Source organism: Salmo salar, chromosome 11, assembly GCF_965601325.2.
Source record: "Salmo salar chromosome 11, fSalSal1, whole genome shotgun sequence".
NCBI lineage: Eukaryota > Metazoa > Chordata > Actinopteri > Salmoniformes > Salmonidae > Salmo > Salmo salar.
The window spans coordinates 45,196,712-45,340,890 of record NC_138301.1 but is presented as its reverse complement, the minus strand read 5'-3'; the positions used below and the strand labels follow the sequence as shown (position 1 = coordinate 45,340,890).

The window sequence follows — 144,179 nt, the reverse complement described above, 5'->3', positions numbered from 1 at the left end:
GTTGGCCTACAGATGAGGAGGTGTGTGTTGGCCTACAGATGAGGAGGTGGATCAGTGTGTGTTGGCCTACAGATGAGGAGGTGGATCAGTGTGTGTTGGCCTACAGATGAGGAGGTGTGTGTTGGCCTACAGATGAGGAGGTGGATCAGTGTGTGTTGGCCTACAGATGAGGAGGTGGATCAGTGTGTGTTGGCCTACAGATGAGGAGGTATGCGTTGGCCTACAGATGAGGTGTGCGTTGGCCTACAGATGAGGAGGTGGATCAGTGTGTGTTGGCCTACAGATGAGGAGGTGTGTGTTGGCCTACAGATGAGGAGGTGGATCAGTGTGTGTTGGCCTACAGATGAGGAGGTGGATCAGTGTGTGTTGGCCTACAGATGAGGAGGTGTGTGTTGGCCTACAGATGAGGAGGTGGATCAGTGTGTGTTGGCCTACAGATGAGGAGGTGTGGCTGTGTGTGCAGTAATAAATTATGACAAGGGGCAGGCAGCACGATCACACTATATTTACACTTCACATTCATTATGCTGTAAACGCTAGCATTTCAGTTCATGATCTATTTATGTTGAGATACTCAAGCTCCTAAGCAGTGGGATCCACTGGAAAAAACGTTGACCACGGTAAAAAAAGAGAAATGGCAAGCTAAACATGAAAATAGCAGATACAGTAACTATGAAAAAAAGCTGTCTCATCACTGGACTCCCAAAAGGACTTCCCAGGCCAAAGTACAATATGTGGCAGGCCTTTGAACTGAACATGACCTTAGTGTTGTTTTCAGCTCAGTGTTTTTAGCACCACCCCCCTGACCCAAATACAAGGAAAATGAATGATGTCTGAGGTTTAGAGATAAATTAAAAAGTAGAGGACACCAACCCTATCTGAACCCATGTTTTTGTTTTCTTAAAAACCGTGATAAAAAGAAAATGCATTTGGTTTCATAGGCTATATATAAAGCATGTACACATCATTTATTTACAAATACTCTTTATTTGCACTTTTGCTAGCAGTATCTTGTCTTGTAAGGGCTACATGGTGCTAAGCGCATGTTTATTTATTTTTGTACATGTTTTTATTTAACCTTTATTTAACTTGGTTGTATCATGATGATACAGAACTTCATTATTTTAAACAGGCCATAAGAAGGGTAATGAATCAGAATGTTTCTTCTTTGGCTTGCCTCCATTTCCCCTCTGATGTGGCTGATGTGACAAGAGCTTCCTGTTACAGTGCTCTATTCTCCTCTGATGTGGCTGATGTGACAAGAGCTTCCTGTTACAGTGATCTATTCTCCTCTGATGTGACAAGAGCTTCCCCTACAAATGTCTATTACAGTGATCTATTCTCCTCTGGTGTGGCAATAGCTTCCTGTTACAGTGATCTATTCTCCTCTGGTGTGGCTGATGTGACAATAGCTTCCTGTTACTGTGATCTATTCTCCTCTGATGTGGCTGATGTGACAAGAGCTTCCTGTTATAATGATCTATTCTCCTCTGATGTGGCTGATGTGACAAGAGCTTCCTGTTACAGTGATCTATTCTCCTCTGATGTGACAAGAGCTTCCTGTTACAGTGATCTATTCTCCTCTGATGTGACAAGGGCTTCCTGTTACAGTGATCTATTCTCCTCTGATGTGACAAGAGCTTCCCCTATAAATGTCTATTACAGTGATCTATTCTCCTCTGATGTGGCAATAGCTTCCTGTTACAGTGATCTATTCTCCTCTGATGTGGCTGATGTGACAAGAGCTTCCTCTTCACTCTGTTACAGTGATCTATTCCCCTCTAGGTGATCCACCACATTTCTCCACAGAACGCAGAGGGACTCAGATCAATTTTTAATCAAATAACTACGCTGATCAAAGCTCCCACTCGCTGTGGAGATCACGCCACCTATGAAGCTGGAGCATTTTCCATCGACTCAATCAACGTCTGTAGTATTCTCTCTGGTGTGCAATCTGGTTTCCGCTCATGTTATGGATTTGTCACTGCAACCTTAAAGTTCCTAAATTCTGTCACCACCGCCTTGACTATTTTTATTGACTTGGCCAAAGCTTTTGATACGGTAGACTATTCCATTCTTGTGGGTTGACTAAGGAGTATTGGTGTCTCGGTGTGATTACTACCTCTGAGGGTTTAGAGCTTGAGGTAGTCACCTCATACAGGTACTTGGGAGAATGGCTAGACAGAACACTGTCCATCTCTCAGCACAGGTCCAAGCTGCAGGCTAAGGTTAAATCTAGACTTGGTTTCCTCTATTGTAATCGCCCCTTTTTCACCCCAGCTGCCAAACTAACCCTGATTCAGATGACCATCCTACCCATGCTAGATTATAGAGACATAATCTATAGATCAGCAGGTAAGGGTGCTCTCAAGCGGCTAGATGTTCTTTACCATTCGGCCACCAGATTTACCGACAATGCTCCTTACAGGACACATCACTGCACTCTATACTCCTCTGTAAACTAGTCATCTCTGTATACCCGACACAAGACCCACTGGTTGATGCTTATTTATAAAAACCTCTTAGGCCTCACTCCCCCCTATCTGAGATATCTACTGCAGCCCTCATCCTCCACATACAACACCCATTCTGCCAGTCACATTCTGTTAAAGGTCCCCAAAGCACACACATCCCTGGGTCGCTCCTCTTTTCAGTTTGCTGCAGCTAGCGACTGGAACAAGCTGCAAAAAACACTAAAACTGGACAGCTTTATCGCCATCTCTACATTCAAAGACTCAATCATGGACACGCTTACTGACACTTGTGGCTGCTTTGCATAATGTATTGTTGTCTCTACCTTTTTGCCATTTGTGCTGTTGCCTGTGCCTAAAAATGTTGATACCATGTTTATGCCGCTACCATGTTGTGTTGTCATGTTGTGTTGTTGTGTTGTTGTCATGTAGTGTTGTTGTCATGTTGTACTAATACCATGTTGTGCTGTCATGTTGTGTTGCTGCCATGTTGTGTTGTTGTCATGTTGTTTTATTGTCATGTGTTGCTGGCACATTGTGTTGTTGCCACATTGTGTTGTTGTCATGTTGTGCTAATACCATGTTGTGTTGTTGTCATGTTGTACTAATACCATGTTGTGCTGTCATGTTGTGTTGCTGCCATGTTGTGTTGTTGTTTTATTGTCATGTGTTGCTGCCACATTGTGTTGTTACCACGTTGTGTTGTTGCCACGTTGTGTTGTTGTCATGTTGAGTTGTTGCCACATTATGTTGTTGTCATGTTGTGTTGCTGCCATGTTGTGTTGTTGTCATGTTGTACTAATACCATGTTGTGCTGTCATGTTGTGTTGCTGCCATGTTGTGTTGTTGTCATGTTGTACTAATACCATGTTGTGCTGTCATGTTGTGTTGCTGCCACATTGTGTTGTTATCACGTTGTGTTGTTGCCACGTTGTGTTGTTGTCATGTTGAGTTGTTGCCACATTATGTTGTTGTCATGTTGTGTTGCTGCCATGTTGTGTTGTTGTCATGTTGTACTAATACCATGTTGTGCTGTCATGTTGTGTTGCTGCCATGTTGTGTTGTTGTTTTATTGTCATGTGTTGCTGCCACATTGTGTTGTTGCCACGTTGTGTTGTTGCCACGTTGTGTTGTTGTCATGTTGTGTTGTTGTCATGTTGTGCTAATACCATGAAGTGTTGTTGTCATGTTGTGTTGTTGTCATGTTGTGCTAATACCATGTTGTGTTATGTTGATTTGCTGCGATGTGTTGTTGTCACGTTGTTTTATTGTCATGTTGTGTTGCTGCCATGCTGTGTTGTCGTCATGTTGTTTTGCTGCCATGTTGTGTTGTTGTCATGTTGTGCTAATACCATGTTGTGTTATATTGTGTTGCTGCGATGTGTTGTTGTCATGTTGTTTTATTGTCATGTTGTGTTGCTGCCATGCTGTGTTGTCGTCATGTTGTTTTGCTGCCATGTTGTGTTGTTGTCATGTTGTGCTAATACCATGTTGTGTTATATTGTGTTGCTGCGATGTGTTGTTGTCATGTTGTTTTATTGTCATGTTGTGTTGCTGCCATGCTGTGTTGTCGTCATGTTGTTTTGCTGCCATGTTGTGTTGTTGTCATGTTGTGTTGCTGCCATGCTGCGTTGTTGTCTTAGGTCTCTCTTTATGTAATGTTGTGGTGTCTCTCTCGTCGTGATGTCTGTTTTGTCCTACATTTTTCTTTTTAATCCCAGCCCCCGTCCCCACAGGAGAAATGTGTTCTTAATAATTGACATGCCTAGTTAAATAAAGGTTAAATAAAAAATAAAAAAATATATAAAAGACTGAAGCAATCAGGAAGGCACTGGGAAGAAGGAAACTGCCATTTTGATGTTATGGTTGCAGGAAAAACAACATCTTTCACTGACTTGAATGAAGGGAACACGGTTGTGTTTCATGTGTGGAGGAGTCGCAGGAAATTACACAGATTTCTTGACTGTAGTGTATTGATTGTAATAGGAGTTAGTGTATTCCCATTGCAACCTTGTTATCGATGTTCTCACATACACAAAGGAAAGCAACTTCATGGAAAAAGGAAGGAATCAAGCTTTTGTCTTTGTAAATGTTGGTTTGTTGTACTGTAGTAGGCATGCACAGCCACTTGTCTTCATAACACTAGCATAAGAACGGCTTGATCTGGCATCATGTTCCTTGTTCATTAGATGATGATTCAATCATTATCAACTGACATAACGCTGTAATATGGCCTTAACAATGTAACTACAAATATTTGAGGTGTTGAATGAATGCCATTCTTTTTTTTAATATTTTTTTTTTCTTTTGTCAAATCGCCAATTGGCAACCCATCCCTTATGGGATTAATTGACACATAAACAAACATTACAATAATTCACTATGGTAATTAAATGATCATTCTTCTTTCGATATTCTCTGCATTGCGCATCACATAAAGAGTGAAACAATGTCAGGTAGAAATCAATACGTAATAGTCAATAAGGTTATCCAAACAATAATTACATCCCTAGAGCAGTACAATAATATACATACATACATACATACATACATACATACATACATACATACCTCCATACATAGGCAAGAAAAAGTATTGGAATTTCTGCATAAAACTTGATCTGACCTTCATCTAAGTCACAACAATAGACACACAGTGTGCTTAAACTAATAACACACAAACAGTTATACGTTTTCATGTCTTTATTGAACACACCGTGTAAACATTCACAGTGCAGGGTGGGAAAAGTATATGAACCCTTGGATTTAATACCTGGTTGAGCCTTCTTTGGAAGCTATAACCTTGTTGGGGTAGGTTCCTTGTTCCTTTTCAATCATTTGCTTGTTGGTGAAATCAGCAATCAGACAATATCTTTAAGTAAATCAATCATTCATTTATTAATGCAATTGCAGACAAAAGTTGACAACGGGAACATAGCACGTATGTTTCCGAGTAAGTACTGCAAAATAGGAAAGGGTCCAAGTTGCTATAATATGCTTGCAGTCAACCCCTAGTGATATAACTGCCTACGTCAACACCTTCTACTCATGAGACCAAGCCCATGCATATACAGTTATACAAACTTGCAGGAGAGAACAATAGTTCCAGTGTTTTCTAAGGGCTCAGCAGTAATTTTCCACTCCCCAAGTTGCTTTATAGTTGTATATCTGACTTGTCTCTTATCTCTTTCACTCCCCTGCAGGGTTCTGTGTCTATGAATCTCTTTTAGCCTTGAGCTTGACCTTCAATTGGCAGACAGATAGCCTTACATTCTCCTGCAAAAAGTCTTGATAAACTTGGGAATTAATTTTTCTGTCGATGATAGCAAGGTATCCTGGCCCTGAGGCAGCAAGGCAGACCCAAACCATGATGCTCCCTCCACCATACTTTACAGTTGGGATGAGGCTTTGATGTTGGTGTGCTGTGCCTTTTTTTCTCCACACATAGTGTTGTGAGTTCCTTCCAAACAACTCAACTTTAGTTTAATCTGTCCACAGAATATTTTGCCAGTAGCACTGTGGAACATCCAGGTGCTCTTTTGCGAACTTCAGATGTGCAGCAATGTTTTTTTGGACAGCAGTGGCTTCTTCCGTGGTGTCCTCCCATGAACACCATTCTTGTTTCGTGTTTTACGTATTGTAGACTCGTCAACAGAGATGTTAGCATGTTCCAGAGATTTCTGTAAGTCTTTAGCTGACACTCCAGGATTCTTCTTAACCTCATGAGCATTCTGCACTGTGCTATTGTAGTCATCTTTAAAAAAAATTATACATACATACACATACATACAGTTGAAGTCGGAGGTTTACATACACTTAGGTTGGAGTCATTAAAACTAGTTTTTCAACCACACTGGCAAGTCGGTTAGGACATCTACTTTGTGCGTGACACAAGTAATTTTTCCAACAATTGTTTACAGACAGATTATTTCACTTATAATTCACTGTATCACAATTCTAGTGGCTCAGAAGTTTACATTCACTAAGTTGCCTGTGCCTTTAAACCTGCTTGGAAAATTCCAGAAAATTATGTCATAGCTTTAGAAGCTTCTGATAGGCTAATTGACATAATTTGAGTCAATTGAAGGTGTTCCTGTGGATGTATTTCAAGGCCTACCTTCAAACTCAGTGCCTCTTTGCTTGACATCATGGGAAAATCAAAAGAAATCAGCCAAGACCTCATAAAAACAATTGTAGACCTCCACAAGTCTGGTTCATCCTTGGGAGCAATTTCCAAACGCCTGAAGGTACCACGTTCATCTGTACAAACAATAGTACGCAAGTATAAACACCATGGGACCACTCAGCCATCATAACGCTCAGGAAGGAGACACGTTCTGTCTCCTAGAGATGAACGTACTTTGGTGCGAAAAGTGCAAATCAATCCCAGAACAATAGCAAAGGACCTTGTGAAGATGCTGGAGGAAACAGGTACAAAACTATCTCTATCCACAGTTAAACGAGTCCTATATCGACATAACCTGAAAGGCCGCTCAGCAAGGAAGAAGACACTGCTCCAAAACCGCCATAAAAAAGCCAGACTACGGTTTGCAACTGCACATGGGGACAAACATCGTACTTTTTGGAGAAATGTCCTCTGGTCTGATGAAACAAAAATAGAATAGTTTGGCCATCATGACCATTGTTATGTTTGGACGAAAAAGGGGGAGGCTTGCAAGCCGAAGAACACTATCCCAATCGTGAAGCACGGGGGTGGCAGCATCATGTTGTGGGGGTGCTTTTCTGCAGGAGGGACTGATCCACTTCACAAAATAGATGGCATCATGAGGCAGGAAAATTATGTGGATATATTGAAGCAACATCTCAAGACATCAGCCAGGAACTTAAAGCTTGGTCGCAAATGGGTCTTCCTAATGGACAATGACCCCAAGCATACTTCCAAAGTTGTGGCAAAATGGCTTAAGTACAACAAGGTCAAGGTATTGGAGTGGCCATCACAAAGCCCAGACCTCAACCCTACAAAAGATTTGTGGGCAGAACTGAAAAAGTGTGTGCGAGCAAGGAGGCCTACAAACCTGACTCAGTTACACCAACTCTGTCAGGAGGAATGGGACAAAATTCACCCAACTTATTGTGGGAAGCTTGTGGAAGGCTACCCAAAACGTTTAACCCAAGTTAAACAATTTAAAGGCTATGCTACCAAATACTATTTAAGTGTATGTAAACTTCTGACCCACTGGGAATGTGATGAAAGAAATAAAATCCTAATTAAATAATTCTCTCTACTATTATTCTGACATTTCACATTCTTAAAATAAAGTGGTGATCCCAACTGACCTAAGACAGGGAATTTTTACTATGATTAAATGTCAGGAATTGTGAAAAACTGAGTTTAAATGTATTTGGCTAAGCTGTATGTAAACCTCCGACTTCAACTTTATATACATACATATACACACTTTTGTTTTTAGAATATATCTTTATTATTCCCCTTCAAACCCTACCACCCCTCTCCCAATTGGAGTAAACTAATAAACAATAACACTAAGGCTTCGACCTTCGATTTATACATATTTTACAGACACAATATAATTTACAATAGTTATATTCTGTTTATTTTTTGTCCTTCCACTACTTCAGATGTCCATCCAGTTTGATTTCTATTTGTAACTGTGCTATTTCACAAAAGTTCTGAACCTATAAACATTTTTACATTGGTTATCTTGTTATTAGTCCCACCCTTCAGCTCCATTCAACCACTCCCATCTATCTCTAAACACCATCCATTTTGGATTTCTATTTGCCATATATTTTTCAACTGTGCTGTGATGCTTCACAAAAGTACTGAACCTTTCTATTCTCATAGCTTCGACAGATTGTAAATTAATGATATTATAGATCGATTGTCTATGACTTTTCAAATCACCCAGTATTGCGATCTGCAGCGTTAGTTTGAGGTAAATCTTGCAATTCTTCAGCCATTCCTGGACCTGTGACCAGTGTCGTGTCTTTGTGTTACCATTAAACGGAAGATATGTTTATCAATTAGCTCCCTGTAATTATTATCACGCGATCAAACTGATTAATCGTTTAATTGTAATTAACTAGGAGATCGGGGCACCAAGGAGAATATTCAGATTACAAAGCTATAATTTTCCTAATATAACTTTCCTGTACTATAATATTATATTCTATTACAGTATAGGCCGATTATCTTCTAGTTTCAATGGTGTATTTTACCTCTAGTCCAGTCTCATTCCAAACGTCGTAAATTGTTGTATCTGCACGAACCCAGTCTTTACTAAAATCATCCATACATCAATTGTCTTAAAATAATTTATTTACTACACTAAGTAATTAACAGAAAAACATACAAACAGCAACTATCGTCACAGAGGATTGGTAGAGGAATGTGCCCTTGTGGGCTAAACAGGCAGGTCGGCCTGTTGAACAATGGATCATAAAAGGTCAGCTGTGGCAGTTACACAGAGTTCATTAATATTAACAATTGACAATTGAAGGCTCACTCATTCGGGAACAATTGCAATCAATATATATTTACGCTCAGTGTGTCGTTCTGATTCTTGTTGGAGAGTAGTTCTGATGGAGAGTCTCTCTCTCGGTTAGAATGGATCTTTCAAAGCGACATTCATTAATGTCGTCATCGAATGGTTGTTTCGTTGGTCTTCGCGTTCAATGATATAATTTACTTAGCTGCAGACTAATAATTAATATCAAAGACTTGTTCTTATTCTGTCAGTATCAATAGTCTAAAAGTTAACCACGTGGTATGGTTCACTTTCAGTAGAGGAATTGGAAGGTAAAACCTATTAGCCAACGGAGTGTAGGCCTGGTCTGAGGAAATGTAAATCAGGGGGTGTTTTATAGTGCCCATAGAACAGCTTGTCAAATGACGCCTGGTCCTGTATGGGTCCCTGGGGGCGTGCCTATGACTGAGTTAGATTTGGTTACAGAAATACAATTCTATCACATTACATCAGTACAATAGCATCTCAATGTCTTACAAAAGCTTTATCCTTATTAATACATTCCATACACCCATATGATGCAAGTCTTAAGCTGAGTCTATTATATAAACAGTTTTATGGTAATATGGCTATATTGTCTCTTCTGAGTATCACAAAATTGTACCAAGCGGATCAGTTCGTAGCTGGATTCTTCACCAATCTTCCATACCTTCTCCAGAACACAAAATGTCGCTTGGCTCTCCAATTCTATGAGTTGGAAGAATTTCCTTTGTCTCTCTATGGGCCATGTGGCCAGAGACTCTCCTGGAATTTTAGAGTTTTTACGACCCTTTACACACAGGGTCGATTGGGGGGGGGGGGGGGTAGGTTGGGGGGTGGTGCAACAGGGAGGGGGTCAACTGTCCTCCCTGTACCAAAAGAGGCCAACGTCATGACACCAGAAACGAGCTACATACGGATAGTACCAAAATAAATGATCTAATGACTCTGCCTCCTCGCAGCAAAATCTGCAGAGCTGGGAAGATTGTATACCCCATATATATTACATTCTATTGGCTGCAATAATTTTGTATAATAATTTAAATGTAAAAATTAGAAGTTTTGAAATATATATATATATATATATATATACACTGCTCAAAAAAATAAAGGGAACACCTAAACAACACATCCTAGATCTGAATGAAATAAATAATCTTATTAAATACTTTTTTCTTTACATAGTTGAATGTGCTGACAACAAAATCACACAAAAATAATCAATGGAAATCCAATTTATCAGCCCATGGAGGTCTGGATTTGGAGTCACACTCAAAATTAAAGTGGAAAACCACACTACAGGCTGATCCAACTTTGATGTAATGTCCTTAAAACAAGTCAAAATGAGGCTCAGTAGTGTGTGTGGCCTCCACGTGCCTGTATGACCTCCCTACAATGCCTGGGCATGCTCCTGATGAGGTGGCGGATGGTCTCCTGAGGGATCTCCTCCCAGACCTGGACTAAAGCATCCGCCAACTCCTGGACAGTCTGTGGTGCAACGTGGCGTTGGTGGATGGAGCGAGACATGATGTCCCAGATGTGCTCGATTGGATTCAGGTCTGGGGAACGGGCGGGCCAGTCCATAGCATCAATGCCTTCCTCTTGCAGGAACTGCTGACACACTCCAGCCACATGAGGTGTAGCATTGTCTTGCATTAGGAGGAACCCAGGGCCAACCGCACCAGCATATGGTCTCACAAGGGGTCTGATGATCTCATCTCGGTACCTAATGGCAGTCAGGCTACCTCTGGCGAGCACATGGAGGGCTGTGCGGCCCACCAAAGAAATGCCACCCCACACCATGACTGACCCACCGCCAAACCGGTCATGCTGGAGGATGTTGCAGGCAGCAGAACGTTCTCCACGGCGTCTCCAGACTCTGTCACGTCTGTCACATGTGCTCAGTGTGAACCTGCTTTCATCTGTGAAGAGCACAGGGCGCCAGTGGCGAATTTGCCAATCTTGGTGTTCTCTGGCAAATGCCAAACCTCCTGCACCGTGTTGGGCTGTAAGCACAACCCCCACCTGTGGATGTCGGGCCCTCATACCACCCTCATGGAGTCTGTTTCTGACCAATTGAGCAGACACATGCACATTTGTGGCCTGCTGGAGGTCATTTTGCAGGGCTCTGGCAGTGCTTCTCCTGCTCCTCCTTGCACAAAGACGGAGGTAGCGGTCCTGCTGCTGGGTTGTTGCCCTCCTACGGCCTCCTCCACGTCTCCTGATGTACTGGCTCCTGGTAGCGCCTCAATGCTCTGGACACTACGCTGACAGACACAGCAAACCTTCTTGCCACAGCTCGCATTGATGTGCCATCCTGGATGAGCTGCACTACCTGAGCCACTTGTGTGGGTTGTAGACTCCGTCTCATGCTACCACTAGAGTGAAAGCACCGACAGCATTCAAAAGTGACCAAAACATCAGCCAGGAAGCATAGGAACTGAGAAGTGGTCTGTGGTCCCCACCTGCAGAACCACTCCTTTATTGGGGGTGTCTTGCTAATTGCCTATAATTTCCACCTGTTGTCTATTCCATTTGCACAACAGCATGTGAAATTTATTGTCAATCAGTGTTGCTTCCTAAGTGGACAGTTTGATTTCACAGAAGTGTGATTGACTTGGAGTTACATTGTGTTGTTTAAGTGTTCCCTTTATTTTTTTGAGCAGTGTATATATATATATATATATATATATATATATATATATATATATATATATATATATATATATATATATATATATACAGTGAGGGAAAAAAGTATTTGATCCCCTGCAGATTTTTTACGTTTGCCCACTGACAAAGAAATGATCAGTCTATAATTTTAATGGTAGGTTTATTTGAACAGTGAGAGACAGAATAACAACAAAAAAATACAGAAAAACGCATGTCAAAAATGTTATAAATTGATTTGCATTTTAATGAGGGAAATAACTATTTGACCCCTCTCAATCAGAAAGATTTCTGGCTCCCAGGTGTCTTTTATACAGGTAATGAGCTGAGATTAGGAGCACACTCTTAAAGGGAGTGCTCCTAACCGCAGCTTGTTACCTGTAAAAAAGACACCTGTCCACAGAAGCAATCAATCAATCAGATTCCAAACTCTCCACATTGGCCAAGACCAAAGAGCTCTCCAAGGATGTCAGGGACAAGATTGTAGACCTACACAAGGCTGGAATGGGCTACAAGACCATCGCCAAGCAGCTTGGTGAGAAGGTGACAACATTTGGTGCGATTATTCGCAAATGGAAGAAACGCAAAAGAACTGTCAATATCCCTCGGCCTGGGGCTCCATGCAAGATCTCACCTCATGGAGTTGCAATGATCATGAGAATGGTGAGGAATCAGCCCAGAACTACACGGGAGGATCTTGTCAATGATCTCAAGGCAGCTGGGACCATAGTCACCAAGAAAACAATTGCTAACACACTACGCCGTGAAGAACTGAAATCCTGCAGCGCCCGCAAGGTCCCCCTGCTCAAGAAAGCACATATACATGCCCGTCTGAAGTTTGCCAATGAAAATCTTAATGATTCAGAGGACAACTGGGTGAAAATGTTGTGGTCAGATGAGACCAAAATGGAGCTCTTTGGCATCAACTCAACTCGCCGTGTTTGGAGGAGGAGGAATGCTGCCTATGACCCCAAGAACACCATCTCCACCGTCAAACATGGAGGTGGAAACATTATGCTTTGGGGGTGTTTTTCTGCTAAGGGGACAGGACAACTTCACCGCATCAAAGGGACGATGGACAGGGCCAACAAAGGAGTGGCTCAAGAAGAAGCACATTAAGGTCCTGGAGTGGCGTAGCTAGTCTCCAGACCTTAATCCCATAGAAAATCTGTGGAGTGAGCTGAAGGTTCGAGTTGCCACACGTCAGCCTCGCAACCTTAATGACTTGGAGAAGATCTGCAAAGAGGAGTGGGACAAAATCCCTCCTGAGATGTGTGCAAACCTGGTGGCCAACTACAATAAATTTCTGACCTCTGTGATTGCCAACAAGGGTTTTGCTACCAAGTACTAAGTCATGTTTTGCAGAGGGGTCAAATACTTATTTCCCTCATTAAAATGCCAATCAATTTATAACATTTTTGACATGCGTTTTTCTGGATTTTTTTGTTGTTATTCTGTCTCTCACTGTTCAAATAAACCTACCATTAAAATTATAGACTGATCATTTCTTTGTCAGTGGGCAAACGTACAAAATCTGCAGGGGATCAAATACTTTTTTACCTCACTGTGTATATATATATATATATATATATATATAATATATATATATATATATATATATAATTATGCAAAGGATTTTTACCTCTCACCAGTCTCGCCATTACCAGAATTACATTATGGCAAGCAATTATTATTTTAGCAAACAATTATTGTGTGTCAAGGCTGTGGGTAACTGGTGAAAGGAGTCAGGCGCAGGAGAGCTGATGTCACGTCCTGGCCAGTATAAGGGTTAATTAGTATTGTAGTTTGGTCAGGACGTGGCAGAGGGTATTCGTTTTATGTGGTTCGGGGTGGTGTGTTTGTTAAAAGGGTGTTTGATTTAGCATTTCCGGGTTTTGGTTTATGTTTAGGTATTTCTATGTTTAGTCTAGTGTGTCTGGTTCTATGTTGAGTTAATTGGGGTTGGACTTCCAATTGAAGGCAGCTGTTTGGTGTTGCCTTTGATTGGAAGTCCTATATTAGTTGGGTGTGTTTGTCTTGTATTTTGTGGGTGATTGTTCTGTGTTGAGCCTATGCTTTGCAGACTGTCAGTTTATCGTTAGTTTCCTTGTTTGTTGTTTTGTATTCGTTTTGATTTAATTAAATGTTCAAAATGAACAACTGCACACCTGCTGCGTATTGGTCTACATTCTCAGATGACGATTTCGCATTATCGTCAGAAGACGAAGATAATTGTGACAACTGAGATGCGTGGATAAGGTATTTAATACAAGATAACACCAGTATAAACACAACACTACTGTGCGGGAAAAATACCGGTACCACGAAATAAACGGGTGTAATAACAAAACCTGGCAACAAAATACCAGCCGTCAGTAACAGCCTGAACAATAGAACAAACACGCACACAAACATGGGGGAAACCAGAGGGTTAAATAATGAACATGTAATGGGGGAATTGAAACCAGGTGTGTAGAAAACAAAGACAAAACAAATGGAAAATGAAAAGTGGATTGGCGATGGCTAGAAGGCCGGTGACGTCGACCGCCGAGCGCCGCTCGAACAATGACAGGGACCGACTCCGGCGGAAGTCGTGACAGTACCCCCCCCCTTGACGCGCAGCTCCAGCAGTGCGCCGACACCGGCCGCAGGGACGACCCGAAAGGCGAGGCGCAGGGCGATCTGGATGGAGACAGTGGAACTCCCGCAGCATCGAAGGGTCCAATACGTCCTCCACCGGCACCCAGCATCTCTCCTCCGGACCGTACCCCTCCCACTCCACGAGGTACTGAAGGCCCCTCGCCCGATGCCTCGAGTCCAGTATGGATCGTGGTGTTACCCTGTGAGGGAGGAAGATCTGTCAGGAAGTCCACCGACAGGTGCGACCACGGCCGTTGTGAAACGGGTAAGGGTTGTAAACTTTCCTCTGGGCAGGTGCCTAGGGGCCTTGCACTGGGCGCACACCGAGCAGGAGGAAACATAAACCCTCATGTCCTTTGCCAAGGTGGACCACCAGTACTTCCCACTAAGACAGCGCACTGTCCGACCGATGCCCGGATGACCAGAGGAGGGTGACGTGTGGGCCCAATAGATCAAACGTTTGTGGACAGCAAATGGAACATACAGACGCCCAGCTGGACACTGGAGGGGAGTGGGCTCTGTACGTAACGCCCGCTCGATGTCCGCGTCCAGCTCCCACACTACCGGTGCCACCAGGCAAGAGGCCGGGAGTATGGGAGTGGGATCCTTGGACCGCTCCTCTGTGTCATACATCTGGGGCAGTGCGTCTGCCTCCGCGTTCTGGGAACCTGGTCTGTAGGACAGGGTGAAGACAAAACGGGTAAAGAACATGGCCCACCTTGCCTGGCGAGGGTTCAGTCTCCTCGCCGCCCGGATGTACTCCAGATTGAGGTGGTCTGTCCAAATGAAAAAAGGCTGTTTAGCCCCTTCAAGCCAATGTCTCCACGCCTTCAAAGCCTTGACGACAGCCAACAGCTCCAGGTCCCCCACGTCATAGTTTCGTTCCGCCGGGCTGAGCTTCTTCGAAAAGAAGGCACAGGGGCGGAGCTTTGCTGGCGTACCTGAGCGCTGAGAGAGCATGGCTCCTATCACAGCCTCGGACGCGTCCACCTCCACTATGAATGCCAAAGAGGATCAGGATGAGCCAGCACCGCAGCCGAGGTAAACAGAGCCCTCAGGTGACCAAAAGCCCTGTCCGCCTCAGCCGACCACTGCAAACGCACCGGTCCCCCCTTCAGCAGTGAGGTAATGGGAGCCGCTACCTGACCAAAACCCCAGATAAACCTCCGGTAGTAGTTGGCAAACCCTAAAAACCGCTGCACTTCCTTTACCGTGGTGGGAGTCGGCCAATTACGCACGGCTGAAATGCGGTCACTCGCCATCTCCACCCCTGAAGTGGAAATGCGGTACCCTAGGAAGGAGACGGACTGTTTAAAGAACAGGCATTTCTCAGCCTTGAAATACAGGTCATGCTCCAACAATCGACCAAGCACCCTGCGCACCAGGGACACATGCTCGGCGCGTGTAGCGGAGTATATCAGAATGTTGTCGATATACACCACTACACCCTGCCCGTGCAGGTCCCAGAAAATCTTGTCTACAAAGTCCTAAAAGACTGATGGAACATTCATCAACCCGTACGGCATGACGAGGTACTCATAGTGCCCTGAGGTGTTACTAAATGCCATCTTCCACTCGTCCCCCTCCCGGATACGCACCAGGTTGTAAGCGCTCCTGAGATCCAATTTTGTGAATAAGCGCGCCCCGTGCATTGACTCGATCGCACTGGCTATGAGAGGTAGCGGGTAACTGTACCTCACCGTGATTTGATTGATGCCTCGATAGTCAATACACGGGCGCAGACATCCATCCTTCTTCTTCACAAAAAAGAAACTCGAGGAGGCAGGTGAAGTGCAGGGCCGAATGTACCCCTGCCCCAGAGATTCGGAGACATATGTTTCCATAGCCACCATCTCCTCTTGCGACAGGGGATGCATGTGACTCCTGGGAAGTGCTGCGTCTACCAGGAGATTTATCGCACAATCACCCCGTCTATGGGGTGGTAATTGAGTCACCTTTTTACAGAAGGCGAGAGCCAAATCGGCATATTCAGAGAGGATGCGCACGATGGAGACCCGGTCTGGACTTTCCACCGTAGTAGCACCGACGGAAACCCCTAAACACCTCCCCGAGCACTTTCGTGACCACCCCGTGAGAGCCCTCTGTTGCCACGAAATAGTGGGGTCATGACAGGCCAACCAGGGTAGGCCCAGCACCATGGGAAACGCAGAAGAATCAATAAGGAAGAGACTGATTATCTCCTTGTGACCCTCCTGCGTAACCATGCCCAGTGGAGCGGTGGCCTCCCTAATTAGCCCTGACCCTAATAGTCGACTATCTAGGGCGTGCACAGGGAAGGGCATATCCACAGGAACAATGGGGATCCCTAAACTATGGGCAAATGATAAAAGGACGGTGACGTCGACCACCGAGCACCGCTCGAACATGGAGAGGGACCGACTCTGGCGGAAGTCGTGACATTGCGATTCATCCTATATTGTCCCTAACATCTTTTACTCCCTCACAACAGTTGTGGGATACACACGCACGCACACACACGCACGCATGCACGCACACACACACCCATACACACTCATACCCCTTTCCCCCACAACAACCATAGACTCAGATTCTCAACAGTTGCACCATCCCAGAGCCCAACTCAAGAAAGGTCTTGATTTGCGAATGCATATACAGTTGCAGCTGTATGAGAAGGCCTGCAAAACTGAGCAAAAAAATGGGCAGAAATGGGGAGATTTGATTAACCATTGTCACATCCTAGATGATGGAGGTCAGATATACCCCCTTCCCCTGAGACACCCACAACATGGTCTCCCGTAGTGACCATATTCCCAAGCATCTCCGTGCAGTCAGACCTTTGATTTTGTCCCACCAGGGCCACAATAATATGCCCCCTCTCCTAATGTCCGAGTGTGATCACCTCCCCATGGGTTACTGCAGCCAGTGTTGCCAGCACTGCCAGTGCCTGGGTGGGGGTACCACACCGGAATCCCCAGGTACAAGGTCGTCAAGGTTCTCATTAGCAGCTTTGAGAATTTCCTTGTATATTATGCTCTCCCATCAAGGGGCTTTGGCTTTGCAGGACCAACCCTGCAAAGGTGGGGGTTGGGAGTTCAGCTGTCTTACTCTCTGTCATGTTGAAATAGGTTCCCCTGTCTTACTCTCCGTCACGCTGAAATAGGTTCCCCTGTCTTACTCTCCGTCACATTGAAATAGGTTCCCCTGTCTTACTCTCCGTCACGTTGAAATAGGTTCCCGTCTTACTCTCCGTCATGTTGAAATAGGTTCCCCTGTCTTACTCTCCGTCATGTTGAAATAGGTTCCCCTGTCTTACTCTCCGGCATGTTGAAATAGGTTCCCCCTGTCTTACTCTCCATCACGTTGAAATAGGTTCCCCTGTCTTACTCTCCGTCATGTTGAAATAGGTTCCCCTGTCTTACTCTCCATCACGTTGAAATAGGTTCCCCTGTCTTACTCTCCGTCATGTTGAAATAGGTTCACCTGTCTTACTTTCTGTCATGTTTGGGTGCTGCTTTTTTTCGTAATATTTGTCGATACATTTCTCTAGTCTTATGATTTCTTTTGTGTCGTTATCCAGATTGAAGGTTATTATCCACCAGATTGTGTAGTGCTAATATTGAGTCTAACTTATTGAATATTACGTTTTTATCTTGAGGTGGTCTAGATAGCTGTGTTCAGGCCGCCATCTTGCAGTCATCTTTGCAGAACGGCCCGTCCTAGGGAGAGTAGCAACAGTGCTGAACTTTCTCCATTTATAGACAATTTGTCTTACCGTGGACTGATGAACATCAAGGCTTTTAGAGATACTTTTGTAACCCTTTCCAGCTTTATGCAAGTCATCAATTCTTAGGTCTTCTGAGATCTATTTTGTTCAAGGCATGGTTCACATCAGGCAATGCTTCTTGTGAATAGCAAACTTAAATTTTGTGAGTGTTTTGTATAGGGCAGGGCAACTCTAACCAACATCTCCAATCTCATCTCATTGATTGGACTCCAGGTTAGCTGACTCCTGACTCCAATTAGTTTTTGGAGAAGTCATTGGCCTAGGGGTTCACATACTTTTTCCAACCTACACTGTGAATTTTTTATGATGTATTCAATATCTGGGGACCTGGGCAGACCAGGGGTTGCAAATAGCACTAACCCTCATCCGCAATCAGGCACAATTAAACAGAAAATTGAATCTTTTCAACTGTAATGGGCCATTCCATTACAATCATTTGTGTGTTATTAGTATAAGCACACTGTGTGTGTCTATTGTTGTGACTTAGATGGTCAGATCAAATTTTATGACCAATTTATGCAGAAATCCAGGTAATTCCAAAGGGTTCACATACTTTTTTCTTGCCACTGTATACAGATAAATAAATACAGAAAAATGAAACAGAAGGCATTTGAACCCAGTCTGGCACAAAGAGAAGATTCATATGGGAGACAAGCCTATACACAAAATATATACACATGTGCCATTTACCACATAGAAGAAAAATATTTTTACAAATAATTATAGGTATCCCTTTTTAATTTATTCCAGCCTTTATCTAAATATTCCGAAAAACGGGAATACACAATAAACAAAAGACCATTTTAGTTTCTCCTCATCACTCAGCCACATAATGCCAGGGTACTATCATTCGTGTTTAGTGATGGTAGTGAAATTAATTCTTATCATTTATTTAGCAGACACTTTAATCCAAAGAGAATTACAGTCATGCATATATACATTTTACACATTTACATTTTACATTTTCAATGTTTCTATGGCGTTATGCTAATTTTCTTTCAAGTTGAACGTTAACACTTGTTTCCTAATGACATCGATAGTAACTCATATCCATTCTTCATTATCTCTCCTTGCATGACGCAGATGTGGACGTACAGCACATTCTGCTGTTAGGCCTACAAGAGCATACTGAGCACTGTGTAGACTCTAGAGAGAGCTACAACACAGCTTCCCAGAGACCAACCGGCTTCCCACAATGACAGTGATGGAATGAATTAATCATTGCCAGCCTGCAGGCGTCTGGCCCACACCGACGTGCCTCACACTGCATTCTGTTTGAATGAGCAGCTCTGTTTCCAAATGTGAACGTTATGATAAGTGGTATGAAGAAAGAGAACTGCTAAATGGTCAAATTCTCACCTCTGATGTCTGACCCTGTATATAGCTACTGACCCTGTATATAGCTACTGACCCTGGAACTGACCCTGTATATAGCTACTGACCCTGTATATAGCTACTGACCCTGGAACTGACCCTGTATATAGCTACTGACCCTGTATATAGCTACTGACCCTGGAACTGACCCTGTATATAGCTACTGACCGTGTATATAGCTACTGACCCTGGAACTGACCCTGTATATAGCTACTGACCGTGTATATAGCTACTGACCCTGGAACTGACCCTGTATATAGCTACTGACCCTGTATATAGCTACTGACCCTGGAACTGACCCTGTATATAGCTACTGACCCTGTATATAGCTACTGACCCTGGAACTGACCCTGTATATAGCTACTGACCGTGTATATAGCTACTGACCCTGGAACTGACCCTGTATATAGCTACTGACCGTGTATATAGCTACTGACCCTGGAACTGACCCTGTATATAGCTACTGACCCTGTATATAGCTACTGACACTGGAACTGACCCTGTATATAGCTACTGACCCTGGAACTGACCCTGTATATAGCTACTGACCCTGTATATAGCTACTGACCCTGGAACTGACCCTGTATATAGCTACTGACCGTGTATATAGCTACTGACCCTGGAACTGACCCTGTATATAGCTACTGACCCTGTATATAGCTACTGACACTGGAACTGACCCTGTATATAGCTACTGACCCTGGAACTGACCCTGTATATAGCTACTGACCCTGGAACTGACCCTGTATATAGATACTGACCCTGGAACTGACCCTGTATATAGCTACTGACCCTGTATATAGCTACTGACCCTGGAACTGGCCCTGTATATAGCTACTGAGCCTGTATATAGCTACTGACCCTGGAACTGACCCTGTATATAGCTACTGACCCTGGAACTGACCCTGTATATAGCTACTGACCCTGTATATAGCTACTGACCCTGGAACTGACCCTGTATATAGCTACTGACCCTGTATATAGCTACTGACCCTGTATATAGCTACTGACCCTGGAACTGACCCTGTATATAGCTACTGACCCTGGAACTGACCGTGTATATAGCTACTGACCCTGGAACTGGCCCTGTATATAGCTACTGACTCTGTATATAGCTACTGACCCTGGAACTGACCCTGTATATAGCTACTGACCCTGGAACTGTCCCTGTAAATAGCTACTGACCCTGGAACTGTCCCTGAATATATAGCTACTGACCCTGTGTATAGCTACTGACCCTGGAACTGTCCCTGAATATATAGCTACTGACCCTGGAACTGTCCCTGTATATAACTACTGACCCTGGAACTGTCCCTGTATATAGCTACTGACCCTGGAACTGACCCTGTATATAGCTACTGACCCTGGAACTGACCCTGTATATAGCTACTGACCCTGTATATAGCTACTGACCCTGGAACTGACCCTGTATATAGCTACTGACCCTGTATATAGCTACTGACCCTGGAACTGACCCTGTATATAGCTACTGACCCTGGAACTGACCCTGTATATAGCTACTGACCCGGGAACTGACCCTGTATATAGCTACTGACCCTGGAACTGTTCCGGTATATAGCTACTGACCCTGGAACTGTCCCTGTATATAGCTACTGACCCTGGAACTGTCCCTGTGTATAGCTACTGACCCTGGAACTGACCCTGTATATAGCTACTGACCCTGGAACTGTTCCTGTATATAGCTACTGACCCTGGAACTGTCCCTGTATATAACTACTGACCCTGGAACTGTCCCTGTATATAGCTACTGACCCTGGAACTGTTCCTGTATATAGCTACTGACCCTGGAACTGACCCTGTATATAGCTACTGACCCTGGAACTGTCCCTGTATATAACTACTGACCCTGGAACTGTCCCTGTATATAGCTACTGACCCTGGAACTGTTCCTGTATATAGCTTACTTACTCTCTCCTGTTCTTCTTATTTCTATTTCTCATGTATTTTTACTCTACTTGTCTTCTATTTAATGTTTTATAGTACTACTGCATTGTTGAGAAAGAGCAAGAAAGGCATTCCACTGTACTAGTGCACGTAACAATAAACACTTGACACTTTGTGGAAACTACTAATGGGTTCAGGGTAAAACAACATTTTAAGATAATTGTTCAATACATTTCCAGTTACTGAGAAATAATTGTTGTTTACAGAGGAATTACCACTCGTGAAACTGAATAGCATTTGTTTGTATCCAAATTAATTAGCTTCTGAAAGCAACCACATGTGGATAAATAAATTATAACTTATTTATATGGCATCTCAAGCAGACTGAAAACCTCTAATGATCACTTTTCCACTCAAGCCGAGTGAATGTCTGGGGAAATAGTGACTAATGTCACAACAACTTTGATGCACTGCTCCTCCTACGTTTGGGGAAACAAGTGACACATGACCTTATTCCACACTTCAGAGTGACGCTGGCTTTTTAGAAATGGTATGCAATCCTGAAAATGTCCCCTCGTGCAAATAGACTTATACATTTATGCTTCTTTCTCAGATGGCAGAGAACCACCTTTTGGGCGGGAATGGCCCATTACAGTTGAAAAGATTCCATTTTCTGTTTAATTGGGCCTGATTGCGGATGATGGTTAGTGCTATTTGCAACCCCTGGTCTGCCCAGGTCCCCAGATATTTGATTACATTGATTTGGCAGTGGTCGTTGGGCTAATTAACTGAATTCCTTAAATGAATGACTGGTGCCCCGCATTCCAAATAGCAGTTCTGCTTCAGCAACCTCTTACTGCCAGCAGCTAATAGCACTGCCGCTAACGGTATCTATCTAACTGCCCTTGCCGGCACTCTTCTGCTAGCTGACAATTGAAGCCAAGCATGGACTGGGTTTGACACGGAGTGCTTGGATTGAAGATTGTTTGGTAAACAGCTAAGTCACTGTTGGTAGTGGGATTGATGGTCCAGTCAACCCAACAATGGGTGCGTTAGTCTTCCCTCCAATCTACCGTGTTCTGTAAAGGGCCTCATCCTGATCTTGACACTAGTTACAAAACATCCCATGGAACCTTAGGCAAGAGTCTATGTAACCAACCTGTTATAAACCACAGTGTCTGTCTATGTACCCAACCTGTTATAAACCACAGTGTCTATGTAACCAACCTGTCATAAACCACAGTGTCTATCTATGTACCCAACCTGTCATAAACCACAGTGTCTGTCTATGTAACCAACCTGTTATAAACCACAGTGTCTGTCTATGTAACCAACCTGTCATAAACCACAGTGTCTGTCTATGTAACCAACCTGTCATAAACCACAGTGTCTGTCTATGTAACCAACCTGTCATAAACCACAGTCTGTCTATGTACCCAACCTGTTATAAACCACAGTGTCTGTCTATGTAACCAACCTGTCATAAACCACAGTGTCTGTCTATGTAACCAACCTGTCATAAACCACAGTGTCTGTCTATGTAACCAACCTGTCATAAACCACAGTGTCTGTCTATGTAACCAACCTGTCATAAACCACAGTGTCTGTCTATGTAACCAACCTGTCATAAACCACAGTGTCTGTCTATGTAACCAACCTGTCATAAACCACAGTGTCTGTCTATGTAACCAACCTGTCATAAACCACAGTGTCTATGTAACCAACCTGTCATAAACCACAGTGTCTGTCTATGTAACCAACCTGTCATAAACCACAGTGTCTGTCTATGTACCCAACCTGTCATAAACCACAGTGTCTGTCTATGTAACCAACCTGTCATAAACCACAGTGGGCTAAATGACTTAAATGTAAATGTAAATAAACCACAGTGTCTGTCTATGTACCCAACCTGTCATAAACCACAGTGTCTGTCTATGTAACCAACCTGTCATAAACCACAGTGTCTTATGTACCCAACCTGTCATAAACCACAGTGTCTTATGTAACCAACCTGTCATAAACCACAGTGTCTGTCTATGTAACCAACCTGTCATAAACCACAGTGTCTGTCTATGTAACCAACCTGTCATAAACCACAGTGTCTGTCTATGTACCCAACCTGTCATAAACCACAGTGTCTGTCTATGTACCCAACCTGTCATAAACCACAGTGTCTGTCTATGTAACCAACCTGTTATAAACCACAGTGTCTATGTAACCAACCTGTCATAAACCACAGTATCTGTCTATTTAACCAACCTGTCATAAACCAGTGTCTGTCTATGTAACCAACCTGTCATAAACCACAGTGTCTGTCTATGTAACCAACCTGTTATAAACCACAGTGTCTATGTACCCAACCTGTCATAAACCACAGTGTCTGTCTATGTAACCAACCTGTCATAAACCACAGTATCTGTCTATTTAACCAACCTGTCATAAACCACAGTGTCTGTCTATGTAACCAACCTGTCATAAACCACAGTGTCTGTCTATGTACCCAACCTGTCATAAACCACAGTGTCTGTCTATGTACCCAACCTGTCATAAACCACAGTGTCTGTCTGTGTAACCAACCTGTCATAAACCACAGTGTCTGTCTATGTAACCAACCTGTCATAAACCACAGTGTCTGTCTATGTACCCAACCTGTCATAAACCACAGTGTCTGTCTATGTAACCAACCTGTTATAAACCACAGTGTCTTATGTAACCAACCTGTCATAAACCACAGTATCTGTCTATGTAACCAACCTGGGATCTCATATTGAATCATGCCATCAGATAAGCCACTTAAAAGGCAGTATACTATAATAGCTAGCTGATTAGCGATGGGTACCGAAAGCCGGTATTAAACGGGCCCCGGGGCTAAATTATGAAAGACCGTAGTATGGATAAACTCCGGCGTTATGGGTTCTGCTTCGGTACTGGAGAAATTAAGAAAACACGTTTCCTATTTATTATTGCTACATAAACCTTATCCTGTACATTTTATCTCACCAACCGTTTCTAATTTGAAATGAGATTAAGAAATTCGTCTATGATACATTTTCACTATTCCCAATCCAGAAGAGAGATCTCGCGGAGCAAGTGTCTCTCACACACTACAGCACACACACACGCACGCGCGCACACACACACACAAGAAAGACCCTGCTCTTAATTAGTGACGATGGCGGAGAGAACTAAACGTTCAAAAGTGTGGTTACACATCACCAGAGTCGATGCTGACGATGCTCGTTGCCACAAGTGCAACAAGACATTTTGCTTGTAAGGACGGAAAACACGAGCAATCTGTCCAAACATCTATGGAAAGTGCATCATGTACAGGCAGAGAAACAGGTACAGAAAGAGACTGCCTAGCTCGTAGTTCATCTCTCGTTGTCTGATCTCCGTTAGGTATGTATGCTAGCAGTCTAGAGCCCACACACACACACAGAGTTAACTAGATTATGAGAACATGTGTTCATGATCAAAAGGAACCATTAGCCAGCTGATTGTTTAGCCATGGATGCGTTCAGAAATTCAATCACCCATTTAAAGGATTTTGCTACTTTTTTGTTAAAGTTTCATCTACAATGAACCAACCCACTCCTCCCTCTAATACAGCTGGTCCAAGCCAAAGACCAGCCCAAAGCCCCTTCACACTGGCAGCTAGTGGGAGGATGACTGAGGAGAGGGTGAATGAGTGTAAAACAGAAGGGGTCTCACACCAGGGCAGTGTAAAACAGAAGGTCCTCCACACCAGGAGAGTGTAAAACAGAAGGTCCTCCACACCAGGGCAGTGTAAAACATAAGGTCCTCCACACCAGGGCAGTGTAAAACAGAAGGTGCTCCACACCAGGGCAGTGTAAAACAGAAGGTCCTCCACACCAGGACAGTGTAAAACAGAAGGGGTTTCACACCAGGACAGTGTAAAACAGAAGGTCCTCCACACCAGGACAGTGTAAACCAGAAGGTCCTCCACACCAGGACAGTGTAAAACAGAAGGTGCTCCACACCAGGACAGTGTAAACCAGAAGGTCCTCCACACCAGGACAGTGTAAACCAGAAGGTCCTCCACACCAGGGCAGTGTAAAACAGAAGGTCCTCCACACCAGGGCAGTGTAAAACAGAAGGTCCTCCACACCAGGGCAGTGTAAAACAGAAGGTCCTCCACACCAGGGCAGTGCAAAACAGAAGGTCCTCCACACCAGGACAGTGTAAAACAGAAGGTCCTCCACACCAGGGCAGTGTAAAACAGAAGGTCCTCCACACCAGGGCAGTGTAAAACAGAAGGTGCTCCACACCAGGACAGTGTAAAACAGAAGGTCCTCCACACCAGGACAGTGTAAACCAGAAGGTCCTCCACACCAGGACAGTGTAAACCAGAAGGTCCTCCACACCAGGGCAGTGTAAAACAGAAGGTCCTCCACACCAGGGCAGTGTAAAACAGAAGGTCCTCCACACCAGGGCAGTGTAAAACATAAGGTCCTCCACACCAGGGCAGTGTAAAACAGAAGGTCCTCCACACCAGGGCAGTGTAAAACAGAAGGTCCTCCACACCAGGGCAGTGTAAAACATAAGGTCCTCCACACCAGGGCAGTGCAAAACAGAAGGTCCTCCACACCAGGGCAGTGCAAAACAGAAGGTCCTCCACACCAGGACAGTGTAAAACAGAAGGTCCTCCACACCAGGGCAGTGTAAAACATAAGGTCCTCCACACCAGGGCAGTGTAAAACAGAAGGTCCTCCACACCAGGGCAGTGTAAAACAGAAGGTCCTCCACACCAGGACAGTGTAAAACAGAAGGTGCTCCACACCAGGACAGTGTAAACCAGAAGGTCCTCCACACCAGGACAGTGTAAACCAGAAGGTCCTCCACACCAGGACAGTGTAAACCAGAAGGTCCTCCACACCAGGACAGTGTAAAACAGAAGGTCCTCCATACCAGGGCAGTGTAAAACAGAAGTTCCTCCACACCAGGGCAGTGTAAAACAGAAGGTCCTCCACACCAGGGCAGTGTAAAACAGAAGGTCCTCCACACCAGGACAGTGTAAAACAGAAGGTCCTCCACACCAGGGCAGTGTAAAACAGAAGGTCCTCCACACCAGGGCAGTGTAAAACAGAAGGTCCTCCACACCAGGACAGTGTAAAACAGAAGGTCCTCCACACCAGGGCAGTGTAAAACATAAGGTCCTCCACACCAGGGCAGTGTAAAACAGAAGGTCCTCCACACCAGGGCAGTGTAAAACATAAGGTCCTCCACACCAGGACAGTGTAAAACAGAAGGTCCTCCACACCAGGGCAGTGTAAAACATAAGGTCCTCCACACCAGGGCAGTGTAAAACAGAAGGTCCTCCACACCAGGACAGTGTAAAACAGAAGGTCCTCCACACCAGGGCAGTGTAAAACAGAAGGTCCTCCACACCAGGGCAGTGTACAACAGAAGGTCCTCCACACCAGGGCAGTGTAAAACATAAGGTCCTCCACACCAGGACAGTGTAAAACAGAAGGTCCTCCACACCAGGGCAGTGTAAAACAGAAGGTCCTCCACACCAGGGCAGTGTAAAACAGAAGGTCCTCCACACCAGGGCAGTGTAAAACAGAAGGTCCTCCACACCAGGGCAGTGTAAAACAGAAGGTCAATGTACAAATCGCAAACTGGCGAAGTAGTGGCAGAGGAGATCTCAGACATTCTGGAAGAGTTTGAGATAGAGCCGAGCAAGATTGTAGCTGTGACTGTTGATAATGCTGGCAATATGGATGTTGCCATCAAGAGGCTGCACATCCTAAAAATAGGATGCTTTGCGCACACTGAATCTGGCAGTGCAGAAAATCTACTAAATTACTTCCATTGATAAATGGGCAGCCTGAATCAGAGCAGTGGTCGTGTGGTTCAAGAGATCCTCAATGTCCAAAACAGTCTTGAAGGAATGGCAGCAGCTCCTTGGTAAGAAGCCAGTTCAATCTATTGAAGTATTACTTTGAAATTCCCACATTTAACAATTTAATTAAATATTCAAGTGTGTGGTAATTAAATGTATGTTGTTTTTTGTTGTTGTTTCAGTCCTTCCGCAACACTCACTCATCCTTGATGTCAAGACCAGATGGAACTCGCTCCATCTAATGATAGAGAGATTCATGGAGCAGTATCCAGCGATCCAAGCAGCAGCCTTGGACGCACAACTGCGAAAAGCAAAGACCAAGGACAACCTGGACCGTCTGAAGGACGAGGACTTCGATAAGGCTGAGGAGTTTGTCCAGCTCATGAGAATCCTCTATACATCCACACTGTGTGTGTCATGTGAAAAGAATGCCCCCTGTGGACAGATCATATCCATCCTCCAAAAACTGGAACAGCACTTCACTGTGAAGCATGAAGATACAACGTTTGTGGCAACCATCAAAGAGAAGGTGTGGGAGAACCTCTCCGAGCACTATCAGGATGAGGACATTCAAGCCTTCCTGCATGAGGCCACAGCAATGGACCCCAGATTTAAAGGGAGGCCGGTGAGTGACGCCACCTGGGACAGGCTGAGGAAGGCAACTGTTGAGGCCAATGTGACAGGAGCAACACCAGGGCTGTCAGAGGAGCCGGAGCAGACAGACAGAGCGCTAGCAACAGGAGTAGGAGTCTGAAGAAGGAGAGGAAATGGAGAAGACTGTCCCTCCATTGTACAAAACAAGGAGTTCCTTGGAGGAGCTGTTCTCAGAGGAGGACAGGGAGTTGAGGTTGACTATCCAACAGGACACCTCGTCCCTCAACCTCAGCGAGCGTGTTGACCTAGAGGTCGAGCTCTACAAAGGCCTGACTCCCATCCCCATGGCTGAAGATCCTGTGATGTGGTGGTGGGAGAAGAGAGCTACTCTGCCCCTCTTCACAAACATTGCAACAAGCTACCTCTGTGCTCAAGCCTCCTCCACCCCTAGTGAGAGGGTATTTCGACTGCAGGGAACACAATAACCCAGGAGAGGTCCCGACTTCTGCCAGAGAAGATAAATATGTTGATCTTTCTCCAGAATAACTGCTAAGAACTGTTAGTCCTTTTGCAGCCAACCTCCATGGCCCACCCGTGTTGCTCTATACCACTGTATTATCTTTTGCAGGAAAATATTGTTTATTTCATTTGTTTTACATTTCCATCATCACAACATTAGAGTCTATAATCGTGATTTGTTCAAAACATTGCTGTTTCTTTTGCTGTAAATAAATGCTTATTTTACATTTCAGAAAATAAAGCAATGTTAATTCTGTTCTTAATTTGTTTCGTTTTCTTTGGTAAAAAATAACAAAAATAACCGATTAGAACACCGTTAAAGTACAGGATCGATAAGCTGTATCGGTAAGTGTAGTAATACCATTAAAGTCTTAACGATACCCATCCCTATAGCTGATAAAGCAGTATACTATACTGCTCAAAAAAATAAAGGGAACACTTAAACAACACAATGTAACTCCAAGTCAATCACACTTCTGTGAAATCAAACTGTCCACTTAGGAAGCAACACTGATTGACAATAAATTTCACATGCTCTTTGTGCAAATGGAATAGACAACAGGTGGAAATTATAGGCAATAAGCAAGACACCCCCAATAAAGGAGTGGTTCAGCAGGTGGTGACCACAGACCACTTCTCAGTTCCTATGCTTCCCGGCTGATGTTTTGGTCACTTTTGAATGCTGGCGGTGCTTTCACTCTAGTGGTAGCGTGAGACGGAGTCTACAACCCACACAAGTGGCTCAGGTAGTGCAGCTCATCCAGGATGGCACATCAATGCGAGCTGTGGCAAGAAGGTTTGCTGTGTCTGTCAGCGTAGTGTCCAGAGCATGGAGGCGCTACCAGGAGACAGGCCAGTACATCAGGAGACGTGGAGGAGGCCGTAGGAGGGCAACAACCCAGCAGCAGGACCGCTACCTCCGCCTTTGTGCAAGGAGGAGCAGGAGGAGCACTGCCAGAGCCCTGCAAAATGACCTCCAGCAGGCCACAAATGTGCATGTCTGCTCAAACGGTCAGAAACAGACTCCATGAGGGTGGTATGAGGGCCTGACGTCCACAGGTGGGGGTTGTGCTTACAGCCCAACACCGTGCAGGACGTTTGGCATTTGCCAGAGAACACCAAGATTGGCAAATTCGCCACTGGCGCCCTGTGCTCTTCACAGATGAAAGCAGGTTCACACTGAGCACATGTGACAGACGTGACAGAGTCTGGAGATGCCGTGGAGAACGTTCTGCTGCCTGCAACATCCTCCAGCATGACCGGTTTGGCGGTTGGTCAGTCATGGTGTGGGGTGGCATTTCTTTGGGGGGCCGCACAGCCCTCCATGTGCTCGCCAGAGGTAGCCTGACTGCCATTAGGTACCGAGATGAGATCCTCAGAGCCCTTGTGAGACCATATGCTGGTGCGGTTGGCCCTGGGTTCCTCCTAATGCAAGACAATGCTACACCTCATGTGGCTGGAGTGTGTCAGCAGTTCCTGCAAGAGGAAGGCATTGATGCTATGGAATGGCCCGCCCATTCCCCAGACCTGAATCCAATTGAGCACATCTGGGACATCATGTCTCACTCCATCCACCAACGCCATGTTGCACCACAGACTGTCCAGGAGTTGGCGGATGCTTTAGTCCAGGTCTGGGAGGAGATCCCTCAGGAGACCATCCGCCACCTCATCAGGAGCATGTCCAGGCGTTGCAGGGAGGTCATACAGGCACGTGGAGGCCACACACACTACTGAGCCTCATTTTGACTTGTTTTAAGGACATTACATCAAAGTTGGATCAGCCTGTTGTGTGGTTTTCCACTTTAATTTTGAGTGTGACTCCAAATCCAGACCTCCATGGGTTGATAAATTGGATTTCCATTGATTATTTTTGTGTGATTTTGTTGTCAGCACATTCAACTATGTAAAAAAAAGTATTTAATAAGATTATTTCTTTCATTCAGATCTAGGATGTGTTGTTTAAGTGTTCCCTTTATTTTTTTGAGCAGTGTATAATGGCTAACTGATCAAGCAGTATACTATAATGGCTAACTGATAAAGCAGTATACTATATTAGTTAGCTGATAAAGCAGTATACTATAATGGCTAGCTAATAAAGCAGTATACTATATTAGCTAGCTGATAAAGCAGTATACTATAATGGCTAGCTGATAAAGCAGTATACTATATTAGCTAGTTGATAAAGCAGATTACTATAATGGCTAGCTGATAAAGCAGTATACTATATTAGCTAGTTGATAAAGCAGCATACTATATTAGCTAGTTGATAAAGCAGTATACTATAATGGCTAGCTGATAAAGCAGTATACTATATTAGCTAGTTGATAAAGCAGTATACTATAATGGCTAGCTGATAAAGCAGTATACTATATTAGTTAGCTGATAAAGCAGTATACTATAATGGCTAGCTGATAAAGCAGTATACTATATTAGCTAGCTGATAAAGCAGTATTCTATATTAGCTAGCTGATAAAGCAGTATACTATATTAGTTAGCTGATAAAGCAGTATACTATAATGGCTAGCTGATAAAGCAGTATACTATAATGGCTAGCTGATAAAGCAGTATACTATAATGGCTAGCTGATAAAGCAGTATACTATAATGGCTAGCTGATAAAGCAGTATACTATATTAGTTAGCTGATAAAGCAGTATACTATAATGGCTAGCTGATAAAGCAGTATTCTATATTAGTTAGCTGATAAAGCAGTATACTATAATGGCTAGCTGATAAAGCAGTATACTATAATGGCTAGCTGATAAAGCAGTATACTATAATGGCTAGCTGATAAAGCAGTATACTATATTAGTTAGCTGATAAAGCAGTATACTATAATGGCTAACTGATAAAGCAGTATTGTCACATCCTGACCAGCAGAGGGAGTAGTTGTTTAGTATTTGGTCAGGACGTGGCAGAAGTTGTGTGTTGTATGTAGTTTCTAGTTGTTCTGTTTCTGTGTTAGTCTTGTGACTCTCGATCAGGAACAGCTGGATATCGTTGTTCCTGATAGGGAGTCATATATTAGGTGTGTGTTTTTCTCTTGGGGTTGTGGGTTGTTTTATTTTACACTGCTAGATTTATGTATAGCCTGTAAAACTGTCACCGTTTCATTCGCGTTTATTGTTTTGTCCGTGTACATCATAATTTAATTAAAAATGATGTTGAGCACGCAATCCGCTGCGTATTGGTCCACTTTTTCTGACAGTGATTTTGAGATATCCTCAGACGAAGGAGAATATTGTGACAAGTATACTATATTAGTTAGCTTATAAAGCAGTATACTATAATGGCTAGCTGATAAAGCAGTATACTATATTAGCTAGCTGATAAAGCAGTATACTATAATGACTAGCTGATAAAGCGGCTGTCTGTGGATGTAGACCAACGTGCAGCGGAGTTAGTGTTCATCATTAGAATTTTTATGAAAAGAGAACACTTTACAAAAATAAACAAAAACGACAGCCAAACAGTCCTGTCAGGAAAAACTCTAAACAGAAACAATCCCCCACAAAACCCAAAGGAAAAACAGGCTCCTTATGTGTAACTCTCAATCAGCAACAACGAACTACAGCTGTGCCTGATTGGGAGCCACACACGGCCCAAAACAAAGAAATACAAAAACATAGAAAAATGAACATAGAACGCCCACCCAATGTAACACCCTGGCCTAACCAAAATAAAGAACAAAAACCCCTCTCTATGGCTAGGGCGTTACAAATGGCTAGCTGATAAAGCAGTATACTATAATGGCTAGCTGATAAAGCAGTATACTATAATGGCTAGCTGATAAAGCAGTAGACTATATTAGCTAGTTGATAAAGCAGTATACTATATTAGCTAGTTGATAAAGCAGTATACTATATTAGTTAGCTGATAAAGCAGTATACTATATTAGCTAGCTGATAAAGCAGTATTCTATATTAGCTAGCTGATAAAGCAGTATACTATATTAGCTAGCTGATAAAGCAGTATACTATATTAGCTAGCTGATAAAGCAGTATACTATAATGGCTAGCTGATAAAGCAGTATACTATAATGGCTAGCTGATAAAGCAGTATACTATAATGGCTATCTGATAAAGCAGTATACTTTAATAGCTTGCTGATAAAGCAGTATACTATAATGGCTAGCTGATAAAGCAGTATACTATAATAGCTTGCCGATAAAGCAGTATACTATAATGGCTAGCTGATAAAGCAGTATACTATAATGGCTAGCTGCTTAAAAGGACCACAATGGAAATTAGTCCCAGACTTTATTGTGTGTTACTCTCGATGATTTTACTCATGTGAATGTAAGGCTTTTTCAAGTTTTATGTGAGCTTGTTTTGTAAAATGGTCAAATTAATAAACTAAACTATTCCCATTGTCACATGGGATGACGCTGGAGAGACGAAGCAGGTACGGGGAGTCAAACATTTAATATAGAACGGACATGGAACGAGACAGGAACAGCGTCAGCAAATGAGTAACACAAACAAAAAACAATTAATGCAGCAGCAGGGAACAGAGCTGGGAACTGACAAATATAGGGGAGGAAATAAACAGGTGATGACTGAGTCCTGGTGAGTCCAATATCGCTGATGCACGTGACGAGGGAAGGCAGGTGTGCGTGACGCAGGGCAACCTGGTGCCCTCAAGCGCCAGGGGGGGAAGAGCGGGAGCAGACGTGACAGTACCCCCCCCCCCCCCCCCCCCTCTAGGGGCGCCACCCGGCGTCCCACCTGGGCGAACCGGCTGAGACATGGGCGCTGGGCAAGCCGGTTGGGGCGTGGAAGCCCAACGAACCGGCAGGAGCGTGGGAGCCTGGCGAGCCGGCTGAGGCATGGAAGTCCGATGATCTGGCTGAGGCAAGACGCCTGTCGATCCCACTGCAGTGAGGGAGCCCGATGATCCGGTGGAGTGTGACGTTGGATGGAAACCTGCCAAGCCAACCGAGGCAAGGAAACCTCTCGAGCCAACCAGGGCGTGGAAGCCTGGCGGGCTGGCTTAGGCACCCCAGGCTCCATTGGTGGCAGAATCCACCCCGACGTCACCAACAAAACAAAAAACTCCTGGATCAGCTGGACGAACAAAAACTGACGATCCGGCTGAGGCCCGATGTGGGATGGGCGCCATCCGAGATAACCAGGGCAAGGAAAGTTCTCGGGCCAGCTAGGGTGTGGAAGCCCGACGAGCTGGCTAGGCAACCCCGGGTTCCATCGGCGGTGACCCAGAGCCGATGTCACCACCAACCGGAACGCTAGTACTCCCTGATGCTTCGTATGTTGGCTGCTGCATTCTGTCACATTCTGGATGACGCTGGAGAGACGAAGCAGGTACTGGGAGTCAAACATTTAATATAGAACGGACATGGAACGAGACAGGAACAGTGTCAGCAAACGAGTAACACAAACAAAAAACAATTAATGCAGCAACTGGGAACAGAGCTGGGAACTGACAAATATAGGGGAGGAAATAAACAGGTGATGACTGAGTCCTGGTGAGTCCAATATCGCTGATGCACGTGACGAGGGAAGGCAGGTGTGCATAATAGCGCCGGGGGGGGGGGGAGAAGAGCAGGGGAGCAGACGTGACACCCATATCTTCTTCATCTTAGTGTGCTGGTGCAACATGGCTGCAGTAGTTGACTGACATCCCCTCACCCCCCAAAGCAAACACAAACCCAATAATATATGTAATTTAGCAGACACTTTTATCCAAAGCCACCTTCAGTCAGGCTTGCTTAGATTGTACACACTGGTGGTACAGGGAATCAAACCGACTGTCCTGGCGTTGCAAGCACCATGCTCTATTCACTGAGCTACAGAGGACCACAGTGTAACATACATTTCTTGCCTTCCATCCTGAAAACTCTACAAGCCCCACTCTGTGTTGTACGTAAATGTACAGTTTACATTACATTATACATGATGGGGTTTGCGTTTGAGCTGAAGCCTTTCTGCAAACAGCCGTTCACGAGGGGCAAACGTAGACTCTAGGGATAAGGACCAGGATCAAGAGCATGCATTAAAAGTAAAGATCAGCAACATGTCCACGCATCAGGAGAGAAGATCAGGCTCAAGAACGCATAGGAGACACATGAGCTTGGGTCAATGACATGCATTACAAATAAGCACAGAATGAATGGAATGAGAAGAACAGAGCGTTCAGTCCATCCAGGCTTACCACTGATCTACAGTAGGGATATGGGACTTTGTTTGAAGGAAAGGACATATTATTGACAGCCCTGTGAAGAATAGTGTTTTGGAAAAAAAGGAATAATAGATCATTAATCCTCAATCTTTGACAGATTACAACAATGGTCTGAACAAAGTCCTACAAAGCATGAGACTATGACAATAAACTGGTATATCCAATATTGGGACAGAGAAATGTGACGTGGTTATATGATATTGTGGCTAGGCTATGATACATTGGCAATTTATGGGGCAATGTTGCTGCAAAAAATGTTCATCGAAAATCAGCAATTTTTTATAATCTGTGTAATTTTGATGGGCAGGGCTACCTAGTGGGCAATTTTTAGGAATCGTCCAATCGGAGCGCATATATTGGTCATGTGAGACGTCTGCCATTCTAAAATATTTTGGAAAACACGACAACCTTTTTTGAGCTCAAGTGAGAGAAAATCAACTCCTGTTTTGGAGTGAAATGGTGGCCATTCACGTATCAAATGTTTCCGCACTACAATATTTGATCATGATACGTTAATAAATACATACTGTGTTCAGTTAGTCATGTTTAATTATCTAAAATATCTGGGGTGCATGCCAATCGATTAGCATGCTAACCAAAACCTATGCTAAGTCAATGGGACAAACAGGCTAATTCGCTAGCTAGCTAGCCATGTAGATTTTACATTTAGTTTTTTTGGAAGGTACACCAGCTGATGTCACCAGGTAGGCCGAAACACCATCCCACCAAAACAAGTCTACATTTCCGGTGGTCTTTTCAAACTGCTCTTACACTAAAAGGGCATTCTGATAATTTTCACAATTTCACAGTATTATTCTAACCTCATAGTGTGGAAATATATATAAAACACAGGAAAAAAATCATGTTTTTGAATGCACTGGGCCTTTAACAAACCATTGGCTGACACTTTTAACAAGGATATGAAACATAGTGTCACGGCTGTCTAGGACCAGTGGAGATGTGGAATCAGGAGCAGGAGACAGAGGGCCGGAGCAACTGTGTTTTAATAATATTCGTAACACGCAATAGCCGTAGGGCACCAGGCGCGTGGCGAAGTCTGCCAGGGGAAAAACACCTTCCCAAAATAAGCGCACTGGAAACAAAAAGCGCACGGGGCGCAGCCCGGCAATAATAATCGGCAATAACAATTTACAATCACAACTGTCCTGAGTGGACAATAAACAATCCCGCACGAGAACCCCAACTGAAAATACACACTAAATAACCCCCCACTAATGACAAACACAAAACAGGTGCGAGATAGACAGATAGACAGACAAAACCAAAAGACACAGAAACAACGATCGGTGGCAGCTAATAGGCCGGCGACGACGACCGCCGAGCGCCGCCCGACCGAGGAGGGGCGCCACCTTCGTTAGATACTGTGACACATAGCTGCTGTATTGTCTCGTTATGATAAATTATTTCATGTTTAAATGAAATATAGATGGTCCCAATGACTAATTTCTAATTCATCATAGTTTATTAATGCATTTAGTTTACTTTTAATCCTGTCAACATTTAGATCATGGAACAACGTAACATTAGCACACAATTACACTGTTCGGCTTCTACGAATTCTGCAGACTTCCTGGGAGATGTAAGACCAAGGGAAAAGCACTGCTGCTATCTCGCTCCCCGACCACGGTGCCTGAATTGAGGAGAAAACTGAGGAACACAGGAGATTCAACTAGTGTTTGAGGTCAATGGAGGTTAATAAAAAAAACATCCTTAATAGTTAAAAGAGATGTAAGGCCACCATGGATTTTCTTCACAACGTAATGAAGGCTGATCTGTACGAATAGATATGCTGATGTTATCCGTTTATCCTGTGGATATATATGTAGCAGACATGAGTCGGGTACATGGTTGCTCATGGTCTCGTGATGAGGTAGCCCTGCCTGTGACTTCAAAATCAGGGTCAGCCCTTGGCCCAAAAGATAATTTCCTCTTGGTCTAACGGTCAAGATGTTGCTATCTCATGTGGAGAACCAGGCTTCAGATCCCGTCCGTGACATATAGGCCTACTACGGGTAACTGCCATAATATAGGGAACAGGACATACTGTAGAGGGTCATAATAGGGAGTTGGGCCACCACGAGTCAGAAAAGCTTCAATGCACCTTGGCATAGATTCTACAAGTGTCTGGAACTCTATTGGAGGGATGCGACACCATTCTTCCACAAGAAATTCCGTAATTTGGTGTTTTGTTTATTGTGGTGGAAAACGCTGTCTCAGGTGCAGCTACAGAATCTCCAATAAGTGTTCCATTGGATTGAGCTCTGGTGACTGAGACGGCCATGGAATATGGTTTACATCGTTTTCATGCTCATCAAACCATTTAGTGATCACTCATGCCCTGTGCATGGAGGCATTGTCATCCTATGGGGGCATAGCCATGCTAACCAAAATAATGGCCTGCCCAGCATTTTTATACATGATGGGATGTTAATTGCTTGATTAACTCAGGAACCACACATGCGTGGAAGCACCTGCTATCAATATACTTTGTTTCCCTCATTTACTCAAGTCTTTCCATTATTTAGGCAGTTATATAGTTGGCAATTGCTATGCTGCAATAGGCGACATATAATGGGAGTTAGTCACAGTGTATTCTAGGAAGACAGAGGACAGTGTATTCTAGGAAGACAGAGGACAGTGTATTCTAGGAAGACAGAGGACAGTGTATTCTAGGAAGACAGAGGACAGTGTATTCTAGGAAGAGAGAGGACAGTGTATTCTAGAAAGAGAGAGGACAGTGTATTCTAGGAAGACAGAGGACAGTGTATTCTAGGAAGACAGAGGACAGTGTATTCTAGGAAGACAGAGGACAGTGTATTCTAGGAAGACAGAGGACAGTGTATTCTAGGAAGACAGAGGACAGTGTATTCTAGGAAGACAGAGGACAGTGTATTCTAGGAAGACAGAGGGCAGTGTATTCTAGGAAGACATAGGACAGTGTATTCTAGGAAGAGAGAGGACAGTGTATTCTAGGAAGAGAGAGAATAGATGGGAGTTAGTTACAGTGTATTCTAGGAAGAGAGAGGACAGCATATTCTAGAAAGAGAGAGAATAGATGGGAGTTAGTTACAGTGTATTCTAGGAAGAGAGAGGACAGTGTATTCTAGGAAGACAGAGGCAAGGTATTCTAGGAAGACATAGAATAGTATGGGGAACTGTTACCACATTGGTACAATATTGAGTATGAGCGTTAGTAAATGTGTCTTCTATAATACATTCTGGGTAATTAAGATGTACTGTTGTTATCAATTTGCTGTAATGAGATATATCATACACCCAATAGATTTGCTTTTGGCAGAAAATAATACTGTACCATTTGGACTGTCCTAGTTGTCACTATCCCCCATGCAGAGCACAGCCAGCTGTTGGCTACCAGACAGCAGCAGCCTGTAGGGAGGAGCAACCATTGATATCTTTCATCTACCCTCTCATGGTTAAGAGAGCTCACATGAAAACCATACAGGCTTAGAATATGGTTAGTTTTCATGCCAACATCTCTCCACATTGCTATACTGAATAAAACATGTTCTCGATTGTTCCTCCGATTGGATTAAGGACTAATTTTAGTCTAACAAATGCAAAGTCCACATAAACATGAAATCTAGAATCTATTATTTTTTGTGTATGCGTAGGAGGAGTAGTTTAATCTGGGTCTGAGAAACCAGCCCATGGAGTGGAAGGTTTAATCTGGGTCTGAGAAACCAGCCCATGGAGTGGAAGGTTTAATCTGGGTCTGAGAAACCAGCCCATGGAGTGGAAGGTTTAATCTGGGTCTGAGAAACCAGCCCATCGGGTGTTAGCCTGCCCTACTGTACCCTCCTGTAACCTCCACTGGAACCAATCTGAAATCAACCCGGCCACAGACACACAGACCTGGAACCAATCTGAAATCAACCCGGCCACAGACACACAGACCTGGAACCAATCTGAAATCAACCCGGCCACAGACACACAGACCTGGAACTGATGTACTGAAAATGAATCAATAAGGCTTGTAAAAGGCCAGCATGGGTGAGCCAATGTTGATTTTCTCTCCTTCCCTTCTCACTTTAGTGCTGTCCTGACAGGAGAGGTCTCTGATTGTCATGTGAAGAGACATGTCTGGGTTCTAAGTGAATCTTCCATCTGTCCCCCAGGCTGTCCTTCGTCCTTCTGCATGCATACACATACACACACCACTCCATCATGTCTCACCGGGGAGATGTCCATCGGACATCCATGTTTACGGCCTCCGTTCATTTCTCATTATCCCTATGACAGTTTGTTGTGCACCTTCTAGTTGGAGCCCATGCTGTCCCAGTTTTGTTAGAGCTGTCACAATAGTTTCCCACATCAGTGATGCGTGTCGGTGACAGTTCCCAGATGCAGGAGATTGGAGGTAAAGCAGTGTAAGGACAGCCTGTCAACCTGCTAGCTAGCATCTTGTCTTCTGTAGCGTCGGGTTCAGCACACATTTTCCCTTATCAACAAACTATCTACCTCTACGGATCTTTATTATTTTCATCAGACCATCTCTCTTAGAAAAACACTCCACGAGGCATGGACATTTTTGACTAGACCCCTGTCAATCCATAGACTACCAATTTCTTTGAATACAGAAACCACTTTGGCCCACTATATTTGATCACTACATCAGAGAGCCTCTCAATATCAAAGGGACTGTCTGTGGCTCAGGCAATCATCATGCAGGACCTGTAATAAGATTTTCCTGCTATAGATCGACACAATTTATAGCTCCCAGCTCTTGGACAATTCAGACAGAGTACAGTTGACTCTTGATAAATGCAATGGCTTGGGACTGTTGTGTGACAGGAATGAGTGTGTGCACTCATCTGAAGTGCCCTACTCATGAGTTCACTCCGTAGAATATAAGATTATGCAGTATGAAATTACATTGTGAGGCTATCTGTATCGACAGCAAATTGCCTAGTCATTTTCTCAAAATTCATTATTCATTTATTTCCCCACACACTTCGGTTTGATTAAATCCGCTGCTGCATGGAAAATGCAATCAATTCTGTCTGTGGACCTCAGTTTTCTGCAATTAGGTCTTAGCCATTGATTTGAAGTTTCTTTTCAGCAGACTTTATTCATTAGCTTAGTCTATTATAGAGGTGCTGCTGTTCAGTTGTTGACAACACGATGATACAATGAACCTCTTCTCTGTACCATTTAATAGAATGAGGTGCAGTAGCTCTAGGTAGTCAGCAAAGACATCAGTGAGTAAGTGAGTGGTCCATATAAAGAAGAACTCTTCCCTCATAATTGTGTCTTTACAGCTATTTAAATGATTAAAGAATGCAGACTGTCACAAGCAGTCAGTAGTGTATGTCGTGACGACAGTTGACAAAGTCATACATCTGAAATAAGACCAGTGTTGTGCCTCCCGAGTGGCGCCAGGCAGTCTAAAGCACTGCATCTCAGTGCTAGAGGTGTCACTACAGATCCCGGTTCGATTCCAGGATGTATCACAACCGGCCGTGATTGGGAGTCCCACACGACGTTTCAGCCATATAGGGGTGTATCTAACTACTAGAACGACACACTACTTTTTAGTCATATAGTGGTGTAGCTAACTACTGGAACTACACACTACTTTTTAACCATATAGTGGTGTAGCTAACTACTGGAACTACACACTACTTTTTAACCATATAGTGGTGTATTTAACTACTGGAACTACACACTACTTTTTAGCCATATAGTGGTGTAGCTAACTACTGGAACTACACACTACTTTTTAGCCATATAGTGGTGTAGCTAACTACTGGAACTACACACTACTTTTTAGTCATATAGTGGTGTAGCTAACTACTGGAACTACACACTACTTTTTAGCCATATAGTGGTGTAGCTAACTACTGGAACTACACACTACTTTTTAGCCATATAGTGGTGTAGCTAACTACTGTAACTACACACTACTTTTTAACCATATAGTGGTGTATTTAACTACTGGAACTACACACTACTTTTTAGCAAAAAGAAAAGCATGCGTGGAGTAGGCAATAATGTCCTTTCTTTTTCAGCATTAGACCTGTCTAATCCATCAGATCTGCCTAATCCATCAGACCTGTCTAATCCATCAGATCTGTCTAATCCACCAGACCTGTCTAATTCATCAGACCTGTCTAATTCATCAGAGCTGCCTAATCCATCAGACCTGTCTAATTCCTCAGACCTGTCTAATCCATCAGACCTGTCTAATCCATCATACCTGTCTAATTCATCAGAGCTGTCTAATTCATCAGACCTGTCTAATCCATCAGACCTGCCTAATCCATCAGACCTGTCTAATTCATCAGACCTGTCTAATTCATCAGATCTGCCTAATCCATCAGACCTGCCTAATCCATCAGACCTGCCTAATCCATCAGACCTGTCTAATTCATCAGATCTGCCTTATCCATCAGACCTGTCTAATTCATCAGATCTGCCTTATCCATCAGACCTGTCTAATTCATCAGATCTGCCTTATCCATCAGACCTGTCTAATTCATCAGATCTGCCTTATCCATCAGACCTGTCTAATTCATCAGATCTGCCTTATCCATCAGACCTGTCTAATTCAACAGATCTGCCTAATCCATCAGATTTGTCTAATCCATCAGACCTGCCTAATCCATCAGACCTGCCTAATCCATCAGACCTGTCTAATTCATCAGATCTGCCTTATCCATCAGACCTGTCTAATTCATCAGATCTGCCTTATCCATCAGACCTGTCTAATTCAACAGATCTGCCTAATCCATCAGATTTGTCTAATCCATCAGACCTGTCTAATTCATCAGCTCTGCATAATCCATCAGACCTGTCTAATTCATCAGAGCTGCCTAATCCATCAGACCTGTCTAATTCATCATACCTGTCTAATTCATCAGACCTGTCTAATTCATCAGACCTGTCTAATCCACCAGACCTGTCTAATTCATCAGACCTGTCTAATCCATCAGACCTGTCTAATTCATCAGACCTGTCTAATTAATCAGATCTGCATAATCCATCAGACCTGTCTAATTCATCAGACCTGTCTAATCCATCAGACCTGTCTAATTCATCAGACCTGTCTAATCCATCAGAGCTGTCTAATTCATCAGACCTGTCTAATTCATCAGACCTGTCTAATCCATCATTCCTGTCTAATCCATCAGACCTGTCTAATTCATCAGACCTGCCTAATTCATCAGACCTGCCTAATCCATCAGACCTGTCGAATTCATCAGACCTGCCTAATCCATCAGACCTGTCTAATCCATCAGAGCTGTCTAATCCATCAGACCTGTCTAATCCATCAGAGCTGTCTAATTCATCAGACCTGTCTAATTCATCAGACCTGTCTAATTCATCAGATCTGCCTAATCCATCATTCCTGTCTAATCCATCAGACCTGTCTAATTCATCAGAGCTGCCTAATCCATCAGACCTGTCTAATCCATCAGACCTGTCTAATTCATCAGAGCTGTCTAATTCATAAGACCTGTCTAATTCATCAGACCTGTCTAATTCATCATACCTGTCTAATCCATCAGACCTGTCTAATTCATCAGACCTGTCTAATTCATCATACCTGTCTAATCCATCAGACCTGTCTAATCCATCAGACCTGTCTAATTCATCATACCTGTCTAATTCATCATACCTGTCTAATCCATCAGACCTGTCTAATTCATCAGACCTGTCTAATCCATCAGACCTGTCTAATCCATCAGACCTGTCTAATCCATCAGACCTGTCTAATTCATCAGACCTGTCTAATCCATCAGACCTGTCTAATTCATCAGACCTGTCTAATCCATCAGACCTGTCTAATTCATCAGACCTGTCTAATTCATCATACCTGTCTAATTCATCATACCTGTCTAATTCATCAGACCTGTCTAATCCATCAAACCTGTCTAATTCATCAGACCTGTCTAATCCATCAAACCTGTCTAATTCATCAGACCTGTCTAATTTCTCAGACCTGTCTAATTCATCAGACCTGTATAATTCTCACTTGAAACATACTTTGTATGTTTAATAGGCTAAATGACACATTCTGACTCCAGATGGATATATTCCTGCAATTTGCAGTCTCTGACATTTCTCATTTAAATGTGATCATTTATCCCTAACTAGTCTGGATGCAGTGAACTACTTTGTCAAAGTAGCTTTAGTTAACTATGTTTTTCTTAAGGTTAGTTTATGTGTAACTTAACTTCTTCCAGTTTAACGTAATTGGTAGCTTGGTAAACTATACTTTCAGAGTAGCTTCCCCAAAGCTGAATAAGATGAATTGGTTAAGTAACTAATGGTTAGGAGATAACCATGGTTAGTTTGCATTGTGTTCCCTGCAACATAACTGTTCAATCATCCAAAATGAGTCACTGAGGATAACTGTTTAAAAACAACTTCATGGCAAAGAGTTTCAATGAAGTGCTACCAAGTGTTTCTCCAGTATGGCCTTTAAGACATCAGCTCTGCATCAGCTCTGCATCAGCTCTACTTCAGATCTACATCAGATCTGCATCAGCTCTACATCAGCTCTGCATCAGCTCTGCATCAGCTCTACATCAGCTCTGCATCAGATCTACATCAGATCTGCATCAGCTCTACATCAGCTCTGCATCAGCTCTGCATCAGCTCTACATCAGCTCTGCATCAGCTCTGCACCAGCTCTGCATCAGCTCTGCATCAGCTCTGCATCAGATCTGCATCAGCTCTGCATCAGCTCTGCATCAGATCTGCATCAGATCTGCATCAGCTCTGCATCAGCTCTGCATCAGCTCTGCATCAGCTCTGCATCAGATCTGCATCAGCTCTGCATCAGCTCTACATCAGCTCTGCATCAGCTCTGCATCAGCTCTACATCAGCTCTGCACCAGCTCTGCACCAGCTCTGCATCAGCTCTGCATCAGCTCTGCATCAGCTCTGCATCAGATCTGCATCAGCTCTGCATCAGCTCTGCATCAGCTCTGCATCAGCTCTACATCAGCTCTACATCAGCTCTGCTGAATCATGTGGAGTTTTATAGGATGCAATCCAGAACCTAAAGCACAGCTCTTGTCATAAATTATAACACATGCTTTATTTATCAGACATTACAGTTAGAATTTTGAGGATTAATCTTGAAGAAACCATGAGAAAAACAATGCACTGGTAGTTGACAGTCATCTCTGCACCAGAGAGAGAAAGAGACAGATGGGAGGGGGGGGGGGGGCTGTTTATTCACCGGCCAGTTTTTTAGGCACCATATGATCATCATCTGCTAAGCAACATAAACTCAAAAATGTTCTGTTGAGTCTCGTCATTATGTCTCTTCTCAGTGTGAAAAAGGACTGGTCAAAGAAACAAATGTATACTTCACGGACAGTTTATAAGAGAAAATGTCCTGTTTCAATGAAAAGATTGAGAGAAGAATTAAAATAGGTATAAATGAAAAGTATTGACAGAACTCACCTCTTCCACATTCAGGCTGGATCTGGTGCTCGTTTCTAAGAACTTGATGTCATAATCAATCGCCAACTGTGCAAATAAAACAGGCAAATTATGAAGAAAAAAATGATGTTAATGATTAATGTTACAGATGTACTTTTAATCAACAGCAGCCCCCCTGCAACACATTCCAAGAGGCATAGCCAGAACGTAAAGTGTGTTACCTTCTGTTACAAAGGAATTGTACTACATCATGAAGGGAGAACTGGGCTGGCTATGACAGACATAGATCATACTGTATATTATGAGTATGTCAAACATACAACTGGGAGTACATTTACACAAAGATACTATGAAGAGCAGTGTGGGGGTTTCATCAAAGATACTATGAAGAGCAGTGTGGGGGTTTCATCAAAGATACTATGAAGAGCAGTGTGGGGGTTTCACCAAAGATACTATGAAGAGCAGTGTGGGGGTTTCTCTTTTCTCTGACGTCATCACATTGTTTCCAACGCACCTGCAACACGGCATCTCAGACGCGCCAGTGCTTATTTCAGACACACAGAGACCTTGAAAGCCTGAACTCTGACCTCCATACCTTTTCGCCTCGCTCTTTAGACACCTGTCTTTTGTCGTTCATGTCACACTTGTTTCCTAGGATCATCCTGTCCACATCAGAGCAGGCATGCTACAGACAGACAGAGGAGGAGAAGACTGATTAATACTACAGAGAATGAGAAGACTGAGTATTGCTACAGACAGAATGAGAAGACAGAGTATTGCTACAGACAGAATGAGAGAAGACTGAGTATTGCTACAGACAGAATGAGAGAAGACTGAGTATTGCTACAGACAGAATGAGAAGACTGAGTATTGCTACAGACAGAATGAGAAGACAGAGTATTGCTACAGACAGAATGAGAAGACAGAGTATTGCTACAGACAGAATGAGAAGACTGAGTATTGCTACAGACAGAATGAGAAGACTGAGTATTGCTACAGACAGAATGAGAAGACTGAGTATTGCTACAGACAGAATGAGAAGACTGAGTATTGCTACAGACATAATGAGAAGACAGAGTATTGCTACAGACAGAATGAGAAGACAGAGTATTGCTACAGACAGAATGAGAAGACAGAGTATTGCTACAGACAGAATGAGAGAAGACTGAGTATTGCTACAGACAGAATGAGAAGACTGAGTATTGCTACAGACATGAAAATGGTTCCCTCCTACAGACAGTGAGTCAAGTGGGCGTGACTTGCTACATAAAGCAGGCAGACAGGCATCGAGCGTTCGGTTACAGTTCGATTAAACGTTAGAAACGAGTGACCTAAGCGACTTTAAGCGTTGTATAATCGTCGGTGCCAGGCGTGTCGGTTCCACTATCTCAGAAACGCCAGGCCTCCTGGGCTTTACACGCACGTCTAGGGTTTACAGAGAATGGTGCAACAGCAAACATCCAGTCAGCGGCCGTCCTGTGGGTGGAAACAGCTCGTTGATGAGAGAGGTCGAAGGAGAATGGCAAGAATCGTGCAAGCTAACAGGCGGGCCACAAACAGGCAAATAACGGAGCAGTACAACAGTGGTGTGCAGAACGGCATCTCAGAATGCACAATTCGTCAGTCCTTGTCACGGATGGGCTATTACAGCAGACCACCACACACTGGGTTCCACTCCTATCAACAAAAAACAAGAAGAAGCCGCACAAATGGGCACGCAATCTCCAACACTGGACCGTGTCCAGGTCCAACTCAGTACTAGATGGGTGTACCTAATAAACAGGCCATTGAGAGAGAGAGAGAGCGAGAGAGCGAGAGAGCGAGAGAGATTGAGAGCGAGAGAGCGAGAGAGAGAGAGAGAGAGAGAGAGAGAGAGAGAAAAAAAGAGGGAGAGGTAGGTAGAGATAGGGAGAGAGAGAGAGATGTTAAAATTGACGTTTGGGTATAGAAGAACATATAATGTAAGAAGTAATGTCATAAGATGCAGTATATGTGTTTAATATTCATCACGTGGTCTATTCTGTGTTATGGAATGTGAGTTATCATATGTCATGCTGTCCAACAGTTTGAGAGGACTAACGATGAAAGCTGGCAAGATGCTTAAGTTATGGGACTGTGAGTCTAGCTTGGGATATCAAATATTAATTGGCATATCCATAATTAACTCATCAACGATAAATATTTCGATTTATTGTCTGACTTCTTCATATTCACTCGAAAAAACAAGTCTCGTCATCAAGCTTTTCACCCCCAAGTACACTGCTAGCATGCTGTACACCCACTGGGGAAATTGTAGATCAGTAAAGAGATGTAGAGACAGAAGCCAGTCAGACAGTCGTCTCCAGACATTACTCACCAGTCAGACCAAAATCTATCTGTCAGAGGTGAGCCTCAGGGAGCCACACTCACTGTCTGAGCTCTGTGCCAGAGTCAATACGCTTGACGACACATTATTACTGCTTTACATATTCACTCATTTTGGTTTTGTTGGTAGCCTCTGAAAAGTTGGGTCAGTCAGGGCCACCACACAGAGATGTCTTAGGGCCAGAAGTCAACATGGCGTCATGTCCCACACAATCTCACACGGTCCCCACAAGGAGATGTAGCTCTAACAACTGTATTAGGAAGGTTGTTATGAATGATACCGAAACGCACATAAAGGTGTTATGGCTGGTTTGGTAATGGTGTTATGACTGGTTTCATAATGGTGCTATGACTGGTTTCATAAAGGTGTCATTACTAGTTTCATAAAGGTGTTATGAATGGTTTCATAAAGGACCCCGCGGGACGGTTGAGCTAACGTAGGCTAATGTGATTAGCATGAGGTTGTAAGTAACAAGAAAATTTCCCAGGACATAGACATATCTGATATTGGCAGAAAGCTTAAATTCTTGTTAATCTAACTGCACTGTCCAATTTACAGTAGCTATTACAGTGAAATAATACCATGCTATTGTTTGAGGAGAGTGCACAGATACGAATTTGAAAATGTATTAATAAACCAATTAGGCACATTGTGGCAGTCTTGACCCAACATTTTGAACAGAAATGCAAAAGTTCATTGGATCAGTCTAAAACTTTGCACCTGCACTGCTGCCATCTAGTGGCCAAAATTGAGATTGCGTCTGGTCTGGAATAATACATTATGGCCTTTCTCTTGCATTGCAAAGATGATGGTACAAAAAATACACTTTTTTTCTTTGTATTATCTTTTACCAGATGTACTGTGTTATATTCTCCTACATTAATTTAACATTTCCACAAACTTCCTTATTAAGGTGTTATGACTGGTTTCATAAAGGTGTTATGACTGGTTTCGTAAAGGTGCTATGACTGGTTTCGTAAAGGTGTATGACTGGTTTCATAAAGGTGTTATGACTGGTTTCATAAAGGTGCTATGACTGGTTTCGTAAAGGTGTTATGAATGCTTATCTATACTCCCTTTAAGTAAAATGTTAAAGATAGGATGTAGCTGCTCCTAATTCAACACCCAACCCCCCCCATATCCCCATAAACCCAATCTGGCACCACTGGCACCTCTGAGATTGGACGTATTCAGTTGAGGGTGGAACTACTTCCTGTGTTTCTATCCAAGGTTACATAGAGGTGAAATAAATCAGCCGGGAGGAAAACGTTGTCCTAAATTCTTCCATCTCATTTAGAGTGAGAGGGACCTGGCGATTAGGAGAGTTCAAATGACGCCCCCAGGCAATAATGACTGTTTCCAGTGTGGTTGCACTGGGTACTGTAATAGATCCCAATAGGTCCTAATTTGGGATATTTCACCTAATGGCTTTCAAGTATGTCTCTTAGAACTGCTCCGAAAAACACACCATTAAGCCCTTCTCACGTACAGTACCATTCACAGCCTCCCACATCACATTGTTAATGTACACTACCATTCACAGCCTCCCACATCACATTGTTAATGTACACTACCATTCACAGTCTCCCACATCACATTGTTAATGTACACTACCATTCACAGCCTCCCACATCACATTGTTAATGTACACTACCATTCACAGTCTCCCATATCACATTGTTAATGTGCACTACCATTCACAGCCTCCCACATCACATTGTTAATGTACACTACCATTCACAGTCTCCCACATCACATTGTTAATGTACACTACCATTCACAGCCTCCCACATGACATTGTTAATGTACACTACCATTCACAGTCTCCCACATCACATTGTTTATGTACACTATATTCACAGCCTCCCACATCACATTGTTAATGTACACTACCATTCACAGTCTCCCACATCACATTGTTAATGTACACTACCATTCACAGTCTCCCACATCACATTGTTAATGTACACTACCATTCACAGTCTCCCACATCACATTGTTAATGTACACTACCATTCACAGCCTCCCACATCACATTGTTAATGTACACTACCATTCACAGCCTCCCACATCACATTGTTAATGTACACTACCATTCACAGTCTCCCACATCACATTGTTAATGTACACTACCATTCACAGTCTCCCACATCACATTGTTAATGTACACTACCATTCACAGTCTCCCACATCACATTGTTAATGTACACTACTATTCACAGTCTCCCACATCACATTGTTAATGTGCACTACCATTCACAGTCTCCCACATCACATTGTTAATGTACACTACCATTCACAGTCTCCCACATCACATTGTTAATGTACACAACCATTCAGTCTCCCACATCACATTGTTAATGTACACTACCATTCAGTCTCCCACATCACATTGTTAATCTACACTACCATTCACAGTCTCCCACATCACATTGTTAATGTACACTACCATTCACAGTCTCCCACATCACATTGTTAATGTACACTACTATTCACAGTCTCCCACATCACATTGTTAATGTACACTACCATTCACAGTCTCCCACATCACATTGTTAATGTACACAACCATTCAGTCTCCCACATCACATTGTTAATGTACACTACCATTCACAGTCTCCCACATCACATTGTTAATGTACACTACCATTCACAGCCTCCCACATCACATTGTTAATGTACACTACCATTCACAGTCTCCCACATCACATTGTTAATGTACACTACCATTCACAGTCTCCCACATCACATTGTTAATGTACACAACCATTCAGTCTCCCACATCACATTGTTAATGTACACTACCATTCAGTCTCCCACATCACATTGTTAATCTACACTACCATTCACAGTCTCCCACATCACATTGTTAATGTACACTACCATTCACAGTCTCCCACATCACATTGTTAATGTACACTACTATTCACAGTCTCCCACATCACATTGTTAATGTACACTACCATTCACAGTCTCCCACATCACATTGTTAATGTACACTACCATTCACAGTCTCCCACATCACATTGTTAATGTACACTACCATTCACAGCCTCCCACATCACATTGTTAATGTACACTACCATTCACAGCCTCCCACATCACATTGTTAATGTACACTACCATTCACAGCCTCCCACATCACATTGTTAATGTACACTACCATTCACAGCCTCCCACATCACATTGTTAATGTACACTACCATTCACAGCCTCCCACATCACATTGTTAATGTACACTACCATTCACAGCCTCCCACATCACATTGTTAATGTACACTACCATTCAGTCTCCCACATCACATTGTTAATGTACACTACCATTCACAGCCTCCCACATCACATTGTTAATGTACAGTACGGTTTTGTTTACCAATTACCAAGTGTTCCAATCCATACCTACTGTATTAAGGATGGCAATATGTTCATTTTCCTGTTTTTTCTTGGTTTACTTTCTTTGCTAACAGGTAAGAAAATAAACCCCTGCATCCCCATGTTCTATCGAGCCACCGGTGGCTGAATGTCTTGATTTCATGGGTTTCAGGTAAAAAAAGATTGGGTCTTGGCTGTGTAGAGCAGCGCCTCCTGAAAATAGAATTCAAATTTCAAGCCACATTAAGCTATTGATATGGCTGTGAGGCTGGGGAAATGTCTTTGGTTAGTCCCGTCTCCGTGCCGACAGTCTCCGCGCCGACTGTCTCCACGTGTCCCTCCCCAACTCCCTAAGCCTATATCATTTCATGGCCGTCTAAAAGGTGCAGCTAGCTCAGAAGAACAGGAGGCCGATTCCCTGGGTGTGTGGCCCATCTCCTGGCTGTGCACCACGGTGAAGTGACAGCGTCACATCAGCTTTAGCGGTGGATTACTATCCTGCTGCTGACACAACTCAGACTCATGTCTGTGCCGTGCATAAAGAAGCCCTCTGCTGGGTTTGTGAGTCATGTTTTAGAGTCAGAGAGATGAGATGTAGAGTTATTTTCTCTGCTGGGTTTGTGAGTCATCTTTTAGAGTCAGAGAGATGAGATGCAGAGTTATATTCTCTGCTGGGTTTGTAAGTCATCTTTTTGAGTCAGAGAGATGAGATGTAGTTATTTTCTCTGCTGGGTTTGTGAGTCATCTTTTAGAGTCAGAGAGATGAGATGCAGAGTTATTTTCTTTTTTATTCATTACTGAAAAAACCACTTGAAACCTTTATTACATACAAGTCTTCCCTCTGCTGCTAGAAACAGGAACTATGAACAGTCACATCAGGAGAAAACACTTCACAACCCTCAGCAGCAGCACCAAATGTCTGAGCCAACAACGTAACATGTATTTACATATTGAGGCCAGAATTCATTCACTGCGTACAGGCCTATACCTTAGGATGAACCATTCAACTAAAGTCTTATGGAGATGCTTTATATTCAAGGCTTCACTTGTTTACATGCTGAAAGGTGTCAGCCAAACCTAACTGTGCATTCATGTGGAATATCTTCAGTTGACCCATGGTAGCAGGATTGAAACAATGATGTTACTTCACCCTCATAATAAATACAGGATTGTTGTGGTTTTCGTCATAATCTGGAGAAGAGATAGAGAGCCTCAGAGGAGACATTAATAGATTAGCAGAACCTCTTGACGGATGAAGCCTATGAGTCGTCTGACTGTACTGAGTGAAGACTGAAGCCTATGAGTCTTCTGACTATACTGAGTGAAGACTGAAGCCTATGAGTCGTCTGACTATACTGAGTGAAGGCTGAAGCCTATGAGTCTTCTGACTATACTGAGTGAAGGCTGAAGCCTATGAGTCTTCTGACTATACTGAGTGAAGGCTGAAGCCTATGAGTCTTCTGACTATACTGAGTGAAGGCTGCAGCCTATGAGTCTTCTGACTATACCGAGTGAAGACTGAAGCCTATGAGTCGTCTGACTGTACTGAGTGAAGACTGAAGCCTATGAGTCGTCTCACTATGCCGAGTGAAGACTGAAGCCTATGAGTCGTCTGACTATACTGAGTGAAGACTGAAGCCTATGAGTCTTATGACTATACTGAGTGAAGACTGAAGCCTATGAGTCGTCTGACTATACTGAGTGAAGGCGGCAAAAGTTTGTCAAGCAGATAAACATCAAACAAACAGATTTGACAAGAGACATAGTGTTTTTATGAAGTCCCTGGTTAGATATCTGAGAATCAACCTTCCATAATCCACACAGTAGTAGACTATAATCAAAGCACAGGTCACTGCCTTCAGTCCACATGTTTCTGCAACAAGTCTTTTTCAGAGGGGTTAAATGGAACCTTCAGGGGATGTCTCACTGAGCAGGAGGTAGATGTTTTATTAAGTCAATGACATGAGGTGCATCACCAGCACAAAAGAGAACAGAAATAGTTTGAATTCATATGAGCTTTAAAAGCTTTTTGTCTGTGGGTAGAATGAGCAGTGCCAATCTAAAAGTGTGTTGTCTGTGGGTAGAATGAGCAGTGCCAATCTAAAAGTGTGTTGTCTGTGGGTAGAATGAGCAGTGCCAATCTAAAAGTGTGTTGTCTGTGGGTAGAATGAGCAGTGCCAATCTAAAAGTGTGTTGTCTGTGGGTAGAATGAGCAGTGCCAATCTAAAAGTGTGTTGTCTGTGGGTAGAATGAGCAGTGCCAATCTAAAAGTGTGTTGTCTGTGGGTAGAATGAGCAGTGCCAATCTAAAAGTGTGTTGTCTGTGGGTAGAATGAGCAGTGCCAATCTAAAAGTGTGTTGTCTGTGGGTAGAATGAGCAGTGCCAATATAAAAGTGTGTTGTCTGTGGGTAGAATGAGCAGTGCCAATCTAAACGTGTGTTGTCTGTGGGTAGAATGAGCAGTGCCAATCTAAAAGTGTGTTGTCTGTGGGTAGAATGAGCAGTGCCAATCTAAAAGTGTGTTGTCTGTGGGTAGAATGAGCAGTGCCAATCTAAAAGTGTGTTGTCTGTGGGTAGAATGAGCAGTGCCAATCTAAAAGTGTGTTGTCTGTGGGTACAATGAGCAGTGCCAATCTAAAAGCTAATTCTCATCTATGGCTGGTGACCTTTGGGAACCCTTCATTCCGAAGCTGGCTGGTGTGTAGGTTACATTGAATAGATGAATCCCCCCCACCCATAGTCGTTGACTCTGAAGAGAACATGGCCTGCCTATTATCATCACAATGTCCTGCTCTGCACAGCCTTATGGAAATTCTGACTCACAATGACTCCTCATTACTTGTGGACATGCTTTTTAATACAACTGTGAGTGTAAAAATGACAGCCATTTTAATAAGTGACTGCTAAGTGTCAAGGCCTTAGGATCTTCTAAAGAGTTGTTTAACGGTGAATGTGGATTATTACTATCTCCATCTTTTTTTCAGTATGACGTTCATATTGTCATCTGCAACGATTTATAAATATATATATATAGTACCAGTCAAAAGGTTGGACACACCTTCTCACTCTCTGTTGGGTTTGTGAGTCAGCCAAGAGTGTGCAAAGCTGTCATCAAGTCAAAGGGTGGCTACTTTGAAGAATCTAAAATATAACATGCATTTTTATTTGTTTAACACTTTTCTTGGTTACTGCATGATTCCATGTGTTATTTTATAGTTTTGATGTCTTCACTATTATTCTACAATTAAGAAAATAGTAAAAATAAAGAAAAACCCTTGAATGAGTAGGTGTGTCCAAACTTTTGACTGGTACTGTATATTTGATATAATCAGGATGATGACCGTGATTTCAGTAAATTAGAATAAGATGACAGTATAGTAACCATGGCCCCTGGCCTCTATAAACCATGTAGCGGGAGAGTGCCCCAGGCCTCTATAAACCATGTAGCGGGAGAGTGCCCCAGGCCTCTATAAAACATGTAGCGGGAGAGTGCCCCAGGCCTCTATAAACCATGTAGCGGGAGAGTGCCCCCTGGGCTCTATAAACCATGTAGCGGGAGAGTGCACCCTGGCCTCTATAAACCATGTAGCGGGAGAGTGCCCCCGGCCTCTATAAACCATGTAGCGGGAGAGTGCCCCAGGCCTCTATAAACCATGTAGCGGGAGAGTGCCCCAGGCCTCTATAAACCATGTAGCGGGAGAGTGCCCCCTGGGCTCTATAAACCATGTAGCGGGAGAGTGCCCCCGGCCTCTATAAACCATGTAGCGGGAGAGTGCCCCCGGCCTCTATAAAACATGTACTGAGAGAGTGCCCCCGGCCTCTATAAACCATGTACAGGGAGAGTGCCCCAGGCCTCTATAAACCATGTAAAGGGAGAGTGCCCCAGGTCTCTATAAACCACGTACTGGGAGAGTGCCCCAGGTCTCTATAAACCATGTACCGGGAGAGTGCCCCAGGCCTCTATAAACCATGTACCGGGAGAGAGCCCCAGGCCTCTATAAACCATGTACCGGGAGAGTGCCCAAGACCTCTATAAACCATGCACTCGGAGAGTGCCCCAGGCCTCTATAAACCATGTACCGGGAGAAGTGCCCCAGGCCTCTATAAACCATGTACTGGGAGAGTGCCCCAGGCCTCTATAAACCATGTACCTGCAGAGTGCCTGGGAGTAGTTGGGAGTGGGAGTTGCCACATCTGTCTGAGATGGACTAAACTGGCAAGTTACTGGAGTTTATGGGCTTAAGCCATCAGTGTAGCAGTGTGGAATAAAAGCATCTCAGAGGGAAAACAGGTGCCTAACTCTCTCTCTCATTCTCACACTTCTTTCTCTGTCTCGTTCTCAACCCCGCCCCCCCATATCCTCTCTCTCTTCTACTCCCTCAATCTCTCATCTCTCCCCACAGACAGGACAGGGCTGATTCCACGCCAGAGTGGGAGGACCACTTCTACTCCACAGCACAAGACAGACACAAACGTGCATATCTCTCCATGCACAGCATGTCTCGTATGGAACCCCATTAGATCCGGCCCAGTGCTAAAACACGTTTCTACGGCAACAGCGTCAAGCCGAGCACCAATACTTTAGAGCTGCATGTTGTTGTCTACAGCGATAGTGGATTTCACTGAGCCTTCAATTCTGCATGTTGTTGTCTACAGAGATAGTGGATTTCACAGAGCCTTCAATTCTGCATGTTGTTGTCTACAGCGATAGTAGATTTCACAGAGCCTTTAATTCTGCATGTTGTTGTCTACAGCGATAGTGGATTTCACAGAGCCTTTAATTCTGCATGTTGTTGTCTACAGAGCTGGTGGATTTCACAGAGCCTTTAATTCTGCATGTTGTTGTCTCCAGCGATAGTGGATTTCACAGAGCCTTTAATTCTGCATGTTGTTGTCTACAGCGATAGTGGATTTCACAGAGCCTTTAATTCTGCATGTTGTTGTCTACAGCGATAGCGGATTTCACAGAGCCTTTAATTCTGCATGTTGTCTACAGAGATAATGGATTACACTGAGCCTTTAATTCTGCATGTTGTCTACAGAGATAATGGATTACACTGAGCCTTTAATTCTGCATGTTGTTGTCTACAGAGATAGTGGATTACACTGAGCCTTTAATTCTGCATGTTGTTGTCTACAGAGAAGGTGAATTTCACAGAGCCTTTAATTCTGCATGTTGTTGTCTACAGAGATAGTGGATTACACCGAGCCTTTAATTCTGCATGTTGTTGTCTACAGAGATAGTGGATTCCTGTGGTGGAGGATTTTGACTTGGGTCAATGTTGAGATCAATGCATTTAGTACAGCTAAAAGGGTTAAAGATAGTGAATCTGCACTGTAAGTAAAGCAAATGGGTAAAGATACTGAATCTGCACTGTAACTAAAGCAAATGGGTAAAGATACTGAATCTGCACTGTAAGTAAAGCAAATGGGTAAAGATACTGAATCTGCACTGTAAGCAAAGCAAATGGTTAAAAATTCAGAATCTGCACTGTAAGCAAAGCAGAGAAGTTCACTTTTTGTTCTACATTATGTCTTCTGTGGGGTTAGCAACCTCATGTCACTGCTTGGGTATGGCAAAGCTAAATTCAGACACCAAATTCTATTACTATGAAAGTGCTGACATAGCAAATTGCCAGAACTTTAGAGGCAGTAAACTATCATTGACACAGTTCTGTGTTGTTAGAACTGCTGTAGCAATCTGTTAGTGAGTCGTATTGTTAGTAGTGCCAACCCTAAACGATTTACTTCTGTTCAGTCAATCTTTGGGTCGACTTGGTAGGATTGTTTCTTTCTTAAATTCATACCCAAACAGTCTACTGTGTGTCTAATAAACTCAATCTTATTTCTGACAGAGCATAGTTCCTTGGGCAGAACACAAATCAAAGCAGGTGAGGCCCAAATGCCAAACATACCATGCAGATGTTCTATACTATACACATGACGAGAGTACATGGTTCAATATCACACTATCAGCTTCTCCAATATGTACTATGACTAAATGACTAACCTTTTACTACAGGAGTAAAATGAGATATACGTCTTGACATCCACCTGTGCCCAATGTGATATGAAGTTGAAATGGGTTGGTAAGAGAAAGGTATGAGAATATGATGTCTGAATGTGAATCCTTCCCTGGAACGAGCTGAACATATCTCATCAAAGTGTTTCTCTACTTGGTTGTCTACCTTGTGTACTGTAGTACTAGGAGTAGGGACATGTAATGCTGTGTGTGTGTGTGTGTGTGTGTGTGTGTGTGTGTGTGTGTGTGTGTGTGTGTGTGTGTGTGTGTGTGTGTGTGTGTGTGTGTGTGTGTGTGTGTGTGTCAATGGCTTAATGTACAAGAAGTGCAAAAGATGTCACTTTGCCCCACAGAGCCACAGAAATAGTTCAGTCCCCCACCTGGAAGATCAAAGAGTCACCTGATCTGATAGAAGAGATCCGTCTTTCATCTTTCCACCAGCTAAAGGTAGTTCTGTCAGAGCAATCATTGATATTCTGATTTGGTTGAACAGATAGACCCTGCCAACCACTATATTACCTTCAGGGCTGAGAGTCGTCCTGTGGCCTCATCTATTGTGTACGTTGACTGTAATGGAGGGGGGGAGAAGGAGAAGAATACTTTCTTGTCCATTTTCCTTACAGTTCACAGAAATGTGTATGCTAGTCTGGAATAATGGTAAGATAAATAGACTGCTTCCTTTGCCTTGGAGCGGTCTATAGTAGGTATACATATTTGAGGTGTGGCTAGGGATGTAGGCCAACAGGTAGTGGTTGTATGGTACTTATGTCTGTTGTCTTCCATTGGTTGAGAAAAAGACCAATGGCATCATGCAGTCTTAAGTGATGTCATTATACTATAGTGCAACACAAGGCAGAAGCCCTGGGTGCACAGCGTCTGTGATATTATTTATAATTCATGGATAATACTGTTTTGTTTTAGCACATTAATCTATTTTCACCTGGTACATACTGAGTCATCATTTATGATGGTGGTTAACATGAAGCTAAATATGGAAACAGCTATAGAGAAGCAAAGGTGTTATTACGAATCCCCGAGCTGACAAGGAACAAATCTGTCGTTCTGCCCCTGAACAAGGCAGTTAACCCACTGTCCCTAGGCCGTCATTGAAAATAAGAATTTGTTCTTAACTGACTTGCCTAGTTAAAAAAATTTAAAAATAAATTACGCTATGAAATGTCAGCCACTGCCACTACATGCCCTACTCCATGTTACCACACGGGGGCGCTAAACGTAAATACATTTAGACCAGTGATAGGTAAACAAGAGCAGTAGGCTGTGTGGACTGATTAGTGCTCTCTTTTCACTATTGATTCACGTCACTGATTCAGTCTGAAACCATTTCAAAATAGAGGCTCATCGATTTTAGATTTAATATGATTTAGAATATGTAAAAAGATTTGGTCTTCTGATTGGTTGAACGTCATCCAATCGCTGACTAACTGGAGTTGCATAATGCCCCTTATTATATGTGGGGGGGAGACTGTTTAATGAAGGCAAGTGCAGACTGATTCCAAGTGCAGACTGATTCAAGGCTTCAAGGACAGAAGGAAGGGAGTTTCTGGATAGAAATCCACTAACGATCACTCTATAGTTAAATGTCACGAACTTTCATTGACACAGGCAGGATCACGATGGAAGAGTGCTCACAGCATTGATCTGAAATATACTGAGTGCACCACGAATGGATTGTGTCAGAGAGTTTTTACATGAACAGAAAGAGGTATCGATGTGAGCATGACGCAATGAACAATGTGACGTCATCACAAAGCCTGTTAACGCACTGTTTGATTTTGATTTTAGGTGGGCATTAGAGTGAAACACAGAACTAGAAATAGATAATAAAACTAGTCTACCACAGACTGTCTCCTGCTGTGCCAGATACATACTACAGTATACTGTTGGAATATTCATATCAAAATCATTTCTTACAGATAGGAAGGGTTCAAAGGACGATGTTTATTTGGGCAATAATGAGTGCAAATAAAAACTATTATTTAAAAAAGAAAAAACGGGTCATTACGTGTTACAAATAGAACAAAAATGTCCCAAAAAGTTTTTAATCTCAGGAGACAATCCCATCCCTTTTAGTGAGATATCAAATGTAGCCAATTGTTATTATTAAAGGAGCAATATGCAGAAATCACTCCGCCATTTCCTGGGTACAAAAATGTCAATAAATAGTTCACCTAATTTCAGTTTAAGTGATGAAACAAGCAATGTAAAGTGTAGAGAATCATTGTACCATCTAAACCGCTGTGAAATATATTTTCAATAACCAAAAATATTGTATTTCCAGCTGTTTGAAGCTGGTGTGGAAAACCGAAAGCAAAAGAGGCAAAAACAAAACTTAAGAACGGGAAGTATAGAAATAGCACACATAGAACAAATCTACAGCGTCTTATACTTGCTTTCAATGAATGAATGACAGATCTATAACTCATATTTCCCGTGTGGCTCAGTTGGTAGAGCATGGTGTTTGCAATGCCAGAGTGGTGGGTTCGATTCCCACGTGGGACCAGTACGGAGAAAAAAAATGTATGAAATGTATGCATTCACTACTGTAAATTGCTCTGGATAAGAGCGTCTGCTAAATGACTAAAATGTGAATTTGGTCGGGTTGCCCAAAAAGTTACATATATATAACATCTTCGATAAACCCTTAAAGTTTAACTTTTTCAGCAGCACGTGTGTCATTATATAGCAACACCCAGTGGAATCATTTTTATGATCTTAAGTCCTTATTGATACAAAGAGAGGTCTATGGTTCATGCTGAGTTTTTGATGCATAAGAAGGTAATTCAAAAGGCATAGAAATAATCTAGTGCAAGAAAAGTGTAAACAGAAAGATCACACACTACCTCGTCGGCTTCCCTGTGGCTCAGTTGGTAGAGCATGGTGTTAGCAACGCCAGCTTGGTGTTTGCAACGCCAGGGTTGTGGGTTTGATTCCCACGGGGGGGCCAGTATGAAAAAATAAATTTAAAAATAAAAAAAAACGTATGCATTCACTACTGTAAGTCGCTCTGGATAAGAGCATCTGCTAAATGACTAAAATGTAAATGTCAATTCCCATGGAGAAACATATACTCTACTTGAATGTATTAATATATAGCAATTTTCTATTTTAGTTAACCTCTTTTATCATTGAGATAAAATCCCTTTTGCCTACGTTGAAAAGATGTCGTGTACCTTTAGCATGCATGATGTAAATAGGTCTATGGTCCAAATAAGATGAATTTTTGTGACTGTAGGCTACGTGCGAGTGTGCAACAATGACTGGTCTTTGTGAATAGGCCTATTATCTGAAATTACAGTACCCTTATTGTATATTTTGTATTAATATCCTTTACTGAACCAGAGAAGTCACATTGAGATACGGATCTCTATTTCAAGTGAGCCCTGGCCCAGATAGCAGCACAGTGCCTTCAGAATGTATTCATACCTCTTGGCTCATTCCACATTTTGGTGTGTTACAGCATACATTTAAAATGGAATGAATAGATTTTTTCTCTCTCACACAACTACACACAATACCCTATAATGACAAAGTGAAAACATGTTTTTAGAAATGTTTGCAAATTTATTGAAAATGAAATACATAAATATCTAATTTACATAAGTATTCTCACCCTTAAGTCAATACATGTTAGAATCACCTTTGGCAGCGATTACAGCTGCAAGTCTTTCTGGGTAAGTCTCTAAGAGCTTTGCACACCTGAATTGTACAATATTTGTTGGCTGTTGATCATTGCTAGACAGCCATTCTTAAGTCTTGACATATATTTTCAAGACGATTTAAGTCAAAACTGTAACTAGGCCACAGGAACATTCAATATCGTCTTGGTAAGTAACTCTAGTGTATATTTGGCCGTGTGTTTTAAGTTATTGTCCTGCTGAAAGGTGAATTTGTCTCCCAGTGTCTGTTGGAAATCAGACTGAACCAGGTTTTCCTCTAGGATTTTGCATGTCCTTAGCTCTATTCCATTTATTTTGATCCTAAAAAAAACTCCATAGTCCTTGCCGATGACAAACATACCCATAACATGATGCAGCCACCACCATGCTTGAAAATATGAAAAATAGTACTCAGTGATGTGGTGTGTTGGATTTAACCCAAACATAACACTTTGTGTTCAGGACAAAAGTTACTTTCTTTGCCACATTTTTTGTAGTTTTACTTTAGTGCCGTATTGCAAACAGGATGCATGTTTTTGAACATTTGTATTTTGTACAGTCTTCTTTTCACTCTGTCATTTAGGTTAGTATTGTGGAGTCACTACAATGTTTTTGTAGTCCTGTGTGGCTCAGTTGGTAGAGCATGGTGTTTGCAATGCCAGGGTTGTGGGTTTGATTCCCACGGGGGACCAGTATGGGAAAAAAAAAGTATGAAATGTATGCATTCACTACTGTAAGTCGCTCTGGATAAGAGCGTCTGCTAAATGATTTAAATGTAATGTTGTTGATCCATCCTCAGTTATCTGTAAAACTCTGTAACTGTTTTACAGTTGCCATAATTCCTGAGCGGTTTCCTTCCTCTCGGGCAACTGAGTAGGAAGGTCGTCTGTATCTTTGTAGTGACTGGGCTTATTGATTTAACCTATTGATACACTATCCAAAGTGTAATTAATAACTTCACCATGCTCAAAGGGATATTCAATGTCTGCTTTTTATTTAAATTTTACCCATTTACCATTAGATGTCCTTCTTTGCAAGGCATTGGATAACCTCACTGGTCTTTGTGGTTGAATCTGTGTTTGAAATTCACTGCTTGACTGATGGACCTTACAGACAATTGTATGTGTTGGGTACAGAGATGAGGTAGTCATTCAAAAATCATGTTAAACACTATTAAATGCACACAGACTGAGTCCATGCAACTTATTATGTGACTTGTTCCACATATTTTTACTCCTGAACATATTTAGGCTTGGCATAACAAAGGGGTGGAATACTTATTGACTCAAGACATTTCAGCTTCACATTTTTGTATTAATTTGTTTAAAAAAAATCTAAAAACATAGTTCCACTTTGACATTATGGGGTATTGTGTGTTGACCAGTGATACAACATTTCAAATGAATCCATTTTAAATTCAGGCTGTAAGAACAACAAAATGTGGAAAAAGTCAAGGGGAGTGAATACCTTCTGAAGACACTGTACATGACCCAGAACACATCACAACATATAACATAACAATGAACGGGAGTTAAGACAGTGCAAAGTGCTTAAAAGAGTTTAAAAGAGCAGGTTTTAAAAACATGTGCAATCTGTGGTCAACAAACCTCCAATCTGGTATTAAAAATCAATCAGAATACAATTCTAGTTTTAACTCCTTTTGCAAAGTGTTCCAAGATTATGCAAAGTGTACATTGATCAAAATATGCATTCTACAGGACCTTTCAAATGTCCTAGAACATTGAAAAAGAATAACAGCAAAAGAAACATGAGTTAATTAAAACACACAATACAAAAATAAAAGGAATGGCTTAGCTTGAGAATGTGTTTGGGCTCATGACATCGGACTAGAGATTGTGTTTGGGCTCATGACATTGGACTAGAGATTGTGTTTGGGCTCATGACATCGGACTAGAGATTGTGTTTGGGCTCATGACATTGGACTAGAGAATGTGTTTGGGCTCATGACATCGGACTAGAGATTGTGTTTGGGCTCATGACATCGGACTAGAGATTGTGTTTGGGCTCATGACATCGGACTAGAGATTGTGTTTGGGCTCATGACATTAGACTAGAGATTGTGTTTGGGCTCATGACATCGGACTAGAGAAAGTGTTTGGGCTCATGACATCGGACTAGAGATTGTGTTTGGGCTCATGACATCGGACTAGAGATTGTGTTTGGTCTCATGACATTGGACTTGAGATTGTGTTTGGGCTCATGACATTGGACTAGAGAATGTGTTTGGGCTCATGACATTGGACTAGAGATTGTGTTTGGGCTCATGACATCGGACTAGAGATTGTGTTTGGGCTCATGACATTGGGCTTCAGATTGTGTTTGGGCTCATGACATTGGGCTTCAGAATGTGTTTGGGCTCATGACATTGGGCTTCAGATTGTGTTTGGGCTCATGACATCGGACTAGAGATTGTGTTTGGGCTCATGACATCGGACTAGAGATTGTGTTTGGGCTCATGACATCGGACTAGAGATTGTGTTTGGGCTCATGACATCGGACTAGAGATTGTGTTTGGGCTCATGACATTGGACTAGAGAATGTGTTTGGGCTCATGACATTGGGCTTCAGACTGTGTTTGGGCTCATGACATTGGGCTTCACATTGTGTTTGGGCTCATGACATTGGCCTTTAGAATGTGTTTGGGCTCATGACATTGGGCTTCAGATTGTGTTTGGGCTCATGACATTGGGCTTCAGATTGTGTTTGGGTTCATGACATTGAGCTTCAGATAGTGTTTGGGCTCATGACATTGGGCTTCAGAATGTGTTTGGGCTCATGACATTGGGCTTCAGATTGTGTTTGGGCTCATGACATTGGGCTTCAGAATGTGTTTGGGCTCATGACATTGGGCTTCAGAATGTGTTTGGGCTCATGACATTGGACTAGAGATTGTGTTTGGGCTCATGACATTGGACTAGAGATTGTGTTTGGGCTCATGACATTGGACTAGAGATTGTGTTTGGGCTCATGACATTGGACTAGAGATTGTGTTTGGGCTCATGTTATTAGGTTACATTTCTTGAAATAGGAAAGGGTATTCTCAGTGGTGGAAAAAGTACCCAATTTTCATACTTGAGTAAAAGTATAGATACCTTGACAGAAAGTTACTCAAGTAAAAGTAAAAGTCACCCAGTAAAATATTACTTGAGTAAAAACCTAAAAGTATTTGGTTCAAAATATACTTAAGTATCAAAAGTACATGTAATTGCTAAAACATACTTAAGTATCAAAAATAAAAGTAGAAGAAGTATAAATCATTTCAAATTCCTTATTTTAAGCAAAGCAGACAGCACCATTTTCTTGTTTTTAAAATGTATGTATAGCCAGGGGCAGACTCCAACACTCAGACATCAATAACAAAAGATGCATTTGTGTTTAGTGAGTCTACCAGATAAGAGGCTGTAGAGATGACCAGGCATGTTCTCTTGATAAGTGTGTGAATTGGACACTTTTTCTGTCCTGCTAAGCGTTCAAAATGTAACGAGTACTTTTGGGTGTCAGGTCAAATGTATGGAGTAAAAAGTACATTATTTTCTTTATGAACGTAGTGAAGTAAAAGTAAAAGTTGTCAAAAATATAAATAGTAAAGTAAAGTACACATACCCCCAAAAACTACTTAAGTAGTACTTTAAAGTATTTTTACTTAAGTACTTTACACCACTGAGTATTCTAGGCCATATATTCTATGCAAGGGTCTCACATAAAGCAGTTAACCAAATAGCTACCTGGACTATGTGCATTGAGACTTTTTGCACTAACTCTTGTGACTTGTCACATATGCTGCTGCTACTATTTATTACGTATCATGTTGCCTAGTCACTTTACCCTTACCTATATGTTAGCGGAGGCTGGTGACTTGAAAAATTTAGAAGGATGGAAGACGCACACTATAGGCGCGGAACGCACAAAGACGACAAAGAGTGTTTAAAAAGTCATCAAAGACAAATGATTTTAAACTAAAGCATTTAATAAAGACATTTATAGTACAATATTATGGGAAATAGGAATGAGAGGGCTACTTACAGTGTTGGGAAGGGATCACAGCAGTGACTGAATGAGGGTATGAAGCATGAGTTGAGGTGTTCAGAGGCTTGACTTCAGTGCAGGACAGGATTTGACTGGGAAGACAAAAACTATAAGACAACAGACTACACAGTTAGACAAAAGAGGTAAGAATTAGTTGGTCCAAGCAAGGAGTAAAACCATTGATGTGTAATAATGTGATTGTGTTTGTGATTGACTCTACATACAGTAATGACAGAAAATTGATAGTGGTACTCACAGTGCTTGGAGGGGAAACACTCAATGTGCCAGCGGATGACCGGGCACATGAGACGTGGCTTCAGTTCATGTCAGGAGAGAGTTGACAATGGCAGTAGAGTGGAGTAGTCATCACCTCTTAATCAGTGAACAGGAGGGGATTTAGCTGTAAATACAAAATGGCAGATAGATTCCATTACAGTTGCACCATTGTAGGTTTGAATAACAAGTTTCTCCATGAAGTTAAACTCAGATATCTCAAAATTCACAAAGTCAAATAGACTGTGCATCTCGCCCACTTGACACATCAAAGTACCTGACGATAACAGAAAACAAGCAGACTGGTGGCACCATAGGTCCAAGTGGTGGGGCAATTTTTACCCCTGGGGCCCAGAGTTTTTCCTTATCTGTTAACCTAACCAGGAAAACTCTGGACCCTATAAGGTATGACAGTGATTAATCAGTTGTAAAAAGGTTTTACAAGGGACCGGTTTTTCAGGTCACATGGGTTTAAAAAACTGAGAAAAAAAACTCCTGGCCCAGGGGTAAGCAACTTTATACTTGTTCATATGAATCACATTCAGACTAAATTAGGAGGGGGATTTCCTCTACCCAGACACAGAGACAACAATTGATAGAGAATAGAACTCACAGGGCTGAGCTTTATGCATGTTTGTATCGTGCAGGTCTATGCAACTGTAGACCTTAGAAAATGTCCTCACATCTGTAACCACTATTATGTTGATAGATTCATTCCAGTTAAACATTTGGGATTAAAATGTATCGGCAGCCTAGCCAGACCAATGTTGAATATAAACCACATTTGATCACATTCACATTTTCTCCGGACACACAAATGGACTATAAATACATAACGTTACCAATTAGTTTACCCTGACCAAATGGACAGCGCACATAGGCTGTATGCAACAGCATTTATTAGTAGTATACCGTTGATCAGACTGAAAAATGGTCTTGTTTTCATCCCATACACCATGTCAGATCTATAATTATAAGGTGCAGCCTAGGCTGCTGTAACATTTATGTAACAAGTTTGTGTTTGTCCCGAGTGCTTATGTGATACCATCTGTGCTGAATAAATATCGGAGGAATGTGGAATGCCTACTTGAACGCGCGCGAAACATCCGCTGCTTCAACCTCTAATCAAATTTGTAATGGATGATACGATGGAAGCTATCGATTTCGACATCCCAGAAAGACATTCGAAAGTTCCATATGTTCAGGAAGTAAAGCATCGTAACGTGCAATTACCGCTGTACGCGGAACTTTCCCTCTTGTGGTGTCCTCTAAAAGCCTATTAATTGCATGCCCAAAAACGCTATGGTGTTGATAAACCGCTTGAGAACACCCCAATTTCATCTTACTTTCTCGTTGTGTTGTACAGTTTGAATACGCAGACCTTCTTTATGATCTATGCGGCTTTTTCCACAGAAGCTTAAATCTGATGTGGGCATTTATATGCTCCCTGCTTTTGTTTTGCCGTTTAGCTGAACGATGGATGTTCTTCAGGTCACTGTACCCACTTTTCGACCAAGGCTCAGACTTCCCAAAAAGCAGCCTAGCAATACAGGCGGCTTGATGACAGGCTCCCTGTTAACCAGCTATACTTTTGATACCAATTGGTATTGAACGCCCTCACCTTTGCATCTGTCTTCATGAAACGAATTCTCAGTTTTATTTCGCGCCTTTTCCGTGTACCCCAGAGAATGAACGGGGTTTTTCAACAAAGTCAACAAAATTGTAGGTAATGTTGGCGTCGAAAACTAGAGCTGGTGGCTAGCTAGCTACTGCTACTAACAGGGCAAATTGAAATAAATTGCACTAACTGGGCACAAAAATACATTCTAAAATCAAGAAAACAATTTTTAATCTACTTCCTCCGTCTCCTGTAATTTGAAGAAACTAATTTGAAAAAATGTTCAACTATCACTTTTCAATCTCTATCTAATAATGTCACCAAGTTTCTCAACACATAGAAACCGATCCTAATCCTATGATTGGATGAACAACATGTCAGTTCATTCTGCAAAAGCTTTGATTGGTTGGAGGTCGTCCTCCGGAAGTGGTCATAATTACCATGTATGTCTATGGAAGGGGGTGAGGCCTACAAGCCTCCTAGGTTTTGTATTGAAGTCAATCTACCCAGAGGAGGAAAGAAGCTAGCTGTTCTCTGGCTACACCATGGTGCTACCTCAGAGAGTGCGGTTGAAGTTGCTATAGACCTTCATTGCAAAACAGTGTGTTTTAATTATTTGGTGACATATGAATATATTTAGTATAGTTTCATCTAAAAAGGATAACTTTTTTAGTGTTTCACTATTTTTATTTTTATGAAATTTCACTGAGGAGGATGGTCCTCTCCTTCCTCCTCTGAGGAGCCTCCACTGGTATATGTACATATCTACCTCAATTACCTCGTACCGCTACACAGTTTTTGTAACTGTTAGGGCCCAGGCTATACACCTATTTTTGTGACTGTTAGCGCCCAGGCTATCCACTTGTTTTTGTGACTGTTATAGTAGTTAGCCTGGATTATATCCCAGAACACATATTGCAGGATCTTGGTCAATGGTGAACCCTACAATACTGTGAACCCTACAACAGTAATACTGTTCAGTACATTGGTCAAGAACCTCTGTGTTCAAAGTCGCATACCATATGTAGATTTGTATTTTTTTTATGTACCCTTTATTTAACTAGGTTGCTAACACTAATGTTAGCTACGTGGCTAACGTTAGCTAGGCTAGGGGTTAGAGGTTATAGGGTTAGGAGTTAGGATAAAGGGTTAAGGTTAATGTTCATTTTAGAGGAAGGGTTAGCTAATACGTTAAGTAGTTGCAAAGTATCCTAGCTAAAAAGTAGTAAGTAGTTGTAAAGTTGCTAATTAGCTAAAATGCTAAAGTTGTCCATGATGAGGTTGGAGCTCGCAACCTTTGGGTTGCTAGACACTCGTGTTATACGCCCGACCAAGCACCCTACTTTAGTTTTTGCTTTAAGTGACCTTCTGTCTTACAGTATTTAACCATACCTAACATAACATACTAATTTGAGTGTTCCGGATTTACATGTACTATGTTACGTCTAGTCTATGAGAAATATACAAGCCTCTCCAATGACCTCACTGGCACTGCTGACACCAATGTAGTGAATTCTACCATTTCTCTTATAAAAATCTGATTTTAAAATACCACTATTTTGGTATTTGTTTCATTAGTCCACTGTTGATACAGTCCAAAATGTTTTGCATGTCAGCAATCAAGATATAGCATTTTCGAAAAATAGAGTGATGCGTTTTGCTGGCCTACACAAATCTCTTCATGAATCTCGTGATTTGACATCCTAATAAACAACTTCTAGGATGGTAGGTTCAAACTGATGTATGAAGCGATTGATAGAGCAGCGGAATTTAATTTAGGATGAGTCGTCAGGCAAACTTTAACCCTAACCTTAACCACACTGTTGCCGAGCATAGCATTGAATGCAAGGGAAGCCTGTGAGCATTTGGCCTCAATTGATAAAATATGATAAAATAATAACCAATCAGTGTTGAGTGAGCGCAGCTGTAAATGGTCCTGGCGCACCAAAACAAAGTGTCAAGGGAATCCCGTTTGGATTTGGCTTCAGATCAATCACATCACATCAAGCCAAACGTCATTGACAGAAAACATGACTTGTTGCATCTTGTTGTGTCGTTGTCCTTCGGTGGCTAGCTAGCTAGCTAAAATCGTTCCTTTTCCTAAATTAGCCATGGATGGAGATAGGGATTTGGAATTGTGCTATTACTTACACTACCATTCAAAAGTTTGGGGTCACTTACAAATGTCCTTGTTTTTGAAAGAAAAGCAACAATTTTTGTCCATTAAAATAACATAAAATTGATTAGAAATACAGTGTAGACATTGTTAAATGACTGTTGTAGCTGGAAATGGTTTTTGCAAAGAAAAAGCGATATCTCAGACTGGCCAACAAAAATAAAAGATTAAGTTGGGCAAAAGAACACAGACACTGGACAGAGGAACTCTGCCTAGAAGGCCAGCATCCCGGATTCGCCTCTTCACTGTTGATGTTGAGACTGGTGTTTTACAGGTACTATTTAATGAAGCTGCCAGTTGAGGACTTGTGAGGCGTCTGTTTCTCAAACTAGACACTCTAATGCACTTGTTCTCTTGCTCAGTTGTGCACCGGGGCCTCCCACTCCTCTTTCTATTCTGGTTAGAGCCAGTTTGCGCTGTTCTGTGAAGGGAGTAGTACACAGCGTTGTGCGAGATCTTCCGTTTCTTGGCAATTTCTTGCATGGAATAGCCTTCATTTCTCAGAACAAGAATAGACTGATGAGTTTCAGAAGAAAGGTCTTTGTTTCTGGCCATTTTGAGCCTGTAATCAAACCCACAAATGCTGATGCTCCAGATACTCAACTAGTCTAAAGAAGGCCAGTTTTATTGCTTCTTTAATCAGGACAACAGCTTTCAGCTGTGCTAACATAATTGCAAAAGGGTTTTCTAATGATCAATTAACCTTTTAAAATGATCAACTTTGATTAGCTAACACAACGTGCCATTGGAACACAGGAGTGATGGTTGCTGATAATGGGCCTCTGTAGCTTATGTAGATATTCCATAACAAATCTGCCGTTTCCAGCTACAATAGTCTTTTACAACATCAACAATGTTTACACTGTATTTCTGATCAATTTAATGTTATTTTAATGGACATAAAATATGCTTTTCTTTCAAAAACAAGGACATTTCTAAGTGACCCCAAACTTTTGAACGGTAGTGTAATTCTCCGTACTGGCCAATGATTATAATGGCGATTCTGGTCCAACCATAAATGCATACATTGTGCCCCTGGCCTGAGAGGATGGAAGTTCAACATGTAGATCGATGTGGTAACGTTAGGTTAATGTTAACTAGCTGGCCTGGCGCATCGTTGCCCATGAGAGGAAGTTAGGCTAACGAGCAAGCATTTTAGCCAGGTAGCCTAGGACAACAAAAACTAAACGCGTGATTATGATTTCGAGTTATAGATCGTTTCAGCAACATTAAAGAGGAGGATGGCATTGGCGGTTCACTACAAAATAGGGTGAGTCAACATGTTTTTTCCACTTGCTCGCATGCGCGCACACACACACACACACACATCAGTACCATGGACAGCCACATCATATTTAGCTTACTTTGATTGGACTAAATAGTTTTTGGTATCTTTTAGTTGTCACTGTATTAGACTAAGCATAGGTGATTAGATGATGTCGAAATGTTGATGTTGAAATGGTGCTTTCTTGACCATGCAGTAGGTCATGTAAAGGGGTTTGTAACATGTTTTGTGGACTTCACCTGATAGAGGTTGCTCTCCGGTTTTGTGATAAAACAATGTTGTGGTTGAATCTATTCTGCCACTGTGTCTTGTTATTGTCTCGGCCTTTAGGCTTATATATCACAGTGGCAAGGCATATGTAGCCTAGTGATTAGATTGTTGGGCCAGTAACTGAAAGGTTGCTTGATAGAATCCCCGAGCTGACAAGGTAAAAATCTATCGTTCTGCCTCTGAGCAAGGCAGTTAACCAACCCACTGTTCCCCGGGCGTCGAAGATGTGGATGTCGATTATGGAAGCCCCCCGGACCTCTCTGATTCAGAGGGGTTGGGTTAAATGCGGAAGACACATTTCAGTTGAATGCATTCATTTGTACAACTGACTACGTTGTACAACAGGTTGAACTAACAGGTTATAGAGCAAACAACGCAATTATTGTAACTTGGCTTCCTGGTGATTTTACCCACGCATCGCTTCTGGAACCATGTAGGAGGTAGTGCTGAGCGATTAACCAAAACATTTGTTATTTTTCGGTTTATAAACAACTAATTGACTGACATCAGTTCATTAATTTGAATTCCACTTCATTCTGGGGTTTTTTCTGGGAGCTCAATGTCCAGTTTCTGTAGAGATAAATCAGATGAAGCCTGAACTGTGCGATTTAGTAGGGAGTTGTAGTTTTCAACCGGCCAATATTCTACATAGTTTAGCGCAGAAAACATGGTAATTAACTATAATGACCATAATCCATTGCGTTCATGCTTAAACTTGTCTGTGCGGAGCATGCGATCGAGAGGAATAGAAAGCTTCACGAGCCTGAAAATACATGATCTAAGTGATTGATAGCAGAGTATGTGTGTGGAGCGGAGCGTGCCCAATTTGACTGGAGCACTGAGCGAGATTCCCAAAGGCTGGAGCGTTGGTCTTCTCGCCCGCTTTAATGTCGCTCCTACAGCGCTCACTTCACGAGCTCAGGGCATGCCTGTCCCAGCATGCATTTGTAGTCTACTTGTGTGCTTCTATAGCCCCTTGCTTTAGCAACTGTCATGGAGTTCGCTAAATATTTTCATAAAGAAACTGATAAAACACACAGGTGCAAAATCAAGGTGACTTGAGTGTGGTGATGTAATGTCCACAACTAAAGTATCATTGTGGAATATGAAGAAAAAAAACATCCCTAAAGCATGATTTATTTTTTCAAATCAAGTCAAATTGTATTTGTCACATGCGCCGTGAAATGCTTACTGACAAGCCCTTAACCAAGCCCTTAAAACCTGTTGGGGCTCGGGGGCAGTATTGAGACATTTTGAAAAAAATATGTGCCCATTTTTAACTGCCTCCTACACCAACTCAGAAGCTAGGATATGCATATTATTAACACATTCGGATAGAAAACACTCTGAATTTTCTAAAACAGTTTGAATGGTGTCTGTAAGTATAACAAAACTCATATTGCAGGCAAAAACCTGTGAAAAATAGATCCAAAAAAATGTGAATTTTGTGACTGTACTATTTAGTGTCATTGTTTTATAGATACCATAGTGAGAAAGGATTCATTTCGCAACACCTACGGCTTCCACTAGATGTCAACGATCTTTATAAAGTTGTTTGAAGCGTCTATGATAAACAGAGAGCAAATTAGAATCCAAGGAAGTTGACATGTCATCACTTCATTTTTTTGCGCCTGCGCATAAATCTGAGAAACGTGAGTTTTGTCTTCATTGTTTATCTAGACATAGGATAGGTTGTGTGAAAATATTACTGATGTTTAACGTTAAAAATGGACCAAAAGATTAATGCTAAACAACATTTGACATGTTTGAACGAACATAAATAGATTATTTACTAGGTTTTTTTAGCTTTTCGGTGTGATTTTACAGTCCCCCCACCACGTTTTGTGGGAGCATAATGAACGCTAAGTACTTGGTGTTATTTGGACATAAATTATGAACTTTGTCAAAAGAAACCACATTTGTTCCGGACCTGGGATGCCTTCCGGACCTGGGATGCCTGCCTTCTGATGGAGATAATCAAAGGTAAGGGGATATTTACAATGTTATTATCGATTTTAGATGATGCTAACTGTATAGCATAGCCTGTTGTTCTTAGCATAGCACCCCGTTTATTGCAAAATGTGATTTCCCAGTAAAGTTATTTTGAGATCTGGCCATTCGGTAGCAATTACGAGATGATAATATATTATTCTTTGAATGACAATATTATAATTTACCAATGTTTTCGAATAGTAATTTTGTTATGTTCACCGGAAGCATTTCAGAGAAGAAAAAAATCTGAATTTCACGCTACTGTAAAATGCTGTTTTTGGATATAAATATGAACTTGATGGAACAAAAAATGCATGTATTGTATAACATAATGTCCTAGGAGTGTCATCTGATGGAGATTGACAAAAGTTAGTGCATAATTCAAGCTGGTTTCTGCTTTTGGTGACGCCTGACCTTGAATTGAAAATGGATGTTTGTACTTTTGTGGCTATGTACTGTCCTAACATAATCTAACTTTATGCTTTTGCCGTAAAGCCTCTTTGAAAATCGAACAATGTGGTTAGATTAAGGAGATGTTTATCATTTAAATTGTGTAAAATAGTTGATTGTTTGAGAAATTGAAATTATTAGATTTTTGATGTTTTGAATTTCCAGCCTTGTTAGCAATCCCGGCTCGGGGTTCATTGCTAACCTGTGGCCCCAACAGGTTTTAACCAACAATGCAGTTTTAAGAAAATATATGAAAAAAAAACCTAAAGTAAACCAAAAAAAGTTATAAACAAGTAACACAATAAAATAATAATAATGAGGCTATATACAGGGGGTACCGGTACCGAGTCAATGTGCGGAGGTACAGGTTAGAAGAGGTAATTTGTACATGTTCTGTAGTAGGGGTGAAGTGACTATGCATAAATAATAAGCAGCGAGTAGCAGCAGTGTAAAAACAAAGGGGGGGTCAATGTAAATAGTCCGGGTGGCCATTTGATTAATTGTTCAGAAGTCTTATGACTGGGTGCTTTTCGAGGATCTGGGGACCCAGGCCAAATCTGTTCTGTCTCCTGAGGGGGAAAAGGCATTTCTTGGTGTGTTTGGACCATGATAGTTCGTTGGTGATGTGGACACCAAGGAACTTGAAACTCTTGACCCGCTCCACTACAGCCCGTCGATGTGAATGGGGGAGTGTTCGGCACTCCTTTTCCTGTAGTCCACGATCAGCTCCTTTGTTTTGTTCACATTAAGGGAGAGGTTGTTGTCCTGGCACCACACTGACAGTCTCTGACCACCTCCCTATAGCCTGTCTCATCGTTGTCGGTGATCAGGCCTACCACTGTTGTGTTGTCAGCAAACTTAATGATGGTGTTGAAGTTGTGTTTGGCCACACAGTCGTGGGTGAACAGCGACTACAAGAGCTGACTAAGCACGCACCCTTAAAGGGGCCCCCATGTTGAGGGTCAGCGTGGCAGATGTGTTGTTGCCTACCCTTACCACCTGGGGGCGGCCGGTCAGGAAGTCCAGGATCCAGTTGAAGCGGGAGGTGTTTAGTCCCAGGGTCCGTAGCTTAGTGATGAGCTTTGTGACCAATATGGTGTTTAACGCTGCGCTGTAGTCAATGAATAACATCCTCACGTAGGTGTTCCTTTTGTCCAGCTGGGAAAGGGCAGTGTGGAGTGCGATTGAGATTGCGTCATCTGTGGATCTGTTGGGGTGATATGCGAATTGGAGTGGGTCTAGGGTTCCGGGATGATGGTGTTAATGTGATCCGTGACCAGCCTTTCAAAGCACTTCATGGCTACAGACGTGAGTGCTACGGGGCGGTAGTCAATTCGGCAGGTTACCTTCGCTTTGTTGGGCCAAGGGACTGTTTTGGTCGGCTTGAAACATGTAGGTATGACAGACTCGGTCAGGGAGAGGTTGAAAATGTCAGTGAAGACACTTGCCAGTTGGTCCATGCATGGTCTGAGTACACGTCCTGGTAATCCGTCTGGCCCTGCGGCGTTGTGAATGTTGACCTGTTTAAAGGTCTTTCTCACATCGGCTATGGAGAGCATGATAGCACAGTCGTCTGAAACAGCTAGCACTCATGCATGCTTCAGTGATGCTAGCCTCGAAGCGAGCATAAAAGGCATTTAGCCCGTCTGGTAGGCTTGCGTCACTGGGCAGCTTGCGGCTGGGTTTCCCTTTGTAGTACATAATAGTTTTAAAGCACTGCCACATCCAACGAGCGTCAGAGCCGGTGAAGTAGGATTCAATATTAGTCCTTTATTGACGCTTTGCCTGTTTGATGGTTCATCTCAGTGCAGATGTTGCCTGTAATCCATGGCTTCTGGTTTGGATATGTACGTACGGTCACTGTGGGGAAGACGTCGTCGATGCAGTTATTGATGAAGCCGGTGACTGAGGTGGTATACTCCTCAATGCCATTGGCTGAATCCCGGAACATATTCCAGTCTGTGGTGTACTTACTATGTGCACATGCTAAAAGAAATACATGAACTGGGTAGATAACAAGGTGTGTCATTGTTGCAAAGTACAGTATTTATAAATTAAAAAATCAGATCTCTTAAATGTTTCCTTCATTTTTGTTCTATTATCTATACAATAGGCCATAGATTTTGGCCTGGCATATTCCAACTTTCAAGGAGTTTTCTGTTTTGATTGGGTTATTTTGCCTAAAAACCTTTAGGCCTACCTATAGAAAAAAACCTCTGCATTTCTGCCCATACTGGCAAGAGTCAAAGGGTGTTTAGCATCCCCAGTGGCTCTGCAAGCACAGAGAAGATATTCTCCCCTGCTGGCCTGCTCTCCAGGCACCATCGCATGAGCCTGAATCCACAGACTCTGGCAAACTGGTGTTTCTAGAAATTAATTCAAAAGGCACTGTTGACTGAGCCTAATAAGGCATTTTTCGTTTAATTTGTATTTAATTCTAAGTAAGTCGCAGGCTATATTCGCAATTTATAGACTATAATAATTTAATACAACAAAATGTTGTTTAAATGCTGAGCGCTTAATGTCACCGACTTTCTACCTGCCTAGTGTGTCACACTCGCTAATGCTTCACAATGTGTTTCTTTGTAGACTATAACCTTGAAACAATTTAAATAATATAGCCTAAATAATTCATATTGAAATGGTAATGTAGGTCCAGGTAGTCACAACAACAGATGAGTGTTGGTTAAATGGTAGATCCAGGTAGTCACAACAATAGATGAGTGTTGGTTAAATGGTAGGTCCAGGTAGTCACAACAATAGATGAGTGTTGGTTAAATGGTAGGTCCAGGTAGTCACAACAACAGATGAGTGTTGGTTAAATGGTAGGTCCAGGTAGTCACAACAATAGATGAGTGTTGGTTAAATTGTAGGTCCAGGTAGTCACAACAATAGATGGGTGTTGGTTAAATGGTAGGTCCAGGTAGTCACAACAACAGATGAGTGTTGGTTAAATGATAGGTCCAGGTAGTCACAACAACAGATGAGTGTTGGTTAAATGGTAGGTCCAGGTAGTCACAACAACAGATGAGTGTTGGTTAAATGATAGGTCCAGGTAGTCACAACAACAGATGGGTGTTGGTTAAATGGTAGGTCCAGGTAGTCACAACAATAGATGGGTGTTGGTTAAATGATAGGTCCAGGTAGTCACAACAACAGATGGGTGTTGGTTAAATGGTAGGTCCAGGTAGTCACAACAACAGATGAGTGTTGGTTAAATGATAGGTCCAGGTAGTCACAACAACAGATGGGTGTTGGTTAAATGGTAGGTCCAGGTAGTCACAACAACAGATGAGTGTTGGTTAAATGATAGGTCCAGGTAGTCACAACAACAGATGGGTGTTGGTTAAATGGTAGGGCCAGGTAGTCACAACAATAGATGGGTGTTGGTTAAACTGTGATTTTAATGAATGGAGCAAATTTGGAGTGGCAGTTTTTTGGGGGGATTTGAAGCGCCAGAGTGGTGAGCAACCGTTCAACTCCGCTCCCATACATTGATTGATAGTTGATATTCAGCAGTCATGAAAGTATACCTTATTTACACTGAACAAAAATACAAAACACAACATGTAAAGTGTTGGTCCCATGTTTCATGAGCTGAAATAAAAGATCTCAGAAGTTTTCCATATGAACAAAAGCATATCTTTCAAAAAATATATAAAAAATAAATGTATATCCCTGTTAGTCAGCATTTCTCTTTTGCCAAGATAATCCATCCACCTGACAGGTGTGGCATATCAAGAAGCTGATTAAACAGCATGATCGTTACACAGGTGCACCTTGTGCTGCAGACAATAAAATGCCACTCTATTAGTTTGCCACACAACACAATGCCACAGATGTCTCAAGTTTTGAGGGAGCACGCAATTGGCTTACTGACTGCAGGAATGTGCACCAGAGCTTTTGCCAGATAATTTTATTTTAATTTCTCTACCATAAGCCTCCAACATCGTTTTAGAGAATTTGGCAGTACGTCCAACCGGCCTCACAACCGTAGACCACGTGTAACTATGCCAGCCCAGGACCTCCATATCGGCTTCTTCAACTGCGGGATCGTCTGAGACCAGCCACCTGGACAGCTGATGAAACTGTGGGTTTGCACAACTGAAGAATTTCTGCACAAACTGTCAGAAACTGTCTCAGCGAAGCTCATTTGCGTGCTTGTCGTCCTCACAAGGGTCTTGATCTGACTGCAGTTTGGAGTTGTAATCCTACTTCAATGGGCAAATGCTCACGTTCGATGGCCACTGGCACGCTGGAGAATTGTGCTCTTTACGGATGAATCCCGGTATTAACTGTACCGGGCAGATAATGCACGGCCCCATGTCGCAAGGATCTGTCCACAATTCCTGGAAGCTGAAAATGTCCCAGTTCTTCCATGGCCTGCATACTCACCAGACATGTCACCCATTGAGCATGTTTGGGATGCTCTGGATCAACGTGTACGAAAGCGTGTTCCAATTCCCGCCAATATCCAGCAATTTTGCACAGCCATTGAAAGGAGTGGGACAACATTCCACAGGCCACAATCAACAGCCTGATCAACTCTATGTGAAGGAGATGTGTCCGGCTGCATGAGGCAAATGGTGGTCACACCAGATACTGACTGGTTTTCCGATCCACGCCCCTATCTTTTTTTTTTTAAGGTATCTGTGATCAACAGATGCATATCTGTATTCCCAGTCATGTCAAATCCATAGATTAGGGCCTAATGAATTTATTTAAATTTACTGATTTCCTTATATGAACTGTAACTCAGTAAAATCTTTGAAATTGTTGCATGATGCTTTTATATGTTTGTTCAGTGTACTTTGAAGAACTAATAAAATTGTTATTTTGTTGGACAGAATAGGCAGCAGCTCTACAGAGATGAGATGTCTTGGAATGAAATAATAAAGCCATCAAATAAAACAAATATTTCATGAAGGTAAAGTAATGTGAATAAATGATGGTTAGTAAGTGACAAACAGTAATGGACAGTCACTACCATCATGGGACTTGTATTAATAGTTTTATTCTGTGTTACAGCATTCAACCAGCATAATGATCGAATCCGAACCATAATTATCTTTTAAATAATCGAACCGAAACTGAACCGACATCAAAAAGCACTAATCGCTCAGCACTAGCAGTAGGCTAGTGCTCTCTCACATTCATGTCATCAGGTCAGGTAGGTTAATGTGTACCTGACAACAGAACCTGTCATCACTAGAACGCCACATTACTTTTCTCAATTAAAACCCTTGTATAAGGCAAGCAAACCAGTGTCCCTCGTTCACTATCAAGGATGGTCAAGGTCATTTAAATGAATTCCGCATTGTAACTATACACAGAGACAGTCAAGCATGGTATTGTTACTTATGTTAACAGCTGCCATATCATTACAGGACACATAAACTGCCAGTAGCTTATGGTATGCTTTCATGGAGTTAATTGGTAGAGATGGGAAGAACGTGTGGGAGAGAGAGAGAGATAACGAAAGAGAGAGGGGAGAGAGAGCGATAACGAAAGAGAGGGGGGCAAGAGAGGGGGAGAGCGAGCGAGAGAGGGGGAGAGAGAGAGAGAGAGAGTGTGTGTGCTGTTGGTCTATGCTGTTTTGAGGGGTCAACACTCACCAACTCAACACTCACAGCTGCAAATTATTGTTGTTCAATGCTGCCCAGAGGGCACTGCCTCCCCTTTTGTGCGATCAAGCGCGAAACAAGCACGCACAAGTAAGTCAACTGATGATGAGTAGTAGTCTAACCGTCCAGCAACAGGTAGGGGACATTTCTTCCGTAATTTAACATGGGTCGGATACTTGCTCTACCAATGTAAGCTATTATAATAGGATTTCGGGAAAGCGGCGGTCAGCGAGACAAATCCGACAAGACAGCGGCTTTAGTACGTTTTTTTTTTTTTTTTTTCGCTCACCGTATGCAGGCTCTGTTTTGTCCCACTTCATTTATCAACCAAGTCCGCATTAGACGGAGACTAAAGCGTGTGTCCGTCCCATTGATGAGAAAGCAAACCAGGCTACAAACAGCATGTCATCTCCAGACAAGACAACCCAGAGGAATGAAGTCCTGAATAACATACGGAGGTCCTCGATGGTGGTGGGACATGGGAGAAAACAGACGGAGTTTGAGATGTCACAAGCCGCGTCAGCCTCTCAACCTGGGGCGCTTATTTCTAACAACAGGTTTCTGTGTGACCCCGAGGGCATCACCATTCACACAACTGTCACTCGACCGTCTGTGTCTCACCTACCCGGGCTCAATCTGAACCCCCGGATGTCCGTATACAGCACAACTCGTCCAGTTATCGTCAGCCGTGCTTACATTCAAGGACGCGCTTATAACTTTCTGGAAAGACCATCTGGGTGGAAATGCTTCGTGTATCACTTCTCGGTGTGAGTGTTTATGATGAATAACGTTGATATAACAAGAACACATTACTTGCATTTTTCAACCATGCCAAGTGCCAAATGGTTCAAAGCAGTTCAAGGGCATGACACTAGGCTATCCTTTGGATTATTTCTAGTTGTCCTAATACAATACTATACACGTGATTAACGGTACAATTATGTTACTGAATTACACTGTAGGCTATAAAATTGAGACTATATGTAGATTTATACAGCTGAACAAACTCACTTCAGTATTTAATGAACATCACTGACGTCAGACTGCTATTATGTAGTATTGACCGTTTTGTCTGAACATGGAGTTTCTGTCAATCTCCATGGGCTGGTTTCCTGGACACACATTAAGCCTATGACTGGTCTAAAAATACTGTATATTTCAATGGAGATTCTCAGTTGAGCAGACTTTTTAGTCTAGGACTAGGCTGTGTCTGAGAAACCAGACCTATATTATCATGTTGTCCAGGGGAAACCAGCCCTATATCATCATGTTGTCCAGGGAAAACCAGCCCTGTATCATCATGTTGTCCAGGGAAAACCAGCCCTGTATCATCATGTTGTCCAGGGAAAACCAGCCCTATATCATCATGTTGTCCAGGGGAAACCAGCCCTATATCATCATGTTGTCCAGGGGAAACCAGCCCTATATCATCATGTTGTCCAGGAGAAACCAGCCCTATATCATCATGTTGTCCAGGAGAAACCAGCCCTATATCATCATGTTGTCCAGGGGAAACCAGCCCTATATCATCATGTTGTCCAGGGGAAACCAGCCCTATATCATCATGTTGTCCAGGGGAAACCAGCCCTATATCATCATGTTGTCCAGGGGAAACCAGCCCTATATCATCATGTTGTCCAGGGAAAACCAGCCCTGTATCATCATGTTGTCCAGGGAAAACCAGCCCTATATCATCATGTTGTCCAGGGGAAACCAGCCCTATATCATCATGTTGACCAGGGGAAACCAGCTCTGTATCATGGCATGTTGACCAGGGACGTGGGCATACTGTAAGTGTTTCGGGGGCCTGATCTCTGGCTGAGGAATGTTCAGTCTGAAGAACCAACCCCCAGTGCTCAGTATCTCCTCTCACTGGAGTTGATAGCAGGCAGCTAAACTTGGCCGGCTGGCTGCTTTGAGAGCAGTAGCCTGATACTGCCACTCTATGACCTGCTGGTGTGGGATGGGGGATGCCTGATGCAGGCTGGCTGCTTTGGGGGAGCCTGATGCATCAGGGCAGAGATAGTCCTGATAGAACTGGATGCCAATGGACCACCACTACAGATGCCCCCTTGTTTCCACAAATGTTGCCTACTAAACAACTACTTAATAGATGAATTTGTATTTAGGCAGTATTTTCCTCACCTGTTAAAAGGCCTATCACAGCACTGTCTTAATTGTGACATATCAGATGTTAAGAGTCTGGACAGTTGGGTTCTAACTTTCTAAGTAACTTTACAAAGCCAAAACCATCTTAACAAGGTAACGTCTAGCGTTCCAATGGGGGTGCAAGGTATAACCTTTCCTTTTTTTTTTACACTAAACTCACACTTGTCTTTTCTTACTACCACTGACTTTGCTGATAGCTGCTTTAACGAGGGAAGTATTTACTATAGCTAGGTGTCCATCCAATTGGCGACAGTTTTTCATGCGAATTTTCTAAAATCCTAATTTTCCCACCAGATATGTGTTTCCATCAAATTTACTTGTGGCAAATAAAAAGGCTGTGCGTGATGACGTAGTGCACATAAAAATACATTTTCGCGGTTAAATTCCATTTACAGAATAGAAAAATACAAATTACATTGATTTCCATCGCATTTTCAAATGTGATAGTTTTCTCACAAAAAAATGTTGCGTTATGAAGAGAGTGTGCCCACTCTAGTATTGGCACGGTGTGCTCTAGCCAACAGCGCGCAGATACGCATAGCTGACATTACATGATGAGATTATTATGGACAAAAGTGAAAGATCATTTTTATTTGTCAAATGGCAGCTAAGCATCAATGATCATGTCACCAGAATAAGACCTTTGACTTTTTTTTGGGGGGGGGGGAATCAAACTCATCACTTTGCACTTTCACCAACCTGTGAAGTTTATCAGAATTGATTTCATCTGTAGCCTAATACACTGCATGCTTTCAAGACGAGTCGTAGTAGGAGGACCACACAACATGTCATCGTGTGACTCAAAGTTTACTTTGATATGATGGTTATTAAATCAATATTTGCACATAAAAGCATTTCCAATTAAATTTCTCGCATAATAATTCATTTTACCGACACAAAAAGATCCCACCTTGTCTATTTTTTGTTGTTGTCAACTTTTGGAAAGTATACATTGTTTTCTGTTTCCATGTCAAGCCTGTCATGACATTTTAGTTTTTTTTATCCAAAATATACTTTACTTACGCAGTTTCTAACTGTGATATGTGGTTGTCTCACCTAGCTACCTTGAGATGACTTCACCAACTTTAGGTCACTCTGGAACCTAGCATCTGCTAAATAACTCAAATGTAATGTTAATGTTCTTTCATTGTTGTGTAACTGTAAGAGTGGGAGGCAGGAATGAACATTGGCTTATAACTGAGCCAGAGTGAGCGCTCCAGACAGAGTGCTATCAGGACTGCAGGACCTCCCCCACGAGAGAGTGTGTGTGTCTGTGTGTGTGTCTGTGTTATACCATGACCTCTGTAGTGTTGGCATGTTGCCTCAAGCTATGTGCTTGTGCTACTTACTGTATGCTGTTTACAATGCTTCCATGAATAATGCCATGGCAACATTTTGTTGGATACATACATTTACCTTCAGATCCTTAGACTCCACTAAACATTGTTGAGTCATGACGTTCACAATGATTGAGCTATATAACAGGGAGACTGAGACCCGACACAGTGACACTGCCACATGAAACTATCACATTGTCCCTTCGCTCCACAAGCCAGCCGTCTATGACGTCACAAGTCAACCTGCCTTAGATGTGTTCTATCATAGAGAGTGGCTGATAGTAAAACCTTATGATGTGATTACCTGTACACAGTGCTGCTGTCTACCTCTCTCTGCCCTGTCCTGCTACCCCCTGCAGACGCAGTAGACTGGAAGAGATCCTGCCCATCAATAATACATGCAGCTTGGAGATGTGATGCTTACAGTATTGTGTAGAGCTCAATAGGGCCCACACAGCCCACTATATAGAGGCCAGTAAAGCCCATGTTATTTGTATTTAATAAGGATCCCCATTAGTTCCTGCCAAGGCAGCATTTACTCTTCCTGGGGTTTATTATGGATCCCCATTAGTTCCTGCCAAGGCAGCAGCTACTCTTCCTGGGGTTTATTATGGATCCCCATTAGTTCCTGTCAAGGCAGCAGCTACTCTTCCTGGGGTTTATTATGGATCCCCATTAGTTCCTGCCAAAGCAGCAGCTACTCTTCCTGGGGTTTATTATGGATCCCCATTAGTTCCTGCCAAGGCAGCAGCTACTCTTCCTGGGGTCCAGCAACATTAAGGCAGTTATATACAATTACAAATATTACACGACATTACATTTCATAACACTTTTCACAACGCATTCAGTGTGTGCCCTTAGGCCACTACTCTACTACCACATATCTAAAATACAACATCCATGTGTTCGTGTGTGTAGAGTGCTTGTGTTAGCATGTGTGTGTGTGTGTGTGTGTGTGTGTGTGTGTCTTCACAGTCCCAGCTGTTCCATAAGGTTCTATCTGTTTTTTAAATGATTCTACTTGCATCAATTACTTGATGTGGAATAGAGTTCCATGTAGCCATGGCTCTATGTAGTACTGTGTGCCTCCCATAGTCTGTTCTGGACAGTTGATCCCTCTTCTTCTCTGTTCTACTGGCTGCTTCACAGTGGATCCCTCTTCTTCTCTGTTCTACTGGCTGCTTCACAGTGGATCCCTCTTCTTCTCTGTTCTACTGGCTGCTTCACAGTGGATCCCTCTTCTTCTCTGTTCTACTGGCTGCTTCACAGTGGATCCCTCTTCTTCTCTGTTCTACTGGCTGCTTCACAGTGGATCCCTCTTCTTCTCTTTTCTACTGGCTGCTTCACAGTGGATCCCTCTTCTTATCTGTTCTACTGGCTGCTTCACAATGGATCCCTCTTCTTCTCTGTTCTACTGGCTGCTTCACAGTGGATCCCTCTTCTTATCTGTTCTACTGGCTGCTTCACAGTGGATCCCTCTTCTTCTCTGTTCTACTGGCTGCTTCACAGTGGATCCCTCTTCTTCTCTGTTCTACTGGCTGCTTCACAATGGATCCCTCTTCTTCTCTGTTCTATGTGTGTTGAAGTGTGGTGGTGAGGTGGTTGGATTCCAGACCAGTCATCAGTAAGCACACCGGACACGCCGTAAGGTGATAAGGGCCTCAATGGAACAAACACTAACTGCAAACAAAACAGCAACCCCTCTCCCTACATATGTAGGATCTTAATTTGATCACTCTTTTGTTGTAGATAATTTTCCTGCACAGCAGGAAATGCAAAGTGTATTTGAGTTTTAAAAAGGCTTCTAAAGTTTGTAATTTCCACTTTGAAATGTCAGACTTGATTTGCCCTAACGAAAAATGTATCAAACCCAACAAAAATGTCCATCATTGTAATCCACATAATAATTCACATTTCCTGTTGCTGCAGGATTATTTTCCTGCTGTAGCAAACTGGCTCAAATTAAGATCCTACATCTGTAGTTTCCATCAATGCAAGTAAGTTGTGTATTACTAACAGTTGGAAAGTGTTTTGACAGGAGCAAGGAGGCTAGTTGAGGGGGCCAGGGCTTCTATCTTAGTATTGCTATAGGTTCATACGGTAGGTCTATCATTACTATCTGGCCACTGGTGTAGATCTACACAAACTGCTAGATATCATCTCAATAGGATTCCCAATGACTGAGGCAACATCAGACAACTTGTCAAGGGGTGGAAATGGACATTTACAACGTCATCTGCATTGTGTCTGGCTAAGTTGTGTTGTAGCAGCTTGTAGCCTTATCTTGTACAAAGAAAAGCTTTTTATCTCAGTCCTCTTGAGGACTCACAGTGGTCTGATTGTTGGTTCAGTTGGAAAAAGAACGTATGACCTTGAGATCAAATAGAATGACAGGATGTTGTTGTCCTTTCAGAATGTCAGGGGCTGGCATGGTAGTGGCATTAGAATGTGTGTGTGTGTGTGTGTGTGTGTGTGTGTGTGTGTGTGTGCAGAATGTCTTTATGTTTGGTGTGAAGAAGGTGTGTTTGATCTGGTGACACATATACTAAGTCCACGTCAGTTGAGGCCTGAGTTCAGCTGAGGTAGCTACTCTACTGGCTACAGACCCACTGCTGCACTGCTCTACCCTGTTAGCACACTGCACGGTACGCACAGAGAAACTGACTCTACAGTCAAACACACCTAGTGGCTCATGAAGGATAGATACTGAACATCATGTCGGCTTATGACTGAGAAAAAAAACACTCAAAGTGGGTTAACACCACGAGTGTTTTAAATCATAGTTCTCAGCTTAGTGGGTTAACACCACGAGTGTTTTAAATCATAGTTCTCAGCTTAAAGTGGGTTAACACTACGAGTGTTTTAAATCATAGTTCTCAGCTTAAAGTGGGTTAACACTACGAGTGTTTTAAATCAGAGTTCTCAGCTTAAAGTGGGTTAACACCACAAGTGTTTTAAGTCATAGATCTCAGCTTTAAAGCTCCAACATGTAACTTTTGGGGGCGTCTGTGTATTCTCTTGACTGCTTTCAATCATTTTCCACATACTCTGCGTTGTTTTATATACCTCTCCACGTCATACATAAAGTGATTTGAATGTTGTTCTGTCCTGCAGGTTCCTCATCGTGCTCGCCTGTCTTATCCTCAGTGTGCTCTCTACTATAGGGCAGTATCAGGCTCTGGCACATGGCACTCTCTTCTGGGTGGTGAGTTATTATATAATAATATACTCTACTATAGGGCAGTACCAGGCTCTGACACTCTCTTCTGGGCGGTGAGTTATTATATTATTATATACTCTACTATAGGGCAGTACCAGGCTCTGACACTCTCTTCTGGGTGGTGAGTTATTATATTATTATATACTCTACTATAGGGCAGTACCAGGCTCTGACACTCTCTTCTGGGTGGTGAGTTATTGTATTATTATATACTCTACTATAGGGCAGTACCAGGCTCTGACACTCTCTTCTGGGTGGTGAGTTATTGTATTATTATATACTCTACTATAGGGCAGTACCAGGCTCTGACACTCTCTTCTGGGTGGTGAGTTATTGTATTATTATATACTCTACTATAGGGCAGTACCAGGCTCTGACACTCTCTTCTGGGTGGTGAGTTATTATATTATTATATACTCTACTATAGGGCAGTACCAGGCTCTGGCACTCTCTTCTGGGTGGTGAGTTATTATATTATTATATACTCTACTATAGGGCAGTACCAGGCTCTGACACTCTCCTCTGGGTGGTGAGTTATTATATTATTATATACTCTACTATAGGGCAGTACCAGGCTCTGACATTCTTCTGGGTGGTGAGTTATTATATTATTATATACTCTACTATAGGGCAGTAACCAGGCTCTGACACTCTCTTCTGGGTGGTGAGTTATTATATACTCTACTATAGGGCAGTACCAGGCTCTGACACTCTCTTCTGGGTGGTGCGTTATTATATTATTATATACTCTACTATAGGGCAGTACCAGGCTCTGACACTCTCTTCTGGGTGGTGAGTTATTATATTATTATATACTCTACTATAGGGCAGTACCAGGCTCTGACACTCTCTTCTGGGTGGTGAGTTATTATATTATTATATACTCTACTATAGGGCAGTACCAGGCTCTGACACTCTCTTCTGGGTGGTGAGTTATTATATACTCTACTATAGGGCAGTACCAGGCTCTGACACTCTCTTCTGGGTGGTGAGTTATTATATTATTATATACTCTACTATAGGGCAGTACCAGGCTCTGACACTCTCTTCTGGGTGGTGAGTTATTATATTATTATATACTCTACTATAGGGCAGTACCAGGCTCTGACACTCTCTTCTGGGTGGTGAGTTATTATATTATTATATACTCTACTATAGGGCAGTACCAGGCTCTGACATTCGTCTGGGTGGTGAGTTATTATATACTCTACTATAGGGCAGTACCAGGCTCTGACACTCTCCTCTGGGTGGTGAGTTATTATATACTCTACTATAGGGCAGGACCAGGCTCTGACACTCTCGTCTGGGTGGTGAGTTATTATATACTCTACTATAGGGCAGTACCAGGCTCTGACACTCACTTCTGGGTGGTGAGTTATTATATTATTATATACTCTACTATAGGGCAGTACCAGGCTCTGACACTCTCTTCTGGGGGTGAGTTATTATATACTCTACTATAGGGCAGGACCAGGCTCTGACACTCTTTTCTGGGTGGTGAGTTATTATATTATTATATACTCTACTATAGGGCAGTACCAGGCTCTGACACTCTCTTCTGGGTGGTGAGTTATTATATTATTATATACTCTACTATAGGGCAGTACCAGGCTCTGACATTCTTCTGGGTGGTGAGTTATTATATTATTATATACTCTACTATAGGGCAGTACCAGGCTCTGGCACTCTCTTCTGGGTGGTGAGTTATTATATACTCTACTATAGGGCAGTACCAGGCCCTGACACTCTCTTCTGGGGGGTGAGTTATTATATACTCTACTATAGGGCAGTACCAGGCTCTGACATTCTTCTGGGTGGTGAGTTATTATATTATTAAATACTCTACTATAGGGCAGTACCAGGCTCTGACATTCTCTTCTGGGGGTGAGTTATTATATACTCTACTATAGGGCAGTACCAGGCTCTGGCACTCTCTTCTGGGGGGTGAGTTATTATATACTCTACTATAGGGCAGTACCAGGCTCTGGCACTCTCTTCTGGGTGGTGAGTTATTATATACTCTACTATAGGGCAGTACCAGGCTCTGACACTCTCTTCTGGGGGTGAGTTATTATATACTCTACTATAGGGCAGTACCAGGCTCTGACATTCTTCTGGGTGGTGAGTTATTATATTATTATATACTCTACTATAGGGCAGTACCAGGCTCTGACACTCTCTTCTGGGTGGTGAGTTATTATATTATTATATACTCTACTATAGGGCAGTACCAGGCTCTGACACTCTCTTCTGGGTGGTGAGTTATTATATTATTATATACTCTACTATAGGGCAGTACCAGGCTCTGACACTCTCTTCTGGGTGGTGAGGTATTATATTATTATATACTCTACTATAGGGCAGTACCAGGCTCTGACATTCTTCTGGGTGGTGAGTTATTATATACTCTACTATAGGGTAGTACCAGGCTCTGACACTCTCTTCTGGGTGGTGAGTCATTTTATTATTATATACTCTACTATAGGGCAGTACCAGGCTCTGACATTCTTCTGGGTGGTGAGTTATTATATTATTATATACTCTACTATAGGGCAGTACCAGGCTCTGACACTCTCTTCTGGGTGGTGCGTTATTATATTATTATATACTCTACTATAGGGCAGTACCAGGCTCTGACACTCTCTTCTGGGTGGTGAGTTATTATATTATTATATACTCTACTATAGGGCAGTACCAGGCTCTGACACTCTCTTCTGGGTGGTGAGTTATTATATACTCTACTATAGGGTAGTACCAGGCTCTGACACTCTCTTCTGGGTGGTGAGTTATTATATTATTATATACTCTACTATAGGGCAGTACCAGGCTCTGACATTCGTCTGGCTGGTGAGTTATTATATACTCTACTATAGGGCAGTACCAGGCTCTGACACTCTCCTCTGGGTGGTGAGTTATTATATACTCTACTATAGGGCAGTACCAGGCTCTGACACTCTCCTCTGGGTGGTGAGTTATTATATTATTATATACTCTACTATAGGGCAGTACCAGGCTCTGACATTCTTCTGGGTGGTGAGTTATTATATTATTATATACTCTACTATAGGGCAGTACCAGGCTCTGACATTCTTCTGGGTGGTGAGTTATTATATTATTATATACTCTACTATAGGGCAGTACCAGGCTCTGACACTCTCCTCTGGGTGGTGAGTTATTATATTATTATATACTCTACTATAGGGCAGTACCAGGCTCTGACATTCGTCTGGGTGGTGAGTTATTATATACTCTACTATAGGGCAGTACCAGGCTCTGACACTCTCCTCTGGGTGGTGAGTTATTATATACTCTACTATAGGGCAGGACCAGGCTCTGACACTCTCTTCTGGGTGGTGAGTTATTATATTATTATATACTCTACTATAGGGCAGTACCAGGCTCTGACACTCTCGTCTGGGTGGTGAGTTATTATATACTCTACTATAGGGCAGGACCAGGCTCTGACACTCTCTTCTGGGTGGTGAGTTATTATATTATTATATACTCTACTATAGGGCAGTACCAGGCTCTGACACTCTCTTCTGGGTGTTGAGTTATTATATTATTATATACTCTACTATAGGGCAGTACCAGGCTCTGACATTCTCTTCTGGGGGTGAGTTATTATATACTCTACTATAGGGCAGTACCAGGCTCTGACACTCTCTTCTGGGGGTGAGTTATTATATACTCTACTATAGGGCAGGACCAGGCTCTGACACTCTTTTCTGGGTGGTGAGTTATTATATTATTATATACTCTACTATAGGGCAGTACCAGGCTCTGACACTCTCTTCTGGGTGGTGAGTTATTATATACTCTACTATAGGGCAGGACCAGGCTCTGACACTCTCTTCTGGGTGGTGAGTTATTATATACTCTACTATAGGGCAGGACCAGGCTCTGACACTCTCTTCTGGGTGGTGAGTTATTATATTATTATATACTCTACTATAGGGCAGTACCAGGCTCTGACACTCTCTTCTGGGTGGTGAGTTATTATATTATTATATACTCTACTATAGGGCAGTACCAGGCTCTGGCACTCTCTTCTGGGTGGTGAGTTATTATATTATTATATACTCTACTATAGGGCAGGACCAGGCTCTGACACTCTCTTCTGGGTGGTGAGTTATTATATTATTATATACACTACTATAGGGCAGTACCAGGCTCTGGCACTCTCTTCTGGGTGGTGAGTTATTATATTATTATATACTCTACTATAGGGCAGTACCAGGCTCTGACACTCTCTTCTGGGCGGTGAGTTATTATATTATTATATACTCTACTATAGGGCAGTACCAGGCTCTGGCACTCTCTTCTGGGTGGTGAGTTATTATATTATTATATACTCTACTATAGGGCAGTACCAGGCTCTGACACTCTCTTCTGGGTGTTGAGTTATTATATTATTATATACTCTACTATAGGGCAGTACCAGGCTCTGACATTCTTCTGGGTGGTGAGTTATTATATTATTAAATACTCTACTATAGGGCAGTACCAGGCCCTGACACTCTCTTCTGGGGGTGAGTTATTATATACTCTACTATAGGGCAGTAACCAGGCTCTGACACTCTCTTCTGGGTGGTGAGTTATTATATTATTATATACTCTACTATAGGGCAGTACCAGGCTCTGACATTCTTCTGGGTGGTCAGTTATTATATTATGTTGGAACAGCAACATGCTCTCAATTTAATTTGTGAAGCCCATTTTACATCAGCAGTTGTCACAAAGTGCTTTACAGAAACCCAGCCTGAATCTTCAAAGAGCAAGCAATGCCCAGTGGCTAGGAATAACTCCCTAGAAGGTAGAAACCTGGGAAGAAACCTAGAGAGGAACCAGGCTCTGGGAGGTGGCCAGTCCTTCTCATGTTTACAGTCAGGTTTGGATAATTCAGTAGAATATTTATGTTATTTACTGCCAGAGTGTAACACCCACCTGAGGATGCCACGGGAGACAGAATCCTTACACTGGGGAGGGGACGATTGATGAATCAGTCAGCCAATTAGGGATCAGTGGATACATTTATGCTTTTTGGTTACTTGCAAGTAGGCCAAACCCAAACGTTTACTGCATTTCTCCACAATATTCAGATCCTTATTGTGTAACAGAGTTGCTAGGCCAGCAGAGAGCAGATCCTTACTGTGTAACAGAGTTGCTAGGCCAGCAGAGAGCAGATCCTTATTGTGTAACAGAGTTGTTCGGCCAGCAGAGAGCAGATCCTTACTGTGTAACAGAGTTGATAGGCCAGCAGAGAGCAGATCCTTATTGTGTAACAGAGTTACTAGGCCAGCAGAGAGCAGATCCTTACTGTGTAACAGAGTTCCTAGGCCAGCAGAGAGCAGATCCTTACTGTGTAACAGAGTTGCTAGGCCAGCAGAGAGCAGATCCTTATTGTGTAACAGAGTTGCTAGGCCAGCAGGGAGCAGATCCTTACTGTGTAACAGCGTTACTAGGCCAGCAGAGAGCAGATCCTTACTGTGTAACAGAGTTGCTAGGCCAGCAGAGGACATATCCTTATTGTGTAACAGAGTTGCTAGGCCAGCAGAGGACATATCCTTATTGTGTAACAGAGTTGCTAGGCTAGCAGAGGACAGATCCTTATTGTGTAACAGAGTTACTAGGCCAGCAGAGAGCAGATCCTTACTGTGTAACAGAGTTGCTAGGCCAGCAGAGGGCAGATCCTTAATGTGTAACAGAGTTGCTAGGCCAGCAGAGAGCAGATCCTTACTGTGTAACAGAGTTGCTAGGCCAGCAAAAAGCAGATCCTTATTGTGTAACAGAGTTGCTAGGCTAGCAGAGGACAGATCCTTATTGTGTAACAGAGTTACTAGGCCAGCAGAGGACATATCCTTACTGTGTAACAGAGTTGCTAGGCTAGCAGAGGACAGATCCTTATTGTGTAACAGAGTTACTAGGCCAGCAGAGGGCAGATCCTTACTGTGTAACAGAGTTGCTAGGCCAGCAAAGGACAGATCCTTATTGTGTAACAGAGTTGCTAGGCTAGCAGAGGACAGATCCTTATTGTGTAACAGAGTTACTAGGCCAGCAGAGAGCAGATCCTTACTGTGTAACAGAGTTGCTAGGCCAGCAGAGGGCAGATCCTTACTGTGTATCAGAGTTGCTAGGCCAGCAGAGGGCAGATCCTTATTGTGTAACAGAGTTGCTAGGCCAGCAAAGGACAGATCCTTACTGTGTAACAGAGTTGCTAGGCCAGCAAAGGACAGATCCTTACTGTGTAACAGAGTTACTAGGCCAGCAGAGGACAGATCCTTATTGTGTAACAGAGTTACTATGCCAGCAGAGAGCAGATCCTTACTGTGTAACAGAGTTGCAAGGCCAGCGGAGAGCAGATCCTTATTGTGTAACAGAGTTGCTAGGCCAGCGGAGGGCAGATCCTTACTGTGTAACAGAGTTGCTAGGCCAGCAGAGAGCAGATCCTTACTGTGTAACAGAGTTGCTAGGCCAGAAAAAAGCAGATCCTTATTGTGTAACAGAGTTGCTAGGCTAGCAGAGGACAGATCCCTATTGTGTAACAGAGTTACTAGGCCAGCAGAGAGCAGATCCTTACTGTGTAACAGAGTTGCTAGGCCAGCAAAGGACAGATCCTTACTGTGTAACAGAGTTGCTAGGCCAGCAAAGGACAGATCCTTACTGTGTAACAGAGTTACTAGGCCAGCAGAGGACAGATCCTTATTGTGTAACAGAGTTACTAGGCCAGCAGAGAGCAGATCCTTACTGTGTAACAGAGTTGCTAGGCCAGCAGATGGCAGATCCTTACTGTGTAACAGAGTTGCTAGGCCAGCAGAGGACAGATCCTTATTGTGTAACAGAGTTGCTAGGCCAGCAGAGAGCAGATCCTTACTGTGTAACAGAGTTGCTAGGCCAGCAGAGGACAGATCCTTATTGTGTAACAGAGTTGCTAGGCCAGCAAAGGACAGATCCTTATTGTGTAACAGAGTTACTAGGCCAACAGAGAGCAGATCCTTACTGTGTAACAGAGTTGCTAGGCCAGCAGAGAGCAGATCCTTATTGTGTAACAGATTTGCTAGGCCAGCGGAGGGCAGATCCTTACTGTGTAACAGAGTTGCTAGGCCAGCAGAGAGCAGATCCTTACTGTGTAAAAGAGTTGGTAGGCCAGCAAAAAGCAGATCCTTATTGTGTAACAGAGTTGCTAGGCTAGCAGAGGACAGATCCTTATTGTGTAACAGAGTTGCTAGGCCAGGAGAGAGCAGATCCTTACTGTGTAACATAGTTGCTAGGCCAGCAGAGGGCAGATCCTTACTGTGTAACAGAGTTGCTAGGCCAGCAGAGGACAGATCCTTATTGTGTAACAGAGTTGCTAGGCTAGCAGAGGACAGATCCTTATTGTGTAACAGAGTTACTAGGCCAGCAGAGAGCAGATCCTTACTGTGTAACAGAGTTGCTAGGCCAGCAGAGGGCAGATCCTTACTGTGTAACAGAGTTGCTAGGCCAGCAGAGAGCAGATCCTTACTGTGTAACAGAGTTGCTAGGCCAGCAAAAAGCAGATCCTTATTGTGTAACAGAGTTGCTAGGCTAGCAGAGGACAGATCCTTATTGTGTAACAGAGTTACTAGGCCAGCAGAGGACATATCCTTACTGTGTAACAGAGTTGCTAGGCTAGCAGAGGACAGATCCTTATTGTGTAACAGAGTTACTAGGCCAGCAGAGGGCAGATCCTTACTGTGTAACAGAGTTGCTAGGCCAGCAAAGGACAGATCCTTATTGTGTAACAGAGTTGCTAGGCTAGCAGAGGACAGATCCTTATTGTGTAACAGAGTTACTAGGCCAGCAGAGAGCAGATCCTTACTGTGTAACAGAGTTGCTAGGCCAGCAGAGGGCAGATCCTTACTGTGTATCAGAGTTGCTAGGCCAGCAGAGGGCAGATCCTTATTGTGTAACAGAGTTGCTAGGCCAGCAAAGGACAGATCCTTACTGTGTAACAGAGTTGCTAGGCCAGCAAAGGACAGATCCTTACTGTGTAACAGAGTTACTAGGCCAGCAGAGGACAGATCCTTATTGTGTAACAGAGTTACTATGCCAGCAGAGAGCAGATCCTTACTGTGTAACAGAGTTGCAAGGCCAGCGGAGAGCAGATCCTTATTGTGTAACAGAGTTGCTAGGCCAGCGGAGGGCAGATCCTTACTGTGTAACAGAGTTGCTAGGCCAGCAGAGAGCAGATCCTTACTGTGTAACAGAGTTGCTAGGCCAGAAAAAAGCAGATCCTTATTGTGTAACAGAGTTGCTAGGCTAGCAGAGGACAGATCCCTATTGTGTAACAGAGTTACTAGGCCAGCAGAGGACATATCCTTACTGTGTAACAGAGTTGCTAGGCTAGCAGAGGACAGATCCTTATTGTGTAACAGAGTTGCTAGGCCAGCAAAGGACAGATCCTTATTGTGTAACAGAGTTACTAGGCCAGCAGAGAGCAGATCCTTACTGTGTAACAGAGTTGCTAGGCCAGCAAAGGACAGATCCTTACTGTGTAACAGAGTTGCTAGGCCAGCAAAGGACAGATCCTTACTGTGTAACAGAGTTACTAGGCCAGCAGAGGACAGATCCTTATTGTGTAACAGAGTTACTAGGCCAGCAGAGAGCAGATCCTTTCTGTGTAACAGAGTTGCTAGGCCAGCAGATGGCAGATCCTTACTGTGTAACAGAGTTGCTAGGCCAGCAGAGGACAGATCCTTATTGTGTAACAGAGTTGCTAGGCCAGCAGAGAGCAGATCCTTACTGTGTAACAGAGTTGCTAGGCCAGCAGAGGACAGATCCTTATTGTGTAACAGAGTTGCTAGGCCAGCAAAGGACAGATCCTTATTGTGTAACAGAGTTACTAGGCCAGCAGAGGACAGATCCTTACTGTGTAACAGAGTTGCTAGGCCAGCAGAGAGCATATCCTTATTGTGTAACGGAGTTGCTAGGCCAGCGGAGGACAGATCCTTACTGTGTAACAGAGTTGCTAGGCCAGCAGAGAGTAGACCCTTACTGTGTAACATAGTTGCTAGGCCAGCAGAGAGCAGATCCTTATTGTTTAACAGAGTTGCTAGGCCAGCAGAGGACAGATCCTTACTGTGTAACAGAGTTGCTAGGCCAGCAGAGAGCAGATCCTTATTGTGTAACAGAGTTGCTAGGCTAGCAGAGGACAGATCCTTACTGTGTAACAGAGTTACTAGGCCAGCAGAGGGCAGATCCTTACTGTGTAACAGAGTTGCTAGGCCAGCAGAGGGCAGATCCTTACTGTGTAACAGAGTTGCTAGGCCAGCAGGGGACAGATCCTTATTGTGTAACAGAGTTGCTAGGCCAGCAGAGGACAGATCCTTATTGTGTAACAGAGTTACTAGGCCAGCAGAGAGCAGATCCTTACTGTGTATCAGAGTTGCTAGGCCAGCAGAGGGCAGATCCTTACTGTGTAACAGAGTGGCTAGGCCAGCAGAGGACAGATCCGTATTGTGTAACAGAGTTGCTAGGCCAGCAGAGAGCAGATCCTTACTGTGTAACAGAGTTGCTAGGCCAGCAGAGGACAGATCCTTATTGTGTAACAGAGTTGCTTGGCCAGCAAAGGACAGATCCTTATTGTGTAACAGAGTTACTAGGCCAGCAGAGGACAGATCCTTACTGTGTAACAGAGTTGCTAGGCCAGCAGAGGACAGATCCTTATTGTGTAACAGAGTTACTAGGCCAGCAGAGAGCAGATCCTTATTGTGTAACAGAGTTACTAGGCCAGCAGAGAGCAGATCCTTACTGTGTATCAGAGTTGCTAGGCCAGCAGAGGGCAGATCCTTACTGTGTAACAGAGTGGCTAGGCCAGCAGAGGACAGATCCGTATTGTGTAACAGAGTTGCTAGGCCAGCAGAGAGCAGATCCTTACTGTGTAACAGAGTTGCTAGGCCAGCAGAGGACAGATCCTTATTGTGTAACAGAGTTGCTTGGCCAGCAAAGGACAGATCCTTATTGTGTAACAGAGTTACTAGGCCAGCAGAGGACAGATCCTTACTGTGTAACAGAGTTGCTAGGCCAGCAGAGAGCAGATCCTTATTGTGTAACGGAGTTGCTAGGCTAGCGGAGGACAGATCCTTATTTTGTAACAGAGTTGCTAGGCCAGCAGAGGACAGATCCTTATTGTGTAACAGAGTTACTAGGCCAGCAGAGAGCAGATCCTTACTGTGTAACAGAGTTGCTAGGCCAGCAGAGGGCAGATCCTTACTGTGTAACAGAGTGGCTAGGCCAGCAGAGGACAGATCCTTATTGTGTAACAGAGTTGCTAGGCCAGCAGAGAGCAGATCCTTACTGTGTAACAGAGTTGCTAGGCCAGCAGAGGACAGATCCTTATTGTGTAACAGAGTTGCTTGGCCAGCAAAGGACAGATCCTTATTGTGTAACAGAGTTACTAGGCCAGCAGAGGACAGATCCTTACTGTGTAACAGAGTTGCTAGGCCAGCAGAGAGCAGATCCTTATTGTGTAACGGAGTTGCTAGGCCAGCGGAGGACAGATCCTTATTGTGTAACGGAGTTGCTAGGCCAGCGGAGGACAGATCCTTACTGTGTAACAGAGTTGCTAGGCCAGCAGAGAGCAGATCCTTACTGTGTAACAGAGTTGCTAGGCCAGCAGAGGACAGATCCTTATTGTGTAACAGAGTTGCTTGGCCAGCAAAGGACAGATCCTTATTGTGTAACAGAGTTACTAGGCCAGCAGAGGACAGATCCTTACTGTGTAACAGAGTTGCTAGGCCAGCAGAGAGCAGATCCTTATTGTGTAACGGAGTTGCTAGGCCAGCGGAGGACAGATCCTTATTTTGTAACAGAGTTGCTAGGCCAGCAGAGGACAGATCCTTATTGTGTAACAGAGTTACTAGGCCAGCAGAGAGCAGATCCTTACTGTGTAACAGAGTTGCTAGGCCAGCAGAGGGCAGATCCTTACTGTGTAACAGAGTGGCTAGGCCAGCAGAGGACAGATCCTTATTGTGTAACAGAGTTGCTAGGCCAGCAGAGAGCAGATCCTTACTGTGTAACAGAGTTGCTAGGCCAGCAGAGGACAGATCCTTATTGTGTAACAGAGTTGCTTGGCCAGCAAAGGACAGATCCTTATTGTGTAACAGAGTTACTAGGCCAGCAGAGGACAGATCCTTACTGTGTAACAGAGTTGCTAGGCCAGCAGAGAGCAGATCCTTATTGTGTAACGGAGTTGCTAGGCCAGCGGAGGACAGATCCTTATTGTGTAACGGAGTTGCTAGGCCAGCGGAGGACAGATCCTTACTGTGTAACAGAGTTGCTAGGCCAGCAGAGAGCAGATCCTTATTGTGTAACGGAGTTGCTAGGCCAGCGGAGGACAGATCCTTACTGTGTAACAGAGTTGCAAGGCCAGCAGAGAGCAGATCCTTATTGTTTAACAGAGTTGCTAGGCAGGCAGAGGACAGATCCTTACTGTGTAACAGAGTTGCTAGGCCAGCAGAGAGCAGATCCTTATTGTGTAACAGAGTTGCTAGGCTAGCAGAGGACAGATCCTTACTGTGTAACAGAGTTACTAGGCCAGCTGAGAGCAGATCCTTATTGTGTAACAGAGTTACTAGGCCAGCAGAGAGCAGATCCTTACTGTGTAACAGAGTTGCTAGGCCAGCAGAGGGCAGATCCTTACTGTGTAACAGAGTTGCTAGGCCAGCAGGGGACAGATCCTTATTGTGTAACAGAGTTGCTAGGCCAGCAGAGGACAGATCCTTATTGTGTAACAGAGTTACTAGGCCAGCAGAGAGTAGATCCTTACTGTTTAACAGAGTTGCTAGGCCAGCAGAGAGCAGATCCTTACTGTGTAACAGAGTTGCTAGGCCAGCAGAGGACAGATCCTTATTGTGTAACAGAGTTACTAGGCCAGCAGAGGACAGATCCTTATCGTGTAACAGAGTTACTAGGCCAGCAGAGGACAGATCCTTACTGTGTAACAGAGTTGCTAGGCCAGCAGAGAGCAGATCCTTATTGTGTAACAGAGTTGCTAGGTCAGCGGAGGGCAGATCCTTACTGTGTAACAGAGTTGCTAGGCCAGCAGAGGGCAGATCCTTACTGTGTAACAGAGTTGCTAGGCCAGCAGAGAGCAGATCCTTATTGTGTAACAGAGTTGCTAGGCCAGCGGAGGGCAGATCCTTACTGTGTAACAGAGTTGCTAGGCCAGCAGAGGGCAGATCCTTACTGTGTAACAGAGTTGCTAGGCCAGCAGAGAGCAGATCCTTATTGTGTAACGGAGTTGCTAGGCCAGCAGAGGGCAGTAGTGGTCTATTTTCTCTCTACACTATAGAAAGATCATTCTTCCTATGACAGTCCTCTCTCTCTCCACCCGCCCAAACCTTCAGCACAACATGCATGGTCAGATAGCTATCCCAAACATCAAACATCCAACCTTACCTTAAACTCCGGCCATACCAGGCCCCTAACACCAAACCTTACCCTAAACCCCAACCATACCAGGCCCCTAACACCAAACCTTACCCTAAACTCCAGTCATACCAGGCCCCTAACACCAAACCTTACCCTAAACCCCAGTCATACCAGGCCCCTAACACCAAACCTTACCCTAAACTCCAGCCATACCAGGCCCCTAACACCAAACCTTACCTTAAACTCCAGCCATACCAGGCCCCTAACACCAAACCTTACCTTAAACTCCAGTCATACCAGGCCCCTAACACCAAACCTTACCCTAAACTCCAGCCATACCAGGCCCCTAACACCAAACCTTACCCTAAACTCCAGCCATACCAGGCCCCTAACACCAAACCTTACCCTAAACTCCAGCCATACCAGGCCCCTAACACCAAACCTGCATTTGACATTGCATTTCATCTTCGCCCTTGTCTGATTCCTCGCCCTATCCTTCTGTCTAAAGACCATTTCATTCTTTATGTCTCATTTTAGGGAATAATATTGTAATGACTAGTTGACTGGATGGAACTGCTCTTCATTGTATGAGGGAAACTCATTCACATTCATCACCAATATGTAGCATCCACCTGGATGGGTCTGCATAGCCATAGTCAAAATGATATTATTTGTGAACCAAAACCACTGTTAACTTCTATGTTGACATATATACGCATCCCTAAATGTGACATCTGTGCGGTCAGACAAAGCAACTCTGAATTGTTAAACCCATCCTGACCCTGACCCTAAATCCTTCCCTCAAACCTAGACACCACTGACCAGCTGCTGAGTTAAACAGCTCTTGTGTTTGTATGCTTAGTCTGGCTGACAGATCCCTTCTGGAGTCAGAGGAATGGAGACAAAGGAGAGGAAAGAGGGGGACTACCCTTGAGAGTCGTCCTAGAGGAGAAAGAAAGAGGGGAAAGAGCGAGAGAACGAGGGATTAGGGTTAGACGGGAGCGGGTTCGGAGTGTGGGGGCCACAAGGGCACGCACACGCAGGTTGAAAGTTCACCTCAGCCAGTGTCTAACAGGATTAAATGATGCTGTCCACTCATCAGGACCACGCCCAGAATCACAGATTAATCTGCGCCTGCAGAGGTGGGATTAGCAGGGGCCCTAACTAGAGAGGCCCTTCTGTTTGCCAGTGGCCCTAACTAGCTCTGCTCGGACAGTTGTCCCTCTTTTGTTTCTCAACTATAGGAAAAATAAAGAAAGAGATGTGTGAGTCGTCAGAACAGGAAAGACTGTTTTGAGCAGATACATGACACTACCCACTTAATGTTAACTGATCAGGGACAGCGCTTTTTTCTGTGGCCGTATGTGTCCATATACAGATCCCTGGATTTGATTCTTCATTTTTTTGTGTCCATATTTTAGTGCCACATAGTGTCTGACCTCAGTATAACTACATTAGTAAGTCTGATCAGAAAGGGGCCAAAAGGTGGAATGACTGGACCTCAATGCTGATGACCCTGCCCTCTGTCCTCCTCCTCCTCCTCCTCTCTCCCCTCCCCTCCCCGCCCCCCCCATCCCCACCACAACAACAACAGCTCTTCCTTTGTCTGGTTTGCACCCCACTGCACGTGAGGTCACCACTTTACTCACTGTTAACAAGGTCCAATGTAGATTCTCTCTTCCTGGAAGGAATAACCTAGTGCATCTGTGGCACTTGCGTGATTTTATTTTTATTTAACCTTTATTTAACTAGGCAAGTCAGTTAAGGCCAAATTCTTATTTACAATGATGGCCTACCCTGCGGCCAAACCCTCCCCTAACCCGGACAACGCTGGGCCAATTGTGCGCCGCACTATGGGACTCCCGATCACGGACGGTTGTGATACAGCCCGGGATCGAACCAGGATCTGTAGTGACGCCTCTAGCACTGTGATGCAGTGCTGTAGACCGCTGCACCACTCGGGAGCCCTGATACTTACATGTGTTTACCCAGCGCCAAGATGGAACATAGGTTGGGCATCTGTCACTCTTAAAAGTCCATTAAAAGTTATTGATTTTGTATTGGTCTTCTAAATTGCTAAATGCTAAACTTGAACATTTGAATGGAATTGCATTGGCGATCATTTCAGTTCATTGTTTGATTCATGTCATGCACTGGGAGCCATTTGGCGTTCATTTCAGTTCATTGTTTGATTCATGTCATGCACTGGGAGCCATTTGGCGTTCATTTCAGTTCATTGTTTGATTCATGTCATGCACTGGGAGCCATTTGGCATTAATTTCAATTCATTGTTTGATTCATGTCATGCACTGGGAGCCATTTGGTGTTCATTTCAGTTCATTGTTTGATTCATGTCATGCACTGGGAGCCATTTGGCATTAATTTCAGTTCATTATTTGATTCATGTCATGCACTGGGAGTCATTTGATGTATAGGAACATATTGGTTATTTTATCCATTCAGGGACAAAGGAACTAGAAGCAATAGGTCTGGTTACCAATAGTGTACTAGGGCCCAGGGTTTTGGTTAATCATGTCACATGACCTGAATTTGAACCTTTATTTAATAAAGTGTTTTCATCTAACTGTCCCCTTTTCTTTTTATGTCAGATAGTCCAGCACAAATCCTCCAGCACCATCCTCCAGCACCATCCTTAGAGCGTTTGCTTTAATTTTTGGTCTAATTCTCATTCCTGGAAAAGGAAAGTTCTAGGTGATGTGACATGAATAACCACAACACATGGCCCGATCATATATTAGTCCTGTTGTGGTTCCCTGAAGGCTGGCACACATCACACATCCTGGATGTAGTGCTGGGCTGAAGATAGTTCAGCACGCTGGGTTTTAGGGACCACCAGCTGGAGATGTCTGACTGACGACATATTTCACAACATTCTACATGTAAAATCAGTGCACACTTGGTTCTCAAATGACGTTCAGAGGTGCTAAGTACTCTGGGCCAGCTGTTGGTGTGTCTGAGCCTTTAGTTTTATCACCTGCTCTATTCCCTCTTTCTATCTGATAATCACTTACTATTTTCCTACATTCTCTCTCTCTCTCCTCTCTCTCTCTCTCATTGTCTCTCTCTCTCTCTCCCTCTCTCTCTCTCAATTTAAGGGGCTTTATTGGCATGGGAAACATATGTTTAAATTTCCAAAGCAAGTGAAATAGATAATAAACAATAACAATTAACAGTGAACATTACACTCACAAAAGTTCTCTCTACAACCCCCCCCCCCACCCTCTGTCTTTAACAGGAGATAGCGCTGGTGGTGTTATTCGGTGTGGAGTATGGTGTGCGGCTGTGGTCAGCAGGATGCCGTAGTAAATATGTTGGCGTCTGGGGCCGGCTGCGCTTTGCCAGGAAGCCTATCTCCATCATCGGCAAGCGCCTGGAACAAACTCCACACTCCACACGGCATCCTTAGTCTTCAGATAAAATAAGATAAAAACATGTACAATAATGCCAATTATTTGCATTCAGTATGCAAATAGAAATCCTTATTAAGTAACAGTGACAATTCAACAACCCTGGGATCCCTCCTGTAACATGGCTCCTTCCTGTAACATGTCACCTTCCTGTAACATGTCTCCCTCCTGTAACATGGCTCCTTCCTGTAACATGTCTCCCTCCTGCAACATGTCTCCCTCCTGTAACATGGCTCCTTCCTGTAACATGTCTCCCTCCTGTAACATGTCTCCCTCCTGTAACATGGCTCCTTCCTGTAACATGTCACCCTCCTGTAACATGTCTCCCTCCTGTAACATGGCTCCTTCCTGTAACATGTCTCCCTCCTGTAACATGGTTCCCCTCTACTGTGTGCTTCTCTGCAGATTTGATTGTAGTGGTGGCCTCCATCATCGTGCTGGTAGTAGGCTCCAATGGACAGGTGTTTGCCACGTCTGCTGTCAGGTAAGACACTGGCCCTCGACTCTCATGTCCAAAGTTTCCTGCGTTTCCAGCACTATCATGCAGGGCTCCAGACTGCGACCATTTAGTTGCATTTGGCTACACCTTTGACTTGGCTATGGCGAGTTACATTTTTTTATTGGTCGCATTGGTGCAAGCTGCACATTCTACATGGTCACCTCACTCTAAACTTGGCTGAAACCATGATTTGGTCAAATAGTCATGTGCATTATTATCCTCATGACTCCTGTAATGAAGTTCTCTGCCCCTGTGCCTGTTTAGCTGGGGCCTGCTGCTGTAATGAAGGTCTCTGCCCCTGTGCCTGTTTAGCTGGGGCCTGCTGCTGTAATGAAGGTCTCTGCCCCTGTGCCTGTTTAGCTGGGTCCTGCTGCTGTAATGAAGGTCTCTGCCCCTGTGCCTGTTTCGCTGGGGCCTGCTGCTGTAATGAGCGAGCCACTTACTCACTCTCTCCCCGCATTCCAGGAGATTTTTATTTTCTTCCGATTGTATAGGCTGTAACATTTCAAAATCTAATTGCGGGTAATAAACAGCTTTGGAAGCAATTTTTATTGACTTTAGTGTTAGAATCCTACATGGCCACCAGCAGTGGGTATTATTTTTAGAGTTAGCGATCAAGCTAATGTGTTTGGGGTTTCCACTTACTCAGGTGGTGAAATAGTCCTAAATAAATCAGCCTATGATATTATTGCACATAAAAGATGTGGGCAAATGTATCTCTATTGAACAAAACAACTATAGACTATTTGTCCCAAAATTCATGACATCACTGGATTCGTTGAATCATGCATTCCTGCATGGACATGTTAGATGAAACAACTTATTTCTTGAATACCATCTCAGTAGTCTGTCTATAACTAAATCATTTTATCAGATGATTACTAATTGTTTTCTATTGTGTGATGGCGCAGAAAAACAAATTGGTGCCAGCAGTTCCATCAGGGGAAAATGTTTGTCTGGAGCCCCGATCACAGAGAGTGTGTTCTTGTTCCAGAGGGATTCGCTTCCTGCAGATCCTGCGTATGCTCCATGTGGACCGGCAGGGAGGGACGTGGCGTCTGCTGGGCTCTGTGGTCTTCATCCACAGGCAGGTTAGTTTGGATCCTTGAAAAGCGCTATATAAATACCATGGATTTTTATTATTATGAGTTGTTCACTGCACAGATTAACAGAGTTGACAAACACTAACACACACTCATAATTTATTCGTTATTAATAACTTTCTTCCTCTCTCGATAACTATGTGAAATAACTTGTCTCGTGTGTGTGTGTGTGTGCGTGTGCCTTTGTGTGTGTGTGCGTGTGCCTTTGTGTGCCTTTGTGTGTGTGTGTGTGTGTGTGTGTGTGTGTGTGTGTGTGTGTGTGTGTGTGTGTGTGTGTGTGTGTGTTTCCAGGAGCTCATCACCACGCTGTACATTGGTTTCCTGGGGCTCATCTTCTCCTCCTACTTTGTTTACCTGGCAGAGAAGGATGCTGTGGACAGCAATGGAGCCAATGAGTTTGAGAGCTACGCTGACGCCTTGTGGTGGGGGGTGGTAAGGCTGCTGTGTGTGTGTGTGTGTCTGTGTTTCACAGGAGGTTGGTGGCACCTTAATTGGGGAGGACGGGCTCATGGTAATGACTAGAGCGGAATCAGTGGAACGGTATCAAATACATCAAACACATGGTTTCCATGGTTTCCAGGTGTTTGATGCCGTTCCATTTACTCTGTTACAGCCATTATAATGAGCTGTCCTCCCCTCAGCAGCCTCCACTGGTGTGTGTGTGTGTGTGTGTCTGGCTTCACTTAACAGGGCAGGTGTTTGGGATGACTCTTCTAGCAGTCTTTTGTCTTTTGCAGGTGACCGTCACAACTATAGGCTATGGAGACAAGGTGCCTCAGACGTGGATCGGTAAAACCATTGCATCATGTTTCTCAGTCTTTGCCATCTCCTTCTTCGCCCTACCAGCTGTAAGTGCAGGAGTAACCAGGTGGAAAGATACTGTTTGTTCATCAGTAACACCGTGAAGCACACTCTTACAAAAAAAGGGTTATTCATTTGTCTCCATAGGATAACCTTTTTTCCTTCCAGGTAGAACCCTTTGGTGGTGAAAGGGTTCTACTTGGAACTCAAAATAGTTATTTTCAGAGGGTTCTCCTTAGGGGACAATTGAAGAACCCTTTATGGTACTCGGTAACACCCACACTTTTCTAGTGTAGTAATCCTCTGCGTTTGTTTGCAGGGGATCCTGGGTTCAGGCTTTGCCCTGAAGGTTCAACAGAAACAGAGGCAGAAGCACTTCAACAGACAGATCCCTGCAGCTGCCATTCTCATCCAGGTGAGTCTGACAGAGACAGTCCCAGTGAAACCAACATCAGTGTGCTAGATAAGCAATATTAGCTTCCTCCTCTCTGATTACAACTCAGAGTAAACTGTCTGTTCCACAGCTCAAACCCGGGGCCCTCTGCCTCGCTAACACGCTTGACCGCCCTCCTTGACAACGTACGAACCAGTTGAGCTATAGAAAAGGATCCAATTCGATGGCACAATTGGCGACATTTCAAGCTAGCCGTGAAGTGAGCTTTTCGGCCCATTCTTATCTCTGTTATACCAGCATGCTCTTTTACTTCACAACAACTGTTGAATTTCAGGAAACCTATTATTCTGGAGATGCTGTGGAGCTTGGTTAGGTAGATGTGTTCCTCACTATTCCTTAAAAGTACCTTCATCTCGAGTCAACTGTGGTGTAGATTCTAGTAGTCACCTGCAATGTTAATGTCTGTTTACTTCCTGATCACATTCTCTGTCCAGACTTCGTGGAGGGTCTTTGCTGTGGAGAACCCTGACTCGGCCACCTTCAAGATGTTTGTGAGGAGGAGACCTGCTCTGCCCAGCTCCTCTGTATCCAGTCCCAAGCCCAAGAAAACGGTCAGCTGTCCATATAGAATCACTGGTTATCAGATCGATGCTATTTCATTCATCAATCCATTCATCTACCCATCCATTTATCCACCCACCCATCTACCCACCCTTCCATTTACCCATCCAGACATCCGCTGTCCATCCGTCCATTGACCCACCCATCCATCCATCCATTCATCATCCACCCACCAACCCACCCACCCACCCATCCATTCATCCATCATCCATCCACCCACCCGCCCATCCATCCATCCGTCCATCCATCCATCCATCCATTCACGTCTGTCCCTCTGTAAACAGGTGAAGCTGAGGAGGAAGTTGAAGAGCAGTGAGAAGGACGACGGGCCTGGTTCTCCCACTGTTCCCAGTATCTCCTACGACTCTGTGTTCAATAGTGGGAGGGAGCTCAGCTCTGACGTCTACAGCACTGTGTGTACAGGTAGGAGAGGGTACTCTGCTATATATATTTACACTGCATCTTAGTGGCTTGGAGTAGCCTAAGGGGCAGTTCACCCACATTTTAATGGCACTCTGCCAGGGTTTATCAGAGCCAATTCCATTTCTGTCAATTGAATTATGATTAATTTAATTCATAAATTAGACATTTCCCATGGTTTTCAACACACTCTCTATTCTCTTTACCTCTGTTTCTCTTTCTCTCCCTCTCTTTTTCCCTATCTGCTGTTTCTGGCATCTGTTTAGCTGAAGCCCTAGGATGTGGTGAGCTCCTGTTAGTGTCCACTCCTCCTGTCCAGTCACTGTTACTGTCCTCTTGACCAATCACTGCATCTGTTACTGCCCTCTTGACCAATCACTGCATCTGTTACTGTCCTCTTGACCAATCACTGCATCTGTTACTGTCCTCTTGACCAATCACTGCATCTGTTACTGTCCTCTTGACCAATCACTGCAGCTGTCCTCTTGGTCAATCACTGTCTCGGTTACTGTTATATCTGTCTCTCACTGCCTGCTCCTTCTGTACAGTTGTGTATAGGTACATAACCCTTTAGTCAGTCAACTGCAGATAAATCAGTCTTCAGTTGAATGTGTGGGTTCCAGCACATTGGCAGCAGCATAGAGGTTGTAGTGGTTCTGGAACCCCCTTCAAAATGTCCCAGTTGTGCCACCATTCTATCTTGTTATCATGATTATCTCAGTAGCTTGTTGGTGTTTCAGGCTGGGTTTCTATAAAGCACTTTGTGACAACTGCTAATGCAAAGAAGGCTTTCTAAAAAATATATTTGAATGCATACAAAGATAACCCACTGCCCCCTTAGTCCCCATCCACCTGCCTGCATCCTCCGTTCCCACCCAGAAACCATGCTTCCCATCCCATCCCGCCTAGCCCCCACCTCCATGACCCGTAGAAAGCCTGCCTCCCAGTCTTTCCCATCCCACCCAGAGGATCATGTATCTACTAGATTGCTAGCTACATGATCCTCTTGTGTGTTTGTCTCCATCCCTCCCTCCCCTCCTCTTCTTGGTCTCACAGATACCCAGCAGTCCTGGACCTCTCTTTCCTCCCTTACATTCAGCTCGCCACTCCCAGGTAACAAGCACTGAGCTGTTTTGTTTTCGCTACAGAAATATATAAATGTGAAAGGGTTGCATGGATTTTTTGAAATTACATTATAAGATCATAGGGAAATCTTCTGTCACTTGGCTATGCATATTCTGAGTGTGTGTGTGCCTGCGATGCTTGGGACTGTGTGTGTGTGTTGGCAGTGAAAAAGACCCCTGGTTTGTTGGAGGTGCAGCCCCCTCGTCCCCTCCAGAGGAACAGCAGCTTTGGGGACGATCTGGACCAGGAGGACCAGTGTGTTCTGACCCCAGTCACCCACGTGTCACAGTCAGTCTGTTTCCCTTTCAGTCTGTCGTCTATCACCCACGTGTCACAGTCAGTCTGTTTCCCTTTCAGTCTGTCGTCTATCACCCACGTGTCACAGTCAGTCTGTTTCCCTTTCAGTCTGTCGTCTATCACCCACGTGTCACAGTCAGTCTGTTTCCCTTTCAGTCTGTCGTCTATCACCCACGTGTCACAGTCAGTTTGTTTCCCTTTCAGTCTGTCGTCTATCACCCACGTGTCACATCAGTTTGTTTCCCTTTCAGTCTGTCGTCTATCACCCACGTGTCACATCAGTTTGTTTCCCCCTTTCAGTATGTCATCTATCACCCACGTGTCACATCAGTTTGTTTCCCTTTCAGTCTGTCGTCTATCACCCACGTGTCACATCAGTTTGTTTCCCCCTTTCAGTATGTCATCTATCACCCACGTGTCACATCAGTTTGTTTCCCCCTTTCAGTATGTCGTCTATCACCCACGTGTCACAGTGGGTCAATGACACAATGACATCATCATAAGCCGGCTCTCTGATTGGTTCCTTCATAGTGACATTGTTATAACCATGCTCTCTAAGTGATCGATTCATAATGACATCATCATAACCCTGCTCTCGGATTGGTCCCTTCATAATGACATTGTCATAACCCTGCTCTGTGATTGCGCCTTTCTTAATGACATCATCATAACCCTGCTTTCTGATTGGTCCCTTCATAATGACATTGTCATAACCCTGCTCTGTGATTGCGCCTTTCATAATGACATCATTATAACCATGCTTTCTGATTGGTCCCATCATAATGACATCATCACAGTGAGTCTGTTTCCCTTTCAGTCTGTGCTCTATTTCCAGCCTGATGGCACACAATTGGCCCAGCGTCGTCCAGGTTTCGCCGGGGTAGGCCGTCATTGTAAATAAGAATTTGTTTTTAACTGACTTGCCTAGTTAAATAAAGGTTAAATGTACAAAATTGTGTAAAAAAGATGAAAAAAAAGAAGAATCACTTTCTAGGCATATTAGACTGATATATCCTTCATTAAAATGGCTGCCATTATCAGCACACTGTGTAACTATGATGATCTATGACATCAGGTCCTCTAGTGATCTCTGTGTGTTATAGGCTAATGGTTTTACCCTGATAGGCTACTGTCAGGTATAGTAAGGTATATCATTGGTTGATTGGGGCCTGTGACTCCAACAATGGGTGTCTACTAGCTACTGGCTATAGATAGATGCAGGCTTATTATGGGCAGATTTTGCTCAGATGACACAGCAGTTATTTGCGATTTGTAAAACGTTCCTGGATTTTCCTACTGGCCTTTAATGTTTCTTGCAATTGTTTTGATGAGTTAACATGTGGTGTATTTTGACCAACAAGATAAGGTTCCAATTTGTTCCTGTTTATCTTATCCTGATTGCAGTGGTGGGCAGTCGAGGAGGTAGCTCTTTTCTTTCCCATCAGGGGAGGGCACTGGAGAGGTCATGAATGGCATGCAGCTACTGTTCAGCTCCCTGGTAGATAACAGACAAAATGACTCCACAATCTTTAGCACAATGATAGCAGGGGAGGGAATGAAATAGACTTTTTGTGATAGTGCTGCGGTTTGTAGTTTGGTTTAAGACTCCCACTCGGTCATTGACAGCTACTAGTATGAAGATAGAGTAGCACCTATAGACATTCATAACGTGTCAAATCAAAGATGTTAACTCATCTTGGATGTTTTTGGCCTAAAGAAAGTAGGAGGAGTCAACGTTGCTTGCCAGAGGTCCTCATCTAGCATTGTGTTGGTCACAGTGTCAGCTGCTCTGAGATCAGAGAGAGAGGGAGTGGCTGTTTAGACCAGGGTGTTGACACCAGTAATGACATGACCTTTTCCTGTCACTTTCAGCTCCTTTGATATGCTTGCCTTGTTGTTGTCCCCAACAAACAAACAAACAGAAAGACAAACAGACAGACACAGTCCAGACCCACACTACCAAGGTCATTTCTCCTCTTGTCACCCAAGTGTCACTTTGGTGAAAGAGGGGGAGAGAGAGTTAGAGAGAGAGGGCGAGCGGGCGTGATTACATCCATGGGTGGTTGTCTAGGCCAGGGGTTAAAGTTAGTGCAGGGTCTTCTAGGTTTAGGCTTGGTGTGTATGGTTGTCTAGGCCAGGGGTTAAAGTTAGTTCAGGGTCTTCTAGGTTTAGGCTTGGTGTGTTTGGCTGTGTAGGGGTGGTAAGATTACTGCAAGAGTGCAGGGATGACAGAATGAAATAGACTTTTAGTTGCCTACCCAGTAACAGAATGAAATAGACTTTTAGTTGCCTACCCAGTAACAGAATGAAATAGACTTTTAGTTGCCTACCAAGTAACAGAATGAAATAGACTTTTAGTTGCCTACCAAGTAACAGAATGAAATAGACTTTTAGTTGCCTACCCAGTAACAGAATGAAATAGACTTTTAGTTGCCTACCCAGTAACAGAATGAAATAGACTTTTAGTTGCCTACCCAGTAACAGAATGAAATAGACTTTAAGTTGCCTACCCAGTAACAGAATGAAATAGACTTTTAGTTGCCTACCCAGTAACAGAATGAAATAGACTTTTAGTTGCCTACCCAGTAACAGAATGAAATAGACTTTTAGTTGCCTTGTCACGGCTGTCTAGGACCAGTGGAGAGGTGGAATCAGGAGCAGGAGACAGAGGGCCGGAGCAACTGTGTTTTAATAATATTAGTAACACGCAATAGCCGTAGGGCACCAGGCGCGTGGCGAAGTCTGCCAGGGGAAAAACACCTTCCCAAAATAAGCGCACTGGAAACAAAAAGCGCACGGGGCGCAGCCCGGCAATAATAATCGACAATAACAATTTACAATCACAACTGTCCTGAGTGGACAATAAACAATCCCGCACGAGAACCCCAACTGAAAATACACACTAAATAACCCCCCACTAATGACAAACACCAAAACAGGTGCGAGATAGACAGACAGACTAAACCAAAAGACACAGAAACAACGATCGGTGGCAGCTAATAGGCCGGCGACGACGACCGCCGAGCGCCGCCCGACCGAGGAGGGGCGCCACCTTCGTTAGATACTGTGACATGCCTACCCAGTAACAGAATGAAATAGAGTTTTAGTTGCCTACCCAGTAACAGAATGGAATAGACTTTTAGTTGCCTTCCCAGTCACACCCCCCCTTTCTATCAGGGTGATGATACCTGACAGACTACAGGTTCTATCAGGGTGATGAGGCCAGACAGACTACAGGTTCTATCGGGGTGATGAGGCCAGACAGACTACAGGTTCTATCGGGGTGATGAGGCCAGACAGACTACAGGTTCTATCGGGGTGATGAGGCCAGGCAGACTACAGGTTCTATCAGGGTGATGAGGCCAGACAGACTACAGGTTCTATCGGGGTGATGAGGCCAGGCAGACTACAGGTTCTATCAGGGTGATGATACCTGACAGACTACAGGTTCTATCGGGGTGATGAGGCCAGACAGACTACAGGTTCTATCAGGGTGATGATACCTGACAGACTACAGGTTCTATCGGGGTGATGAGGCCAGACAGACTACAGGTTCTATCAGGGTGATGATACCTGACAGACTACAGGTTCTATCGGGGTGATGAGGCCAGACAGACTACAGGTTCTATCGGGGTGATGAGGCCAGGCAGACTACAGGTTCTATCAGGGTGATGATACCTGACAGACTACAGGTTCTATCGGGGTGATGAGGCCAGACAGACTACAGGTTCTATCAGGGTGATGATACCTGACAGACTACAGGTTCTATCGGGGTGATGAGGCCAGACAGACTACAGGTTCTATCGTGGTGATGAGGCCTGACAGACTACAGGTTCTATCGGGGTGATGAGGCCAGGCAGACTACAGGTTCTATCGGGGTGATGAGGCCAGACAGACTACAGGTTCTATCGGGGTGATGAGGCCAGACAGACTACAGGTTCTATCGGGGTGATGAGGCCAGACAGACTACAGGTTCTATCGGGGTGAAGCGGCCAGACAGACTACAGGTTCTATCGGGGTGATGAGGCCAGACAGACTACAGGTTCTATCAGGGTGATGATACCTGACAGACTACAGGTTCTATCGGGGTGATGAGGCCAGACAGACTACAGGTTCTATCGGGGTGATGAGGCCAGGCAGACTACAGGTTCTATCAGGGTGATGATACCTGACAGACTACAGGTTCTATCGGGGTGATGAGGCCAGACAGACTACAGGTTCTATCAGGGTGATGATACCTGACAGACTACAGGTTCTATCGGGGTGATGAGGCCAGACAGACTACAGGTTCTATCGTGGTGATGAGGCCTGACAGACTACAGGTTCTATCGGGGTGATGAGGCCAGGCAGACTACAGGTTCTATCGGGGTGATGAGGCCAGACAGACTACAGGTTCTATCGGGGTGATGAGGCCAGACAGACTACAGGTTCTATCGGGGTGATGAGGCCAGACAGACTACAGGTTCTATCGGGGTGAAGCGGCCAGACAGACTACAGGTTCTATCGGGGTGATGAGGCCAGACAGACTACAGGTTCTATCGGGGTGATGAGGCCAGACAGACTACAGGTTCTATCGTGGTGATGAGGCCAGACAGACTACAGGTTCTATCGGGTTGAAGCGGCCAGACAGACTACAGGTTCTATCGGGGTGATGAGGCCAGACAGACTACAGGTTCTATCGGGGTGATGAGGCCAGACAGACTACAGGTTCTATTGTGCTGATGAGGCCAGACAGACTACAGGTTCTATCGGGGTGATGAGGCCAGACAGACTACAGGTTCTATCGTGGTGATGAGGCCAGACAGACGACAGGTTCTATCGGGGTGATGAGGCCAGACAGACTACAGGTTCTATCGGGGTGAAGCGGCCAGACAGACTACAGGTTCTATCGGGGTGATGAGGCCAGACAGACTACAGGTTCTATCGGGGTGATGAGGCCAGACAGACTACAGGTTCTATCGTGGTGATGAGGCCAGACAGACTACAGGTTCTATCGGGGTGAAGCGGCCAGACAGACGACAGGTTCTATCGGGTTGAAGCGGCCAGACAGACGACAGGTTCTATCGTGGTGAAGCGGCCAGACAGACGACAGGTTCTATCGTGGTGAAGCGGCCAGACAGACGACAGGTTCTATCGTGGTGATGCGACTTGACAGACTACAGGTTCCCTCTAATGGATGCTAAGCACCATGACCATCCACCACTTAGTGAAAGCACTACTCTGAGCTTAGTGTTTACAATGACACTCAAAGACAGATCCACTAAAGGTTTGGAACCACCCTTGTTTTTTGAGCCACTTTATCAGAGGCAAATGACAGAGACATTGAGTATAAAACATAAATGTTTCTGAGCCACATACATATTCATCAATATATTTATTTACTGTATGTTGCAAAACCACTTAGTTGACACCCACTGGGCAAAAAGTGGTTGAATCAATGTTGTTTCCATGTAATTTCAACCGAAAAATGTTTATGTGATGACGTTCAATCAATGTGGAAAACTGATTGGTTTTGCAAAAAGTCAACATAAGGGAACTTTGCCTTTTTCACCAAAATGTTTACCTAAATCCAATGACATGGTTAATTTTTTTGTTAATTTTACATTTATTTCACGTTAGTTTACAACTCAACCAAATGTAAATCAAAACTAAACGTTAAACTTGTCTGTGTCCAGTGGGCAGTGATTGCTGTGAATGAAGCCTCATAGGATAATTAGCCCTAAACTCTGCTAGAAGTGTAGTCTGTAGGGAATGGCCCCATCTCAATCTGGCTCAATCTGTTTATTCAGAAGAAATGAGGCCGGGGTGAATTTAGGCAGCATTTATGCTGACACACCCTGACACTCTTCAGCTACAGAATTACCCTCATGCTCTAGGGAGGGATTCTCAACTGGTGGGTCACAACCAAAATTTGGGACGAGGGAGGTTTTGAGTGGGTCATGGGAGTAAAAAATGTAATAATAATGTATTAAGAAATACTCTGGTCTGAACTCAAATAACTTAAAACAAGGAGAAAGTATGTAGACATGATAACACATATTTTTATGAGTAATTTAATTTCTGAAAATGTTTTCTTCAATCACAGTATTTCCAGTATAGAACTATTATCAGTACTATGTTTGTTGATTTTGTGGTCTCAAGCCAGTGAGTTTATTAACATTCTTCATATGGGCAAAATGGTATTATTGACAATGAAAGAGTAGGGAATGTTGTTCCCTTGTCATATAATTGCTACAATTACTATCAATATAGCCTTTGAAAATACAAATATAGTTTTCCAGATTGTATTTTGACGATTATTTTTCGCGATGCGAATATTGGGGTGCGACTGAGACGACCTGGTTCAATTTGGATCCCGAGGCAAAACCAGTTGAGAACCACTGTTGTAGGGTACTGTACAAATGAATTTCCTTGTGACTGTATTGTTTACTTGACTAGTTTTGACTTGAGAATATTCCTGGATAGTTGGTAAGCAACTCCAGTGTATATTTGGCCTTGTGTTTTAGGTTATTGTCCTGCTGAAAGGTTAATTAATTTCCCAGTGTCTGGTGGAAAGCAGACTGAAACTGGTTTTCCTCTAGGATTTTGCCTGTGTTTAGCTCCATTCAGTTTATTTTTTATCCTGAAATACTCCCCCGGTCCTTAACGATTACAAGCATACCCATAACATGATGCAGCCACCACTGTGCTTGAAAATATGGAGAGGGGTACTCAGTAATGTGTTTTATTGTATTTTCCCCAAACATAACACTTTGTATTTAGGACGAAAAGTGAATTGCTTTGCCACATTGTTTTGAAGTATTACTTTAGTGCATTGTTGCATACAGATGAATGTTTTGGAATACTTCTATTCTGTACAGGCTTCCTTTTTTTCACGCTGTTATTTAGATCAGTATTGTGGAGTAACTACAGATGTTGTTGATCCATCCTCAGTTTTCTCCTATCACAACCATTCAACTCTGTAACTGTTTTAAAGTCACCATGGGCCTCATGGTGAAATCCCTGAGCGGTTTCCTTCCTTTCTGTCAACTGAGTTAGGAAGGACACCTGTATCTTTGTAGTGACTGGTTGTATTGATACACCATCCAAAGTGTAATTAATAACTTCACCATGCTCAAAGGGATATTCAATGTCTGCTTTTTATTTTTATCCGTATACCAATAGGTGCCCTTCTTTGTGAGGCATTGGATAATCTCCCTGGTCCTTGTGGTTGAATCTGTGTTTGAAATTCACTGCTCGACTGAGGGACTTTACAGATAATTGTTTGTGTGGTGTACAGAGATGAGGTAGTCATTCACAAATATATTATTATTGCACACAGAGTGAGTCCATGAAACTTATTATGTGACTTGTTAAGAAACTGTTTTACTCCTGAACTTATTTAGCCTTGCCATAACAAAGGGGTTGAATACTTATTGACTCAAGACATTTCAGCTTGTCATTTTTAATTAATTTGTAAACAAAAATAGAAAAACACAATTCCACTTTGACATTATAGGGTATTGTGTGTAGGCCAGTGACACCATTTTTTTTAAAACGTTTAATCTATTTTAAATTCAGGCTGTAACACAACTAAATGTGTAAAAAGTAAAGGGGTGTGAATACTTTCTGAATACTTTGCTATAAAAATCACTCATAGCCATCTATCTCACGCAGGCTGCAGGAGACTCACAGAGCAGCTATCCACGTGATCCTACGGATGCGCTACTTTGTCGCCAAGAAGAGATTCCAGGTGGGTACGTTGTTTGTAGGAGTGTTTTTGACCAGCAGAACGATCCACTGTATTGACAGATACCACTACCTACATTCTGGTATAGGCTACCACACCTGGGTTCAAATACTATTTCAGGTATTTTAATTACTTTTCAGTACATTTCAAAAGAAGTATTCAGATATTTGAAAAAAAACAAGTAGTTAAATATTGAAATGTATTTGTAAATACACTTGGAAAGTATAAAACAAATACTCAAATACACTGACTCGAATGCATTTAACCCATACATTTGAATAATTTGAAAGTACTTTCACATACATTTAGGTCGACAATATGTTTTTACAAATAACCATTCAAATCCTCAAATAAAAGTACTTGTTTTGGGCTGTTTATTTGAAAATACTCAAATACACAGAAAAAAGTATTTAAATAAATACTAAAGTACACATGTATTTGCACCCAGGTATGAAGGCTACTGCTATTTCAGCTCTTTCCTCTTTCCCTCTCTACCCTAACAACATTACAATCCACTCCATACATTCAGACGTCCCCCCCCCATCCTGGTTCTTTCTGGTTGCCCTCAGCAGTCAACACACAGCATATCCTGTTTTATCAGCAGGCTGTTAGCCGCAGACTAGCGCTAGGTAGCGCTTGGGACAATGATGTCACGCTGATGACTGTTTACCCTCCTCTTAATGGGACTGCCTGTCCTCATGTCCTCTTAACGGGTCTGCCTGTCCTCACTTCGGTGTGACTGTTTGCCTTCCGCACAGGCTGCCTTGATCAAGTCACACCGGGACTACAGGACAAACAGGCAGCTTCACACTGCTGTCTGAGCGGGTGTTGTGGAGCTCAACCTAAAACTAACATAGTCAATCAATGAAGAGACTCTTCCCTCAGGCTGAAAAGCAGAACAGCGGACATCACTCAAGTTGTGTGTTTGCCTTTGAGTCTGTGTGTGTCTGGGTTCTCAGTTGTGTGTGTGGGGGGTGGGAGGGTGGTGGTGGGGGGGATTTGGACTTGGTTTTGGATTGTAGTGTTATTATGGTTGTGTGTATGGGCTTAGTGTTTGAGTGATCAGGCTGTCTTTAGGGTTCTAGAATACTCTGTAGTGTGTTCCCAGGGTTTTAGTTGAAGAGACTGGTGATGTTCCCGTGTGTGTGTGTGTGTGTGTGTGTGTGTGTGTGTGTGTGTGTGTGTGTGTGTGTGTGTGTGTGTGTGTGTGTGTGTAGAATGTCTTTATGTTTGGTGTGAAGTAGGTGTGTTTGATCTGGTGACACATATATATATTTGGAACACCATCTACTGTGAGGCTGTGTTGAAGTACCGTAACGTCTAAGTCCACGTCAGTTGAGGCCTGAGTTCAGCTGAGGTAGCTACTCTACTGGCTACAGGCCCACTGCTGCACTGCTCTACCCTGTTAGCACACTGCACGGTATGCACAGAGAAACTGACTCTACAGTCAAACACACCTAGTGGCTCATGAAGGATAGATACTGAACATCAGTGGTGGAAAAAGTACCTGTCATACTTGAGTAAAAGTAAAGATACCTTAATAGAAAATGACTCAAGTAAAAGTCAACCAGTAAAATTCTACTTGAGTAAAAGTCTAAAAGTATTTGGTTTAAAATATACTTAAGTATCAAAAGTAAATATAATTTCTAAAATATACTTAAGTATCAAAAGTCAAAGTATAAATCATTCCAAATTCCTTATATTAAGCAAACCAGATGGCACCATTTTCTTGTTATTTTAATTCATGAAACGCCAGGGGCACACTCCAACATTCAGACATAATTTACAAACAAAGCATTTGAGTCCGCCAGATCAGAGGCAGTAGGGATGCCCGGGGATGTTCTCTTGATAAGTGTGTGAATTTGACTTTTCCTAACAAGTACTTTTGGGTGTCAAGGAAAATGTATGGAGTAAAAAGTACAATATTTTCTTTAGGAATGTAGTGCAGTAAAAGTTGTCAAAAATATAAATCGTAAAGTACAGTACCCCAAATAACGACTTAAGTAGTACCTTAAAGTATTTTTACTTAAGTACTTTACACCACTGCTGTACATCATGTCGGTATATGACAGGGGAAAAAACACTCAGTGGGTTAACACCACGAGTGTTTTAAGTCATAGTTCTCCGATTAGTGGGTTAACACCACGAGTGTTTTAAATTATAGTTCTCAGATTAGTGGGTTAACACCACGAGTGTTTTAAATTATAGTTCTCAGATTAGTGGGTTAACACCACGAGTGTTTTAAATTATAGTTCTCAGATTAGTGGGTTAACACCATGAGTGTTTTAAATTATAGTTCTCAGGTTAAAGTCGGTTAACACCATGAGTGTTTTAAGTCATAGCTCTCAGATTAGTGGGTTAACACCATGAGTGTTTTAAATTATAGTTCTCAGATTAGTGGGTTAACACCATGAGTGTTTTAAGTCATAGCTCTCAGATTAAAGTGGGTTAACACCATGAGTGTTTTAAGTCATAGCTCTCAGATTAAAGTGGGCTAACACCATGAGTGTTTTAAGTCATAGCTCTCAGATTAAAGTGGGCTAACACCATGAGTGTTTTAAGTCATAGTTCTCAGCTTTAAAGCTGCAATATGTCATTTTTGGGGGGGTGTCTGTGTATTGTCTTGACTGCTTTCAATAATTGTGTGTGTGTGTGTGTGTGTGTGGTATGACTGTCTGATGTGCTTACATCAGAGAGAGATCTTTTCATATATTCTCTAGTCTGCAACTCAAACTTCTTTTCACAAACTGTTAGAAAGACTTATTTTACAAGATGTCAGCTTTTTGATCTGTTGACTTCTTTAGAGTTTTTACTGCTGAGGGTGATTAACACTGTGTGTGTTCTGCAGCAAGCACGTAAGCCCTATGACGTGCGAGACGTGATCGAGCAGTATTCCCAAGGACACCTGAATCTCATGGTGCGCATCAAGGAGCTACAGAGGAGGTGGGCTGCATCTCAAGCTGTCTCCTAAGTCCCGTTCATTTCAAATTGATATCAAGGTCTTTATGCGGGTTAGCTCATCCATTGCAATTAACTCACTGATTAAAGTGCATATGACTTGCACACTACAGACCCACTGGGCACAGACGTCAGTTCAACATCTAGTTTGATTTACATTTAGTTGAGTTGTCAGCTAATGTGAATACAACGTCAAATCAACAACTAAAAATCACCATGTCATTAGATTTAGGTTAAAAGTTGGGTGAAAAAAAGACGAATGCCCTCACGTTGGTGATGTTTTGCAAAACCAATTAGTTTTCTACGTTGATACAACGTCATCACATAGCTTTTTGAGGGTTTAAATTATGTGGAAACAACGTTGTTTCAACCAGTTTTTGCCCAGTGGGGATGCAGTCTTTTTTTTTTCTCACACTCGTCTGGGTCAAAATCCACAGAGATTTTTTTTTACTGCATTAAATTGAAACAATAAATATCCTCATCACCACGGAAATTACATTTTGTGTCTGCCTTTCTCTCAGATTTTGACCCAGTTAAGTGCGGCATGCTGTGCCGTGACTGCACCTGTATATAACCCAATGCACTGCATTCAATGTGTTTAATTCTCCTCTAGACTGGACCAGTCTCTAGGGAAGCTAACCCTCTTCCAGACTAGCTCAGGTAAACAGTTCTCTACTGTAATTTACAGCATCTTAGAGGGGTTGGACACAGTGTACTATATCTCTACTGTAATTTACAGCATCTTAGAGGGGCTGGACACAGTACTATATCTCTACTGTAATTTACAGCATCTTAGAGGGGTTGGACACAGTGTACTATATCTACTGTAATTTACAGTATCTTAGAGGGGCTGGGCACAGTGTACTATATCTACTGTAATTTACAGCATCTTAGAGGGGCTGGACACAGTGTACTATATCTACTGTAATTTACAGCATCTTAGAGGGGTTGGACACAGTACTATATCTCTACTGTAATTTACAGCATCTTAGAGGGGTTGGACACAGTGTACTATATCTACTGTAATTTACAGCATCTTAGAGGGGCTGGACACAGTGTACTATATCTACTGTAATTTACAGCATCTTAGAGGGGCTGGACACAGTGTACTATATCTACTGTAATTTACAGCATCTTAGAGGGGCTGGACACAGTGTACTATATCTCTACTGTAATTTACAGCATCTTAGAGGGGTTGGACACAGTACTATATCTCTACTGTATCTCACAGCATCTTACGTCTCTTCTTGTTTCTTGTTACGTCTTGTTTCGCTGGTTTATGACTTGGACCATGATGCTCCTGGGGCCAAAGACAAAGCCAAAGACAAAGGCACCAACACCATCGGCTCCAGACTCAACAGGATGGAGGACAAGGTAGGACGTTACTCCATGTTACACCCTCTGAACAGAGTACAGCTACTCATCTACAGGTGCCATTTCTATTGTGCCTTTAACCAGATTTCAAAGCCCTCCATTTTTTGCCACCTTACCACAGCCAATGTTAAGCACCCAACTCAGTGACACACAGCAGCCATTTTGTGCCAAATCGGTTTGACCAAAATCTGTTTGTGCCAAGTCAGTTTGACTATAGAAAAGCCATCAGTGTGGATCAACTGTGCTCAGACTGATGCTTTGCACAGGACAGTCAGGTTTTTTTCTCCAGCACAGAGGTCTGATAGGAGTGAATTCACTCTACACCGACATAATCAGTCCCCTAATGATATCCCTAAAAAGGAGTTGACAACCAGGGTGGATTTTCATTTACAAAACCTTTCAAGTTTTCTATTTGTTTTGGCTTTCATTAAAACTATTTTGATCATTTAATGAGGTATGATAATGTCTTGGTTTGTTTTCCCAAGATGAAAAGGATTTGGTGATTTGCCTGAAAAAGGCCGATAACGAGAACATTAGAATACACATTTCCATTTTCTGCAAAAACAGAAATTCTATTATATTATTCTGTACAGCATTGACTTTTCTGTTTGTCCATCTACTTACAGATACAACGCATGGACCAGACACTCAACCAAATCGCAGAGTCCCTTACCCAGCTGTTGTCTGGGACAATCCAGGGGCAGGGGGACATGGGGGGAGCACAGGGGCAAGGTAGGAGGAGGTCACAGGGTAGGGCAGTTGTCCCCAGCCAGGATAGCCTACCCAGCTACGAGCAGCTCTCCACCGCAACCCTCCATCCATCCCTGCACCCCAGCCTCAGCCAGGACAAGAGCTCCTGAATCGACTATCCATCCACCCCTCAACCCCAGCCTCAGCCAGGACAAGAGCTCCTGAATCGACCATCCATCCACCCCTCAACCCCAGCCTCAGCCAGGACAAGAGCTCCTGAATCGACCCTCCATCCACCCCTCAACCCCAGCCTCAGCCAGGACAAGAGCTCCTGAATCGACCCTCCATCCACCCCTCAACCCCAGCCTCAGCCAGGACAAGAGCTCCTGAATCGACCCTCCATCCACCCCTCAACCCCAGCCTCAGCCAGGACAAGAGCTCCTGAATCGTCCCTCCATCCACCCCTCAACCCCAGTCTCAGCCAGGACAAGAGCTCCTGAATCGACCATCCATCCACCCCTAAACCCCAGCCTCAGCCAGGACAAGAGCTCCTGAATTGACCATCCATCCACCCCTAAACCCCAGCCTCAGCCAGGACAAGAGCTCCTGAATCGACCATCCATCCACCCCTCAACCCCAGCCTCAGCCAGGACAAGAGCTCCTGAATCGACCCTCCATCCACCCCTCAACCCCAGCCTCAGCCAGGACAAGAGCTCCTGAATCGACCATCCATCCACCCCTCAACCCCAGCCTCAGCCAGGACAAGAGCTCCTGAATCGACCCTCCATCCACCCCTCAACCCCAGTCTCAGCCAGGACAAGAGCTCCTGAATCGACCATCCATCCACCCCTCAACCCCAGCCTCAGCCAGGACAAGAGCTCCTGAATCGACTATCCATCCACCCCTCAACCCCAGCCTCAGCCAGGACAAGAGCTCCTGAATCGACCCTCCATCCACCCCTCAACCCCAGTCTCAGCCAGGACAAGAGCTCCTGAATCGACCATCCATCCACCCCTCAACCCCAGTCTCAGCCAGGACAAGAGCTCCTGAATCGTCCCTCCATCCACCCCTCAACCCCAGTCTCAGCCAGGACAAGAGCTCCTGAATCGTCCCTCCATCCACCCCTCAACCCCAGTCTCAGCCAGGACAAGAGCTCCTGAATCGACCATCCATCCACCCCCAAACCCCAGCCTCAGCCAGGACAAGAGCTCCTGAATCGACCATCCATCCACCCCTAAACCCCAGCCTCAGCCAGGACAAGAGCTCCTGAATCGACCATCCATCCACCCCTCAACCCCAGCCTCAGCCAGGACAAGAGCTCCTGAATCGACCCTCCATCCACCCCTCAACCCCAGTCTCAGCCAGGACAAGAGCTCCTGAATCGACCCTCCATCCACCCCTCAACCCCAGTCTCAGCCAGGACAAGAGCTCCTGAATCGACCCTCCATCCACCCCTCAACCCCAGTCTCAGCCAGGACAAGAGCTCCGGAATCGACCCTCCATCCACCCCTCAACCCCAGTCTCAGCCAGGACAAGAGCTCCTGAATCGACCATCCATCCACCCCTCAACCCCAGTCTCAGCCAGGACAAGAGCTCCTGAATCGACCCTCCATCCACCCCTCAACCCCAGTCTCAGCCAGGACAAGAGCTCCTGAATCGACCCTCCATCCACCCCTCAACCCCAGTCTCAGCCAGGACAAGAGCTCCTGAATCGACCCTCCATCCACCCCTCAACCCCAGTCTCAGCCAGGACAAGAGCTCCTGAATCGACCATCCATCCACCCCGCAACCCCAGTCTCAGCCAGGACAAGAGCTCCTGAAGCCGAGAAACACCAAAACCACTTTGGCGCTTTCTCTCCGTCTTATTCTGAGATCAGTGTTCTTCATGATAATGAACCAGCTGTATAGTGCTAGGGCAAAAACTAAACGTGTACTCAGTGGGGGCCCCAGGACCGAGTTTGGGAAACCCTGCCCTAGAAAAGAACCGTATAGACAGGAGATTTAGCAACTCTTGGAGGACAATCGAATTAAATCCAAAAATATATATATATTATTAAAAGTGGAACCAACACGTTTCAGCTTTTGGCCTTCTACTTTAAACAAAGATCATTTTATTTAATTTCAATGTCCTCCCAAGAGTTGCTATATCTCCTATCTGCTTCAGTTTGCTCCTCAATTCATGCACCTTGGTTGGAGAGCGAGGTAGCGGCAGTGCTCCCTTCCCTAGAACAGAACAGTGCCTTAGCCTACAGGACAAGCCAGCTAGATACACAGACAGGACATATTTTTCATAGATCCTGGATATGATTATGTTTCTGAATTCTCATTTACTGCAATTGTCAATGTTCCGGGGGAACTTTTCTTGGAAATGTGAGCAAGCGCCATATTCAAACTCTTTCCCCTCAATCAAAAGGAAATAAGATTAAAGTGCATATATAACATTATTCCAGCTGTGTAAGAGTATTGGAATGTTACAATATCAAAAAGTAAAGGTAGTATTCTATTTGATTGAAATATGTTGATATGCAAAGCAAACACTTCAGTATAAAGGTAGCTATGTTTTGATGGTGAATATGGAATGATGTCCATACCAAAAGTAATCAGTTATAATAACACAATATGTTTTCAAAAGTTCTCCATGTATGTACCGTCAAAACATAAACTAAAGTGTTGGGGCCGGGGTGAGGGCTTTTATGTAGATTTTCAATGCAATCAAATTGTGTAGCTATCATGTTTTATAAAGATTTTGCATTGACAATAAATGAATGTGGCAAATATCCATAACTTTTTGGGGGGTGATTGTCAAACAATTCTGTTCAACCATGGATCTTGCATCAATAATTAGTTATAGATTATTACATCCAAGTTAGGTCATATCAATGTCCCATTGGAAGCTGTATGTGTGGAAGGTGCCTTAAAGGGCTATAACATCTAAGATACATTGTCCTGTCCCTTTAAAACCCACAACATTAACCATGCCCCCCCCCCCCCCCCCGGAGTAGACTCTATTCCATGAAGACCAAAGGGAGGGAAGAGTTAATTGCACCTAGATCCCCCTTCCCCTCTCATGTCTTGGACCTTGGGGGGTGGTGGATGGAAGGACCAGTGGCGTGGCTAATACCAGAGCTTTGGACAGATGACCTCAGCTGCAGCAGATGGTGACCTCATCCCGCTTGCCTTCCGGGGATCCTTCCATTCCTTCAGTAGTAGTAGGCACACAGATAAAAGACCAGATGACCATCTGGGCCCTGCCTGCCTTCTGCCTGGGTGCTCATGACAATAGCACCCCCTCTCTAAGTGTAGTGTGTAAGTGTGGGGGTCTTTGTGGCAGTCATTGTGGTGCTTTTGGAGGTGGGTGAGGGGAGAGGAGAGAGGTGTTGCTATAGGGACACTGCTGGGTTCTAGTGCTTTGTAGAGGTCCGGTTGACTGGTCTTACTGGTCATTGTGCGAGTGAGTCAGTGTGATAAGACGGGCTTGGTATTCTGGCCAACAAAGAGGGAAATAACTGCTCATGTGCTGCTCCACAAACACGTCCTTTATCACGCTGGTGATTGTTACTATGTTACAGTGTTGGTCTATGTTACATTCAGAATGGTCCTCATTCTGGATAGAGACAAATAAACCCTTATGCTACTGCACTAACTGGCATCGAACCAACTACATGTCAAGAAACATCAAGTATCTTGTCTAGAGTAAGTCAGTCATGTAGAGGGAATGTGATGTTTCTGCTATGAACATGTCCTATAGTGAACCTAGACAGAAAATGGTCCTGAATGAAGTTCTGCTGAGATCGTGATAGAATTCCATCCATGTTTGACTTCTTAGTAGGTCTATTGATTAAATCTCACAACCATTCCGTCCTAGCTTAATAAAACGGGCCGAGACAGTATTAATACATAGATGGTCTTTCATCCTTTTGATTCCATTGTAATGACAACCGTTACAGTGCAGACCAAACTATTGCCAATAAAAGCCTGCTTGTCCATGTGTGGTGTGTTATATACTTAGTCTCCCCTACAGGCAGATCAACTGTCACTGTATGATGCACTGGACAAAGGAGAGGAAAAAAAGTTATATCATGAAGGGAATTCTATCAGTGGGTGGGCAATGGCAAGCCCTTGGGACAGATTTAATGAATAATTTTGATGGTAAAATTGGATGCCTTGGGGCGACACAATATAGATAGACCATCTGTTTCTGGAGGAAAGTGCACTACTCAGGGCAGAATTCATTCAATTCAAACTACTGCAGGTACAGACTATAGTATTCACAACTCCATGAAATATGGAACCAAAATGAACTATGAAATGCTGTGAAAAAGTGACTATAGTCAATAACCATATACCACTGCTGTGTACTAAACTAGTTGATTCGTTTCTTCATTAATGTCTAAAGACTTATCTGAAGTAAAGATAGTGTATAAAGATAAATATTGTATAAAGGTAAATATATCTATAATTTATATAAAGATAGTGCCATTTTTGACTAATAAGTGTTTTTTCTGTGTAGACTATAGGTCTTAATTGGTTAGGTCTACAGATAGAACGAAGGGCTAATAGAGTTTGGAACTACAAATAACCATTTGAATGGGTTTCGGCACGAGAAGGATAATACAACGCATTTAACTGAAAAAGAAGAATGTAACTTTGTCAATAAGAACGTGGGGGGTCTGGGAGCGTTCATTTTGCCACCAATCCGCATTTGCAGGTGAAAGAAATGGCACACTCTTTCTCCACATGTCCCTTCTTCCATGTCGCAAGCCCTGATGCCAGATGGCCACTTAAATTCTTTAGGGTATTGTTCTTTTCCTGCTGTATGGCCAATCCTTGAGACGTGCGAACCTTAAATTGTACTGCAAATCTCTCATCCTCCCACTGCATAATTTATATGCGCGCATCGCTCATGAATCTGTTACTCCCTGTTTTTACACGATTGCTATTGCAGTCACTATTGACTTAAGTATATGCATGCACATTACCATATAGTCACGCTTACTCCTTATTCTCACAATAAAACAGCTATTAGTTTATACTTTATTCTCCCACTAGAACCAGACCAAATCTGATACATGTCATTGTGGTTTATGTATTCATGTCTATTTTATAGGGACCGTTAGGTCAACAATTTCAAAGTTGACATATTAAATCATCTCTACCGTTAGACATAGGTTAAGATTTTTAAATGTATTGCATTTCTAAACTTGTTTATTTTTATACACCAGACGTATTTTCTTTAGAAAAGCTAAGTCAAATAGTGTGCACCTGCCATTAGCGGTTGGCCATCTTCATAGCCTGATATTATTGAAAGCGAAAGCACTTGGTGTTAACACAGAATTTGAAAAGGAACGACAATCATGTGCAAGTCTTGATTACGTGTTACATTGTTTGGTCTAGTACTATACAGATGTATTGGGTGTTAAGGCACAAATCAGAGAGATCTTCCCCAATGACCTGTTAAGGTAGTCAGAAAACCCCCACATTGGTCTCATATCGGAAATATGCTTACATGTTGAATGGATTAGTTGATTTGCATATCGACAGTGAGGGTAATAGCATCTGCGATGGTAATTAGTTAGTGTGTCTGCGTGTTCTATGTGCGCACGCCATGCGTCCATGCGGAATTACGCACAGCAAGTGAAAGCTCGTGATTGGTATATCTACCAAAAAGGCACAATGCAGACTGATTTTTTTCTTGAACAATGCCCATGGACATAACATATTCATTCAGTGTAGGGCTAGTCTATAGGCCTACTGCTGCTACAATTTGTTGAGGCACTCTTCAAGTGCTGTCAAATGGAACGACTGCTGCTCTTATTGTTTCTCTAGTGTGTGAGGGGTGTGCATGGGCAGGTGGTGTCCCTGTTCACCTCGTTAGCACACTGATGGTCGTTGTGAGGTCTTACTAATTCAATAATAAAATGAGCAGAACGTCAGCAAAATGTAAACCAAAAAGTTTTAATAGTATTTTTCACGGATACAATTCAACAGACAAACAATATCTCAGAAACCTTAGTTGAATTAAACACATTAAATACAGTTGAAACTTAAATAAAATAAATTAAACAATATTTTAAATAGACAAAACAAGATATTGCTACTTCGGCATAAACATAGGCCAACATATTTTGGATGGTTACTCCATCTTTTTTTTGTCCCAAGACAGACAATAATAATAATAACAAAAAAAGGCAGATAGCCTAATTTTCCACATAGGCAATGGTATGATTTGTCCACGTTGTTTATCGAATTATTTGAGCTTTGCGTGGCGTTTGTTCAAAGGGAATTGAGAGGGAAGAATTGGGCTGGGTGCTCTTCATCTCTGACGTTGATCTCCTCCTCTTTGGGAAAAAATCTGCGGGGAAGAAATGTAGAACGGTTAGTCTTTAATTCATATTAGAGTCAATCATACGAGAACATCAACGTTATGTATTCGGCAAGCCATTAAAACGAGTTGCTTATTAAGGAGTTATATAGCGTTACCAAGAAAAAGTATAACTACCTGTAATTTGAGTAACGTTGACTGCACGTTCATAAGATGTTGTCCTCGACCTCTTATGCCGAATACACGGTGTTGATTTGGAGATACATTTCCTCGTATTGGGGGAATTGGACCAATTCTCTTGGTTAACTTCGTTGGAACAAAGTGCAGCCTGTTCGCAGTCTGATAGAGGGGAACAACCACGCACATTACCAGTGACAACCTCTGCGGTATAGTCTGTGTTTGATGTCACAACCTGAACCCTCATGCCTCCAACTTTCGTCGACTCCTGGTAGAAGGCAGGTGTCGAGTCCGCTGACATCCCTTCCCATTCGTAACTCCCGGGAATTGGTGTGTCTGTCTCGAAGTGGAAATTCCATCGACGCTGGTCTCGTTCAGAGATTTCCTTCAGCTTCGCCTTCAACTCGAGGCTCAGCTCGTCATGGTCGATGGGTCCAAATAAGTTCCGACAAACGCTTGTATGACGACGGGGAAGAGTTGTTCTCTGTGCCACCGAGCTCTCCAAACCAGTTGGTGTCTGAAAGTTTGTCATGACGTCCAGCAATATGTCCAGTCTTGAAGAAATACAAAATGTATTCACACTGGGTTGTTTTTCCTAACTACAATGTAACTTCAACTGGGACTACTGATATTATGTGGATATAGGTAGGCTATTTAAAGACCCGAGGATGCCGCCTATATAATGTCCGGTCTTGCTTATTGGTTGGCCCTTGGTTTATTCACGCCCTGTCTTCCTCCCCAGGTTGCTGGGGGGTGTTTGGAATGGCGCCAACTGAGGTTGACTTTTTGCCTCCTTGCGAGGGGTTTGATGATTTAACCTTTCTGCGCTACAGGAGGGATTGTAGCCTCCACGTCGAAATTGTGGAAGTTCCGCGTTATAGCTGGATTTAAATTTAAAGCCAATCAGCAGAGACTGAAGTCACGGTAAACCCTGCATTTTTTTTATTTAACTTTTATTTAACCAGGCAAGTCAGTTAAGAACAAATTCGTATTTACAATGAAGGCCTACCCCGGCCAAACCCAGACGGCGCTGGGGCAATTGTGCGCAGCCCTATGGGACTTCCAATCACGGCCGGATGTGATACAGCCTGGATTCGAACCAGGGACTGAGACGCAGTGCCTTAGACCGCTGCGCCACTCGGGAACCCCTTATGGCGGGTGGCCTGCTTTGTCTGAGTAGTCTCATAGCTGGATTGAAATGTAAAAGGAATGAGCGGAGACAGCATTAACTGTAAACGCTGTCTATATCGGCTCAATCGGAAATTGCCTTTACATTTCAATGCAGATCTCATGCAATATTTCCGCGATACGGATTGATTCCAGCCTTTAATAAATGCGGCTATTTTAAAAGGTTTTAAACCGTGTTGGCCTTTACCTTTTAACAAAGACAACTTTGCTTCGAAAATGTGTCATATCCTCAGTGGAACAGGTAGACAGCCAATGGGTTTCAGAACATTAGAGGTTATTTGGAGCATGTTCAAATGAAATAGACGAGGATATGCTTATCAATATACTGGTTATTACCAGTATTTATTACGCTCTGTTTATTAATTACTTTAAGCGTTTCAGCCTATCCAAGCTGAAGGACAATTTGGAGAAAGTAATATGAATTGAAAACTTGGATGGGTTCAAGCTGAAAATTGTGTGGTATCGTGGCCAATCAAAAGGGGACCTTCAGGCTCTCCCAGAAGTTTGGTTTGTGCGTAAAATCCGTAAATTCAGATAAGCAAAAATGTGTGATGGGTCTGCATAAATTCATTTGTTATTATTTTCACTTTATCATGGATAGCGTAGACCAGGCCTAGGCAATTCTAGTCCTCAGGGTCTGATTGGTGTCACTTTTTGCCCATCCCTAGAAACACCTGATTTAAACTAATTGTATTTTTTACTGAAGATCAAGATGAGTTGACTATTGGAGTCAGGTGTGTTAGCTGGGACTGGGGGAAAAGTGTGACACCAAATCAGGCCCAGAGGACTGGAGTTGTCCAGGCCTGGTGAAGACACACGTTTCTGCTTTGCAGCCTTCTTCAGTGTGCAGGTAGAAACCTTTTCCATTCAAAACAGCATTTATAGGGAACACAGGTGAGCAACTGATGAGCAGCAGGTGCTTCTAATCAGGGTTGCCACTCATCTGCCAATCAAAAAGGATGTGGCTTCTCTGGTCTACCTGTATACAAGTTAAAATGTTCAATATAAATTAAATGTCCTTCGTTTCATTAAAACCAACCCAAGACCACATTAGACCACCCTTGAGCTGTTTATTTGTAACTTTATGGTGATATACTGACCCCCAGTGGCAAGTATTATAGCATCCACAATCTAACCTATTGTCTGTCCTATTTGGGAGGCACAGGGGCTTATTCAGGTGAAGGCAATTTTACAATAACATAGAAATACATTGTGAAGAACAGATATGATTCCCATGTAGACCAGGGAATCTCCTTAGCTTTAAGTGACATCAGTTGTATTAAATCAGTTATTGTATTATATCAGTTATCCTTGATTGTATTATATCCGTTATTGTATTATATCCGTTATTGTATTATATCCGTTATTGTATTATATCCGTTATTGTATTATTTGTATTATATCCGTTATTGTATTATATCCGTTATTGTATTATATCCGTTATTGTATTATATCAGTTGTATTATATCAGTTATCCTTTATTGTATTATATCAGTTATTGTATCATATCCGTTATTGTATCATATCAGTTATCCTTTATTGTATTATATCAGTTATTGTATCCGTTCGGTTGCATCGTATCCGTTCGGTTGCATCGTATCCGTTCGGTTGCATCGTATCCGTTCGGTTGCATCGTATCCGTTCGGTTGCATCGTATCCGTTCGGTTGCATCGTATCCGTTCGGTTGCATCGTATCCGTTATCCGTTCGGTTGCATCGTATCCGTTATCCGTTCGGTTGCATCGTATCCGTTATCCGTTCGGTTGCATCGTATCCGTTATCCGTTCGGTTGCATCGTATCCGTTATCCGTTCGGTTGCATCGTATCCGTTATCCGCTGGTTGCATCGTATCCGTTATCCGCTGGTTGCATCGTATCATTTCAGTTGTCGCATTCTCTGTTGTCATATCAGTTATTGTATTATCAGTTCAGTTGTATTAAATGAAATCATTTTATTAGTCAAATGCACTGAATATAACAGGTGTAGACCTTAGTGAAATGCTTACTTACGAGCCCCTAAACAATGCAGTTAATAAAATATATATGAATAAGAAATTAAAGTAAAAAAGTTAAAGAGCAGCAGTAAAATAACAATAGCGAGACTATATACAGGGAGTACCGGTACAGAGTCAATGTGCGGCGGCACAGGTTAGTCGAGGTAATATGAACATCTAGGTAGAGTTATTAAAGTGACTATGCATAGATAATAACAGAGTAGCAGCGGTGTAAAAGAGGGGGGCGAGGTGCAATGCAAATAGTCTGAGTAGCCATTTGATTAGATGCTCAGGAGTCTTATGGCTTGGGGGTAGAAGCTGTTTAGTAGCCTCTTGGACCTAGACTTGGTGCTCCGGTACTACTTGCAGTGCAGTAGCAGAGAGAACAGTCTGTCTAGGGTGGCTGGAGTCTGACAATTTTTAGGGCCTTTGACACAGCCTGATATAGAGGTCCTGGATGGCAGGAAGCTTGATGTACTGGGCTGTACGCACTACCCTCTGTAGTGCCTTGCGGTGGAAGGCCTAGCAGTTGCCATACCAGGCAGTGTTGCAACCAGTCAGGATGCTCTCGATGGTGCAGCTGTAGAACCTTTTGAGGATCTGAGGACCCATGTCAAATCTTTTCAGTCTCCTGAGGGGGAATAGGTTTTGTCGTGCCCTCTTCACGACTGTCTTGGTGTGCTTGGACCATGTTAGTTTGTTGGTAATGTGGACACAGCTCTCAACCTGCTCCACTGCAGCCCCGTCATTGAGAATGGGGGCATGCTCGGTCTTCCTTTTCCTGTAGTCCACAATCATTTCCTTTGTCTTGATCATGTTGAGGGAGAGGTTGTTGTCCTGGCAAACACGGCCAGGTCTCTGACCTCCTCCCTATAGGCTGTCCCGTCATTGTCTGTGATCAGGCCTACCACTGTTGTCTCATCGGCAAACTTAATGATGGTGTTGGAGTTGTGCCTGGCCGTGCAGTCATGAGTGAATAGGGAGTACAGGAGGGGACTGAGCATGCACCCCTGAGGGGCCCCTGTGTGGAGGATCAGCGTGGCGGATGTGTTACCTACCCTTACCACCTGGGGGCAGCCCGTCAGGAAGTCCAGGATTCAGTTGCAGAGGGAAGTGTTTAGTCCCAGGGACCTTAGCTTATTGATGAGCTTGGAGGGCACTATGGTGTTGAACGCTGAGCTGTAGTCAATGAATAGCATTCTCACATACAGTTGAAGACGGAAGTTGACATACACTTAGGTTGGAGTTATTAAAACTCGCTTTTCAACCACTCCACAAATTTCTTGTTAAACTATAGTTTTGGCAAGTCGGTTAAGACATCTTTGTGCGTGACAAGTAATTTTTCCAACAATTGTTTACAGACATTATTTCATTCACTGTATCACAATTCCAGTGGGTCAGAAGTTTACATACACTAAGTTGATTGTGCCTTTCAACAGCTTGGAAAATTCCAGAAAATGTCATGGTTTTAGAAGCTTCTGATAGGCTAATTGACATAATTTGAGTCAATTGGAGGTGTACCTGTGGATGTATTTCAAGGCCTACCTTCAAACGCAGTGCCTCTTTGCTTGAAATCATGGGAAAAATCAGCCAAGACCTCAGGAAAAGAATTGTAGACCACAAGTCTGGTTCATCCTTGGGAGCAATTTCCAAATGCCTGAAGGTACCATGTTCATCTGTACAAACAATACGCAAGTATAAACACCATGGGACCACGCAGCCGTCATACCGCTCAGGAAGGAGACGCGTTCTGTCTCGTAGAGATGAAAGTACTGTGGTGCAAAAAGTGCAAATCAATTCAGAACAACAGCAAAGAACCTTGTGAAGATGCTGGAGGAAACAGGTACAAAAGTATCTCTATCCACAGTAAAAACGAGTCCTATATCGACATAACCTGAAAGGCCGCTCAACAAGGAAAAAGCCACTGCTCCAAAACCGCCATAAAAAGCCAGACTAAGGTTTGCAACTGCACATGGGGACAAAGATCAATTTTTGGAGAAATGTCCTCTGGTCTGATGAAACAAAAACAGAACTGTTTGGCCATAATGACCATCGTTATGTTTGGAGGAAAAAGGGGGACGCTTGCAAGCCGAAGAACACCATCCCATCCGTGAAGCACGGGGGTGGCAGCATCATGATGTGGGGGTGCTTTTCTGCAGGAGGGACTGGTGTACTTCACAAAATAGATGGCATCATAAGGGAGGAAAACTGTGTGGATATACTGAAGCAACATCAAGACATCAGTCAGGAAGTTAAAGCTTGGTCGCAAATGGGTCTTCCAAATGGACAATGACCCCAAGCATACTTCCAAAGTTGTGGCGAAATGGCTTAAGGACAACAAAGTCAAGGTATTGGAGTGGCCGTCACAAAGCCCTGACCTCAATCCCATAGAAAATTTGTGGGAAAAACTGAAAAAGTGTGTGCGAGCGAGCAAGGAGTCCTACAAAACAGACTCAGTTACACCAGCTCTGTCAGGAAGAATGGGCCAAAATTCACCCAACTTATTGTGGGAAGCTTGTGGAAGGCTACCCGAAACGTTTGACCCAAGTTAAACAATACTACCAAATACTAATTGAGTGTATGTAAACTTCTGACCCACTGGGAATGTGATGAAAGAAATAAAAGCTGAAATAAATCATTCTCAACTATTATTCTGACATTTTACATTCTTATAATAAAGTGGTGATCCTAACTGACCTAAGACAGGGAATTTTAACTAGGATAAAATGTCTGGAATTGTGAAAAACTGAGTTTAAATGTATTTGACTAAGGTGTATGTAAACTGCCAAATTCAGCTGTAGGTGTTCCTTTTGTCCAGGTGGGAAAGGGTAGTGTGAAGTGCAATAGAGATTGCATCATCTGTGGATCTGTTAGGGTGGGATGCAAATTGGAGTGGGTCTAGGGTTTCTGGGATAATGGTATTGATGTGAGCCATGACCAGCCTTTCAAAGCACTTCATGGCTACAGACGTGAGTGTTAAGGGTCGGTAGTCATTTAGGCAGGTTACCTTAGTGTTCTTGGGCACAGGGACTATGGTGGTGTGATTAAAACATGTTTTTATTACAGACTCGGACAGGGAGAGGTTGAAAATGTCAGTGAAGACACTTGCCAGTTGGTCAGCGCATGCTCGCAGTACATGTCCTGGTAATCTGTCTGGCCCTTCGTCCTTGTAAATGTTGACCTGTATAAAGGTCCTACATTGGCTGCGGAGAGCGTGATCACGGTCTTCTGGAACAGCTGGTGCTCTCATACGTTTCAGTGTTGTCTTGAAGCGAGTATTGAAGTAGTTTAGCTCGTCTGGTAGGCTCGTGTCACTGGGCAGCTGTGCTTTCATTTGTAGTCTGTAATGGTTTGCAAGCCCTGTCACATCCGACGAGCGTCAGAGCCGGTGTAGTGTGATTCAATCCTAGTCCTGTATTGACGCTTTACCTGTTTGATGGTTCGGAGGGCATAGCGGGATTTCTTAGAGGTCCGCTCCTTGAAAGGAGCAGCTCTAGCCTTCAGCTCAGTGCGGATGTTGCATGTAATCCATGGCTTCTGGTTGGGGTATGTACGTACAGTCACTGTGGGGACGACATCATCAATGCACTTATTGATGAAGCTAATGACTGATGCGGTGTACTCAATGCCATCGGAGGAGTCCCGGAACATATTCCAGTCTGTGCTAGCAAAACAGTCCTGTAGCTTAGTATCTGCTTCGTCTGACCACTTTTTTTTATTTATTTATTGAGTCACTGGTGCTTTCTGCTTTAATTTTTGCTTGTAAGCAGGAATCAGAAGGATATAATTATGGTCAGATTTGCCAAATGGAGGGAGTGTTTTGTATGCATCTATGTGTGGAGTAAAGGTGGTCCAGAGTTTTTTTCCCTCTGGTTGCACATTTAACATGCTGATAGAAATTTGGTAAGACCGATTTAAGTTTCCCTGCGTTAAAGTCCCCGGCCACTAGGAGTGAGCGGTTTCCTGTTTGCTTATGGCGGAATACAGCTCATTGAGTGCTGTCTTAGTGCCAGCCTCGGTCTATGGTGGTATGTAGACAGCACTGGTGGTGCAGTTAATGATGAAAAGATAATGGAGCTCATTGGAGACTGATTGGTCAGAGGAAGGCCAGGGTGTGGCTTACCTGCCTGCTGCTTCCTGGAGTCCCCAAGGGCTCACCTGGTGTCACTTGCCCCAGAGCAGAGATCGGTGACTGGAGGGAAGCTGACTGCACATTAGACCACAGCCATGACAGAGCGACAAGACACGCCTCTGGTAAGTAACTATGTTAGCGACTGTAAGTGGATCACATCTTATGAGGCACTGTTGAACAGGTTGGCCAAACTCTCCAACCTGTCTGTTGATTTGTCATCATTTATTTTTTTCCATGAGTGTGCAGGCACTATTCTATATGTATGTCTGTGATAAAGTACTCAGCTTTTAAGAATCACTTATTCTCTGACATTTATTTGGTTCTTGGAAATCTTATTTCACAACCTATTACAGATGGCAAATTGTATATGTTTACAGTTTGGATGCATTACAGCATTCTTCTTTGTGATTTGTAGACATGTTGTAATCATATGATTCATGGTGTAATGTGGCTCTAGTCTAGTGGAATGTCACTACGGATATTATCTGTAGTATATAATCATAGAATATAATCAAGTGCTATATTGTCACGGGCGTCATAAGGATTGGACCAAAGCGCAGCGGGTAAAGTGCTCATCTTAATTTATTAGATGAAAACACTTAAACAAAATAAACAAACGACGAAAACAGTTCCATAAGGCTCACAGGCTATACAGAAAATAACCACCCACAAAACACAAGTGAAACAAACAACTAAATATGGCCTCCAATTAGAGGCAACGACAACCAGCTGCCTCTAATTGGAGGTCATTGCCAAAAACCCATCAGAAATAGAAAACTAGATAACATAGAACCTAAACCCCAAAACACACACCCCCTGCCACGCCCTGACCAAACTACAATGACAAAATAACCCCTTTTACTGGTCAGGACGAGACATATATTTACTTTTTGAAAAGGTCTTGAAATGCAACTGGGAATATTATTCCTGTGTTCACGTCGGTAGACCCACTCTGATGGTAAACACATCTTACAGCGTGTGGCTTTCATTCCTGTTGGAGGGTTTAAACTGATACTCAAATAGCTGTGGGACAAATTCAGGTTTAATTCAACATTTCCTGTGGGCCTTAACATAAATGACTAGTTTTAACAAAAGAAAAGTCAACAATACTCTAACTAACATTCCAAATATGTTTCATTATTAAAGTGGTAGAACACTAGAGTTGGTTGAAGTTACCTTGTCAAACTATTGGCCCATGACCTCATTATTTGAGAGATAACTGCCCACTAATCTAGTGGAGCAGAAATCACAATACAGGAAGCAGGAAGACTGACTCAAGCCTGCATGCCCCTATACTGAGGAGCATACCGTACACATATACAAACAGGCACCCATGTATTCCCTCTCCATTCTCCCCCCCCCCTCCAATGATAGCATTGGTCAATATTCTTTCCAACATATCCACTGACAGACATTCTATGGACGGAGCTTCATAGAGCAGTTAGGATCATACAGACCCAGAGTGAGGACAGTGAGATGAAGGACAGTGACAGAGGAAGACCACCCCAGAATCAGGTTTGAGAAGCAGTGAAATACCAGTTTATGACTAACTTGTATTTTCTTATGAAAAAGAGGGCCTTTGTTCTATTATTTTCCCCTTAATAAATCCACCCTTATGGCACTGCGTTGCCCTGAGGCAACAAAACACATTTGGGGGCATAAAATCTTCACAAAAAAAAGATGAAATATTTTTTGGGAGGTGAAAAACCTAAATGTGTGCAGTAGAGGATTAAATTAGTTGGCTCTTTTCCCATAACCTGCCCAAACGACTGGCCATGATCCAAATCCATTTTACTGAGTGGCCAAATACTGAAGCTGCTTGTTTTTGCTGTGCAGGCATGTGCCTCGAATCTCTACCCATTTCTGATGATCATCTTTTACCAGGCATCCCAGGCAAATGAGCACTGTCAAGTAATGTTGACTCAGATGCAAATTCTTAATCGCTGCCAGTAGGAGACAAATCTTTTATGGTTCTTTTCCAGCAGTTTAATCTCATCTGACAGCCAACCCTCAGCTCAGTCTAGGGAAGAATATAGGTTAAATGCAGCAGTCTAATCTCATTTTACAGCCAACCCTCAGCCCTGAGGTGAGTGGCATCCAGCGATTGAGAAGAAAAATAAAAGTCAACTACTCCTTTCAGTTACATGGACCAACTTTTCTGGTATTCAACATCACAGCCAATGAGGTTAACCTCTCCTCCTCTCCCTGTCCATCTGTCTCATTTCATTCACATCCTTATCAGAGCTGTCTTATTAGGGAACATAATGCAGCAGTTACATTTGCCTTTGAATATAGTTGGTTGTAATCTGTGTGGATAAAGGGGTGCTGACAGTGTGATATAGTTGCTTGTAATGTGTGTGGATAAAGGGGTGCCGACAGTGTGATATAGTTGGTTGTAATGTGTATTGATAAAGGGGTGCCGACAGTGTGATATAGTTGGTTGTAATGTGTATGGATAAAGGGGTGCTGACAGTGTGATATAGTTGGTTGTAATGTGTATGGATAAAGGGGTGCCGACAGTGTGATGTAGTTGGTTGTAATGTGTATGGATAAAGGGGTGCTGACAGTGTGATATAGTTGGTTGTAATGTGTATTGATAAAGGGGTGCTGACAGTGTGATATAGTTGGTTGTAATGTGTATGGATAAAGGGGTGCTGACAGTGTGATATAGTTGGTTGTAATGTGTATGGATAAAGGGGTGCTGACAGTGTGATATAGTTGGTTGTAATGTGTATTGATAAAGGGGTGCCGACAGTGTGATATAGTTGGTTGTAATGTGTATTGATAAAGGGGTGCTGACAGTGTGATATAGTTGGTTGTAATGTGTATTGATAAAGGGGTGCTGACAGTGTGATATAGTTGGTTGTAATGTGTATTGATAAAGGGGTGCTGACAGTGTGATATAGTTGGTTGTAATGTGTATTGATAAAGGGGTGCTGACAGTGTGATATAGTTGGTTGTAATGTGTATTGATAAAGGGGTGCCGACAGTGATATAGTTGGTTGTAATGTGTATGGATAAAGGGGTGCTGACAGTGTGATATAGTTGGTTGCAATGTGTATTGATAAATGTAAATGTAAAATGTAGTTGGTTGTAATGTGTGTGGATAAAGGGGTGCTGATGTAACAGTGTAGGTTCCGTCCCTCTCTTCGCCCCAACCTGGGCTCGAACCAGGGACCCTTGCACACATCAACAACTGACACCCCACGAAGCATCGTTACCCATCGCGCCACAAAAGCCGTTGCAAGGGGCAACCCTACTTCAAGTCTCAGAGCGGGTGACGTCACCGATTGAAACGCTATTAGCGTTAACCTGTTAAGGTAGTCAGAAAACCCCCACATTTGTCTCATATCGGAAATATGCTTACATGTTGAATGGATTAGTTGATTTGCATATCGACAGTGAGGGTAATAGCATCTGCATCTCCGTGCGGAATTATGAGCAGTAAATTATAGCTCGTGGGATTACCAACGAGCCATAATGGAGGCAGATCTCATAACAGTCATCCATAGTAGGAGGGCTAGTCTATAGGTCAACTGCTACAATTTGAGGCACTCTTCAAGTGCTGTCAAATGGAACGACTGCTGCTCTTATTGTTTCTCTAGTGTGTGCATGGGCAGGTGGTGTCCCTGTTCACCTCGTTGCCATTTGAGGGCTCACGAATGCAATAAAATAAGCGGAAAGTCAAAATGAAAACTACATTGTTTTAATAAGTTTCCCCAGCTACCATTTAAACAATCGCAGAAAACTTAGTTGAATTAAAACATAAGTTAGTTGAAATAAAATAAAATATTTTAAATACAATTAGACATTGTTACTTCGGCAAAAAACCTAGGCCAACATTTGTGGGTTAACATCTTTTGTCCGACCGAAAAATGCAAAAGAGGCAGATGACCTACGTAGCAAATTAGCCTTAAGTATCATTGAGGGCTCACTAATCAATACAGTGAGCAGAATTGCAAATAAATCGTCTTTCACAGATATCATTTAAAACAATCTCAGACACGTAATAAATTAACACAAGTTAGTTGAATTAGTTTTTTAAATAAATGTTGCCTTATTTGGGAGGGTTACTCCATCTTTTGTCCGAGATGAAAATATAAACTGCAGAAGCGGCAGATGGTAGCATTTGTCAACGTGGTTAATCGAACGGTTCCCTCTTTGCGTGGCGTTCAAGGGGAATTGAGTGAAGAATTGTGCTGGGGGCTAGTCATCTCATTTCTTCTCCTCATTGGGAACAAATCTGCAGGGAAGAAGTGTAAAACGGTTAGCCTTCAATTCATAGTCAATACAAGAACATCGTTATGTAGTTATGTTTTATGATTTCACTGCCATACTGTGTTCGATCTTGTCTAGCCATCTTGTCTCAAGAGGACCACAATGGAAATAAGTGCCAGACTTTGTTTTATCCATGTGCATGTACGGCTTAAATTGTGCTGGTTTAAAAAAAATATATTTTTAAGTGGTCGAATTAATAAACTAGTTGGCAAGTCATTAAAACAAGTTGCTCATTAAGAGTTCGTGTTAGTGGCAACTAGTAATTCAGGGCAGGTGGGGCAGTTGAGCCTCACCTGTTCTGTTAAATAACTACAGAGAGAGCTAGAAAGTTCATGCCCCCTTGGGTGTTGCCATAGTTACAGTAGATATTCCAATCCAAGAAGCCTCAAGGTCATCGGCCATAAACAATACAAGTTGGAAATTGCAATTTCAACAATGAGTGGTTTGGAAGGAGTCAGTGGCTGACCTGCAAAGCTGCCAGCTAGTTGGCAGAGGGTGTGGGGTCAAAGTCTGGGTTTAAGGGTCTCTTCTCCAAGCTTTTAAAAAATAAAAAGTTTCAGAAGAGGTTCAATAAAATTGGGAACTGGGGGGGGAAAACAAGTGCCGACTGGGAAAATGAATGAGGGTTCAAAATCAACCTCGGAGTTCCAAGTCTAGAGCGCTGACAAATCAACCTGGTTTCAAACCCCCCAAGTTATCTAGAAAGCACCATAAATCCAGAGAATTCCAGACTGACAAAGTTAAATGACAATTTGCCCACAAAGACCACCTTCCTGTTCAAGTGAGCATTGCAGTGAGTCCAAAAATGTATTGTATGCTGCATAAGTTATGTCATATGCCAGGGAGGTATGTATACTGTAGATTTGGTCCCTCCCCCTCCCATATTAGCCTACTGTTTTAACTTGGTGGTGCACATGTAACCTACAGCCCATTTTAGATAACTGTCATCGAATATTGTAAGAGCTTTCATTGTTCGCTGTATATGCCCCCTTCATCCTATGGGTCTGACTTGGTGTACAGGCTTATATATTTTTATTTTTTTTAAAGCCCACGTTCTGAATTCTGTCATTGTACATTTCAAAACTGCTGAACAAAGTTAATCTTCACATGCTCATTGTCTTAATCAGAATTAGATTACCTGTTAATCGCGCATCCTTGCCTTGCCATAGTTTGTACCATTATTTAACTAGGCAAGTCAGTTAAGAATTCCTATTTTCAATGACGGCCTAACAGAACATGGTTTGCCCCACCGAAATGTAGACGCTAAAAGTCGCCACTGTATAGACCTACCTATAATTTGAGTAACGTTGACTGCACGTTCATAAGATGTCCTTACTCCGAATACATAGTGTTGGGTTAGAGTTACTACTTCGATGGAACAAAGTGCAGTCTGATAGAGGGGTTTGGTTGAGGCAACAACCACGCACATGAGTGAACCTCTGCGCTATAGTCTTTTGGACGTCACAACCTGACCTCTCATACCACCAGATTGTCGACTCCTGGTATAAGGTCGATGGTTCCAGATAAGTTCCGACAAAAGCTGGTATGGCGAAACAGTTGTTCTGTGCAACCGGGCTCTCCAAACCAGTTGGTGGCAGAAAGTTTGTCAAGACATCCAGTTATATGTCCAGTCTTGAAGAAATAGGAAATTGCGTCACACTGGGCTGTTTCTAACGTCAACTGCGACTGACCTTCTGTGGATGTAGGTAGGCTTTTAAAGGACCGAGGATGCCGCCTAATGTGGTTCACTTTTGCAGGTGGTTTAATGATTCACTATGGTAATTAAATGATTTCTTCCGGTGTGCTCTGCATTGCGCATCACAGAGTGAAAAATAAACCATACATAATATAAGGTTAGCCAACCAATAATTACAACCCTGGAGCAGTAAAATATACACCATAGAGAGAAAACATGTCACTAGGATCCAGTCTGGCACAACGACTATTCATATGGCAGACAAGCCTATATACACAGAAGCTAAATCTTTTTACAATTTAATTAAAGGTAGCCTTTTCATTCCAGGCTTTATCTAAATATCCGGAAATAAGGGACAAAATAAATTTCAATTTCTCCTAATCACTCAACATAGATAGTGCCAGCGTAGCTTCCGTCCCTTTCCTCGCCCCAACCTGGGCTTGAACCAGGGACCCTCTGCGCAGATCAACAACTGACACCCAACGAAGCATCGTTACCCATCGCGCCACAAAAGCCGCAGCTCTTGCAACGCAAGGGGAACAACCACTTCAGGTCTCAGAGCGGGTGACGTCACTGATTGAAACGCTATTCGCGCACCACCGCTAACTAACCAGCCATTTCACATCAGTTACACCAGGGTATATCTGATGTGCTGTCTGGAATAAGAGCAAGCATGTATCGTTGTAGAAAAGGACAATAGAGGATCAAATGAGTTTAATTCTCCATTTCAAGGTCACAATAGTGACATCGTCTTTCCGCTTCACCACAATACCGACCTGTACGCAGAGGCATAATACGCAGAGGCATAATCCCCATCTGTGCACAGCTTTTAGGAAGGTCATACATAATATCTTAAAGAATTCACCCGTAAAACAGGTTCATGATTAATCTCCACCCATTGTCTTCATATTGCATCAGTTGTTTACTAATATCTATGTCTCCCTTAAATTTAGATTCGTGCAGATGTTCAGACATGTTGCCCAGGCATAGGGGGCCTATGGTTAGAGCCCACTGAAACCGCTAGCCATTCTGGCAGTTGGCATAACCAACAGTCTAATCCAAAGTCTCACCTGGTTCCCAGCCCATGTCCCCAGTTATTGCAAGTACAGGTGCAAACTTGGAGACCTAAAAAGTAACGTACTGCTCTGAACATGGTCGTTTTTAAAATGCCTCTTAGCACCCCACACTCCTGCAGCATAGTCCAGAACAGGACACGCATGTGATACAGTTTGGAATACGTAGCATAACCAAGATCTTGTGTTTTTCCTATAACTCCCACAGAGCTCTACTTGCCGAGTCGGCCAGGGCAGACGTTGCGTATAGAAAGGTAATATGTTTAGAAATATTTATAAAATGTTAGTAAACTGAAGAACGTTCACACCAAAACACTCCGTAGCTGGTCTTCTAAAATGCATTATCTGTGTTTGTCTGGTTATCATGAGTTGTCATTTTATAAACCAATTTGACTGCAGATTACATCTTCCGCAGTTCTTGTCCTGCCATCAAAATAATACCAGCAAATAAAGATACTTAGCACTCCAATATTTCACTTTACCAAATCATTTATAAACAAAGCAAACAGTCCGTGATAAGGCGTCTCTTTGTTTACACCCGAGGGTGTGGGAAACCAATCTGTACGATACTCATTAAAACGCAACTGGTACTTTGTGAAGAGACTGGATTGCATCAACCCCCGTCTTCAAACTACAGGCTAAAAGATTACCATTTACAAAATGAAAAGCTTTCTGGAAGAAAAAAAAAACGGAAACATGCTGAAGTAGGCTTCTCTTCATGTAATCCATTTGATTATTGTACAGACAGATGATCCAGACAGGCTCTGGATTTACGAAAAACATCTTCCACCATTTAAATACGGGTTAAATGTATAAGAGGGTTCTAACGTATTTTCCAGTTTAGTTCAGGGAACATGTTATAAAATTATTCCTCAAAATGCCACGTTGGTTACTTGAGAACAAACCCCTTCAACTCCTTAAGGGCCTGTGTAAAATCAGAATTCTGAACACAGGTGAGCAGCAGGTGCTTCTAATTAGGGTTGCCACTCATCTGCAAATTAAAAATGGGGCTTCTGGTCTACCTGTATACAAGTTACAGACAACTAGTGTGGCTAATTAATTTCCAATATAAATATATTGTTCATAAAGTGGGTTTACCATGTTCCAGCAGAGCCAACATGAGACCACCCCCGAGCTGTTTGTGACGTTATGGTGATATAGTTGCCACTGGGCGTCAGTAAAGCATCCACAACCTAGGGTCTATTTGGGAGGGAGACCCACATTTTTAACCCCCAAAAAACTGGGGGCTTGCATGTTATTTTTGCATTAATATGCGTCACATCAGTTTGCAAACGTAACAAAAATATATAATTGAGTTAAAGCCCATACAGACAAGGTATGTCTTGAGTAAGGCAGCGCCAAAATGCATGAGTTTCAGCCTAGTTCAGTGCTTTCTGCAGTGGTGCGGCAAGCCAGCAGAAAATAGGAACATTGCGCCATGATTGGCTCAGTGTTCTGTCACGCATGGGGACAGTACATCGCCAAGTTTAAGTGGCTAGTAAGGATAGACATCAAATTTCAGCCCTTTGGGTCCTGACATGTAATATAATTCTAAGTGCCCTTCCAAGGCGGCTCAATGTCAACGGCCACAGATAAAATTAAATGTACAGTAGCTTTGATTGGACTGAACATGACAATATCCTAGTTAGTGGCCATCATTAACCAAGTGGACGATCTACTGGCAAATCCATTTTAATCCTTGTCATATGAAGAGAAATTATAGATAAAATGTATGGCCGATGCGCACCTATAAAGATCACACAAGTTGAAAATAACCCCCCAGAACCGCTAGTGCTTGGCTTACCTGCGTGCGCCAACTTCTGACTCCTGGTAGAAGGCAGGCATCGACTCCGCTGACATTCCTTCCCATTCATAAATCCCGGGAATTGGTGTGTCTGTCTCGAAGTGGAAATTCCATCGACGCTGGTCTTGCTCAGAGATTTCCCTCAGCGTCGCCTTCAACTCGCGGTTCAGCGCGTCATGGTCGATGGGTCCAAATAAGTTCCGACAAACGCTTGAATGGCGACGGGGAAGAGTTGCTCTCTGTGCCACCGGGCTCGCCAAACCAGTTGGCGTCTGAACGTTTGTCATGACGTCCAACAATATGTCCAGTCTTGAAGAAATAGAAAATGGATGTTACCTCTAACTTCTGCTGCGATCACTGACATTTTGTGAGCGGAGGTAGGCTATTTAAAGGCCCGAGGATACCGACTATATATTGCCCGGTCTTGATTATTGGTTGTCCATTAGCGTGAAAACACGCCCCTTTCACCTTTTAAATGGCGTGATTGTAGTCTAATTAGGAGTTTTTGCCGTTTGATCAGTTCATTGGTCAACTTCAGGTTAATATTACTCAGAGAGAATATATGAAGGTTTGCAAAGCAATTCCACTTCCTTTACTTGGACTTATTAAGTGCACTTTGTTATGTGAGGTTGTCCAAGTTTACAAATAATGACTGGAATCTTTTGGATAAAAAAATTCAACAATAAGTGGATATGATCGGCAGTTAATGAAGTCATTTTTGGTGATTATAACTCAATATATTGCTATGGAAGTGACCGACCCCCATGCTATGGTCAAAAGCGACTACCTTTTACCTTAATTGGCCGGTTATCCCCAAAGTTAAAGAAACACATTTTAAAATATGTTCTTCCCTTTATCCCGTTAAGAATTTCTTGCACAAAAGATTCAATTTTGACAAAATGCCTTGTGTTTTATGTTCCTCTGATTCAGAATCTATACAGCATTTATTTGTTTCATGCTGCCATTCTAGTGAACTATGGATTGAAATTCATGAATGGTTGTGTATAAAATCTACAGAATTACCTATGTTTACCTTTGATGATGTTAAACGGCATTATGCTTATCCTTGTAATTCCGATCATAACTATTTTATTAACATTATTATTCTCTTGGCCAAATACTATATTCACAAATGTAAATGGAGTCATGTCTCTGAATGTCTTTTAATGTCTCATTGCCTTGTCGCATATAAATGATGTCCTGAATTATTCTTTTTTTGGGGGGGGGGGGGGGGGGGGATTCGCCTGGTGTTCTATTATTTTATTGTTTCATTGTATTCACAGGAATGTCCATGTATTGATGTGTAATATTGTTATTGTTGCAATAAAAATAAACATAACATTAAAATAGTACTCTAATTGGGTGGGTATTTGGAATGGCACCAAATGAGGTTCACTTTTGGAAGTTGAATGACTTAGCCTTCTGCACTGCAGGAGTGATTGTAGCCTACGTATTTCTGCTGTTTAGGGCTGGATTCAATCTGTATCGTCGAAATCGCGGAAGATCCGCGTTATAGCTGGACTAAAATGTAAAAGGAATGAGCGGAGATGGCATTAACTGTAAACGCTGTCTATATCGGCTCAATCGGAAATTGCCTTTACATTTCAATGCAGATCTCATGCAATATTTCCGCGATACGGATTGATGCCAGCCTTTAATAAATGCGGCTATTTTAAAAGGTTTTAAACCGTGTTGGCCTTTACCTTTTAACAAAGACAACTTTGCTTCGAAAATGTGTCATATCCTCAGTGGAACAGGTAGACAGCTAATAGGTTTCAGAACATTATAGAGGTTATTTGAAGTATGTTCAAATGAAATAGACGAGGATATGCTTATCAATATACAGGTTATTACACTCTGTTTAATTACTTTAGGCGTTTCAGTCTATCCAAGTTGAAGGAGAATTTGGAGAAAGAAATATATATTGGAAACGTGGATGGATTCAAGCTGAAAATTGTGTGGTGTCGTGGCCAATCAAAAGGGGACCGTCAGGCTCTCACAGTTTTTGGTTGGTCCGTAAATTAAGATAAGCATAAATGTGAGAAACACCGAAATGTACAGTTGATTTGTCAGAGGACAAACCATCCACAGAGACAAACTGATATCTTTCCGACAGATAAGATCTAAACCAGTGGCTAACTACGTTGCATAGCAATCCCTAAAAATGTTCGCTTCCCCTGTCTGCTAGTCGGTGGAGGGTGTGTGTGGTCCAAGTCTGGGTTTAAGGGTCTCTTAAGGCCTATTCAGTCGGAAAGCCCACACATTGGTCTCATATCGGAAATATGCTTATGCTGTTGAATGGATTAGTTCATTTACATATCGACAGTGCGAGTAATGCGCAGGGGGTGTCCCTGCATTAATAAAATGAGCATAAAGTCCAAATGTATGCTACATTGTTGTGTCTTTCCCCCAGCTACCAATTTAAACAATCTCAATTAATCTCAATTAATTACTTTAGTCGTTTCAGCCTATCCAAGTTGACGGACTATTTGGAGAAAGAAATATCTATTGATAACTTGGGTGGATTCATCCTGGAAATTGTGTGGTGTCGTGGCCTATCAAAAGGGGACCGTCAGGCTCTCACAGAAGTTTGGGTCGTGCGTAAAACCCGTAAATTCAGATAAGCAAAAATGTGTAATGGGTCCGCATTCAAAACGATGTCGCTTACTTAATAATAGTTACTATTATTATTATTATTATTGTTAATATTATTATTTTCACTGCATCAGTGATCGCATACACAGACTTTTCTGTACAATGTTTTTCCATTCAAAACAGCATTTATAGGGAACACAGGTGAGCAACTGATGAGCAGCAGGTGCTTCTAATCAGGGTTGCCACTCATCTGCCAATCAAAAAGGATGTGGCTTCTCTGGTCTACCTGTATACAAGTTAAAATGTTCAATATAAATAAAATGTCCTTCGTTTCATTAAAACCAACCCAAGACCACATTAGACCACCCTTGAACTGTTTATTTGTAACTTTATGGTGATATACTGACCCCCAGTGGCAAGTATTATAGCATCCACAATCTAACCCAGTGTTCAAATCAAAATGTATTTGTCACATGCGCCTAATACAACAGGTGTAGACCTTACAGTGAAATGCTTACTTACAAGCCCTTAACCAACAATGTAGTTAAGAAAATACCTAAGAAAAAAGTACGAGATAAGAATAACAAATAATTAAAGAGCAGCAGTAAATAACAATAGCGGGGCTATATATAGGGGTACCGGTACAGAGTCAATGTGCGGTACATGCAGGTAGAGTTATTGAAGTGACTATGCATAGATAATAAACAGAGAGTAGCAGCAGCATGGGGGGGATAGTCTGGGTAGCCATTTGATTAGATGTTCAGGAGTCTTATGGCTTGGGTGTAGAGGCTGTTTAGAAGCCTCTTGGACCTAGACTTGGCGATCCGGTATGCTTGCCATGCGATAGCAGAGAGAACAGTCTATGACTGGGGTGGCTGGAGTCTTTGACCATTTTTAGGGTCTTCCTCTGACACCTCCTGATATAGAGGTCCTGGATGGCAGGAAGCTTGATGTACTGGGCTGTACGCACTACCCTCTGTAGTGCCTTGCGGTCGGAGGCCTAGCAGTTGCCATACCAGGCAGTGATGCAACCAGTCAGGATGCTCCCGATGGTGCAGTTGTAAAACCTTTTTGAGGATCTGAGGACCCATGCCAAATCTTTTCAGTCTCCTAAGGGTGAATAGGTTTTGTCGTGCCCTCTTCAGAACTGTCTTGGGGTGCTTGAACCATGTTAGTTTGTTGGTGATGTGGACGCCAAGGAACTTGAAGCTCTCAACCTGCTCCACTACAGCCCCGTCGATGAGAATGGGGGCATGCTCGGTCCTCC

The 144,179-nt window shown here is 43.1% G+C and overlaps 3 protein-coding genes and 1 long non-coding RNA gene across 4 annotated transcripts; 2 read left to right on the top strand and 2 right to left on the bottom strand.

Moving 5' to 3' along the window:
• The first annotated feature begins 76,917 nt into the window (after positions 1–76,917).
• Positions 76,918–99,838, top strand: LOC145850447 (potassium voltage-gated channel subfamily KQT member 1). The gene is made up of 3 exons (XM_082957974.1): positions 76,918–77,864; positions 83,718–83,808; positions 99,473–99,838. Exons 1-3 carry the CDS (start codon positions 77,500–77,502, stop codon positions 99,641–99,643), a joined length of 627 nt encoding a protein of 208 aa, XP_082814100.1. The 5' UTR covers positions 76,918–77,499; the 3' UTR covers positions 99,644–99,838.
• On the top strand, positions 99,820–120,439 carry kcnq1.1 (potassium voltage-gated channel, KQT-like subfamily, member 1.1). The gene is made up of 16 exons (XM_082957546.1): positions 99,820–99,958; positions 100,050–100,128; positions 101,138–101,234; positions 101,538–101,678; positions 101,984–102,094; positions 102,367–102,462; positions 102,936–103,052; positions 103,347–103,485; positions 104,539–104,595; positions 104,772–104,895; positions 105,722–105,784; positions 112,561–112,636; positions 115,482–115,576; positions 116,205–116,251; positions 116,904–116,965; positions 117,592–120,439. Exons 1-16 carry the CDS (start codon positions 99,820–99,822, stop codon positions 117,823–117,825), a joined length of 1,677 nt encoding a protein of 558 aa, XP_082813672.1. The 3' UTR covers positions 117,826–120,439.
• Positions 120,440–123,760: 3,321 nt separating this feature from the next.
• On the bottom strand, positions 123,761–124,793 carry LOC106562696 (uncharacterized). Its single transcript, XM_014127679.3, has 2 exons — positions 124,155–124,793; positions 123,761–124,007 (listed from the first exon to the last, which is right to left on the bottom strand). The coding sequence occupies exons 1-2, from the start codon at positions 124,684–124,686 to the stop codon at positions 123,895–123,897; spliced, it is 645 nt and encodes a 214-aa protein (XP_013983154.1). The 5' UTR covers positions 124,687–124,793; the 3' UTR covers positions 123,761–123,894.
• Positions 124,794–135,156: 10,363 nt separating this feature from the next.
• Positions 135,157–140,664, bottom strand: LOC106562863 (uncharacterized). Its single transcript, XR_006757581.1, has 2 exons — positions 140,318–140,664; positions 135,157–135,709 (listed from the first exon to the last, which is right to left on the bottom strand). It is a non-coding gene; the product is annotated as an uncharacterized LOC106562863 (long non-coding RNA).
• Between the last annotated feature and the right edge of the window lie 3,515 nt (positions 140,665–144,179).

What these genes read in the sequence shown, in the direction of transcription:
- LOC145850447 (XM_082957974.1), top strand. Translation starts at nt 77,500, where the DNA reads ATGTCATCTCCAGACAAGACAACCCAGAGGAATGAAGTCCTGAATAAC. An exon ending in TTCGTGTATCACTTCTCGGT is followed by an intron (nt 77,865 to 83,717) that starts GTGAGTGTTTAT and finishes TCTGTCCTGCAG; the next exon opens with GTTCCTCATCGTGCTCGCCT. An exon ending in ATGGCACTCTCTTCTGGGTG is followed by an intron (nt 83,809 to 99,472) that starts GTGAGTTATTAT and finishes TGTCTTTAACAG; the next exon opens with GAGATAGCGCTGGTGGTGTT.
- kcnq1.1 (XM_082957546.1), top strand. Translation starts at nt 99,820, where the DNA reads ATGGCTCCTTCCTGTAACATGTCTCCCTCCTGCAACATGTCTCCCTCC. An exon ending in TCGCCAAGAAGAGATTCCAG is followed by an intron (nt 112,637 to 115,481) that starts GTGGGTACGTTG and finishes TGTGTTCTGCAG; the next exon opens with CAAGCACGTAAGCCCTATGA. An exon ending in TCAACAGGATGGAGGACAAG is followed by an intron (nt 116,966 to 117,591) that starts GTAGGACGTTAC and finishes ATCTACTTACAG; the next exon opens with ATACAACGCATGGACCAGAC.
- LOC106562696 (XM_014127679.3), bottom strand. Translation starts at nt 124,686, where the DNA reads ATGACAAACTTTCAGACACCAACTGGTTTGGAGAGCTCGGTGGCACAG. An exon ending in CAACGTTACTCAAATTACAG is followed by an intron (nt 124,008 to 124,154) that starts GTAGTTATACTT and finishes TCTTCCCCGCAG; the next exon opens with ATTTTTTCCCAAAGAGGAGG.